Source organism: Diuraphis noxia, unplaced genomic scaffold (genome assembly GCF_037042655.1).
Source record: "Diuraphis noxia isolate RWA-SAM2 unplaced genomic scaffold, SU_Dnox_SAM2 contig0002, whole genome shotgun sequence".
Classification (NCBI taxonomy): Eukaryota; Metazoa; Arthropoda; class Insecta; order Hemiptera; family Aphididae; genus Diuraphis; species Diuraphis noxia.
Window position 1 is genome coordinate 47257117 of NW_028301712.1, and position 121865 is coordinate 47378981.

At 29.4% G+C, this 121865-nt stretch overlaps 3 protein-coding genes across 3 annotated transcripts in view; 2 read left to right on the forward strand and 1 right to left on the reverse strand.

Moving 5' to 3' along the window:
* The window catches only part of LOC107164456 (uncharacterized), a 6083-nt gene extending 4716 nt beyond the window's left edge, over nt 1-1367 (reverse strand). Inside the window, exons 1-2 of the mRNA XM_015512292.2 lie at nt 1144-1367; nt 949-1001 (exon numbers count right to left, since the gene is read on the reverse strand). Coding sequence (XP_015367778.1) covers nt 949-1001; nt 1144-1182 — 92 coding nt within the window. The 5' untranslated portion in view covers nt 1183-1367. The remainder of the gene's footprint in view (nt 1-948; nt 1002-1143) is intronic.
* A 23828-nt stretch (nt 1368-25195) lies between these two features.
* LOC107164454 (uncharacterized) lies at nt 25196-66353 on the forward strand. Its single transcript, XM_015512289.2, has 2 exons — nt 25196-25565; nt 65006-66353. Exon 2 carries the CDS (start codon nt 65021-65023, stop codon nt 65915-65917), a length of 897 nt encoding a protein of 298 aa, XP_015367775.2. The 5' UTR covers nt 25196-25565; nt 65006-65020; the 3' UTR covers nt 65918-66353.
* A 4982-nt stretch (nt 66354-71335) lies between these two features.
* Nucleotides 71336-96141, forward strand: LOC107164455 (uncharacterized). The gene is made up of 3 exons (XM_089220496.1): nt 71336-71516; nt 90939-91972; nt 95619-96141. The coding sequence occupies exon 2, from the start codon at nt 90961-90963 to the stop codon at nt 91894-91896; it is 936 nt and encodes a 311-aa protein (XP_089076622.1). The 5' UTR covers nt 71336-71516; nt 90939-90960; the 3' UTR covers nt 91897-91972; nt 95619-96141.
* Nucleotides 96142-121865: the final 25724 nt, after the last annotated feature.

Below are 121865 nucleotides of genomic sequence, written 5' to 3' on the forward strand. Positions count from 1 at the left end.
TTAAATCAATAGATTTATTTCATTGAAAGCATCATTGATCATTAATGCACGTCAATATCTATAATAAATTAACATTGAAATAGTGAAGTCCTAAAGTTTTAACGAATTTATGATAAACGATATTATAATTTATTTTATTCATTTTTTCATTACTCATCAATATAACTATAATGAAAAATGTTTGAATTTTGTATAATAATATAAGAATAAAATTAAAAATCAGAAATAAGTATGTTATTTTAAGCATTAGTGTTCACATTTTTAATTTAGTTAAATTCAAAAAAATCCTAAGTTACCTATGTATAACTATAAAAATTGCATACCGTAAAACAGAATCCATCTCTCAACTGGGTCATAAGTAGTTGAGAATTTTAGTATATTATTATAAATTATTTTTAATACACTGTTATTAAAGTTTCGTTTATTCCGTATGATTATATAGATGATTTCCAATTAAAAGACACAATAATTATGTGTAGTTTACAGGTTTATATGAACACTTTTAAAATAAACCTATGTTATTAGTATTTGTTATAATTTAAAAATAATGATATAACAACAATATTGTGTGCAAAAATGTATTGAAATAATCATTGACACATTAATTTTTAAGTTAGACTTATGTTCAATATACCTACATTTATGTATAACAATCTAGAAGTGTATTATATTGAATATCTCATTATATTGTAATTATTAACTAATGTGAACTGTTTCAACTATGATATCTATGTGTTTTCTAAATAAATAAAGAATATAAAATAGGTACGTATCGAGTAGGCATTTACTTTATATAGGTGAATAACAGTCGAACACCAAAGATCACAGTCATAAATTTAATAATATCTTTAAATGTTTAATAATTAGTATTAAACTATTTAATATTATACAGACAACGGAAGAATTCTATTGTTAAACTTGGAGCTGTTAGTTTTTGTAACACCTTACCTTTTGTTTTCGCATTCGACCAAATGAATCAAATGTTGAACAACAATCACGATCTGCCAACATAAAAAAAAACACAGTCATAATAACACGCTGCAGTTGTACACTCTTGTGATGGAAATCACGTAAATCCAGATCCAGAAAAAATTAAAACTGTTTGTAAAATGAAAAGTAAATAAATCCCATTCGTAAACTTACGACAGCCAAAAACTGCACGGTGTCTAGACGGCGCGCCATGTTGACGTGACGACTGTTGGAGATCTATACGACTGGCCACAACACGCATTTGCCGGACTTCAAACTGTTATTTTTTAGGTAACTTATTAAAAACCACTTTGATTTGCGTTTAACCATCGCTCCCTCACCGGAGGATGTCACGGACCACTAACCGTAGAAATTTATCACCACCACCTTTTTGACTGCGATTGCTGTAGCGTACTGTCGTCGGATTTTTTTTTTAATTCATTCTTGCTCATTTCACTAGTCACACTTTATTAAATACAGTATATATGCAACGATATTTCTTTGTGTCACGTACTGCTGCAGCAGTGGCCGAATACTGGACCTGTTACGTACATGGACTTTTCAATGTAGGTACTTATATACATATAATAACATATAATTATATAGTTTCGTCACAAGTACCTATGTATTATATTTCCAAAAAAAAAAATTAAACTCAAAACTTTCTTTTCGTATGCGCATAATTGTTATTGTATTGTTAATTTTAATTGAAGATCGTAATGAATGATTTTCGAGTTTATAATTGCTATTATATTTTAATAAATATTTATTGGATTTGGCAAATTGCGCTCATACGTACATGTATTTATGTGATTTTGCGGTCATAAGGTATCATATTTTAGTTTGGAGGTCATGATGCAGATAGAACAGTGTAATATTATAATAACATCATATTGTCAAAAGTGTAAGTACGATATAGAATACACATAAATGCATGTAGTGTTGCATACAACATATCCCGTCCCCCGGTATATCCCTGCCACAAAATAAAGTATATTCGTGTATTTCTGTATAATATTGTCACAGTGTATATTCTACACATTTTCTCTGGATACGATAGTGCGATAGTGTATTAATAATGAGAAAATTGAAAACAAATACGTCTCGAATTCTCGATTGCATATTTATGCTCAATTTACAATATATTTCTATTATCATACCGGTACGATTTTGTAATTATAAAATGGATGTCTCATACGATTTTCAAGTTTTTAATCATAATTCGTGACCTACAAAATGTTTGAAACTTTTCAAAACTCTTTGTTGAGTATAATATTAATCCAATAGTTATTACTTTGTATGAATATTTAATGCATTTATGATATGCTAAAAATACAGATATAAAAAATACTTACAAGATATTTAAAATGCAATTACTTTAAATCAATAACTCAGGTTTGTCATTGCTGCATGAATACTCATCTGGTTACTATATATTTTATGTTCCACTATTTATCCTACTAAGTATTAATACTTAAACTGTATTAAAATAATATAGATATATGAATATCTGCTTAAAAAAGTTAATAATTTAATAATTTAAATATTTACGTTAAAAAATTAACCCCGGTAAATTGGAAACCTCAGATATTTTTAACTTTTAACTGTGATTTAGTAGAAGATACTTTTATTATATCGTATCAATTAGGTAATAGTAAAATAGTTTAACACATTGCTTTATATATTATAATATTATATACATATATATTTAAATATTTGTCAAAATATTTTTTTTCATTCTACCTGTCATTATAGTGTTCTTGGACAGGCTAGTTGCGGGTCCCTAACATCCGAATATAATATAAATGGGAGAGACCACTAACCATGATTAGTAAATCCCCCAGTTCATTTCCGTATATGATTATTTGACACAGTTTAATTTACTCGTAAAATTAAAATTAAAATACGTATATAAGATATATTATTGGCTATAGTAATTACATCAGAATGTAGTTTCCGTTGAAATGATCAGCTATCTGTTAAAACAACGTTCGTATTTATTTTATTTTCATTTTACAATGCTATTTAAATAACGTTACAACAAAACAATTGCTGTTTAATGTTATATAACACTGTGTATTACTATGTCTTTTGTTACATTTAACGGCATAATAGTCAGAACAGTATCGATAACAATGACCAAACCACTATGGCGATCGTTTTAGCGACATTGAAAGAAACGGGGTTGTATAATACGGACCTAGAGGATTTGATGATGACTAATACAGATCTGGAAGATACGAAGCTAAAGAATTCGGAACTGTGTATATTATATATATATATATAATAATATAATATCTAATAGGAAAAAATGTTGGCTCATATAGAAATAATAATAATAAAAAATATGACAGAATAAATTAATTGAATTTTAAAATGTAAGCAATTTAATAAATCTCAACACTCTCAGTGAAAAACTGTGTTTTTTTTTCTATATTGATATTTTTATGACGCCGTAAAAATTAAATTAAAACGGCGCAATGAGTAGGCAATTTAGAGTCATATATTGAAACGTATCTATCATTGTAAACCCAAAATAAATGAATAATGGTATTTAATATAATAATTTATTTACTTCTCATTAACAAATAATTTATAAAAATAACTTAAACCTATTTTCTATGTAAAATATAAAAACTATAATAAAAACTTAAAGCTTTATAAGTCTTATGATATGATCTAATTATTATATACAATTAGCAAATTAAACGTGGTACAAATATATAGTAAAAATCTACATTTAATAACCTTTTATATAGATTATACTAAATGAAAGTAATTTAACTACAGGGATATTTATGATACATTTGACGTAAATACACTTGATATTTAATTAAAACTGCTTCAACACAGCTTCTTAAAAGTGGTTTAATCGAAAACAATTTAAATTTAAAAAAATTTTTTCCTGCTTCTGGCCAATTTTTTTTCAAAAGAAAACCACATTTTTTGTTTTGTCGATTGATAAGCATGCGTTTTTTTTTAAGATGGCTTTATATCTAAAATAATTGAACAAATACATTTTAGGCATTTGCCTTTATTTACTAAAAATAATAGTTTATGATAGTAGGTTTAGAAGATATGGATTTTATACTGAGGTGAAAATGATATTAATACATTTTTATAAATTGTAAAATTGTAAATTTATAAAATCTCTCAAGTAATAAAACGTGCTAACAATGTTTAAATATTATCGAGTTTTATTATACTTATATAGGACAGTCATAAATATTAATAATTTAGAAGCGGCTCGTTCCAATTTCCATCAAAATTTAAAAAAAAGTCATAACAATTTATAATAGAAAAAAGGTTCTCAATATTTAAAAATAAGTTTGTTACACCCAAGAACACAAATTGCTAAAAATATATATATATATTTGAAGATATATATATAGCATTTCAAAGTTTTGTAAAATTTAAAAAACCAAAGTTAAAAAATGCATTACTAAAGGTTAATAGGAGGTATGAATCACTCGGCATATAATATTACTTTAGCAAAATAGTTAATACTTTGTGAAACAGCACAATACCCACAGATACATTGAACATTAAGTGTGACACGCCTATGAAATTGGTTGTAAATTGAAAATTATGAGGCTTTAGTAAACAAACATTTTTTAACATCAAATAAGCATGATATGTTTTACAAATAAACATAGTCAATACCTAAATTTCTAAAATTACCAACAATAGTATTTGATTAATAAAATATGCAAGTATACTATGTAGTTTATATTAAATACACACACGAGATCCGTTATCAGCGACATTCGACAAATCACATTACAAATAAACAAATAGTTTTAAAATAAATTTAAAAAAAGTCACTCCCTCAATATCTGATTGTATTCAAACTTCAAAAACAGAAATTGCTTGATAAATAAATATGAGATTGTATAGGTATGAGGTAATGATTGTTGTAATTTATTTGCTTAAGTTAAAAACACGACGTAGACTTCTGCTTAGTTCAATCACTATGTATTTTGTAATTTAGTATTGACTATTTGCACGTTTAACATAAATATATTAACATAATTCTTCCGTCACTCTTACCTATATTATAATTTTCAGCTAAACATTAAAAATAAAAACAATACATGTTAAACTAATCATTAATTCTTCAGTAAACTTGCAATAATAATACTTGTTGTTAAGTTGGAATTGACTGTAAAAAAGCCATTATATTCGTGACCTTTTAATAATAAATCATAGAACCAAGGTAAAAAATAAAAACACTTTCGCTTTACAATATATTGTAGTAGCAAAAACAAATAACTTAATAGGTATACTAACTATATTATATTATTCATCTTTGCTAATTGCTAATCAATTATTATATTAAAATAATGTCTTAATTTACATATTAAGAGGACGTGATATCTGCACGGTGTTGTCTCTGCCTTACAAGTGTGTAACATAAAAATTTTTACGCTCTGTAGAACAGGTGTAAGCTCTGTCAGTTTAAAACTTAAAGTGAACATTATTATTTTATTTTTTTTTTATTGATCAAAGTACATCGACAACTAGGCTATTAGTAAAATAAATTTTTTTTTGTTACATTTTTAGTATTTTAAGTATACATTTTCAGATTTTCTAGATTAAATTAAATTGTACAATTCTGTTTTTTTTAAGAATAAATTTAAGTTTTTTACGTCCTTTGGGTTTGGTCCAAGTGCTTGACAGATTTGTTCGGATATGTGAAATTGATTTCGATACTGGTTGTATTTTTGACATTCAGTGATAATGTGGTTGACGGTTAAAAGTATGCTGCATGACTCACATAGTGGAGGATCGTCTATACTCATCAAGTAGCTGTGTGTTAAGTGTGTGTGACCAATTCGGAGTCGGTTTATTATGGTTTCATCTTTTCTATTGAGTTCAGGATTTTTCCAAGAGTTTATATTATTTTTTATTTTGTTGAGTTTTGTGTTAAGTTTACGCCAGTGAGAGAGCAATTTATTATTTGAGTATAGGTTTATTTCGTTCTTTACATCTGCGAATGTGATGGAATTTATGGTTGGAGTTGGTGTAGAGACGATTGCATTATAAGCTTCTTGGTCAGCCATTTCCGGAAATGCCTATGTGCCCCGGGATCCATACAAAAAGAATATGTTTATTTTTTTTCCTGCAAGAAAAGTTTCCTCTTGGATGAGTTTTGTGATATCACTGATATCTGGTTGGTTTCAGTGAACATTATTATTATTTAGGGCTTTACATAGGTTTTCTATTTTATTTTAATTTTAAAGCGAATTATGAGTATTTTAAGATATACAAACAATTTACAGTTTTAAAATACTCATAATTCTCATAATTTTAAAATTCAAATATAATAAAAAACCTATGAAAATTCCTTGATAATAATACCAACTTTAAATTTTATCAGAGGTCAATTCATTCTAAATTTTAAACTAACAGAGCTACACGTGTTCTGCTTAGTGCAAAATTTGCCATGTTACGCACTTGTAAGACGGAGACAACACATGTGGATATCACATACTCTTAAATATTACAAACATATAATACATTTATACATTTATTATGACATTAATTATTGCATGGTAATTATTAATCAGGTGTGTAAGTATATATTTTTAGTAGGTAATTAAGTGACTAAAAAAAAAAAATACATAACATACAAATATATATTATTTATAATTAGAAATATAACTTTTTGTACTTAATGTATCAATAACTTTTAATTTAAATCATCATGACAATATTAAAATACAATTAACTCTAGTTAAAAAGAAAAAAACAGGAATTTTAAAAATTATTTGAATAGTCAACTAATTTATATGAAAATCTTCGATAAAAAGTCTGAACTTGAAATCAGTAATTATTTAATATACAATACTCAACAACATTACATACTAAAATTTTTAAATGTACAGTTTTGGCCATGAACTATAACACATAACTTTAAATTTATAACATAAGTAATAACTTACAAAAAAATATGCAATCATCTTACCTACTCAAACCATATATATTATGCGTATATTAACCTACAAGCAAATAATGATTTAAATAGTTATACATTTATAATAACCCTCAGTTTTGCTATAGGTATTGTAGCTATAAATGTTAAATGATTAATACTTATAAATGTCAAACTCGGATGTTCAATAAATGATGTTTATAGTATTCAATGGAAAAATATTATCTAAAATATCTAAAATTAATACCTTACAATTGGGATCTATTAATGTTTCTCAAAATGAATTGAAATAAATGACCTACTTGCAGTAGATTACTTATTATTAATGAAAAACAACCGAACGAGTGATTGTCAGTAGATTGGGAATAATAAAATATAATTTTAATTTTGATACTTGGACATTTGCAGGTTATACATATCATTAAGGCTAGGATTTTGTAGCATTTGCATTTTCTTTCATAGTACTCTAAAACATTGCTAATCAAAAACAAAATTCGATTCATTCATCATAATATATAGAGTTCAAAGATGCAATTTTGTTTTTGCTTTTTCTTATAATATTCGTAAATAAATGCTTTTTTAGTACTTTTTTGTCAGTTTATTAGCTTTTTAATGAGTTTTTGTTACGTTTACGCAATTTAACATTTTTAGAACATTTACGTACATATTTGATATTTATTAATTAATTTTAATTATATTATTTATTATTTATTATTTATATTTCGTCAAAATATTACAAAACATCAAAAAAAATTAAAATATCTTATTGTCTTATTGAATATTTATAAAATAAACAGGTACTTAAAATTTAATAAAACCATTTTTAATTTATTTTTTCAATATTCATAAATTTGTGTTTTGTTGTTCTAAGAACTAATTGGTTTGAAAATATAAAAATTTGTTTAATAAATTATTTTTTAATATTAAAAATATTTTTCAGCTTAACTTAAAAAGTTTCAAGTCTTTTATAGTTGCATTTTCTTAGTTAAAATGCTTTTTTTTTATAGCATTATTGGCAATATTTTAATTCCTTTATTGTAGGTTTTTAGTGCTTCATTTTCCTAGCCCTACATATTATATTACATATATTACCGTTAATATTAGGCTCTAGAACGGAGTTTTTCAACTTTCTCTCTACGGGTGACTTGAGAGTGACCAATTAAAGAATTTCTGTCGTAATCGGAATAAAATAATACGTTTTCTCCAGGATCGTTGGAAAAGAGTTTCCAGATTCTGCCGTCTTATGTGACGCACATGCGTCTTGCACCATAGCTTGAGTACTACGAAAATTGGTCATCCAACAATGACCGTCCACAACCAGGAAAACTGCTGGTAGTGAATATGGCCCTGGTGGGATCATGGAAGAAACTGGAGCCAAGCTTACTGGTTGAGCCACACGTTCCACTTGAGCAAAGTGTGCCGGATTAAAGCACGGTGTTAAGAGGATGTCACACTTACACGCACGTTGTCTCCGCCTTACAAACGTAGAACATGACAAAAACAATCCTTGTACGGGACAACTATTCTCCTCAGTATTTAATATTTATAGTAGAATTTTCAGAATTCCACAACGCATAGGTAAGAACTTTATCTATGCCATACCGTCGTTATTTATTTTGATAGCACATACCAATGATTTTTAATAATTAAATGAAAAATACAAAATAAGTGTATTTAATTAGCTGAAAACTTTAATTATATTTATGTTACCAAAAAAATTGAAATGTAATTTATAGAAACGAAAATTCATTATAGCAGCGGTCACGAAGCTGTTATGTCACACCGCAAACCTCGACGTATCCGATTGAAATGATCCATTCCAATCATATGAGAACAATTATTATTATATTTCTTCTCCTACACACTAAAACGTGATTATCAGTAAAAATAATTAACACGAATGACATAAATAAAAAAAATTAATAAAAAATAATATCATATTATATTTGTTACCTATATAAATTACTTTCTAAGATTTCAAACAAAAAACGGGTGACGCATTTCATATTAGTTTTTGATGAAAGTTATGTATAATGACTTATTATAGATAATTTATATTACTTAATACTTTCATATACTATAATATGAATTATGAATTATTCATACATTTGACGTAATGCTCTTCAGTTCACTGCCGTTCATTTCTATAAATGACTGCTTATAGTATCAGATCAAGTGCAGGCTGACATTATAATTTTTTAATAAACATTCTCCAACTCGTGCTACTGAAACCGAATTTAAAAAATATATTTATGCATCAGACGCGAGATACTCTTCGTTCAACACTTTTAGATCCTTATGTTGTTCTCCATCACGGACATCACGTATCTTCAATTCTGTATTAAAATAAATACAAACATTTGTGTTAATTTCACTTTAATTCATTATGTATGTATATAAAAAAATTTTAGTGACAAATTATAGTATAAAGAAATTATTTTTAACTATCCTATTATTATATGTTTTTTACGCTATTTGATAATTATAAATATTACACACTAGGTAATATAGATGGCCATGAAACCACTAACTTAATTTGTTGTAAAATATAATTCTCAGTGAATTACAAATCAAAACAATGTATTAGTGGAATTTTTGTGTAGGCTTTGAGATTTAACATGGTGAAAATCTAAAGATTTTCATTTAAAATAAACCAAAATAATATTCTTATCTCTGTAATTTAACGAATAGTTTTCTTTAAAGAATATTAAAATATGACTTAAAATAATTTTCAAATATTCAAATATGTAATTGAGAAAAGGAGATCCGTCTCATATATTTTTTGGTTTATTCATAAGAATTAAATTTATTTATTTAAATATAAAATAATTTATCATAATCACATTGTAATACAATTGTATGATAAAATAAATCGGTGTAGTATAGTTCGTAAAAATAATCCTCATATAGTTTAATAATATAGCGTATAATAAGATATAAGAACATATTTCCACATTAAATGCATATTATATGTTTTGAGTTTGACTATAATATGATATTATATTATATGCTCTTCACATATTCAAGTAATAAGTAGGCTTATATTTAACAGTTACGTATAATAAAGATGAAAAGTTATTTAAATTTATGTTGTCTTATAATAATATGCTTATGTATTCTTATTTTTGGATATTTTATATTTATTGTTTATATATTATACGCTTAGGTTAGAAAACCAAAAATGAGAAGAAAATGTATAGTTTCATACGAAATAACATAAACCATCAAAAAACTAAATCCTTACAAATTGAATATATTAACAGTGATAATGGTTAATTTTTTTTTTTTTTTAATATCTGCTACTAAAATAAATTTATGAATTGAGAAAATGATGTTAAAATGTTATTTAAAAACAAAATGTACGCAATGTGTAGGAATGTGAGACCTACATTAAATACACGTATTTATGATGTTTTCAGGAATTAGTCACACAATTCAAAAAATTAAAAAAGTAAAAATAAAAAAAGTCTAGAAGGAAGCGTAAAAACCAGTTAGGTTTTATCGGAAAAAAATGTGAGTAAAAGATGTAGATCGATATATAATAATAAAATATAGTAAGTTTACATATTTATTGCAAGACGAAGAAACGTATGGAAAAAACAGTAAAAAATAATAATAAATATTGCGTACATAGGATTATATGATAGAAATCCGAGAAAAAAATTCGTAATTATAACATAATACCATCATAAACATGTATATAATGTATAAATATGTGAGTGTGTGTGTGTAACCAAGTACAATTTATAAGTGTGAAGAGCGCAAATATAGATCGGCTGGAAAGTTTTCAATGAATTCCAGTGATTGACAGTATGGTCGACTGTTAATTTCTCACTTTCTTTTCTCAATAATAATTAAAACTATTATAGTATTATATATTGCAGATATATATAGGTACCATAAAATATATTATATTTCGTTCGACGTATGTACAATGATCGTCCATAGGCTGTACATATATGAATTATACATAATATTATAATATAGTAATAACAAGACATATATAATATAATGATCACAACACCATAGGCACTAACAGTATAATATAACATAATTTTACCGCGGTGTATCGTAGTTAGATATAATAGTTAACTCGAATACCGTATCATATAATTATTTGATTAGAAAATAATAAATATTAATCATTCCCTATACTATGTACAGAACGACGACGTTATATAGAAGAAACAATATTATTATTGTTATACATGCATCGCTAAAAAATAGATATTATTGTTGATCGCGAAATAGACATTGATTCGGTTTGACCTGTCGCGTAGGTAAGTCATATCACTCATATCAATATATTAGGCAACCTGTAGAATTTGTCGACTGAAAAAAATAGGTAAATAATAATATACACGTACATTAATCATTTGAATTTAAATCCGCTCACTGCAGGCCGTAGAAAATGATATCGAGTACGTACACCTGGAACCGCCGTCGCACGCAACACTGACGCCGATCCTAGTGTGTGAATCGCATATTCATTATACGAGGTAATCCATTTGACGCGAGACACTCGTTATTTCAGAAAGCACAGACATCTTAGAAAATATTTCTTGTACATCATTTTTTAATATTTTTAAAAGTATTTTACTCTTTTAAATAATAACATAGGCACCTACGTTTTTCGTTTAATTTTCCAAAGCAGAATATTCTCAGAGTATTTCAATCTATATGAATCGATTTTTTAACAATTAAGCTAGTAGTTTATATTATAAATATTATGTAGTTGTATACCTACAAGTCCCTATTTAAAGTCTAAGACCAGCGGAGTCTTCCGATATTTTCGGGGTTACTCCTCTACTTCACCTCACTCATCAAAACGTTAAATGCTAATTACCTAGTTTAACTTCTAAACTATATTGGTCCACAATACGATTTTTATTGATCGATGTAATTCAAAAAATATTTTTCTTTGAAATAAAGAATATACATGTATTGTCATGAAAAAAAAAATTACAATACAAAATTGTAAAAATATATTTTCTTTTTAGAAAAATGTTGTTTATAACGATTTAAAATAATATAATTTTTTCAAAAATGTTCAGTTTTTGAAATAATGAGTGCGTCTCACGTTAAATGGATCATCCGGTATATTGTTGCTTTGTATAGTGGGCATATTCGCGCGTAGGTATACACTGAAAGTATAAATACATATATACCTATTTATAGCTATATTTTATTCATTGTAATATCACAGTGACTTTAAGTAAACCGAGACGACGCCGTACCATATATATACAATATACATATTATACACCTATGGAGGTATATAACAATACGAGTATATACTCACGGTGTAATAATATTATACACGAGCCGCAGTGAATGGCAAACAGCGAAAAAATACGCACATCTACTGTAAACTTTTTAAACACGAATACTTGTTAATGCGTTATTATTATTATTGATGTCGATGTATTGTGTTTTAGAAAATAATGTAGTCGTTATTGAATAATGTCTCTCCCAACCCCGCGTGATTGCTGTATTATTATAATGGTTTAGTATTTAATAGGTATTAGGTATTATACTGCATATGGTCGCGGGTCTAAAGATAATGATATATTATTATTATTATTATTATTATGTAAAATACATAAACTTCTCATGCAGTGGCGTGGACACGATTTTTGAAAGATTGGGAGGGAAAGCCGATTATGGTGGAAAAATATTGCTTGACAAAATAGCTATTATTTCTTCGAGGTAGGTACCTATACTGGCTGCTAGGAACTAGAAAACTTTAACATTTATCTATCCAGATGAGTATTAACGTATATATTGTGATTTTTTTTAACAAGCAATGAATAAATTATTAAATTAATTAAGTAGGTACTAATTACCTTGGTATATTTTAATTGCCGTTTTGTCTTTTTTTATAAAAATTGGGGAAATGGATAAATCCTAACAAGTAAAGAAATCGACTACACTTGTATCCATACTTATTACATAATATACCTAATATTATACTGTTGAACATAAATTAAAATTCAAGTTTTTGTTTTTGTTTTCGATTTCAATCATAATTACGACACTAATTTATTATCCACGGCGTTTTATTTGGGAGCATTACGGGTTTATAAACGGTGTAAAAATAAAGAACCATGAACTGCAACAGCATCACACATAATTATTGTTTCTTATTAGATCAAGTAGGGTAAATATTTTTCAGTACATAAATTTTCTTTAAAATAATCTTCTAATAACTATTTATCAATCAAATTTATAACATACATGATTTATATGATATTATAATAATATGTACCTATATACATACATGTTAAAATAAAGGTAGTAATAGAAATAGCAAAATAAATTATGATTCATCATTCAATTTTACTATTTTTTTGTATGTAAGTACAATGTATCAATAATGTTAATTAATTAATTCTGCTCTTACAAATTATTAATATTATAAAAGTAAAATTACCTACTTATAAATATCAGAAATAAAGTAGTTTCGTGGGATAAATATTTCCTTTATACTTAAAAAATTTATTTTTCTTTCACGTTTAAACATAAATCAAAATATTTTTAAAATAGTGATGATAACAATATTTTGATTAGCTACATTAACAAAGAAGAACCTGTTGTACCAATCACCATGTAAAATCATCGTACTTCTATAACCATTATACACGCTCAGAAATTATATTAACCCTGCGCAACTGTTGACGGATTAAGGTTAAGTAACGTTTTAAATGTTTCCTAACCACATATATTTTTCTATTAAATCGTGTTATTTATTGGACATACTGGCCTTATCTAATCTGTCTACAACCGTAATAGTAACGCAGTCATACAGGCGTGTTATCCATTATGATACTCATCATACATATCTCATTTGAGATTTGTAGATCGACGTAATACAACGCGTATCTGACGCGTAATACTGCAGCATGTTTGTCATAAGAGCAGGTGTTATTTGTACAGCTATCGTTCAAACAAAACGTTATTTCATTTTACTATTATTTGGAAATTATTTCAAAATAATCAATATTATATTCATTTTTCTCTATATTACGAAACTAATTTTTAAGATTTTATTTTTGACTACAACCATGAGCGAGAACTGCATTCTAGTATTCGACACGATTCAATAGTATTTAAATTAAGTAGCATTTGTTTAAATTCAAAACATGCTGTTAAATTAAAATTTAAAATATATATCTAAAATTTAAATACAATTCCTTAATAATGATTAATATCTATACTAAGATATTATAGTATCATATTTTTGGTTTTTTCTTCAGTGTGATTTAATAAAAATCATTCAAATTTATTAATCACCTCAACCAAAAAAGTAAATTTTTGTGGTTTCACACTTAAATGTATTTATATATTATATTTATATTATATATATATATATATAAATAATAAACCTATTTATGTTGTATTCGTGGTTTAAAAATTTGTGCAATTTCGATACACTTTTAAGTATTTTCAAACATAACATATTTTATGTTATCGAAACCTGTTTTCTATTCGACCATACATGCATTAGATTAAAATCCAACAAATAAAACACATTCATATTCCCTTCTCTTAACTTCGTTAAATTAAAATAATAATAATAAAAAAAATTGTACCCATAAAGAAACGCAAGTTTCCTTTCCTTTCGCTTGTCAGGTCTTCCGTATCTTTCGCACGATGTTAATTGGCAAATGGCAATGTTGTAGGATTTATTTTTCAATCGGGATCTTTCTTTTTTTTACCCTCAACTTTGGCAGTGACTTTAACGAAGCGTATGATAAAGTGATAGCTAATGTGTCATACCATTATAGAAAGAAAGTACCCTCAAAAACAAAACAAAAAAACACAATGAAAACATAAATATATTTTATCATTTGCTAGAATATTAATACATCATAATAAATGTAAACATATAAATGATTACCTATTAGATAAGGTACAATATAGAATCTATATGTGTATTGTATTAGAATTGAATTAGATTAGTCATGATCGGCCATTTATAATATATAGGTAGTATATTAACTGCGATCATCTAGGATTTTGGAAGATTGTCAATCTTGTATCTATATTATTTCTATATGGCTTGCAGTCCCCAGAGGATAATAATAGGTTTATTATTTTATGGTCATTTTCAGAAACGAATCTCATATAACAATTATAATTATTAAAAAAACATTGTTTTCCAATCGAAAAATAGCAAAATTCATTTGATTTATCAATACAAGACTTATTTTATGTTGATAACAAGACGAGGTGAAATATCTGAAAAATATGCACAATAGGTAATTGAATAAATACTAATAAAAAAAAATGTTAAACATTCTGAAAAAATATTGGACCAATCGGTCGTGTATTTAATTTTGCAGTGAACATACATATTTAATCGCAAGCCTCATATTGCTCGTATTCAATATAATAATATCGGCTTTTGAATATTTCGCTCGTATATTTTCACAGGCGATTTCGACCATTTTACGCTCTCGAAGTCTAAAAACGCGTCAGACTGAGCAGAACATAATATTAAATTATAAACATTGCACAGGATACACCGCCAAGCCATTATGGCACACTATATTACACAGCTGTGTGTATACATTATATATTTATACGTAGGCATTTCTTATTGTCTTAGTTTTGTTCAACACAATAATAATTAATATTATTCACTTCCAGATGTTTAACATGGTTGACCAATCTCATTAAATGGTTAATCTGGGGGCATTCCCCTTAAATTTTACATTGATGCAAAACAGTTCACAGTGTTAAACACGATTTTTGCAATGATTTTACGTTTTTCGAAGTCAGTTGTATCTATACGTCCTCAGGTCCTCTACACGTCATGATATAGATATCTGAAAATTCACAAACCGGTGCGCATCATTCATCCGAAATGTTCAATACACTGTAGCAGTGTCATGTTATATATTATATACAAATTAATTATTATATACATTAGACACACTATTATATATTACACAGCTGACGTTGTTGTATAAAAATATATAATTCTAAGAATAAAATAACACAATATTATTATTATTGTGCACGCAATCAAAACGGATTAGAATTTTTATTTTTGTTTAAATAATTTTCCATGAAAGCGTTACATTTTTCCATTTTAATTGCAAACTACAAAGACCCATTTACATATAGGCTAATAAATATATTATAGTTAGGGAGAGTACGTTTTATAGGTTTAGAAAATAATCCGCGCGTACGTTGAACAATAAACAATAAAAACACATAAACATTAATAATTGAAATAGGTATGCAAGTAGGCGCATACGTTTATGGTACCTAGGTCTTATTTGCAATTAGCCGTATATTTTATGTATATCAATTAATTTCTAATTAAATTAATTTAGATTTATATTACGATTTGAGATATAAACAATCGAAAAAACCACGCATGGATTTTAAATTTCACAAGCAATAATACATCATTTCACGCGATCATATGACAAGCAAATAACGTTTCGCTTTTTGAACGTTATTAGAGCGAATTGGTCTGCAGATACAACAATGATAAACACGAATATGCCATTATTCGTAACGAACGCTTCGAGCGTTTAACAGACAATAACTACACGTCTACACCTAAATGAATTCATATGAGTTTATCGCTGGAAATTACTTACTATCTACATAAGAAAATAAAAAATTAATACCAAAAAAGAATATATAACAATGCGAAAATCATACCTACCAAATTATTTTTTTTTTTTTTACATATTTAATTTACATTAATTTCTTACATACTTGCTTAATTTCTACTTATTACCTACCTATATTTACAGATTTACATTTTAATCTATGTTAGAATATTCAAATCAGTTGACGCAGTTTTGTTGAGTCAAATTATTATTATAGAATGAAATAAACATAATCACTCAATTCAAAATCTATGATATCTATCAGTTCCGATTATAGAACTCCTACGTATAGGTATTTCAACCAGTAAGTGCCTTTACTCTAATGTAAGGTGTTTCATCAAGTTTGTCCTCTTGATGCACACCCACGATCGACCATCCTACATACTGCTATAATGTTTAATTTTTAATTTACAGCCATTTATAATATGTTACAGCTTGAGCTTCAAAACATAAATAGCTGCTGTGCGAGCGCTTAATGGAAATTAATAATTAAACTTTTGAAATATTTACATAAATTAATAGTCACCTTACAATATTTTTATTTTTTATTTTTTATTTTTTTTTATTATCCCGCGGCAACTAAGGCCATTGGGAAGGGGGTAGTACTGTAGGTTCTTATGGAACTGTAGGTTGGTTTTACACGTGGGTGAGAGTTTTGGCAGAATTTCTATTGGGGCACCCGTAGGTTTCTGCCATGCCCCGGAGTGGGGGATGGCGGCACTTGTTCTCCGGACACCGTGACTTGCCCGGAGAAAAATCCCGTCCGATGGTCGAGGGTCGTACCGCGTCCGGCTGAGCCACAGCCGACGTGGTAGACCACTCGGCCACCTCGTCCCCCTCAATATTTTTTATAAGACTGTGAAACGAGAATGATCATTTTATTTTATTTGAATTTTTAGTTTAGTAACTACACATGCGAAGAATTTATTTAGAATTACTTATCGTGATAAAAATGTATCAATCAATAAAATTACGAAGATATTTACAGTGAGATGATTTTTATAAAAAAATTATAATTACTAATAACAATAAATATAATTATCATATCTATAAGTTTAAGACTTTATTGGGTCTAAAATGTATCTGTATCGTTGTGTTGTTTTTTTTTTTAAATTGTTCATCGATTATTTAAAGTATAATGTTTTTTGCTAAATCGTCATCATCATAATTCATATGCGGCTTCATAAATCATAACCTTTTAAGAGTTTTCGCTACCAATGTCAATGCTCCTTCATTTCCAAGATCTAGGACCAATTCTCTCCAGTTTTCAATTTAAATCTCTCTAGGTCTTATCGAATACCATCTATACAACTAATCTTTGGTCTTACTTTTGGTATCTTATCTTCTGATTTCTATTCCATAGTTGTTCTAACCTTGTAAATATTTTTTTGGTAAATAAAGTACCCTAAACAGGTTTGTACTTTTTGGTAGAAATTTGACGCCGATTGCATATTAAAGTTTAAAGAATAATCGATATGATATATATTTTATAATGGCTGAAATATTGAGCAATTTACGTCTATTTGATAAACATATAAAATATAGAAATTTTAGAGGTATATAATATTTTATTTTTTTTTTAAGTTTATTAAGGTTTCAACAACACAGGTTTTTTAGCCTACTTTAATCATATATAATATTATATATGCATAAATACATATTACATAGAAACTTAAAGTATAACTTATATCACAAAATAATTATTGAATATTGTTATGTATTATGCTATTCACATAAGATAAAGTTTAACTTTTTATTTTTAACTCATTTATTTGAAATTTCAATTTCAACCACCTGAAATTTTAATATAAGTGTCTTGTGTTTATTTGTTATATTATGTACCTATTTATTCAATCGAACATACATTTTGAAAAAAATTATTAAAAATTGTTAACTTATATTTAAATGTATTATATTATAAACTATCTATAAAAACTGTTATGAGTAAACTAAACTCTGCTAAAAATAATTTTTTTATCACGATATTATCATAAATTTAAAATTAATGAAGACTTACACTTGTGAGTGAATAAGTGAAACGAGTAATAGCTGAAGTACGCAATATATACAGTTCCGGTTTGAATAATTGAGTATGACTTTCCTAGAATTGTATACAGTATAAAATGTATAATATGTATTAAAATTGACATAATATTTTTTATTTAAAATAATCTGTTTTTCGAAATCGAATAATCGTCTTGATATTTATTAATATATATATATATATATATATATATTTTTTTTTAGAAACAATTACTTATAGTTAATTACAATTTACTTATTGATATTAAATGTGGGAACATAGTACATACATTTATAAAATTATTTTTTAAACATTGATTATAATAATATATGCATGTATAGTAACTACTGCTTCATGTGGCTAGTGATTTATTATAAATAATAACAACATTTTAAATTTTAATACGTATTTTAAAGATCAAAGCTTTTAGAAAAAACAATTTTTATGTGTTCGGTATTCATTTAGAAATAGAGAAATTATCATTTTGTGTGTCATATTCAATTATTTCCAGTTTTACGTAAGCAGCGTATATCATTTGTTGAAATTAAAGATTGTTAAACAAGATGTGACGCATCATCTTTTTTCTTTTAATATTAAATGTTAAATTAAACAGTAGTGGAGAGTATTTTTATATTGATTTCAGATTTGTATACATATATAGTTGAATGCCTGTACAAGTAGCTCTATACTATTAAATTATAGGCATAAATAATGTATGCTCTATTGCAATAGGGCTGGGGTTTTAATGCATTGTCATTTTGTTTTGTTTTAGTCAGTTTTAGAACGTAGCTATAGCCGCGTAAGTTAAAAATGTGTACCTATACTAAGTGTTAACACGTTTCTGATTATATAATTAATATATTTTTTTCGTTTATTGACAAACTATAGTGATTATACATTCATATTACTCACGATAAAAGTGAACGTATATAATCGTTATGCCAAACCATTTGTTGTAATTGAACCAGCATATTGGTAGATAGATTGTATAGGTAGGTACATATTGGACACGCTGATCATCGCTGTCGTATATCCCCAAATAAATAAAGAGGTGGTTAAAAATACAGATAGGTACCTACATTTTAGTGTCATTAGCATTTTAAGCTGTATTCTAAAATATAATTCATCAGTGTTTAACATCTTATCATCGTATATTCTTTTAAACAGAAGGAATACATTTTTAAACGGATTTTAAAGGAAATATTTCATTTTTATATGATTGTTTACAGCAGTCAAGCCGCAACCTTATCTACAACAATATATGGTTTATAATTATTCTATTAATTATATTTTAAATATTACATGTAATCTTTGTTTTCTCATATTTCATAAACACCAGGCTCATCAGCGACAGGAAAATCAAAATATAATATGTTTTTATAAATTAATTTAATATTCAACATTATTCGTTTATAAGCTCCAGTTTCATACCAGCTGATGATACGATATTCATATTTTGCGTTTAATTATTATTATTTAATGTATTATTAGTACCTACTAAAGTATCTATGTATGCATTTTATTTAGAACAGTATAATAGAATATTTTTAGGCAGAATCATATGTATGTGATATATAAATTTTTTTAAATATAAACTAGTATTTATAATTATCCTCAGTAGTCCTCATGAAGTTATAAGCCTTTTGACAGATTTATCAGCCATTTTAAGTTGATTTATTAATACGTTTAAGTTTAACTACACATGTCAAACACGTATATTGTATAATCCGTAACGGTGTGAATCCAAAAATCATTTGTGTTGAAGGATATTTTTTTTCAACTTTCCATTGATATAGGAATAAAAAGCGAGTGTTTTTTGAAGATTTATATTTTAACTTTGATTGACTTTGCGTTCTAAAAATAATGACTGTCAATTATTATAATAATAAGCACAATTTAAAATGATAGGGTTACAAAAATATTACAACAAAAACTGTCATTGAATACGTATATCATAACATAATAATTATTTCAGTAAGTGAAAAAAATTATTATATATAAACTTAATTTTTTGTTTCAAATCCATAATACTTTTTTTGTAAATAACAACGTCTCCTAAAGTCATTAAGGACGTCTCACGGTTACGTTTTATTCACTCTACATTCAAGCTAGCACAATGCCACTTTATTCTTGCCTAATTGTTTCCTCTTAATGAGAAGAATATCTGGGTTAACTAACAAATCACTTTATACGCAGACATTTTTGTCTTTGACGTTCTCAGATGTCGAACCAGATTATAATAATTGTGTCATAACCAAAACTCAAAAGAATTATTCACATTATTAGTATTATGGTTTTGATCTATATAACAATATATCAATGATACAGTTAGTAACATAAAATATCTTAAAATTGAAATGAAATTTTCAATTATAAATTAATAAATAATTACAGTGGACATTAGTAGGTACACAGTTAATTTCTCAAAATAAAAATTGTGCTAAAAATGCACAACTTAAACTACATAAATAAAAAACTTAATATTATAATTTTTTATGACTTATTAATTTTGTATACATTTCAAATGTTGTTGATCTGTCTAAGTCTAAAGTGAAATTGGTAAACTATAAAAAAAATGTACAGCTTAGCATTTTAATTTTAAAAATTAAGAATTTAAAAGAATAAAATTGTGAGAATTTCATTAAAAATAAATATTTAAGATGTACAACAGAACAATTTCATTTTTTAAATAATTTAAATCAAGTAGGTAAACTGTAGTTATACGACAGCAAATTAGTTTTCTCTTTTCTAAATTAATTTACACCATAAAAATAACATGCGTAGTTACAAAAATACCAGTTTTATGTAAACATAGTTGTAAACTATAAAACTCATTAAGACTTGTCGAATTTTAATGACCCGTGCTGAGAGTCAAAGTTGTTTAATACAGTGTAGAAAATCATACTCCAGTAATTATCTTAGTATTTACCTATTATATGATGAGGTACTTAATTGATAATAATAAATCATAAAAACAAATATTTTACAACACTGAATCAAATGAAAATGAATACATTTTAAGTAAAAGTAATCAATAATTTAGAAGATACTATTTTTTTTTCAGAATAATCTTCATTTGTTATAACATTATTTTTTTTTAATGTAAAATTAAATTATAAGATAAAAGTTGCTATAGCTTAAAATTTTTAATTCATCTATAAAATTCCGATTTCCGGAGAAATTGACTATCTTGACTTATAATTGTATTTGAAGTTTCGGGCTAAGCATTTCAAATATTTGTGGAATAATTATATATTTGTTATTAAGTATATTATCTATATTGATGTTTTAATTATTAAATTCTTTGTCATTAAAAATAAATGTATCTATGTCGTAGTAAAATTAATTATTGATCGACAATTATTAAAAAATCTCGTTCATTTTGGATTAATAACTTTCTACGCTTAGTTTTTACACTGATATATTTTTATATAACTGAGTGCACTACAGAAATATTATAATTATAATAGTCTCAAAATTAGGTATAATTCATATGAATACATTATTTTTATTTTATTCAAATTATCCTGAAGTTGCCCATGTGTGATCAATAGGGCTCGGATTTATATGTAAATACATTTTTTTACTGTGACTTGATAAATTAATTTAGGCAAGTGATAAATTCGTTTCAAGCAATTTCCAATGTAATGAACTATATTTTATTTTACATATTTTTCAATAATTCCATTTTTTCCTACGTATTCTGACAATTGGTTCATTTGCGATTTATTAATAATTATATACGATTGTAATTTTCAATACAAACAATTTCCCATGTTTCCAAAAATACGTAAACAAAATAATACCAATTATTGAACTAATCATCCGTAATCTACGGTCGATATAATATTATATTCGACATTTGTGATCTCGATAAATAATAGTTAATGATTTATTAATACGTGTTTGCTTTTGAAGTAAGTACTGACAGCGAGTCAGTATACCCACATCGTCGAACAGGACGTGTGTTTATTTAGACGTGTAATTTTGAGTTGGCCGCGTTAGTGTTAAATTATGCCGAAAGTCCGAGTGTCCAAAGTTGAAAAAGCTAAAAACTATGTACTAGAATTTCCAAACGAACATTTTCATAGTGATGGTGAGATTTTGTATTGTTCTGTGTGTGAAAAATCTGTGTCCATTGAACAACGTTTTTTGGTAGTACAACATATAGGGACCGCCAAACACATAGAGAGTAAAATAAGACGACAAAAATACAAACATCAGTTTTTTGCTTCCCCAACTTCTTCAGGTAATAAAAACTCGTTTAATTCCGAACTTTGTCGTGTTTTTATACATACGAATATTCCAATCTCCAAGTTGGAAAATAAATCATTGAATGCATTTTTAACAAAGTATACGGGTCAAATATTTCCTGAGCAGAGTACTCTTAGGAAAAATAACATGACAGAAATTTACCAGGAAACACCTAATTCGCTATTAGAAACATCATTCAAGATGGCCCTATATGGGTTTCGATCGACGAAACAGTAAACGGTGAAGGTAGACATGTTGGAAATGTTATTGTTGGAAATTAAGTGAAACCTTTTTTAAACCATTTTTATTAAATTGTGCACAGTTTGAAAAATGTAACCACAAAACCATAGCCAAACTATTAAACGATTCGATAAGTTTATTATGGCTAAAAGGTGTGAAACACGAAAATGTATTATTGTTTTTAACTGATGCAGTGCCATATATGGTGAAATTGTCCGCAGTTGCAATTAATGTATTTTACCCAAAGATGATTCACTTGACATGCTTAGCCCATGAACTTAATAAAAACTTAATAGAATTTGAGAAACCATTAGAGCTACATTTTGTAAAGTAGACAAGTTAATTGCTGAGGTAAAAAAAAATATTTTTAAAAGCTCCAAGTAGTGTAGAAAAGCTGAAAGAAATGTATCGAAATTTGAGTCTTCCACCAGAACCAATAATTACTAGATGAGGGACATGGCTTATCACTGATAAATGATAATAATTAAGAAAGTTAAAACTATGAACAAGACGTAAATACCTACAGTTGAATGCAGATGCATCGTTAATGCATTAATGTTGAAAATGAAAATGTTTTGATAGGATTTACACACAATAAGATATACTTTTAGTCGTGAAAGACATATTTTTAAGCACTCACGGATGTGAAAATATTAATGTTTTTTAAAACGGCGTGTAATTTAGGTATTTTAGTAATACAAATAATATTCTAGACCATGTTTAAGCATATAAGACATAACAACGTTCAAATATCTCAAACAAATTATAATTTCGCTTCCTTTTTTACATAAAACTTTTCTCAATTAAAAATAGTTTGTATTTTGTATTTAACTGCAACAGTTTTTTTTAATGTACAACAGTAATAAGTATAGCAAAACAATTTTTTATGGAATGGAAATTCTATTTAGAATCAATAATCAAACACAATATAAACCCAAACCTATATGAATCGATTCGACCAGAGAGCATATCTCAATATCGACATATTCGAGCAAGTTCATCTCCTTCTTTTCAAAGAGCTCAGGCTGGATAATCAAATTTAAAAATCAGTATTTTTTAAATATACATATTTATTGAAAATTATAAATGTTATGAAAAAAAAATGCATAATGTTATGTTTAAAGTTTAAGCGTTATACAAAACGTAGAAAAACTTATAGCCTTTGCTGCTGAAACTTAATTATAGATCAATAACAACTAACAAATAATTATGTGATATATAAAATACGAACAACGCTTACACACTCGCGAAAGTACCGTAAAATGATAGAAAAAACCTATAATCAAAAACAAGTGGTCTACGTGCAGTGTACAGATTTAGAAGTCATATAATATGGCGAAGAAGATTTTACACATATCCCGTCAAAACACCTTCCTATACGGAATACGAGTATAATACTCGTATAATATTATTATAATTTTACTTATAATAACATATTATAACTATATTACGTTAAATTAAATTATCTGATGATTAAAAGTCGGACGACGACTTTCGCGATTCATATAATATAGGTACTAAGTATGTAGGTATATTTACCTAAACGATATGGTATGTGCACGGTACAGAAATAGCGTGAACGAATCGCTCAAGGTCGAAACGGATTTCTCGAAGGGATTCGACGCCTCGACGTCCGGCTCCGTCACGCCCACTAGTCACGACGGCGGTCGGTGGCGGCGCCAAACTCTCGGCATCAGTGGAAAAAATATTACATGAAAAATGTCGAGTCTCCGAAATCGAAACGATGATAAGATATTATGTTATATTATACCTACCTACATAGGTTTAGACGCGCGGCACGCGTGCCGTCCACGAAGGGGAAAGTGTCGGGGAAATGGAGATAATGTAGGTAGTAGGTATCGTGATGATAATATAATATATTTTCTCAACGCGCGACTCGTATGGGAAGAATTGGCCGGAAGGAAGGGAAAATCGGTGGTACCTATTATATGGCTGTAAGTGATATGCGTATATGGTTGTAGGAGAAGAGAAAAAAGCGCGTTCGCGTGTAGTCTGACAAAATGGATGGTAATATTGCAATATTATAATATTATACGCGCGCGTCCTGCCGCCGCCGTTTACCTGTCGCCGTCGGGGTGGGAGGCGCGGCCGTCTCGCGGAGACGGGTAAAAACCAGGATGGCTTGCCCGGCCGGGTATCACTCGTCCGCGAACGACCGACGGTCGTCGAATACGCCGAATAATATCCGCGTCGCTTCGATAACTTCATAATAATATATTATTTACGATATTATATTAATTATTATACATATACCTAAGTTATTTCCGTTATCGAGCACATAATAATATAATATTATCATACCTGCGACTTATCGTAGTCGTTTGTTGAACGATATTAAATTATTATAAAAAAAAAAAAAAAACTGTAGGTCCGAATGATATCGTGCGCGACCCGCGACCAAACACAGACCGCCGACGACTGACATCGCTCCCTGTGTTGTAGCAGTGATACGATCCCGGAATTCTACACACGACATCCACATCAGCAACAGGTGAGTACAGCTGCTGAGCTGCAAGCGTTCAGCCAAACTAAATAAAAGATATATTGTTACATTATTATGTGATCTTTGTAATTAATATGAAAATGTAGATAGGTACCAATATTATGTTATGAAGGCATAGATTAGATTACGTATGAGTTTGTCTGTACCTAGTAAATATTTTGAATTCGGAATGATACTAGGCTGGCGTCAGCCCAGCACCCGAAAAAATAAGACATCGATTTAGGAAGGTTAAGATTTAGATTAAAAATCATTACAACTTGTTTACTAAATTTTTAGTAGAATTGGTTTCATTTCGGGGTAGGTACCCGGCTGGCGATTGATGGGCCCTACATTGGAACTCGTGTACGGTTTTCGTCTACGACCACCAAATCCTTTATAGGCGCATTTTCGTTTTTAAAATCCGTTTTTGTTTACAATTAACGTGATTAAATTTTATATGGCTATAAGCACTTCAATGTATTTCGATCCGAATCCACCAATGTACCTTAGTGTATGCATTATGCAGGTAATCAAATTAACATGATCCATATAAACCCGTGTACGGCGATCTCCCACGACTCGCTTACATATTATTATTATTAATGTACCTATACGCGTGTTACGTCGACGCAGATAAACGTGAGCAATCAATCCATTGCGATGATATAGTGATAGGTACACAACACTTATATACATGTAGGTACTATCGAAACCGACGCGCAGTCAAATTCCTTACGTATATGATGGTAAGTAAAATCAAAATAATATTTCGGTCAGGGCTAAAATAGTAAAATATATATAAATACGTTATGTGTGTTTGTATACTTAACGCGCGCGAATATTACAATATTATTATTAAGAGGCTTACTATGTAATAAATCGAGGGCCGCGTGACGAAAACCGACTGCGCAGGTTAAACAGAAAATTTACTGAATTATACATAAAACTACCTATTATACGCGGATATTATTATGGCACACATTGGTAACCGTGTATTTAATTTTGCAGACATTTTAACAATTACAGAATTCAAAAGTATAATCGTGAGCATTAAATAAAATCCCGCGCAGATAATAAATATGTGTGCGTTTAATAGTTCATTGTTTTAAAAAGTTATTTACTCTTGGTGACTTCGACCAATATGGGTATAGTACCTAGTATATAGTGTTTGTTTTCGACGAATGGAAAAGCCATGTAGGCACAAACGTATTATGCGCGTTTTATCCACTGCCGTCGATGTCTATTATATAGAAAAAACATACAATATCTATGTTATTTTATGACTACAACTAGATATATGAAATCGTTGAAATCTTAACAGTCATTAGTATCCTTCGATCGTCCTTCTTTTTATTTTATCTTGTAAATAATAATGTAATATTATGCGTGTATGACATAATATAATAGGTACATATTTTAATGAGCTTATTGAGTATACAACTATTTTTGTGCTTTACTAAATACTTTTCTCAAACGATCTATTGTTTTTAAATCATATTACGTAATTTCATAATTTTTGTTATTTTGCATTATTGAGTATAATAGAACATTATGGTGTGGCCCGATGAAACGCGCGCAACTGAGTGTACGCACCACCGGTGAATTATGTAAAGTAAATAATTGTGTACAACTCTATGGTTTATAAATATTAAAAACAATATTATTAAATATACTTTTAAACGTCTAAAAGTAAATTTCAAAAAAAATAAATTAATTTGCTATATTGTTCAAGTTTGATAATAATATTGTAACTAATTATATTATAGTATAAATATTAATTTAAAACAATCGATTTTTTAGATAAAAAATTATAATGTTATTCCGAAATAAACATAAAAATTACAAACTTTTACTTTAAAATAAAATTATCTTAGAAAAAAAACACATCACCTATTTTTGATTGTTTATTGCAAACTCGCAACGGGAAAGATTTTAATTCTATATTCTGTTTTTTGTGTGTCTGTCTGTCAATTTTGATATGAATCGTACCAATAGTTTTTTCCACTTCTACATGATATGTAATACATGCATACTGCATATTATTATATATACGTGATTATAAATTTGTTATGACGATGAATATTTTTTCTTTTTATTATAATATACATTTTACAGCGTGTCCAAACGTCTATTCATATTGATTCAATATATGTTTAATAGTCCAGTGTGTCATTCCACTCGGATAAATTGCATTAAGGTGTCTTCTGTTTTAGTGATATTCGTGATCTTGTATTGATCTAAATGTAAGCTGTATTCGTCTGATTCGAGTATTGAAGACGCGTGAGCGTTTTCGCCTACATATTATCATATTCTTTCTAGCGTACCTACTCTCGTAACAGTATAATATAGAGTAGGTATATTGTCGAAAATGATAATTCGCTCTGATCAAATTTCATGTTATGTTAATATAATATATCATATAATTTAACCAAAGTATTCTAAATTAAAAGTATTTGATTTGGCTTAATTTTAAAAAGTTCTTTGTGTACCTATGATATTATGAATATGCCTACCATGATACTCGCAAGTGTAAAAATAAAAGTGAACCGTAAAACGACACCCAGATGTCACATGCAAAAATGAAATTATATTTGTAACTGCACAGAGAAGCACTTAGGTATAACAATATTATAATAATTTGACTTTTCGCATCAGTTACCCAAATGTGAAAGTATAACGCTAATTTTCGCTTTGAAACCCTATACTCACATCACCGTTTAAACGCCATTAAAATTTTCTTTTTTTCCAATGTATAACTGAACACTGGTGTAGCAAAAATTTAATTAATATCGAACAATGCAGGCTATAATAATGATAATATTAATATTATTATATGGTAGTGAATTAATTCGACTAGCTAATAGCAGTATAATAAGTTTAAAATTAGAATAGTCTTCGACGCTTTGACACGGTACTGTGGTCGTCGTAATTAGATAATCTTAATCGTCAACGACATGGATTTACCACCACTATACCATTTGTATATACGACCAGTAAAGTTTATTGTTACTCGACGAATTTTTTAGTCAACTATACAGTTACAACGTCTAATACAAATCGATTATCGGTAAAGTCTTTATAGACACCACTCACACCCCTCACACCAATCACGCAGCGTGGCGCCGCGGATAACAGCTACTCGTACATGGGAGATTTATAGGTGGTGCCTCATATATACACACAATTATATACCTATAATATAATATAGTAACCTTGTTCTTCACTCGTTCCACTGTCCAAACACGGTGGACAGGTTAGGTTTCGACTTAACAATAATAATCTATAACTGAAATCTAACTCGATTTATTTATAATAATAATTAAGGTTTAGCGTTCACTGGCGTTTTACATAGTATACTATCCCCGAGATTTCAATCGTTTTCAGCTATTCGATGAGTTGTAGCCTACAACTTGTAGGCATATTATATTATTATTATTATTATTATGAGTAGGTACCTAATGAAATAAAAGTATAAAATTACATTTGTACAAACGGACACAACAAAATATAATAATGTATAACAATAATGCGGTCAGATCTAGTTTTTATTTATTTTTTTTTTTAAATCACTCGATTTTCGAGTGAAAGTATAATAGTGCATTCTGCGCTGCTTATCCCGTGCACGCATATTGTCATTATTATATTAACCGTATGTGTATACAACAATTGTGTATCATGTATCCGAACACCCATGAATATATCCATTTACACTCTCTAATTGCATTATAACTCGGACGAATTTTCCATACGCATGTTTTCGTATACATATCATATACATATGGCCGACTGGTACGTATGATGTGTATACGCTACCTGTATAGATTTAAGATTATTATTGTTTCCCTCGTAATAATTTCACTTTTCACTACGCCTGCATGTAGTTGCCTGCCCTTAACCGTCGGACGCGATCGCTTTCTACGTATATATGCGCTCGCCATATAAGTGCATAGCATGTATATATTATGTATTTAAGTGTATAATGTACAATACTATATGTACCTATATCTAATATGGTACGCGCGTGCATTTGGAGTAAATTGTTTTTCGGCTGGTATGATGGGCGATGACGGCATATTAGACGTCCGCCTGAAAGTATTTTTCGGAGTTCCCCGCGCATCGTCTCTGGGTATGTATAGATTATAACTTAGGCACTTACCTCAAATATAATACCTATGTGCGGACTGCATAGCCACCCAGCGTGCATACCTGCACACACGTACATTTCAGTATAATATAATATATATATATATATATGCGAAACAATATCGTCGTATTCGTATTCAACCGTACACAAACTTTTTCGGCGGTTTCACATTTATATAAGTATTTTTTCGTTTCTTACGTTATGCCGCTGTGGTTAAAAACCCGAAGAATAGCATCTGACCCAAATCGTGGGCAACCAGACGCCACGCACAAAAGGGAGATGCATGCGAGAAATGTACTTGTCACACGCGATCTCGCGTCGATTACGATCTACCATGATATCTATAGTTAGTATATATGTGTACGTATAATATATGAGGTAGGTACCTACACGTCGATCGTTTAAAATAATTATAATTGTGCGTTTCATAAAGTCCATACAACGGTATACGTGGATGAAAGAGTCGAACGATTTTTGCGTAAGGCCGTATAACACGGCTCGTTAGTAGTTATATGCTTATATTATATAACTACATATAACTAACATATATAACCTATTATATGTATACATGGTCATTGGTCATGAAAGTTTAAAGGGTAGTGCCAATATGCGAATGGGCACACACTAGTTGCCTCCCGATGTCAAAAAGACCCATAATTTTTATACGAATTGCCTCCCGACTATATATACGAGTTGCCTCCTAAATCGTATCCTAACTCGTAGGTAACTCGTTAGGTAACTCGTACTCTAAATGTTATCATAAATGAGAAGAATCTAGTACTAGTTGCCTCCCATTAGTTATATTAAAATAATTTTCATTGATACCCAAATAAAAAAGCTGAGTGGAAAAAAATATCAAATTTTGAGTACCTACAAATATTGGCTAAAAAAATACAAGCCTAAGCAATGTTATAAATAATGAATGATAAATAATTTTTTTTAAATGTATCCCAGACAGCAAATGTTTGTCTAAAATTACTATTATAACATTATTCTATATATTATACCTAAGACAGATGTTTTTTAACTGCACTATTTTAATTAGTAGTAAAATATGTTTTATTTGTATTGATTATTTTTATATTATTATTGTTTTTACCAAGTCTGATATTTTTAATAATGAATAAACATTACCTATTAATGTGGAACTGTTTAGTGAAGTTTATGAACCACTACTTAATTCTATATGGGAGGCAACTCGTATATAATTATGAACTACCTGGTCATCGGAGGCAACTAGTGTAAATTAACCTTTTTATTTACGATAAGGACGGGAGGCAATTCGTATATTTTGGGAGGCAACTAGTATGCGCCGATGCGAATATACATCCGACAACAATAACGATTTATCGCGGACGACGCGTATCAAAATCACATATTACCTATATACCTAAACCTATATACACGCAAACGCAGGTTCAGATAAACCGTACGTAACCAATGTGGTCTCCCATTTTTCCGGATAATGAATAAATGGAACTTAATACTGTTAGACAAATATTGCTTTAAAAATTATCGGTTTGAGTACCGTATTACAATGCGGTCGCCTACGTTATTCGGTCACGATATAAATATATACGCAGAATTTACTCAACCAATATATTTTAATGTTTGAATTCTGTAGATGATATATATTTACAGGCAATATACGTGTTTTCCTCGAAAAATATTTAAATTATTTTCGACGTCATTTCACACCGTCGACTGTATTATTATAATAGTCGACGAAAGCGATGATTCGAAACAGTCACATAATCAATTAGGTAGTATATAATATATTGAAAATGGTGTCGCGGCGAGACACATAATTACATTCGAATTAAATCACTTTAAAACAAATTATAACAATAAGAGAATAAAATATCATTTTTGAATATATTCCCTATACGCTCATTCATCTGGTCCAATAAATATATTGATTAAAACCGTATTTTTCCCTGCATTTATAAAAACAAATCATAATTTTAGAACGTTCAAATTCAGTAATCTCATCGACTATATCTCAGATGTTGGACTTTGGATAGTTTGAACCAAACCATTCTTAACTTTCCGCAAACACACGGGTTGCGTTTTGATAAACGTTGTAGACCTTCATTAACGTCACCGACCGGTGACTGCCGCAGCAATACCGCAGACTATATGAAAATGTTCATATTATAGTCTGTGGCAGTGCCGACTGCACATTATAAATTGTACTCAGTATACGTAGTAGGTATAGTTAGGTATAATATATGTACACCATGCTATAATAATACACGTGCGTGTATTATAATTTAGAAGTACAACGCGCATAAAACGATAGCGATGATGATAATAATAATAATAATAATAGTAGTAGTAGTAGTAATAACGAGACGATAATTTATGCGTATCATATCGGCGTGCGTGTGTGCGAAATCCGCCGCAGGAATCCTTAATACACACATACTTTATGTAATATATTTTATGTATAAAATACAATATGATTTCCACGTTACGTTGCGTATTGTACTTATATATCGTCGTACACACGTATATATTTTTTATTATATATATCGAACGGGCGGCGGCGGCGACATTGGGTGACACTCCGTTCTTCTGCTCGGGGTTGTTGACCATCAACGAGGAGTCGTGCAGATACGTCCGAATATATAACATTATATATATATTATATTATTATATTGATATGAAAAGGCCGTGGGTGAGGATATACGGGGTGATCCATTTGACATAAGACACTCGTTATTTCTGCAGATAAACCATAACGCTTTTAAAAATACTTCTTGTACATAATCTTAAGTAGTTGCAATTCAACGTTTATATAAACGTATAAACGTAAATATATATTTTTTTATAATTTTTAAAGTTTTTACTCTTTCCCAATTACAATAATATACATTTTTCGAATCAGAATATTATAAAGAGTATTCGATCTATCAAAATCAGATTTCGGACAAGTAATTCATTTAAGTCATAATGTCATATTATAAGTGTATTTAGAGTTTAGACGAACGGAGTAGTGCGGGTTAACTCTGATTTAAAAAACGTTTAGAGTTTTCTGAAATAACGTGTGTCTCACGTTAAATGGATCACCCGGTGTATAATAATAATAATAATAATAACAATAATACAAATTGAATAATATGACGCGGGTACATATATTATATACATGTGTGTGTTAAGTATTTACACCACGCCCTCTTCGCGCGTACACACGGAACATATGATGTATTTATACATACCTACATATGTATATTTAATATACATATACATACCCATGCTAGTATATACCTGTATAGGTACGCGTGTGACAACCCGACGTGTCGGCAGCGTAAACGATTTGACTGATGTGTGGTTAGGTCGCCCTTGACGCGCGGCCCGATCGAGTGGAAGGCGCGATATATTTGTCAACGTATATAACGATTTTACATAATATAACCACGTTTTTATCTCCGTTGGATGCGAGTACACGCGCCCTAACGCAATGGTACCCACAGGCAATATAATATTTAGTTATTTGTACAGAACGTGTAAGATAAACAGTAAACATTGTGCAGTATTATTATTATTGTCATATTATTGTATACGATCGACCGACTCATCCCCCCCCCCCCCAGTCTTTCCAGAAATATTTCCCTCGTGCGATCCATGATACATCCAACACTCGCGGTAGTCAGTCACTATAATATGTTCAACCCGAAACGATCTGTGACGGATCATCTACGTACAGATCAAAGGCGACGAGTGCATATAAGAGTTATATTGATTATTGATACGTATAATATGTATATGATACGTGTAAGTATGAATAAAATAATGTTCAAATGCGAACGCTCGATTTCGAAAAAATAAATATTACTAGATTCCCGTTAAAATGTTATATATTTTTCTTATAATTTCTTTAACCTCGGAATCTCCGCGTGTATAACGGTGCTAACAATATAGGTAAGGCATAGAAAAAACTTTCCACATTTTTTTTTCACAAAAGTTGGATTACGATGATATTATAATGCTCCTCGGATGAGGTATATAATTTGTCAGATTTTCGTCTTGGATAATCACTAATCAGCTGTGATTGTAGCCGTCGTTGGCGCATCCAATTAACCGTTATTGTCGCATTATAGAGGTATACATTGCAAACAACAAAAACTCAAATTATATTATTAATAAATGTTCTTTCTTATAACAATATGGTACATACAAAAAATCCATAATATTTTCCTAGAAATTACGATTGTAGAAAATATTTTTGTTTACTTGCATATCATTATATATATATATATTATATATGCATATAATTAAATAAATCTGTCGTATAAATACTCTGCATTGAATTTACCTAGGTAAATACAATTCGAATTTCGAATAATTTTTTTATTCATCAGTCATCTCATCAATAAAACATTAACATATATATTATATTATTATATAGTTAAACGTATGACAGTTTACACACACCGCGACCATACATGAGGATAACGCGCTTGTCGCTGTGTTATAAGATGCGCGTCGAGAACCATTGTACAAGAAACATAAATAAAACGTGACAGATGAGACATCGTTGACAGTATAATGTAATGAAGTGTTAAAAATGTTAAATGAATAACTGATTCTATTTGAACGCGAAATTTCAGACATAATTGACACTTCAGACTGTAGATTTTCTAAAATATTTTTTTTTCTTCCTTATGAGTAGGAGGTTAAAGTTGTTATACGATTTAAACGTGTGTGTAACCAATTCTGGTAATACTACGGCCTGCGAGAGTAGACGCCAACAATTTTTTTCGAAACTTTCAAAATTATATGATAGGTACAATGATAATACATAAAATATTATTATATATAAAAAAAAAACAATTCGTTCGATTTCACAAATTAATGTCACGTAGATATGTTACACGTTTGTTCGAGTTATCCGAAGAAATATTTTATCCGTATCGAATAGAAAAAATATTAATACCTATACCTACTTATTTCAATTTAAAATATATTTTGAAAGGTTCACGCTTATCCTAATAATGTATAAAAGTGAAATGAACTATCTATCTACGTTTGATCCTTGTGAGTCTTCTATAATATGTAGAACGTTTATAGTTAAACCGTTACAAACTTAGCGCATGCCCCATCAAGTAGGAAATTCTGGGGCTACATTTGAACCTTGAGAAATATATTATGTATACTATAACTTTTGGTGAAACGATAGTGCAGAAAATATGAATTAAAAATTATGTTTTTTTAATTTTTAATATCTATAATTTAATTGATTTATATAATATATAATAATTATAGGTAGTTATTTAAAACATAATTGATTAATAATTTTATCAACAATGTATCTACTTATATGGCTACATATAAACAAAAACACTACATTTTACCTATAACATACAATTTATATATAAACTGTTTAATTACTGTAGATTAAAAGATTTTAAGATCAATTTATTGTATTGTGATTTATAAACTGTAATACTGTATAGTCAGTTGTAGGTGATTTTGAGCTACTTTTTGAGGAACTTTAAGTAGGTACCGGTATATAATGTATACATGAATCATGTTTAACCTGTGATCAAGATGATCACGTGATATATTATTTTATTAATAGATTATAATTCAAAGCACAGTTAATTTTTAAATGCTTGTCAATGAATAATTTTTATGATCAGAGTTAAAAACGAGTACATTACACATAATAACTGTATACGCCCATAAAACGAAACATCATCCCTCATCGATATCCCTTAAACGGTACGCTTGCAAAATAAAATATTCTCAATTTTTCTCACACTGTTAAGATTATTACTGTAATGTAATGTTTCGCCTAGGTACTTGAATGTTATAGCTTTGTTTTTAAACTCGAATAGGTTTTTATATAAAGTGACATAGGAATTTTGACTTACAAAATTCGAATACTCATTTGTATGTTTAATGTTTTATACAGGATAACCATTGGTTTCAAAAACCAAAAAGACTGTTGTATTATAAAAATCTATGTAATATATAAAAACGAATATACTTATATGCTCGAAGCTTAAACGCTCAAAAACTACTCAACCGATTGTTTTTAGAGATACCGGGACATTTTAGAGAGTACCTAGTTTGAATTACGTTTGAAAATAATATACCATTTGGTTATAATTTCTACGGTGAAGCAGAAATATAAAGATAGTTGTTATACGAATATATTAATACAACACTAAATTTGATATGCGAGTACGATTAATCGCGTCGCGTCGCGTTTCGTCGCTTTGAAACAATCGGCCACGGCCGACCTCCCACGCACATGCAGTCCACTGAGCTGCAACACGCGTTATTGCACGGATGTTGCTTACATTCGGTCTTAATTGGTGGCCTCTGCGATGATATTATATTGTGCATTAAAAACAGTGATATATTGGAATTGGTAGAATAATAAACGTTAGTAATTGCATGCACGCGTGTATTGTTGTTAATAATTTTACGATCAAACACGCACAAATTACGACGAAGACATTCATGTGTGTGTGTGTGTGTGTTACCTCATATTTACATGAATATCGGATATGCACCGTTCCGACCGACGTCGATTCAAGTGCATTTTTGTCGGTTTATATCTAATACGAGATCGATAACAATTAAACAAACAATATTCGACTGTGTTCGACTGTGTTCGACACAAGAAGCAGAGAAATCTGCGAAACATCCTTTTCATAATATTGTCATATTATATACCCCTTTGAACGATTTCAAAAACGGCTGTCCGTTGTCGTATGTTTATTACATGCAACTACTGCTTAGGTACATATCGCTTTCTATTGTCTGGCTAAATAAATTATGTTCCTCATCCTATTCCGCATGATATAGTGGCGGCGATGCAGCAAAGACACACAATAAAATATATATAACGTTTAATTATAAAGGTTAAGGTTGTATGTAGATATATATGTATGTATGTATATAATATAAGCACATAAAATAAAATTATGAGATTTCACGGCAAACCAGTATCCGGCAGAGCTTTTCAGTCAATTAAACACAATTAAACGATTATCTATTTTTTATATTTATTTATTACTATCTTCAGATCGCACCGCTCTGCCGCTCATGTCCGTCTTACACACGCAACACCATACGACCGCTATGACCTAGTAAAGATGGAACAAAACAAAATGGAAAAAAAAATCCGCGTAAATAACGGCTACGACGCGGCGATGGCGGCGCTCCGAGAGATGTTTATCGCTCTTCGGCCTGCTGAACCCATAGCTCATAACAACGCGGATAGGCAGTAGATACGCAAGGGTGTAGGTATTATATTATTATTATAACGATGCCGCCGCCGCTGCCGATCGCATTCCGAACAGGATCTTGCGATTATTTTAATAATAATTTAATAACAATAACAAGGATATTATTATAATAATTTATTTCGTATTTTATCTTTTTCCCCTAGTCGTATGTGTACAGCATGCGCGTTACGGTTTACATTTTTTCCCCATAAAATATTCACTCCACTCGGACGCCATAGCTTCGTCGTCGATGTCGACGTCGTCGGCACCGTCCGATTGGTATATTATTAGGTACTTTATTTTAAATACACTTTCAAAAACATTACGCAAACCCGATAATACACATATAAATAGGAGATATTATAAACCTGATGGTCGGTCAACCGATACGAAACACTCCCAGTCACGTTTCCAGAGTCACCACGGGGTTTTTTAATAAACCCATTCAGCTGTTCATACAGATAATATAATAATATGTATATATAATATGCTCGCAATATATACGCTATATATAGTCGTTGTCGGTTCGATTTTTCTTCTCCTTTACACCCATTCCCGCCGTGCTACGTGTAAAATATATATTATAATGGTGTACATAATTTTTGTCAATGAAAGTGCACACATATTACCCATATAAAATAGCAGGTGCATAAAATGTGATGTCAAAGTAATGTTATAGGTACATGTGACGCACACGCGTTTTTCCAACCCGTTAGATTTCGCCGCTTTCTAGAAAGCGAAGAGATCATTGCACGCGTTTAACAACAATCGCGTCGCTCCGATACATATTGTTATTATTATTATATTTTTGACTTGTTCGAACTCGATAATATTTTAATGATAACTCAGATGGTAGACCTATACTTACCTATGATATAATTATCGTGCAGGTATTGCACCCTCGCGCCCCATTGTAGACATGTAATTTCGTGTCTTACGTGAGTTTTTTTCCCGTTCTAAATGCAGTGAAGTGCGTACTATAATATAACATAATGTGTAATAATAACTATTATGTTATTTTGATTTAGTTGCAATGTGATAGGGTATTTCATGAGGGTATTCAGCCATTGCCTCACGACCAACTGAGCAGTAGGTAAACGCCTGAAGCATTTACATTGTCATATTGGCCTATAACGAAATAAAAAAGTTCACACCGCCACCATACGACTGTTGTGGTTTTTTCAACTTCTTAAACGTTCAATATTCGTATTTTATATTGCCTCCCGCGCTTCCGACAAAAACAGAAATACTCCGAGAGTGAGTGTCTGAATATTAAACGTCTTGGCATAAGTACTATTTAGATGCATATAATATATTATATATTCGGAGACTACAACGGTAGCGTTTCCCACAAGTACGGACGTGTCTTAATTGAACAGTGCAGCGTAAGACTGTAGCAGCAGTGAAAGCACACGCATTATTTTTGTTATTATTATTATTATTATTACTATTATTGTAATGTAGTTAGATATATGCGTATACATATTATACACTATAAACCGCGAGCTGAAACGGAGGGAAAAAATTGTAATAAACAAAGGATTATACGTTTTCAGGTCCGGCACCAAGTCTATGCAGTAGAACATTTTTCCACGTGATAATAATAATTAGAAACGCGCGCACTTTCTGTTCGACTGCGCAGCGGACTGTTTCACAAGCGCGACAGGGACAGTTAGCTTTTTGTACAAGCGATAATCAGCCATCATCTAGACTTTAACGATATATATATATATATTAAACTATATAATATAATACAATAATAGATGTGTATAAATGTACGCGTATTATTATTTTTACATACACGACAAGCAATAAGAATTCATGTCGTAAAATCCTTCCACATCGAAAACAAGGTTACTTGTGTTTGTAATACGATTATTTCCAGAACCAGAACCGAGATACTCTATAATATGCGTATATATAATATTATTTACGTGTAGAAGAACTTATCTGTAGCATCCGGGAAGATGGTTTTTTTTCTCCTTCGCCGGCAACTTCGATATTTTCATAAATGTTAATGATCATTTTCGCTCGACAGTCGTATCGTTTAATCCTCGAACTCTCACGTGTCTATTTAATAATATTAATAATAATATGGAATTTTGTAAGTCGGCATAATAATATGATTCACCGCATTACGGCTTTAATGAAATTCTCAATAGGTTCGCTAATAGGTACCGTCTTGATTTTATTTATAGTTTATGATTCATTATATTGTTACTCACTGGTGGTCCACCGCTCATTTGCTCAATTAATACGTTGTTGATTCGGATTCTGTCGAGAAAGTGAAATCATCTGTGTGATCATCATCTACCGTCGCTGCTGTAGTTGTCCATGCTGCAAAAATTAATTAATATGCTGTATAAAGTAAACACTCTGAAATAGTAGTATAACATTGTAATAACTAATAAATGTGCAAAATAAGTATATTAAACATTTTCCAATGTAAATTGTGTTTAGAAAACGTATATTCTTGATATTAACAATTTATTGTTCGATTCATTTATACGAGTATATAAAAGTGCGATGCACATAATATATTAAGTTTAGACTATAACAGTTTTCATTTAATATGGAAAATATAAACAATTGTCCCACATATCATAAATCAAATTGTGACGATTGATATTTATAAAAAAAAAATGTATAGGTAGATAAAAATGATATATTTTTTAAAAATTAAATTGTTAGAGAAAACAATGGTTACGGTGAAAATGTCATAAAAACAGATCCAGTTACTTTTAAATATTCATAAACATATTGTATAACCACCCAATCTAAAAAAAAACCAATTTAAAATGAGAAACAATAAGAAAAAAGTTTTTATTCCAATAGTTACCTATTATTGAGAGACTAAAAAAATCTCTAATATGATTTATTTATATGTTCACAATAATTGAAATGTTTTGAACCATAATGAAATAAATTGTTAACATTTGAAAATAAAATATAATAATTCGTTCAGCTGCTAAAACAAAATGTTAAATTTAACCCAATGAGGTAAGCTGAAAACATAAAATATTAATTTACAGAGAATTGATAGTATTTACTGCAATTTCTGGGACAATACATAAAGAATGAATCAACGAAAAAATATATATAAAAAAAATATATCCAAATGGAAAATAACCAGAATTTAATTGAAAAAAATGTATTTTTTACACAATTATACTAATCAAATATTATTTTTTGATTTGATTTGTCCTTAGTATTTTTTTCCCAACACCCTCGAGAATTTCCACGATGACGTAATTTTAAATGTACTTGATCTCAACAAATATATACAATTTGTTTATCTTTTTGTTTAGCTATTATTATACTTAAACATAGATAGGTATACTAATAATTTATTATAATAACTAAGTGATGATGTAATATTTACTAATAAGTAATATCTTAATTAGTCAAACAGTAATCAATATTATGTCTAAAAAAATAAATATTATATTTTTTAACCGCTGATATAATATAGTGAATTTTCTATTAATTACATAAATTATTTTTTTTTACAACTATTACCAAAATATGTCAAATATTAACGATTTATCTACATTTATAATGTTATAATACAATTAGGAATTTTTGTTTTTATTCGAATACTTCATATTAAATCTTCCGTTTTGGAAAAATTGGATAAATAACTTAATTGATCTTTATCTATACATAATTGGATTCTATAAATAACATTAACATTGAAGCGATATTTCTTGCCAGTAGAAAAAAAAACTCAAAGTCATTTATTTATCTTTGGTAAGTTTATCATATTCGACGGTATTCATCGTCTTGGTCGCCGGTTAAGGGCGACTAGTGATACGTACCAACAATTTATTATCGGAATGGTGAATGATGTATATAAGTCATCATTAAACATAGTTAATTATAATAATATATATATATATATATGTATATATATTGGCAATTGAGAAATATTTATTCAAATAATATTGTAAACGTTCACAGTTATACCCTTGGGGTAACCATTAGTAATATTTTATTGACTGTAAAAATAAATAAAGATTTTATTTTTTTTATTATTACAATATATTATATATAGGTACTTATACATTTGTATCAAAAATAAAAACAAGACTCCTAATAAAATTGTTGGTACAAACATATAGGAGATTGTTATTCTATACGCCCAATATGATTTGTAGACCGTTTTATATAATGATGTAGTGATACTGTGTATAAATCGTACATACACATGCACATGCGTAATTTAAAGTCGTCCAAACAGCTTGTTTTTTGGTTGACCATCATAGAAGAATTATTTTTTCAAAACGCGTATCCAATTAAAATTATAAACGGTTAAAATTATATCGCATAATATTATACTCTTAGTATTATAGGTATTAGGTACGCGTAACGATCATTGTGCGCGCAAAACCGAAAGTGTAATACGCCGCTGTAATGCACTTTTCGCGTATTCATTCCGGTGGCGCTTCTTTTTTTTCGTCGAACGCATTCACATAGACACGACATTGTTATTATCATCATACTCTCATTATAATAATAATAAGTAGTTTGCGCTTTAATAATAATATAGATGTACCTACCTGCTGTGTCGTCGTACATTTTACTTTCGTTGTCGGATGTGCCGAACTGCAGTGTGGTATAAGCCTATATAAACGCCTCGATCTAATATTGATACCAGTTCAATAAACCATCGTGTACCAAGCAGTAATAAATAATATATATATATATATATATATATAACATATAAAACGCACCTGAGTACCGAACGCGTTTTCGAGTGTGGAGATGGTTTTTTTTTTCACTTTTAGTTTGTATTCAATTAAACTACAGCACACATATAATTCACGAAACTGCATAGGTACATATATTATTATCGTTTGTGTTCGGATCCCACTTTACTGGTGTACTTATTCTATGCGTATATTCACCGCAAAACGTTATACCTATAGTTGCACCGGTGCACACAACCTTTTAACGGCAATTCTTATTCTATCTCTGACATACATTACGAAATCGAATTTACACCTGTAACATGAATATGATTTTTGGTGTATAATATTATAATAATATATGCATACGCGTATGGAAATCGAACGCGCCACCATCATCTGACCACGAATAATAACTTATTATTGATAAAAGTGCACAATTTCTATATTATTTGTCATTAGCTGATACTTATATTATGTTGTGTTATGAGTTATGACTTATGAATGCTATGATTTACGAGCATGCGTGAGTACGCACCGTGAGTATTTTTCCGTAAGAAAGTAGACGGACAATCGAGTGCATGTTCGAAAACCCCATGTAATTACATTTTATTCTCGGCATTATTATTACACCATTAATAAAAGTGAGAAAATTATACACAGTGAGTGACTTGAAATATATATTTATATTAACATTGATGCACCTCATTCCATAAGTTACGCTAAATCGTATGAGTACATACGTATAATTATAATATTATATATGATAAGAGTGAACTCTCACGAATAATGTATAGCTATGTAACTAAATTATTGTTAATGTTGAAAATAACCGAATTTTTCTCGCATTGAATTTGTTAATTTATTAATTTTCATAAAGATAATATTATGACTGTTTGAAAAAAGAAAAATTGATTGCACTTTATAGTTTATATACTTAATGGTCTTAATGTATATAAGCACACACCAATTATATTATAATCTACCTATACCAAATTATACTAAATTATATTCTAAATACATTACGTTAAAATATGGAAATAATACTAGGTATGTTCAAACATTTATAGTATTATTATTTTTTTCATATTTGTGTCATTATATTGCATAATACAAACAAGAAAATCTTCATGCAATGAAGATTTCAAATGTAATATGTTTAAAGTCATATCGAAAAAATGCTTTTAAATTGATTTTTATGATATCGTCTTTTTTAAATGTAGATAAATTACAAAAGCTTGGAAACGTCGAATATTAAAAGTTTAAAAGAATAAAACGTAACATTTTTGTTACCATAAATTCCATCTTTTAACTTTTTTTACGTAATTCCCCTTAATTCATTACTTCAAAACAATAAACGAATTCAGTGTACCACTTCAAACAAATCCGCTGGTTGCCACGCCTCTTTAATTCTACTTCATAATCTCGTAATGACTCTATTATTAAATCATGTATATATATACATGATTTAATAATATACAGATATATAATTAAATAAGTTTTCTCATCAATTTTCAACTCTTCAGGTGCACACCAATCGTCTAATTTAATTGTGTATAATTTATGGTGTTCGATGTAGTTGTGTTGTTTGTAAGCATTTGAAGACTGAAATAGATAAAAAAAATAATAATACATAGATAATAAATTATCTGGATATGTTGACAAAAATCATTCACATTAATCGTCCTTAAGGCAATACAACTATTATACATATTCTAATAAAATCACATTCGAACGCTTATAGAAACCCGTCTATATATTATTATGCATAATTAAACCTTTCGACGGGTACTATATATACATTATACTATTACACCTGTAAATTGTAATATTATTTTAGACAGCAAAAAAAGATGATTTGTCATTCCTATATATGTATATATTCTTTTACAAAAATACCCACAATATTAATACCAGCTGCAATGGTTGCGGTTAGCGGTATATAGAGGTAGGTTCTTACGCGATATTATTTCCGATTGAATATCACTCTACTCACCTGCCACCGGTGGCGGCGCCTGTGGGTTTGATATACATATCATTACATACCTTTATAATAATATATACCTAGATTCAATGGAACGTATATAATAATAATAATAATGAAAATAATAATATATATTACCTATATACATTGCACGGTATTTTTTTTCTCGCATATTATTATTAAATGCCGAAACAAAATGTTCATGTACATGGAACTCCGTGAGCGCGCGTGTGTGTGTCACGGATCATTGTTATTGTGCGACGAATATTATAAGAAATGATTTTCCGTTCGTCGTCGTAGTCGTACGTGTGTGCTCCATATAATATTATTATTAAACCTACGGTGAACGCGCAATATCGGTTAACCGTATACCAATATAATATAATGATTATCATTTAATCACTGCAGTCCGAACATGCACATGTGAATCCCGTGATGTATACCAAGTACCAACTACAAACCTAATCAGAATTTCTGAAAGAAGGGACAAATAAAAAGTTGAAACTATTATTTAAAAATCAGTTAAAAATTAATTTTTTTACTGTTACCTATACAGGTATATATATTTTTTATGAAATTTCTAAAAATAAGTGTACCAACATGAACAAATCTATTGTTATAAAATGTAATTAGATACATCGCTTTTTTTGGTTTTAAACTAATAACCATATACTCTCTTTTACAGCCACACGCCCACACATCAACTGGTATGCCCTATAGGCTATAATATATTTAATGATGTTCTGTCTACTGTTCCTGTGGTTTTCAAGACAAAAAACATTTTTGAATAGATTATATTTTTACAATTTATTAAGCTTTTGCGGAATAATTTTCTGAGAATTTCAACTTCAAGCAAATAGTTAATTTATTAATGATTGGTAATAAACTAATAAATAATAACTAATAAATGTTTAAAAATAAAATAAGCAGACTAGTTAACCAACTAATATTTTGCTTATATTGTATCAGTGGCGGTTATAACTGACTTTTAAGGGGGGGGGGGCGTAAATTATAAAAATCATAGGACAATAATGAGTCGTTGGAATTTTCCCCCAATATTTTGAAATAATCCAAAATAGGTTCACCTTGTACTTACAATTAAATAAAAAAAAGTATAGTCACAGATGCACGGTTAATCAACCATTTTAATAATAAAAATCTACAATACAAGCATATTATGTCTTTTTTTTTTTGTTTAGCAAAACGTGTAATAATATATGTGAGTTTATGAGTATAATATAGCGTTTATTATATTTTTAGATTTATATTAAGAGGACGCTACACCCGCATGTGTTGTCTCCGTCTTACAAGTGCGTAACATTGCAAAAACTGTTTCGCGCGAGAAAGAACCGAGAAAGATATAGTTATAACTTATAACTAAGAAACGAAATTTTCACCACATTAAAAGGAGGATTGTGTCTGTGCAATATCGTTTTTATTTTTTCGATATCCGAACTACAAAAAAGTTATTCATGCTTAAAAAACACAAAATTAATATATTATAAAACAATAAGAATTTTTTTTTGTATAAATGATATCGAAAAAATAAAAACGATATTGCACAGTCAAAATTCTCCTTTTTATGTGGTGAACATATCGTTTCTTAGTTATAACTGTATCTTTCTCGGTTCTCTAACGCACTAAACAGTCTTTGCAATGTTACGCACTTGTAAGACGGAGACAACAGTAGCGTCGTCTTAAAATTATCGTAATATCAGAATGGGAAATCTATTACATTATTGAGATTATTCCAGCAGCCATATATATTTATATAAACAATATGACACGCAACTTTCCGAATAACATATTACGTAGGTAGTACGTACATATACTATAATAACAAAAATTAATAAAATGTACTACAATTATTTAAAAATATACCGTATTATATTGCGCAAGACAACTTTACAAATTGCTGATACTATTTCTATAAATTAGAAACACAAAAAAATAGTACCATGATTAATACTTCTTTCAATAATTTCTTATAAAATTTCAATAATAATTTATTATAAAAAAACACGGACCAGGGGGGGGGGCATCCACCTATTGCCCCCCCCCCCTTATAACCACTACTGTATTGTAAATACACCACAAAAATGTTAAAAATACTTGTTGATATGATGAGTTTAGGCTGTGTTCAAATAATCACAATCACCTGTAGTACCTTGTACCTATATTATGTTACATATAAGTGTGCATGCGAAATAAACGAATCGGAAGTAACCGTCAATTTGTGTAGTGTAGGAGGCGTCCTTTACCTACTAACTCTCCTCCGGTCCACGAACAATCGCTTTTACGCTTAACGGTACATAATGTCTTCATCGAAAACTCTATATATAATATACGCCGATACCTATTATAATACGTGTTTAAATGAGTGTGTGTGTGTGTATTATATTATATCGCGTACTTGTATATACGGCGACGACAATGCGATCGCGTAAAAAGGCAATATTTACCGGTGAAAACAACGTGTAGCCACTAGCCGACCGTTTAAGGACATGTAGGCGGCGACGGCGACTTGGACACAACTCAATGGTATATAATAATACTATAATATTATGCACCTATTATCCGCGTACGCATAGGTAAATATTGTCATTATATTGTCCGTTTCAATATACACGTTACGTCACGCCGGGCAGATTATTAATGCGTCCCATTAGGTAGATCATATTATTATCATTATTAGTGTAGAAACTGGTCTGAGAAACCGAATGAAAACAGTAAATAAATAAAACAGACAAATGCTCGCTGCCACCGCGTCGGTAGCACTGCGTGCAGCGTAATAAACGAAACGTCGTTGGACGGCAGCTACAACGTTGTAATATAGCTATATATAGAGTTTAAAAGAAAGACCTGACCAAAAATATAGGTATATGGACACTATAATATACTATAGTTAAGTGCAGAAATATATTTAGCGTGTATAAAATGCTATATAATATGTAACATAATATATTTATGATACCCATGTAATTTGGAGCGAATGTGCACAAACGTCACAAACCCAACTTCAAAAGCATTGCAAATATTTCAAAATAAAACCTTAAGAACAATAGAAAATACTTAATTGTAGAAAAAACCGTAACATACCTACATCGAAACTCTTCCAAAACTTCCGACACTTTAAAGATTAAGCGAAAGTTTCTTCAAATCAATATGTCCAATTCATATAACATAGGTTCTAAAATAATATACAGCTAGGGGCACCACTTCAACGCCGCCTAAAACGAAGACACATCCTCATTACCCATGATTTAATTATTTAAGCTCTATGTTTTTGTTTTAACGTATAACCCACTATAATCACGCTTAGTCGCACGGCTCAATTACAATCAATTAATTTTATTTATCGCAGTTACAGCAGTAAGGTGAAACATGTACACATAATATTTATCATCCCTAGGTATATACATAAATAAAAAGCGTCAGCCAGGAATGTGTCTTATATTGTATATTATATAAAAAATAAAAATGTAACATCGCTGTACGATTAGGTCAGTTGTACATATTATTATAGGTACACATGCTCTAAGCTCTTGTCCTACGAGGGGAAACCAGTCGTATACGATAATATTATTATAATATACCATGGTAGGTAGTGGCGGCGTCGGAGATACGTAACAGAGATACGCGCGCGCGCTTTTAATTCGACTGTTATAAACCGTTTGATTTTATTTATAAGTCTTATTCGTAAGTCGTGTTTAAGAGTACCAGCTACTACATACTTGCCTACCCATACCTACGAAGCGTCGTTCGATGACACGCTCGAAACACATAATAATATTATACGTCGCCGCCGCCGCCACCGCGATATACACAATAATAATAGTAATAATAAATATCGGATGTATGCAGGTACCGTGCACAGTACGGATGGCATTCAATTAAAAATAACAGTCTCACGTTAAAGATTCAAACGGAGATAATACGTCGTATAGATTTAAGTATAAGTATTATACATGCGTATCGTTTTAGATAGTAACACTGTCTGTGTAGAGTTAATGAAACGTTATAAACACGACCTATTTTCGCGACAGTCGTCATAAATTACCGCGGCGATCAATAAAAACACACTCACACTCATTATTACTAGGTGCGTATCGAAAAAAAGAACAAATTTTTTTTTCTCTCCACTAGTTCGGAACGGTATTTAGTCAACGGAATATAAGAAGGTATCCAAGTATATGCTCGCACGGGATTCGCGTCACCTCTTAGACCCGTCACGGTGTGTGTGTGTCACGAGACTTTGGTCGTCGCTACGCATACCACACACGGTGCCGTTCACTTACTATGTTACAAGTAGTGTTACAACTATCGACGATGTATTGTGAGTGTGACTTTGGATAGTATAAAGTTCGAATGGTCTCGCACCGGAACTTTGAAAACCCACAAATCGAGCAGAAGGTACTAGGTAGTTAGTAAGATGTGCCCATGGTACAAGCAGGGTCGAAATTATAAAGTCAACAACTTTATAAACTTAGCTACCTAGTTAAGGTTTTGAGTTTCGTTAATCTATGACTACTAACTTGACTTAATTTTTTTTTATATATATTAAAACACGTACATTCAACAATTTCAATAGATTTTGTTTTCACGTCACAAATATTTCGGATAAGCTTTAGAGTGAATTGATTTCTTTTTTTGACAGAAAACTTAAACGCAGTAATAAAGTACTATTTTGGGTTTACATAGTATTATTATGTAAACACGAAATAGTATTTAATTGTTAAAAAGTAAGCTAATATTATATACAAAAAAATAAAGTTTTAAAAGTTTACTAACTTTAAAAGAATGGGTATTTACTTTAAGCTTAATACTAAGCTAACCAAATATTAAATAAAATTTCAAATTTTTTTCATAAATGCATATTATAGGTACATCTATTGCCAAGCTAAAAAGAATATCATTAACTTACCCAGCTTTGCTGCGTGTTGTATTTGTGTATGAGTTGAAATTTTTAGTAGGTAGGTAGTTATGAATAATATTGGTCCGAACTTCCGCAGTAAATCTGATGAATGCTAAATCATTATTTTTTAATATCATGATAAAATCGTAAAATAATATAATCATTTTGGTTTGTGCCCGTAGTAAAAAATATCACTCGTCACCGATAACCATTCATAGCTGATATTACAAAGACATTGTAATAGATGATACATATTATTATTGATGGTTTTTTAAAATCCATGCAAGTTAAATCAGTTACTATATCCATTATCCCAATACATATGTATTATAATAATATTATATTGTTTCGCCAATTCAATCTTCTATAACATTTATTATTTATTATTTCGTAGTTCAACATTTATTCTATAATTTCGTGATATACGTTGGTACTTGCCGATATTATGTAGTAACCGGTATTTAGCAAGTGTCGTTCGGATGCGTATGTTTGCCGTTCTCGTAGTATTCCTATAGTCATAAATATACATTAAGATATTAAACATATTGATTATGCAACATAAAACATAAAATACAAATTAATGATCATATTTAATTTTAGATTTTTGAATAAATTACGCATAGAAACCAGGAAGTTTCAGTATATATTTTTACTCACCAAGTGTGTATATGCCTAATATATACCTAATCGTGTTGTATATACACCTAAATAGGAATGTTTTTGCACGATTATAATATGATATTTATTTTATTTTTGTTGAATTATTTTCTACATTGGGACTTAATATTTTCTTTTGAATTTCGTTCTTCCAATCTTCAATATATACATGAAATTTACATAAATATTACTTTTATAATATATTATATACATTCAGTATATATAAGCATTAACTCGCATATTTAATCTAATAAACATATTATCGTCTGAACTGTTATAAAATGTTCAATAATTTACAAATAAGTATGTGTGATACAATCCATGAGAGAAAGCGGTAGTACGTTTAAAATTATATGTTTGATATTATGTTAAATGTAAAATATATAAATGTAAAAAAACAATTTTAACCGTAGAGTGTTAGTGGAAAAAATAATATAACGGTAGTAAAAAATTATTTCATCCCCCTTTTAGTATATTTTTTATGGTCGTTTTAAACGATATATTTCCCATATCACATGTATGAATGTTGTACCATTGCATTTCAAATTAATATACCTACCATTAATATGCAGCATCTACTTAACACTGAAATAGCCGAACGCAAATAAATCATTGACGATTTGGATCGCATCGCGTGCGTTGCCACCGATGATAGCAAACGGTATACAAAGAATTTTGATTCATTATCGAACACATCGTTTCATACGGTATATAATAATAGATATTTTTAAATAAATGTTTGTACTTGTACCAACTATACAGGGTCATTAAAACGAGCTGGTTTAAAGAACTTTTAATCGTACACACTTACCATAGCTATTTTAAAATGTTAACGACAACAGTACCACACCATGTTGGTACCTTATATGGAAAACTATAACGATACGGATGGCAAACTAAAGTGCTTTAAAAAAATCGTAATTGTATGTAAAATGTAATTAATATTAAATGCATGCATATTTCATTATAATGCGTTGAATAATATGTAGTTAAATCATATTAATTACGGCCTTGCACATGAGGCACGGACAAGATTAATATTAATCGTCAATATAATAATATTGTATTATGATAAACATTAAACATCCAAGTTAATCATAATATTTTGTATAACAATAGAATTGACATTCAAAGAAGAAGAAGAAAGAATTAATAACATATTAAAAGTATGTAAATTAAAGTAATTTCGCTAAGCAAATTCATATAAGTTAGATATGAAAGAATAGACTGTTTTGAATCTTGTCGTTAAAGTATTATTAGGTGAGAAAACACGTGTCAATAAATATTAACGAATTATAGATGCAATAAATACTAAATCTATACTGAAAATGGTTTATTTATAATAATTCTACACAGATCTTATTGAGTGTGATTTTAAAGTAAAAATAGTAATTCAGCAATAGTTTTTCAATATGACGTGACATGCATAACTATCGACATTATTATCGACGTTAAAATACTCCTTTTACGTTATATAATCGAGTCCCAAAATTATATTATAACCCGAGGAGATTTCATTAAATATGATTTTAATACTTCTTGTACGTACGGTCACTTCTTAAGGTCGTTTCAAGTGATTGTTTTTGTAGGTAGTTACTAAACACTATTATGATATTCATTGTGACTAGCTAATCCTATATAATTTATAATTTTCACATAGTTTGTTAGTGAAAAAAATAATCTAGAAATTAATCTCTAAATAAGTAATACCACAGTCGCCTAATATTTTTTTTCAAACTGCAATAATACAGACAATGTCCAAGAGATATATGATAGCATTTATCCAGCCTTAGTGTCTAAGCTGTACTTGGCATGTTTTTATTACAGATGCGATAATATTAAAAATAATTATTAATCAATAACATGACGTTCATAAAATTAAGAAGAGGACAAGAAGGGTCAGTTGTCCAACTCGGGCTTTTTCGAAACATCATTCAAACTGAATAAATAAATATTCCTTTCACAAGTTTTATAAATGAAACTAATTTACTGTATACAGCAGTTCACAAGGCTTTAACTATTGACTTTTTCTATAGAAAGAACTTTTGTAATTACTCTAAATAAAGCATAAACTTGGACGAAAAATATTATTGGAAGAGTTACCTAAATGGTTTATATATATTATTCGACTGCTCATAAACAGTACATTAAATGTCATAAGTTCTGAGCTGATTGAATAAACTATAATCGAGTTTGAACTGCTACTTCGTAAAATAGAACTATTAATTAGCCATTAAAAAATTGTTTTTTTTTTATTTTTATATCTATTTATGGAAAATTAGAAAATATTTTTCTTAAATGTATAGGTATTAGATACTAATTATCATAAAACTCATAAATAATAATACGTCTTAAAGTTCTAATTTGTTAACTATTCAAATTTTTTACAAATTTGTTAGTTAGTATTACAATTTAATACAATATAAAAACAAAAGTTTAATTGAGTAATAAACGAGCCAAGTGAATCTAAAATTAATTTAGTTTATTAATATGAAAATACATTAGTCTAAAAATTATATTATATTTTATTAAAAAAATGTATATTTAGGTAAATATGAATAGGTAATCAAAAATTGATCACCCCTGTAAAAACCTTTTGACATAATTATAATCGATATATCGTTATCAATATTCCAACCAAATTAAAGCATTATTATGCTACAGATTAAAATGTATTGATTAAAGTCGTGTTATTATTGTTTTTTAAAAAGAGTAGTCTGCGCCTTAAAATTTTAGTAACGCAACTTTATTTACATTTTTGTATATGCTATAAAAAAGTAAGAATAAGGCGCATAGGCGCATGTCTAACTGATATTCGATAAATGTGCACTGTGCAGTACGCCAATACCTAAGCATAATTTTCATCAGTGCATCATGTCCTTAACATACCAGTGTTTATGCAGTGTTATAAATTATTGATGAAATCATCTGATGAATATGACGGTATTTGGTAAGTGGAAGAAAAGATTTATGAAGAGGGAAAAAAACTAACTTTGTACTCGAGGATAACTCATATTTTTGCTATCAAATAAAATGATAACCGATAAATAAAAAAATAAAAAAATGCGTTTAAAAACCATAAAGTAAAAGTATAATAAATACAATAATAATAATTAGACTCTAGTAAATGTCCAATTTATTAGCACCCCTCAAAAAAAAAAAAAATAATAATAATAATAATATGTTTCCATTGAAAAGAAAACACAAATTTCATTTCCAAACAAAAATGTTATCGTAACATTACTATCCACTATCAATTATTATTAAATGTACTTTTCGATCAAGACCAACCTTATTAATAGCTTATAATCTATTATGTTGTAATATATGTAATATGTGTATGTAAATAATGTATATAATAATTCTTCCTAAACAATGTAAACTATGTCAGCCAATGACCTCCGCTGTCTCTGCTTATTTCTAATAATAATAAAAAAAAAATGATTATTAATTTAAGAAAGTAATATTTAGTTGCTGATACATTTAGTGATATAGTTAATTTAAAATTGTATTTTCTGAACTATGAATTATAATATTTGTTATCATTAAATTGATTACTGCCACAATACTAAGACAGAAATCTATGGAATATACCTATTTTATGACACTTGATATTTTTTTTATACTTGACACTTAAGTCAGGCTAGTTTTAAATATAAACAACTATATTATTATGTCTATTTGAATATTTTTGATATTCGTTCGAAAGTCCAAACTACTTTTATAAATCTACAATTTGTGTGCCTAAAATGTTTTAAATAATATTTATACGTTTAAGTAGGTACTTAACCATTAACAATATTGACGAACCATAATGACTTACAATAATAATTAATATGACTAAAAAAATATAAGGCGATGATCATTCTGTTTATTCATGACAAGATAATTTAAAAAAATCAACAAACAGTTGTATAATGTTTAAACTGTTTTAATATATTTATATAAGTATTATAATATATAATAACATAATGTATATACAAATAATAAATGTAAGTGTACAAAAATAAAATAATTCTATTTGTGGCAAATATTTTATTTATTTATTCAAAATTCAAAATTCATATTATGTTTCTTATAAGCATATAATATCTTACTCGCATCTTAAGTTATATGTTTACATATTACCAAAGATTTTCTTAAGCATTCTAAAATCACGTTTTGTGTTTATTTTTCCAAAATGACAACGAAATTTAATTTTGTTGATTTCTCTCTCCCATCACAATGAGTTCATAATAAATATATATATCCACACTTTTTAGCACATATACCTATTTCATTTCACATTAAGGTCACTGGAAAGTGATATTAAACAAGGAGTTAAGTGTAGGCAATCAAAGTGTTTTCACTGTAATGATAATGTGTCTTATAGACCTAGTCATATACAACGAAAACTAATATGAAAACAAGTTTAAATTAATAACAGTCTTAAGCCAAGTTTTGAATTAGTTATTTTTTCATTTTTAAAAGATCTGTAAGTTACAGGAGTATGTTATTAATTTTATATTAAATTGATTCTCGAGAGAAATTCAAAATATTTAATATTATAAAAACGTAAATAGTAATAGGTACAACCGGCTTGCCAAAAATTGGAAATATTTAAAAAATATATTTCAGGCTAATGTTTTAAGTTTTAAACTTATATATATCATAAAAATATAAAAATAATAACTTCAATGATCGATCGTAAAAAAATAACATTACGATTTTTATTCAACAATGAATTTATATATTTTGTTTCCACGTCATTGCCCATGTGGCCATGCTCATTGTCAGTTTCATGATAGGTGATAAAAAAATTACTTCGCTAAATTACAATTATAAAATATCATCAGGTCTTAAGAAGTTAGGAAAGATATAGCAAATAGTAACCACTTAGTTCTTTGAGCACGTTTTGTGTACAATTTCTCTAATAATTAATTTAACATTTAAAATGTTTTTAAACTAACTTTATAATGTACGTTATGTCATACTAATTATTGTTTATATTAATTATCAGTTTTTATTTTTTTTTAACGTTTCACAAGTGTTTGGGATTTAGAATTACTAGTAGAATTTTTAGTGTACATTAAGCATTCTTGAATTATTTAATTTAAATTACTTATGCTAAATTTTCAATATGCTTTCTTTTTAATATAGTAATGGAAACTTTACGTTAATACTGCGTAGTGTGCAGTCAAAATATGATTAATTGATAGTTTTAAGTATAAATCTTAAATTATTACCATTCAATTTTAGTTTATACAACGGAACGCCTGTGTCCAATAATAACTTAATAAAGCTATTGGATAGTCCCTAGGCTTATTGGTTAGACTACCTAATACTTGTTAAAATTTGATCACAGATATTTTAAAATATAAAACATAGGTAGTAATAATAATACGTTACACTTTTTTCTTTTTTTTTAACTTTACATAGTTTTATGGAAATGTTTTTGTGCGAAACTACATACATTTTATGATATTGCTAATCCCATACACTATATCAGTATGTCGCAGAACAATGTTAGAATAGCATTCATATAATTTTTTATACACATTTCATGAGTGTGATATATAATAATATACATAATATTATATAATTTTACGTCAGTTTATTATTTTATTATGGAACGGCAAAGCAAATTTAATAAAATATTTATTATATAATGCAAAATGTAGTGGACGAGCACTATTTACCGTTTTCGTTGTTCACGTGGTACTTCATACGAGCCTGAAGTGCATAATATTATAATATTGAATGCGAGCGGCTTCAGCAAAATGGACATATTTAGTAGGACAACAACCGTTGGATAATAATTCGATATATTTTTGACGTTAAAACGATATAACGTCGCAATCCCTCCAAGTGACAGTGTTCGTCAACAAGGAAAGAGCTTTAGGTTGTATTCCATTCGAAAAACTCAAAACGGAAAAACTATCTATGACCAACGGGCATAACTAAATGCGCGTGAAGAATTTTTTTTGTTCGAATATTTTCTGTATAAGTCAGAGGTATTCAAACTGTGCGTCGCGGCTCCCATGGGCGTCGCGAGAGTTTGCCAAGCGAGCCACGTGTCAAAGCACCAAAAACCAATATCATACCTAGGTCTTGTATAATTATTATAAATATTATTTGCATCATTATGGAAATTAAAACTACACACCTTACGATTCGACCATTTGAAGTCTTATTTCTAGTCACTGTATGTTATTATCACCCATATAGCATATTTCCCATATTGTATCCGTGTTTTGTTTTATTTTTTTCATAATAATTTGGGAGCCGTAAAAATATTGTGAACACCCAAAGGAGCCGCGTGCTGAAAAAGTTTGAATACCTCTGGTATAAGTGACAAATGGGTGTGAAAATATGAATAATAGAATTGCGAGCATAGTAGTTAACTCATTCATTAAGAGTATCCAATAATTTAATGAAATATTCAACTAACATCTTAATTATTCAAACTTAATTCAATAAAAATGAACGCATTTTATAAATATCGCCGTGTCATTCTTACATCCATCCTTGGATCAAAATATACATTATAATATAAAATGATGTTATACCTAGAGAGAAAAACAAAATCTGAATGTTCTCACCTACGTAGATATAGTATATACTATTCTCGAGAATATTGTACACAGAAAATAATATTGGCGAGCGCATTATATTGTTATTTTACCTGTTGCCGTTTGCGGTGCAACGTGCAACCTTAAACGTATTTTGTGCACATTATCGTACACGGGCCATATCATGATTTTCCATAAGCCTTACAAGTGAACAATTACTGCTGTAACATGCATGTATATATATATATATATATATATATATATATCGTAATTCTTATATATGATAATATGTAATATATTTTAATATACAGACACGTGATCACGTGGAGAAAACTACTCTCATATCAATATATCATACACTCTGAAAAATGTCCGAAATCGTAATATTGAGTTCAGACGAAATTACGGGTTTGCCAGCATCACGTATCCCATTTTGCCGGAAACCCGTCCACGTGCACCTATACCTACGTGTTATGGCATAACATACCTGTAACATACACAGCACAGAACTAATTTTTGCCCACTTTGATTGCCGGGATTGCGCTCTCTGTGATCTCGATTAAACGTCGTCTTCACTGCCGCCGCGCCGTCTCAGAATCTCAGTATTACGACGCCTATAGATGAATGTATACAGAGTGATTCCTCACCATACTTTATTCCTAATATGATTTATAGCACATTTATCCAAAATCTGAATTTTAGAATTTTGGAATTTTTAAATATTAAATATGCCTATAAACTTAAAGACTTAAATATTCTTAAATTTTTTTCATGCTATACTTGAGGAATGTCCTGTGACGTAATAATTACTCTCTAAATAATTTACTGCAGAAAACAGGAAATCCTCATCACAGAATAGGTAGTTTTATCATTTGAAAAACATACATTTAGGTACATTCACTGAACACTTGATAAAAAGTGCGTACAAAAAATCTCTAGAATTTGAAAATATCTTAAACATTTAAAAATCAAATTTCAAATAAACACATTATCGAAAAAAAGATACGAGTAGGAATACTTTATGAATCACACTGTATATATCCAATTTTATATAACTTGGTGTACAACAGTCGTCGTGACCGCGTGTAAACCGAATCTAATAATTGTGTATATTATAAAAATATGTATTCCATACGTTTATCCATGTTATTGCATATACCGCGTGTACAACTCGCCATCATTACGACATTATCCGTTTTTACGGTGTACTAGTGGAAAAACGGCAGAGAACCCTAAACAAAAACAAAAAAAATAGAATTATTCTTATGGCAAAATTACATTATTACACGAACAATGGCAACGTATATAATTATTACCGACAGATAGCAATAATATCGTTGGTCGAAACAAAAATATGTATATTTTTTTACTACCTATTATTTTGACTATTAGTGTTCACGGACAGACGAAAATTATACGAATAATAAAAGAAACAATATTCAAACGGCTCATTCGATGGAACACACTAATATAATTTTTTTTTTTTAAATAGAATAAAAATAAAAAATATGGCGGGCATCATACCTAAAAATACCTATAAATATCTAATATGATTGTAGCTATAATACTATACATATAATACCTATACAATATAATATCATCGTATTCCTACCTAAAATGTATAATAGCAATCGTATTTTATTATTAAAAGTCAAAACACGTTTAATATTAAAACTTATTAAACAATCTTTTACCGTCTTTATTCAGCTGCTTTGTATTACACCGGCAATAGTTTTCTAAACCATTAACACGCGTAGATACGAACGTACTAGTCGTACTGAAAATAATAAAATTAAAATTTTGACCGAGCGTCATGCTATATGTATGGTTGGGAAAATAAGAGAAAACGAGTGTCTACGTATATGTGTGCAACAATATTATATTATATTTTTCACGTTCTAAAAAAAAAAATATATTAAGAACTTAATGACTTTATTTATTTCATTTTATCAACATTTTGACGTTTCATCTGAAATAAAACAAAATAATTTAAAATAATAGCATAATACAATAATTACGTTTGGTCTAATTTTTACCTACGGCCTTTTAATAAATTTTTTCCGTCATCAATTCAAAATAAATAGAGTATATGTTTGAAATTTGTTATGAGGACTGATTGAAATTGGAGAAATAAATAATTTATATAAGAAAAATCACAACAAATATATAACAAATAACTTTTTTATCGTCTGTATAACAATAAGTATCTATGTGTGCGGTGTATACAATAAGCATTCATATATATATATATATATACTCACTACTCAGTCACCATAATACGTATTCATGACACGTAGGTATACAATATTATATATTTATACCTATATATATACCTACTAAACGCGTATATTATATGATAATATGTTTATTTTTTTTTTTTTGAATTGTCTTATTAACGGCGCATTGTCAAGCGTTCCGCGGATGTTTATCATAATAAGAGGCATATTTAAATGTTAAATTAGATTTATTTATTTATTGCCAACTACCCCATACCGCCATCCACGTAATATAACAATCCACTTTTAGATTCAATAACCTGCACTGGCTAAACTAATAGGTATAAAAAAATAAATAAAGTTTTGGAAAAATGTTTGTGTTTTAGTTTTTTTCCTAAATGGATTAAATATTTCTAGAGTAAACATATAATATACATATCACTGAAAAATAGGAAATTATGTCAGAAATTCAAAGAAGCAATTTATTTTTTCGATTAAACAAATTATTTTTGATGTTTTCTCATAATTAAGAAGTCGCTGCTTTTCACTCTGTGCCATTACCCACATAATAAAATACTAGTGTACCTACATTTATGAAATGAAATGAAATATCATTAATATCACTAGCATTCCTAGTAGAAAGTGGAATAGATATAACTACATAGTAACAGTTATAAATAGAAATATATTCTTATGAATCATTATAATAATAATTATTGTTCTATAAGATGTTGTTTTTTAAATCGCTTCATGACAACGTAGCAAAACAAAATACATCAACTGTTATGTGGACTGCGATACTATAACTATAGTAAAAATTGCACAGTGAAAAAAGCGAACGTTTGAAAACTTAGCCGCGTACAAATAGTGACTGGTGTGCACATTGCTTTTAACTGTTGGAATAATATTGTCGTTAACTGTGTTTTCTTCTAGGAAATGTACGATTTTCGGAAATTTTACGATATTTTATAATTTAATTTTTAGGTACCTACTAGATGTCGTTTTCCCTCTATTCTATCATATGGGTACAGATAAATAATTATAATATTCAGAATGATATAATTTATAATATTTCATCATAATCTAATATTTGATATTTTTTTAATTATTGCCTTTAGGTCCAACCGTTTGAAAATATCAAATTGTTTTGGGCGCGACCATATAAAACCGAGTACAAAATTCTAAAAAACACCAAACGCCGTATCAGTTACATCCGTATCGTTTTTCGTTTCTATACAGCTAGGTCGTAGACGTAAAACGAACTGCAGAAGTTCTAGTCATAACGTTCCAATCGGAGTATAATATGTAGTTCCGGTTTGGCGGTTTCTATAACTCGACCAAATTGAAATCTGATAAAAAATGTACCTATATAATTACCATAATTTATAATATAACATATTAAGTTTTATGTGACGTATTTTACCGACGAAAAACGGTGACATCATCATTTTTCGCGTGCTTATTGTTGCGAGTGGCGACAATTTCCTCGGAAAGAGGAAAAAATAAAAATAAATAATAATTCGACCTTGCAAGGCCGCCGCCGGGCCAGTGCACTCGTTTGACCCGGCCTACCTACCGTATATACACAGGTACAGGTATATACCTGACTACACTGATACCTACGTACAGACAACACGCACGCCGTCTGAACGCGATGGGCACACGGCGGATCCACCTCCACCACGGCATAAGCCGACCGCGTGCGCACGACCGTTAATATTGGCAATTGCACAGCCGCCGCCCAACGAATTAACGGCCCGAGAGCGACTACCGCGGTGCATACACGACGACGTTGCACCGACCGCAGTCTCGCCGGCGACGATGCAACTGTTAAACTGTTGAATAATATATAAAAAAAATTATGCGAGTTTCGAAAAATGAAAAAAAAAAATGCACGAACTCGGCCGACGGCGACGCAAATCGTGTAAATATTGGACACCGCGTAGTCCGTCTGTCCGCAATAAAGTACATATTTTATTGTATTATAACAATTATTCTCTGAAGTTTACGGTATAATAATCGTCCGGTATACTGTAATAATATACTAAAGAGGTGCTGTTATGAATATTTTAGCGTGGTGTGCGGTATGTAGGTAATATAAGTATAACTACACCTTAAGTAATTAAAGCAGCAGCACACGCGCGCTGGATCGCCGTAAATTGCATCCAATTTTTAATTTTCTTTTTATGTAAATTGCGTCCTGGGCATATTCTATTCATCATTCGTAAATATTACTCCAAGGGAAATTTTTGAAAAATCAATACTTCCCTTCTGTTTTTCAATAGCTTTGGCTTATGGCATTATAATAATTGTATTATTTTTCAGTTTAAAATTAATGTTTATGTTTATTTTAGCTCATGATTACGTGTATCATCAAAAATTAGGAATTAAAATATTGTTAAAAATGTTCGATAATTCCCAAACAACGTAGCAATTCTTTCATTTTTTTCTGGAATAATACAATTATTATGTATCTCATTTCGTCACTTTTCTTCTCTTTGTTTTCCGACTTTTCAAACTAAAATATAATCTTATGTAAATCACTCTGCATGTTTTTTTTTTTTTGTCCCGTGGCGCATTTTACGTACGTTTCAAAAAACACTGCGGTCGCAATTTACGCAGAACATGATACATGACTGCACGCGGAAGTTGTTCAGTTGTTCTCCTTTCTATTCAACAGTTCCTATATAGGCTATAATAGATGCTACACCTGATCAGGAGAAATATAACATAATATAATATTATTATTAAATGCGTTATGCGTAGGAACGGGGAAATTCGGACGCGAATTTGTTCGTCTACACAGCGACCGGTTAGGCAAAAAATTAAAAGTGACACGCCCACGACATCCGCGCGGGTGACGAAAGATCCGAAATACCGGCCACATAAATTATTATAATATTATTTTAATAACATCCGCGACCGCTTATTTCATATACCGACGACGGTTTATATATATTGTAGATATATGAGCACATTTAATCCCGGCAAACGGATTCTTTCTATACATAAACGTCTGAAGGCGATGACGAGGAGAGATGACCCATTTGGCGGACCCGACCTCCCTCAGACCGAGTCCACCGAGTCTGCCGAGTATAGTGTCTCTGTGTCTCGACTAAAAAAATAAATAAATAAATAAATTTGACTAGTGTATTCTTAACCCCAAACAAAACTTGAAAACACTTCAAGTGACAACAGAAAAGTTCGAGTAATCGCGAGGTTCAACTGCAATATCTTATTATTATTAGCAACCAATTTTGTTTATACTATTTCGTCGCATAGTCTCAACTCTTTTCCTATCGTAATTTTTCTCGCACTTTCGACACTCTCATCTTCGCGGTGGTCACGTGATGGACCGTCACCGCGTGCTGCAGAGAAAATTTCGTACGATATCCAATATAATATATACCTACATATATAATACAAGACTAAAATCTATGCTGCAATTATTATGTACCTGCTGTACCACTTAAAAACGTATACGTTTATATGTATATATAAATATATATACGTTCGGTAACATTATATCGCTCGTAATAGGACGCTTATATTGCGTGCCCCAGAAATACAGACCATCACTCGGTAGTCGTCATCGAAGTCGTGACTATTGTGTGCGGATATATAGGTAGTGACATTCGTCAAAAAAACACGAAGATATTCCCACATTATGCGCGGCGTGCAACACTAAAACAGTTTTACGGACGTTGAAATGGGTATTATACTTATACCTGGTATTCGAGTACGTGTTTTTCAGTTATCTAAAACCACACGACGTAGCTGCTGCACACGATGTTTATCCAATAGATAACTAATGTTTCTATTTACGTTTGTTATTGCCAATATACAAACGGTCTCTATATACCTACATTAACTATCCGCAGTGTTTCACGCGGAAAAATGTATAAGTAGATCACCTAATCTACCTAATAACATAATATACCTACGCAGCATTAACCATCTCAGCAACGGTATCATACTTAAAAATATTATTTTTGTGAACCAAATAGATTTACATATTTTGTTTGAATACAAAAACACTTTTTATTATTGTTGTACGCGTAATATAAGACCTGTTGTAAGATTTTTTCAAGCTTTTTTTTTTTAATAAAACTTGTCTGTAATAAATCAGAAAGATCTATAAAGTAGTGTAAAGACTAAGTAAAAAAAAAAACAAGATTGAGAGTATATATTTTTATCGCAATATGACATAAAAAATACCATAATATATCTGTACGTTTATCTCTGTACAATTACATTTAACAATAATCACTACTCACAAGTAATATATTGTCCAGCAATACTTTATACATATACGATATACATTTTATCTAATTCCTAATGACAAGCAGCGAGTAGAAAAAAATAAACTGAATTATAATTTATGAATGCAAAATGCTACAATATTGTAATTAGATAATTTCGATATAGGCACAACGCAAAATATGTTCTAATGTGCAGTGACTATAGTAATTATTCCATGCATGGTACAATTTTTAAATGTTATAAATTAATCAATTTCCGATTTATCATATTATTGTGAGTACATTAAGTAGAGTGTGATGATTTCTTGCATGTTTAAAAATTATCAGTAAAGTTTCAAGTAAATAAAGTAATTAAAAATGTCTGGTTTGTGTATATATGTATATACCTACATATATAATTATATATATTATATAATATAATGTACTAAAACGGAAATAATATGAAACTGACCTACTACAAAAACATTTTTTTTAATCAGATTTCAGGAAATAATTGTTGTTAAAAACATTTATAACGAGTACATTGTGTATTATGAGATTGTTGTACAAACTTTCATGAATTCGCGCATACTAGTTTTCTCTATCGTTATGTATTAAAAAATTATTTACCGTGAAGTACATTTTTATTCAACTAGGTACCATTAACACCGCGGTCGTGAGTTGTCGTGTAAAGTTGTATACCGATGACTAAAAAAAGAGATACAAGTGGTTATTGCTACACCTTATATGCGATTATACAATTTTAATATCTATAATGTTATTATTGAGTTCGTTACATACGTGCAATAATAGGTAATAAGACGAGCAAGATTTATTGTTTAATTAAATCCCGTTGATAGTTTTACGTGCCATACCTACAGAGTTATGTTATACGACAACGAGGGATAGTTTATACATTGATACCTTTTTATAGTGTATAAATAGTATGTATACACATTTAGGGCACTCATTGTTGGATCATAATGTCAATACGCATCATGTATAACGTAAAGACACCTGACATTATATTTTTCTTAACACTCGTAAGTTACAAATAATAATATGTACCTAAAAAATTATGATACCTAAAAAAACTTGTGAGAAAACTTTAATATACAGAAGAAAAATACGTCAGAAGAATTAATTTTGAATATTTTATATGAATTTTCATAGAAGCATTAATGCATTCACCGAAATTGTCTTAAGCACTAAAACACACAATATTATGACTATTATGAGCCTATGACAAAGTAGTAACTAGTAAGTATTACATAGGTACATCATTATTTTAACTGTCTTAGTTATATATATATATATATATATAATCTATATAGTTGCAAATGATCCATTAAACTATAACTTTTCGAAAATTGCCAAAAGGAAAAACCTACGTATGACACATTCAGTATTAAAAACCTATATGTACTAAACAATATAGGTACATACTCGTATATCAAAGGTCAACATTTAGACTCAACCTGCGGCGCGCGTCATATTTAATAATAATAATATCTATTCTAGCAATAAGAAATAATATATAATATAACAAAGACATAATAAGAATATTATGTGCAATGTGCTACAATAAAATTTAGAAAAATATGAATAGGGTGAGGGGAGAAACCATCCAGTGATCGCATTTCCTTTTGCTTAAACATAATTTGATATTAGCCAGATATTAGTGAGTTAGGGTGAGAATGCAGTTCAAAAAACGTTTATAATATACTTTATAGTACGTTTTAGCTTCTTCGTGAACGGTTTTTATTTTTAAGTCAGAATGAAGGGTACAATTATAAATATAAAATGGGACATTGGTAATGGAGCGCAGTATTTTGTTTAGAACGGATTGTATTTTGTTAAGATTAGATTTTTTGACATTGGCTTAAAGTTGTAAACCATATTATTATGTACACATAGGCTTAGTTAAGGATTTTTAAATGAGCAGTTTTATATATAATTTAGTATGTTTTATTGATAATAATATTTTTAGCAACCGGACACGCGTATTTAAAGTAAATGTTTTTCCCTGATTATTTGTTAAATACTAACATAATATAGAATAGTATATAGAGTAGTATAGACTATAGAGTAGTATAATATAGAGTACAGTATAATAAGATATTTAGCCACTTTGGCAGCTGCATATGACCCCCTGCGTGTATTCTTTATTATGATCATTATTCATTAAAGTATCATTCGAAAACCCTATATTCATAAAACTATAATAAATTTGAATTCTTGAGATTTAAAAACTCTGAAAAGTATATGCTTGTCCGGAATATGACATTAAAAATGTTTGATATATATTGTCGTTCAAATAGTAAAAGCTTTAAAAAAAGTATATCTGGTTAATAAAGCAATCAAATAATAAACAAATTTAATGTTTTTTCTTTTAAAACGTATTGTCATTTACACTATCTATCGACTTTCTTTAAAAAAAAAAAATACCTAATATATAAAAGAAATGTTTTCAAAAACGTTAATGTTTTCTTAAAACATATAAGACGAGAGACTTTTTTTCGTGTTATCGATAACATGGAGGGGACTGCTGTTAGCATTGCTTCCCCCAAATAATACGAGAGACTGACGACGACGTTAAATATGGATCATTCCGTACATAACATATTTTATATATACGACTATACATATATATGCGGGACAATGTATTTAATATTATACGATCTTTTCATATGCCTAATACATATTATATTATTATATAGAGGTATCTATCTACCTCCACATACATACATACATATATATAATGTGTGATTTTTAACAGAGTGTATATTTATATTTTGTGCACTTGCAGGTCGTGGCGGTTATTATGGATCTCACATACTTGGTCGTTGCCGTATTCGGAATGTGCGTCTTGCGGCCGTGCAGTTCGCTGCCTGCAGTCGCCACCGCCGCCACTGCCGCCACTGCTCCTACGCCTACCCCGTCATCGCCGCCATCGCTGCAGGTCGCCGCCGCTATACCGGCAAACCGCAATGACAAAAGGTCCAGGTCGCTGTTCCAGTCACCGCCGCCGGCTCCGCATCAGTACCATCTCCACGGCGGCGGCGCGGTCGATCTGTACGACGAAGTGATGGACGACTTGCCGTATTACTTGCAACACCAACAGCAGCACCAGCAACAGTTGTCGCTGCAGGATGCGACCGACGAGGACGAGCTGAGGACCGCCGACGACAACAACGCCGTCGATCACGATATGCGGCTGTCGAGCCGGGCGCGACCGGCCAAGCCCGACTCGCCCGTGTACTTTATCCGCTTACCGCCGCAACCGTACATGTACGTGCCCGGTTACGGTTACGTCAGCCAACCGACCCGGTTGGAACCGCCGCCGTTCACGCAGCGGCCACACTCGCCGTTCTTGAATCTACCACTGAGCTACGTTTCCAACGCTAAGCCCGTGGGCGTCTATACGCTGCCGCAACAGCACCACAACCAGCAGCACAATCAGTACCAGCACCACCAACAGCAGGCCCAGCAGCATTTGCCGGGCAGGCCGCAGAAACCGAACAGACGTCCGCAACCGACGTCCACGCCACCTCCGCCACCGCCACCGCCACCGCCACCACAGCAACAGCAACCGGATTCGCCGATCTACCATTTGGACAAAGGCCCGTACGTGTTTAACGGCCGTCCGTCAGACGTGTTCCTGTTGCAGAGCGCGTACGACAATTTGTACTCGGAAGTGCTACAAAACATTTACCCGTAAACGACCGTCGCACAATTTATTATAGACGATAAACACAATATTATTATTATATAATATTCTGTAATTTATTATAATTATAATTATTATTATTATTATTATTAGTTATCGATCACGACACCGACCGTCGTCGTGATCGCCAAAAAAGACTATCCATTCGCGTGATCTTACGAATCAAAAACATAAAATAAAATAATATATTTATTTATCTTATAAGAGATGCGAACGCGGCCGCTGATGTAAATATACTTAATCGAATGACAACGCGTATTTTATGTTTATTATTATTTTCTTATATATTATGTATTGTTATTATATATTTATTCGAATATTTGTTTTATAATTTATTTTTTTGTCTAATATGAGAGTTATTTAAAATAATTGTTAAACGTTTTAAAATATTGTAAATAATATTATAATATATTATAATAGTTGATAATGTCGTCTATTTTTCTTGTGTTCACCTTCAAAGCACGTACTTCGTAGTTGTAATTATTGTCATTTTTCAAATGCAATAAATTCAAAAAAAATAATAATAATAATCCGTATTAACACACCACATAAATTTTTTTTTGTGGTTTAAACTTTTAATACATCAATTATGATTAATATAATGATATACGATGCAATAAAACCGATATTTATTACCTATCACAATGTTTGGAAAACATTTTGTATCGGAAGTGTCAAAACTGATATAATAATATCAAGGGCTGTCGTAATTGGAAAGTACAACTTTACATACAAAATTACCTGATAATTATTTTTAAATTTATGGATGTTATAAATTATAACTCATCATAATTATTGTTACAAACAGAGCAAAACTAAAAATAAAATATAATTAGCATAAGATACCTACATTAAACGGATCACCACTTTACCGCTAGCTGTTACCCGATAATTAATATTTATTTTATATGCATAATATTATGTATTATAAATATTATAAAATATTATTTAGTGTGCAGCATTAAATCTGCATAAGCACTTTCCATGCGATGCATCAAATGCAAACACAATAATAAGTGCAGAATATAATAATATATTATTATTGTCATAACTTTTCATTCGATTATCGTTAAACCCTTTGGGTAGGTAGATGCTTACTTTTTATTTTATACATTTTCAGTTCACACACACACACGATTACGTGCTTTGGGCTCACATATTATTATTATTATTATATTGTTTCCACCGTACCTGCTTTCCTATTTATTTGCCGTCTGCAATATAGTATAGAAAATAATAAAAATTTGTGTAATTAATTAGAGATCCTTATAAACGTAACAGGATTTAATTTATATACCCGACGACGAAACGACACACAATAATCCTTATATTCTCTACGCGCCGCCGCGTCGGTTTGGTTAAAAAATATATAATATTTTGTATATTTTATTCAATCGATACTCCCCCCCCCCCCCACCGAGTTTATAACGATCACAATACAAATTCTACATAATATGTATATTATTGTAAGCCACTCTCAGTGATTTGCCCGCATTCGTGGTACATTCCTCTAAATACCCGTGAACAATGTACGTTTTCTTTTGTTGTTTTTTTCTTTCATAAATAACATAAATATATCACTTCAAATGCGCATATAGTTTTTACAAAGACTAATTATGTTTCAATTGTTTAATTTATGGCTGATTAGAGAAGTGACATAAAACCATTAATCCTAATTATATACACAAACATTATTATATGCAAGGGGTTAACTATTTACACATTACCTGTTATGCCCAAACTATACCATATAATATACTATCACTAATATCAGCATACATCTACATCGCTCATACTCATTATATTATGTAAATATAATATTATTATGTATTCGTTAGTGTTTAAAATTCACCTATGTCCAAGATATACCCATTCACAGCTTCACACGTTTTACGTACTATATGTACATACATATTATATTATCTATGCCTCATAATTTATCTTTTATATCAAACCTCCATTTTGTACACACAAACCTGATAAAGTTAAATGATTAAAATATGTTGTCGAATATACATCATATTATAATATAGATTAACTATAAAAAAATGTCTCGATTTTTACTTATTACGCAGTCAAACCGTCTAAATATACAATAATGTAAATTATTGTTATTTTCTGCCTTATGGATAATCTATGTGGCTATGCATGTACGTATATAATTATCCGAGAACTGACTACCTGAATAAAATGTATACCTACATAAGCTAAACGATAGGTTAAGGTTATGTCCTTGAGGACAAATATTATAATAATAATATTTCTCATTTTACGACTTATCATAGTTCATATAGTGTATAATATAAATTGTATATTTTATGACAGATATCCTTTTAAGTTCTTATTCAGTTATATTTCATAATATCTGGCGAAAGGTTTTGCTAATCTCAGGACACACTCATTTTAACCCAAAAGTGAACTTGTTTTGTTTCAGGTGTGATTCACATGGTACATTTTTAAATAAATAATTAATAATACCAGTTAATAAGATATTAAATATGGACAAAATTTAAATGATGAAAATTAGAGTTAAAAACCCAAATTTAATATAAGTACAATTCCGTTAAGGATAGATATAATTTACATAATAGAATGATGTAAGTTGATTTCTACTTGGACCAATTCTTTTGATAATAAATAATTAGTGGACATTATTTTACACTATATTATGATCCGTACATAATCCATACAGATATGCTTGTTATATTTAGCTTGATGATTGTAAGGGGTATCGAATGCATCCGAAAAACAGGTTTTTTATATTTTGAAATTTATGAAGCCGTTTATTAGTATTGGTCGGAACCGTTAGAAACCAGTTACCTATAAAGGCACATGTGAATTCTTTATACTTTTATACTAAAAAAAACACACACACACACAACAACAACAAAAACAACAATAACAAGTATAACAAAGCTAATATTATTTATTCAACGACACATGACCCACTCAAACAATAATAATATTATTTTCATTTTTCAATTATTGTTATCCATAATATTTTATTATTTTGTAAATTAAATCAAATCTACATTATTAGTTAATAATCTATATAATATTGGATGGGTATAAATGTATACACTATATTCATAACCCATTACAAAATATTAGCTTGTGTAGACTAGCTGATGTAGACGTTGTAGAATTTATTAGTATAAATTATGCATTACATGATTATGATTAATGTCGTATACACTATATAATACGAGTGAAGATTAATTTGTTCATCGAATTAATTTCATACGCTTTTTACACACTTTTTAATCTTCAAACCCAAGATTTATAATAGATCATTCAGGATTATTTTTTTAAGTGTGTTAAAAAGAAAAAACATAACTAAATTAAAGGTTTTTATTTAAACTTTGATTCACAATATAATATATCGTCTCAAATATCGGACTGCGGATAATTTTTAACGATTTTCTTTTAAATGAATGTATTTTTTCAATGTAATCTAGTGTATCTCTGCTACAGTATCGAAATTTATTTCCATATCAGTTAGGTATAGTAATTTGAATGCTAAGAGTGTGTTTGCCTGTTTAAAGATATAAAGAAATTATTTTTAGCTCTAATGTTCTAAAAAAATCTGATGTTAAATCATTGGGCACATTGAAAATAGGTAATAAAATCAACGTGTTTATGTAGTAGGTATATAAGGATATTGGTCAGTTAAAGAATATGACGTTCTAAGGAAATACCAACTATTAAAAAATTGTTTTGAAAATATGATTAGATTAATAGAAAACTATATAGTGCTGTGTAGAAAATTGGATCAATTGGATGGATTTATAATTTGATGTTAACATTACGCCATAACGGGCATAACGTCTTATATGTCTCGCGTCTAAAAAAATATGTGCGTGTTTTCCACACATTAATAAAGTGTATGACTCAAATTAGTGTCATTGTACTAGTTGATTAAAATATTGGATCCACCAGTCTATTGTTCTAGAAAATATAATGACACGATAAACTGTATATATCAATAAATTTTAAAGTTCGTGAAAATGTCTAATCACTAAACAACACAAATCATGTAAAATATAACGATTTAACCGTAAATGAAAAAAATGTAATTTATCAAATTATATTTTAACTGTGTATAATTGTATGAATTTATTATATTTAGAATTACTAATTGAATCTATACGTATAGCATTTTTACCTGTCATAACAACTATATCAATAATAATATTTTGAATTCGACTCCGTTTTGTGATTCGGTCACACTGTGGCAAATCTTTTATTGTGAAATTATTTTTGACCGACGAGGGCAAATCCTTCTTGTCATAAAATATGTCGTACGCGTGTCTGTGCGATATAATATAGGATATACGGCTCGCACAGTCGAGCGACCTTTAACGATCGGAAGAGTGCATTCTTGTTCATTTATTATAGAGCGCTACGACGAAAAGTGTAGCTACCCTTCGCAATTGGGGTGGCTATAATGCATTTCTGCCGCGCCCCAAAACACGCAAACAACAATAACAAGTATCATAACTGCGCGGTCGAAAGAAAAATCATACACTTGATTGCATTTTCGTGCGACACTCGTTTGTCAGATTATCGATTCGTGGGAAGAACACATTATTTATATAACCTTTGTACAAAAACTCGGACATTCGCGGCTCTTCCTTTCTATATACTCTAATCGTTGACGTTTTCATATTTTATTCGTTTCAGTAATATATCAATTAGGTACTATTTAAGGCCGTCGTAATTATAACGGCAAAAATGTATAACTTTATTGTATATCGACTGTGCAAAACCGACCGGTTCAAAGGTTATAGAGAAACGCATCAAACGACGTATATTACACGCATTCGAAGGTGTATATTATATTCAGGCATACACAGTACCTTTTTTTTTTAAATCGATTTGCTTTCAATATTTTGTACATTTATACTTCCTCATTCTAATAAAATATAAACGAGGTTTTTATGTTTGCGAATACGTATTTAATAAGCGGTGTCGTTGCCAAATAGTCTAACACTGCACTACGCGCTCTATAGTGCTGTGGAAAGTTAGAAAAAAATGTCCCTGTTATAATTGAGTTTGATCATCGTTTATTTTCGGTCTACTAACGCCATTAATGTACGTTTAATTAGTTTTAAGACAACATATCATTAAATACTATTCAAAGACATGGAAAAAAATTGAGTGGCAATAATGAAAAAATGCTTTCACATTTTTTTTCTGAAATAGATTTTTAATAGCAATATACGTATACGATATTTGTGTTCGAGCGAGAGTATGGGTGCGTGTGCGCATGTGTGTGTTTGTATATGTGTGTTTTTATACGAGTAATAGTGCGTTTAACAATATTGCCCGCCCTCTTTATTTCCTACTCAAACGAAGATGTACCTACCGGCGTGCAGAGATGAGTGCCTCGCTTGCCGCGTTTCCTAACCTCAGTCGAGTCGTCAGTTGATCTTCGGCTTCCACTTTGAAGAGTTTGGCATGGTGAAGTCTCAGTAGATTTCGTCACACGAATTGTCGTCGAACATACGTAAACACCGAAGCGATCTCTCTGAAATACAATTGAACTTTACCACTTCGTATAAAGCTTATTTATACAAGTAATAATAAGGTTAGTATTTTTACTCATTTTATTTTAATACATAGTTAAAAATATTCATATGTTCCAAAATTATTACCAGCTAGTACATACAATATTTAAAACAACAGAATATATTTAAGTAATTATTTTAATTCAAAACCTGCACATTGTTTAATGTGTAGACCATTGCCTTCGTATAATACATAATATGCAATTAATAACCCCGAATGTGTTGTGTTAAGTACTGTGAATTAATTAATTATTGATTATTTGTTAAATAATTATTTAGTTAAGTATTGACCTATTAAATATTTAAATTAAAGTAATAAAACTTTTATTTTGATATTAAAATTTGAAATTATAGTTTTATTTTTGGATCTACCTCTACGGCGGGAAATAGGATTTAGTCATTTCATTAGTTTCTTATATGTACCTACGGATTATGAATATAGTTTAAATACAATCAAAATAAAAAAAAAAGAGAATTTTTAGAATAATGAAATAGTTTCAAATGTTAAAATTAGAATCATAAAAATGATTAAATTTAGTATGCATGTATTTTCTTATAATATATAGTAATTTTATGATCATAATTATTATAGAAATCACATTACCTTATATTTAAAACATTAAAACCAGCTATAATTAGTGTATGAAATTGTTAAAAAATGTGTAGTTTTTTAATTCAATATTGATACTAACTTAAATTCAAAAAAAAATATTTATATAAATTCTATTGATTGATAAAATATATGTACTTTTCAATAGCAGTTACAATACAGTTACTAATACATACATTACGTATAACAAAAAAGAACTGTGTACGTTTTCCAAAATTAATATTTTTATACACCCTCTTAATATTCATCATAATATAGCTTTTTAATTTTAGATATAAAAATTGTATCATCTGTTAAGATACATTTTTTCTTAACTGTCACTTAATTGCAACAAAATTATATTACACTGCAATATTATATTTTACATACATATAAACTATAGCTAGACTTTTACTACAAATTATGACATTAGATTCGGAATATTTTTTTTCATATAAATACCCACAATCGAATTTTATAATATTTTATTTTTATTTTAAAATCTCAGGTTAACGTATTCTACTGCAGTTGTAGTAGGTACGGTAGGTACTCTATTATACGGTACACTCGATGGTGTAATAAATATATATATATATTAATATTATCATAAAATTTATTATTTATTAATTATTATAGACATATTATATTCGTAAACTCGGGTGCATTTACATTTACATACGTACATTTATCCTACATGGCTGTACTTAAAACTGTCAGTGCAGTTACATAAGCTTCTTCGGAGGTATATTTAAACTGAATTGTAAGAAAAAAATTCCTTTTTAGTGTAATCACGTGCGACTATTACAATCCACTTATTTTTTTTTTTTTAACCATAAATATAACAATAAACCACAACGTTCACATCGCAAGATTTTAAACGAATCGGAACTAAACGTTTTGGTATTCCAGGAAGTAATTTACATTAAAATTATATTTTTAAAGTAATAATATTATCATCCTAAATTTTGTCAGAGTAGTGATACATTTTGAGTGTATGTATTTTTGATCGTATGTAATACATAATTAGTTAGGTGTGCATAGGATATACGAGTAGTGGTTTCTTGAACATATAAAAAAAACTCAAGACTCCTTAGGAAAAAAAATCGGTGACAAAACATTAAATATGGCACGGGGAGACCTCAACGTATGGCGTATGCTTGGAATGCGGGCTTTGCACTTGCAATGTTGTGTCCGAAGAAATGTATAGATATAAAATTCTAATATTATTTGTTATATATTTGAGATCAGATCGAGCGTATTATAAGGACTTACTTCGGGCACAATTTATACGCACAGTACGTCCGTTTTACTGTCCGCATATAATATAATAATATACACTCGTCGACTATATATATATATATGCGTGCATACGTCGTATTACAAATAAATGAATATATATATTTATAGTTTATACACACAGCACACAAGTACAAAACGCGCGTATACGTGTTTTTGAGAGAAGAAAATAAACGTGATTTATTTTCCATTGTTCGACAACAAAATGAATTAATATTGAAAGTATATTTAGATATCAATATATCATAAATTCATAACTATATCATCGTGGTACTTGTGAGTAGTTGTAGGCCAACGTGATTACGAGGTGTGTACCTATACCTAGTTGCTGTTGAGAACGATAACAGCTACAACGTTTGCGTATAAAGAAACCGAAAGTATTTCCGTAATTAAAAACATGAAACAATGTATATACATAGGTATCTTCGTTCGATTGTTCGCTAAGCGGCATGGCAATAAATAAGATGCGTAAAAAAATCGTAAAAAAATTATCATGAGAAAAGTATTGGTCTTGTGCAAAAAAATAAAATAATTTCAATAAAATTCTGACCCGAGGTTATTTTGTTCGGGTTAAACGTACGTTTTTCTTCACGACCTCTGCAAATAATACGTTCACCGCCGTCGTCGTGGCTGAAGTTTATATGTGTTTCAGTGTATCGGAAGTAGATGCGCTATGGGCATTACATCATCATTATTATTAAATTTTTATACTTGTTTTTTTAGTCATGAATAAATAATGTTTCCTTTTTTGTCCTTTCTTGTTTATATGCCGTGACCATGTTAAACCTTTTTTCTCGTGCTTTTTGTAGTCTAGCATAATTTTTATGGCACAAACATATTATACGTGATACAGGAAAAAGAGAATTATTCTTTATTTGAATATTTATATTCCATTATTATTGAATACTGCAGGGACGGACATACAATGATGAATTCCAATACATGACGCATTTTTTTTGGGCGTCATTCATTTGGGCGAATAACCCAAAATTTACCTGAGTAGAGCTGTATCATTTGGGCGAGAAATTAACCGATCGTTTAGATGAATTTATAAATTATTGAATAATAATAGGGAAGTAACATGTTATATTTAACATATAATAAATACGATCATATTAAATATGAGTTAAAATTAAAAAAACTAGTTAGGTACTATTTTTAATAAAATATTATGACAATATGACAATTTATATGAGAATATATAATGGATATGAGGTACCATACTAATAACAAATTATAAGATAATAAATTATATATGACAATTACAACATAACACATTTTTAACCATATACCAATTAGAATTAACTGAGAGTCCTAAGTCTCTAAAAATGGGAAGGAAAACGTATATTATATAGTCTATAAATTATAATCAATATGATGACTAAATATAATATTGTGATAATTAGTCATAATTTTATAAATTATTTTTTAGGAATAATATTATATAACAATTTTTTTTTTTTAATAACTCGGCTCGCCCAAACGATGTATTAGATAAATTAGGGGTGTGTGTACATTTCGCCCAAATGATGTATATAAATTCGCCCAAACGATATGTTATTTTGGGTTATTCGCCCAAATGAAAGCCGCCCTTTTTTTTTTTTGTGAAAAACCTATGGTATACCTATGGTTAGTCTTATTAGGTCAACGGGTGACTAGTAACAACGTTTAAGTTTACCAGTTGTAAACAAGTCTGAGAATTTAAAATACTCGACACTTGCTCGATTAAAAAATACTTTGCAAGTTCATCATTCTAAATGTTATTACAAAATGTATCGCTAAAAATGTATACTATTCACCACATGCTATATTAAATGTATACGTCCAGATTCATATCAATTTCATACTTGTTACATAAATTTAATATTTTTATATGATAATGATAATAATAAGCAATGACGTATGAATAGCGTATACATTTTACTCAGAACAGTCAGAACTTATTAACTCTAAAATGTCCAAGATTCTACATATAATTTCTGATATACAAATATATTATTACATATTTTACGAATGAAAATAATATAAATTATTGTTTTTGTATTATCTTGATTGTATTGCTCATATATTATTTTGTATTTAAATTTTAAACAATGTTCAATACAAATATTATTATGCGTATTAATGGATTTTTAACTAATCTTTTCCCGTGTTCTTAGTTAAACCCATTAATTTTATTTTTTACTACATATTATAGTTATTTAGTGAGCTAATGAATCATTTAAATTGTAAATTACACTTGAGGTTTACTCGTGAATAATAATTAACTAATACTGTATTATAGAATAAAACTAACTTATAATTATTAGAAATTAATCTACCAATATCTGATTACAAAAAATAACAATAATAATATCCTAAAATTGCTTATATACACATCAAAAAAATATTTCTATGACGTCATGCATGTTCTAAGATCATGGTCAAATACCATAAGGTGAAACACTATACATTATAATATGTTTAAAAAAGTATTTATTGGTACTATTTTCTATAACTGCAGATCATTAAGATATGTACATTAATTTGATACTTATGTATATACTCGATGTACATTGTCTTGAACATATCACATTTTATCTCAAGTGACGAATGTCACTTCAAATAGGGGTTAAATTATAAAAGTCAAATCAATATTAGAAATGAATATGTTATAATATGCAGTTCCTATGTTGTGTGTTAAGTATGTTTATAAATTTTAATTTATTTATGTAACCAGTACGGCAGTACCTAGCACGAAATACTAGTTGAAATAAAATATTAATATTATTGGTAGGTACTGTTCGGTGATATATACCACCCAGTTATTGAACCGGGAATTTTGGAGAAAACATCCTTACCTTAAGTACCATTATTCTATCGTTTATTCCCTTTTTAGACGCTTTCCCAATTTATACTTTGACCCATATCATTGTGGTTGATGAAACCAATGGGGTGATTGACAGAATAGGTACGTGACAAAATCATATCACTCAAATGACAATAAATTGTATAGACAACCTGCAGATAAATTTAGATACACTAATAGTAGGTATATAATTTATATATAATACACAAAAATTCAATAGTTTTAACTGGGTGATACATAATATATACTATACCTACAGTTCCATATTATTTTACTTAAGTAATTTGGAAAAAAATTCCAGTTTTTAAAATAACTCTATAACGACTCACATTCAAAAAAAAATTTTTTTTATTATTTATTAAAAATTTAAATGTATCAACATATTATTTGTTACAACAAGTTAGTTATAAATAATTAACATTCAAAGAAATAAAATATATAATATTATGAACAGTAATAATTAATTATTATCAATATACCTATATTGAGTAATAGTAAGCAATAGTTTACAACTAATGACCTAGATTCAAAGCATATCTCAATAAAAAAAAAAATAAAAAAAATATTCGATGTTAGTAAAGATTTAAAATAAAATACAGGAATTTAATAGCGCTTAAAGCATGGTAAAAAGTTAATTTGGAATGACATGAAATGAAGAAATATTTCTCTGCTAGGAATAACGTCAAGAACTCAGTAGTTAATTTTATTATTATTATTATTATTATTACTTTAATCCGTAATACTTTACAAAAATAAAGCAATTTAACATCTATACTTCTAATAGCTAACAATTAATACGAATTATCCTACTTCAAAAAATATTGTTTTATGTTTAAAAAAACTATAGGTAACCCACCTTTTTATTTGTACCTATTGTACTAAATATTCAAATTACCCACAGGTCACATACATCATATTTTCGTACCTAATTAATTTAATTATTTTTTATTACTTTATACAAATAATACCTATATTTTTACATTGTGGTATAATAATAAAAAATAAGTTTAAATAGAAGAACCTGACTCATAAAAAATACTCAATCATATTCATTACATTATTGATATTAATACATCATTACTAGTCGAGCCTCTTCTTAGAAATTTCCTGTTACTATATGTTCCTATTATTTCTAGTACAAACATTGATTACTTATTGTATTATAATAACTGATCAGACAACTCTTTTTCTAATATCAGCACACATATTACAAAAAATAAATAGTATAATAACATAATACTGATAACATCACCTATTTAAAATTTTAACAGACTTTTCATTTTTCCAAAATGTAAATTATGTTTAAGTAAAACATTACATTTAAAATTTTTACTGTTCATAAAAATAATTCTTATTAGAAGTTTATTTTTTAAACTGGGTTATTTTATACTTCAGAATATTTTGAGTAAACTTGGTGATTGTGTTACTAAAAATACCAAACGCATATTACTGTATTATTTAATAGGTAAAACGTTAATTTTTATAGTGACAATAAATATAAATAATAATAACATGTTTCCATACATTATTTATCCAGATACAATATAAAATGTGTGAATTTGGATTTCTTATGAAAAAAATCATACAAAACTGGTTTATAAACACCTCTTCCAGGTCGATTGTCCTATAATGGAAATCCTGGTGACGAATACACTATATATGCAATTATTATTTAATATTATAGCCTGGGGAGACAAATACGTTTTTTTTGAAATTACTAGCTCCTGTACCATGTCCCAGATAAATTATAAGTATATCTTTCTACGCATGTTTGACATGCAAGGCGCAATCTTATAATATCCGTTCCACTTAGAATATTTTACGAGCCAATTTATGCATGTCGTCAATAATACAATAATAATAATAATAATAATAATAATAATACGAATACCTATAATATACTATTTGTGTGAAATTCATTTGAAATTTTTCTAATAATAATTTATGGACCAACTACCGCAAATATACAAAAAAATAGCATAATTTAATATACAATATATTCGATGTATTAATAATTAGTTCTGTAATCAATTTTGCACTGATATAAGTACACTAATGTAATAATGACAAATATGTAATATTATTACATATCCAGAAGTTGCATCTTTACTGTTGCTATGAATATATTATACGTCCATAATTTATTATTAATTATTAATCAACAATAATGAAATTATTTGATTGCTATGTAGCATGGTAAAATGATTGAAATATTAAACTGTTATTAGATTTAAATATATACAACTAACTTAAAGTAGTATTTTTGTATCAGGTTGCTTAGATTAATCATAAATTCTTAGATTGTAAGATACAATTTCTATAGAAATATTAGTAAAAATAATTAAATAATTTCGATGATATGAGTACCTACCTAATTTATTGATCATTTTGAATTGATAATATAATTTATAAACAGGTAATAAATATCATGTGTTCAATCTTATAGTTGATATTAAGTATTAGTCATTTATATAAATATTATTTAGGTCAATTTTAGAAAGATTACATTTTTTTAAATGAAAAAGATTTTCAAATTATAACATATGCATAGTTTTAAAAAATATGAACTACGTTTTTAATAATTTCCATAATATAATTAAATATTTGCATCAACAATTTAATATAAAAATTGTAAATATTTGTTTATAAAATATATATTTTAAATTATATTAGTTTTTATTCTACAAATATCTATATAGATATATATAATTATTTATGCATATTTTTTTAACTAGTTTTTTTCCAATTATAAAATATATAAATGTCATATGCGAATATTATGATAAATGTATCAGGTATGCATCATATATTATTTGACACAGTAAGTGGCTACAAAAACAATTTAAATAAAACGTCAAAGTTTCACCTCTACCTCATTATAACGTCGAGGAATGTATCTATTATTTGTTTCACACAAACGGTGTACATAGTTAAATGGTAATAATTTAATAATAAATAAGATAATTATAAGAATATTAAATTGTTTTATGTATATCTCAAAAAAGTTGATACATAAATAATCATTAATATTTCTATTTTCTGAAACATGCTAAATATCGGGTATTATGAGTGAATGACATATCAACAATAACAACGACACACGACACACGACAAAATAGGCCGGTAGCGAATTTTATCATTTATGTTAGCTGATCGTTCAGAGCCACAGGGGTTTAATTTCAGGAAATGTAAAATAATTAACCAATAGCCAACCATAAAGGCGAATACCCACAAATATTTTTAGCAATATGTTACTACTGTTCTATATTATATCACTGATTAATTGCGATCGGAAAAATAACCCATCACCAGCATTCCCAAATCCATCCATCCATCACTATACACTACGTCGTGGTAATTTCTACGAACCAATTGACATTTTCTATAGATTCTTCTAAGTCGGAAAAAGAATGATACAAAAAGCTATAAAAGAAAAACGTAAACTATGAAATCACACAAAGTATATTATATTATACCATATTTACGAGCTGCGTACGTAGATGATTTTTATCCATCATTAAACCATTGATGAGTGTATTGTGTATTACTAGGTACTTTGCATTATGGGTAGGACGTGTAGGTGCTTACAAACAATTTTGTGTCATTTTTCGAACTTGAGATCACATAAAAAGAAAGTATCATCAATGTGTATTGTGTAGCCTCTTTCTTTTCTCATGTTTTTCGTTAGAGTTTGATGATTTTATTTGGATAACTACTGAGTACGATAAATATCCGCAAAAGACTATATTTTCCAAAGTAATACCTAAATATTATTGTATATCTGATAGTTTAATAAATAATAAGGGTACAAAAAAATTATAATTTCTATGGTAGCTAGAAATATTATTTTTAACTTCATGATAAGGTTTTTACCGTTGTAGTTTTTTGGTAATACATCACTGAAGTGATCTAGATTACCTATATTGCTGATTATAGTTGTGGTCTGAAAAAAAAACCATTAATTTTATCCATCCATCACTATACAGGCTATATAATAGGCCATGATAAACTCCGTTGACCCAATCGACATTTCCTGTAGACTTATCGAATTCGGAGAGAGAACGAAAAATGAAAAGTTCAAAGAACAACGTGCGACGGGTCAAGCGCTTAGATGTTTGTTTTTTTTTACAATAGTACTTGTATTGCGAGAGACCGAATCTCCCGACTTATAATTCTTCTGCTTTTTCCTGTTCATGTATAGTATATAATATTATTGTCGCGTTTACATAACAATATTATAATGTCTGATGCAGAGACGCGGCGACGTTTTTATGTACGTTTCCGGCGGCCGGCGCAGGACGTGATGCGCGTTTATACAATTCGGTCTTCGGGTCTTCTTCCTCGTCGGTCACATAATAATATGTAAATAATGTAATACATAAATGTCCGCTGCGGCGACCGACGGACAGCGTGTGTGACTTGCAGTCGCTTCGAAGTCGTCGTCGTCGCGCGGATGACAATGATATGTCGGTCGGCCGGTCGGGGAAATAACAATCGATTCGGCGACGAGCGTTGTTCATATTATACGATTCAACAATATGTATTATACGTGAACGTGCGCGCGCGTATATATGCTGCGTGTGCTCCTACATTTTAGAATTTCCATAGCGGTTTTTGTACAAATGCGGCAAACGACGATGATGGCCGGCGGAGACGTGGCGCGAACGACGACGATGCTGCAGCTCTGCCGCGGCCCGCAATAATCGGCCGCGTCCGTTTTTCTTTTTTTTTGCCCATACCATGCGACGTACAATATAATAATAATAATAATCCAATACGATGTAACGACGACGACTGCAGCTAAGTTATTTCACGCGTTTTTATTACCTATACTATATATTATTATTATTATTATTATTATTACTGCTCTCGTATTGTATTAATATTATGTAGGTATTTTGCGTATCGCGACCGACGACCGTTTGACGACTACTATTACTGTTGCGCTGTATAGTTGCGGTGCGTGCGTGCCGTAACACATTATTATTATTTATTTATCGCCAATATTATACTATATAAGCATAGTGCAGCACGCTGCATGCTACACGCATTAGACACATACCTATAGGCATACTCTGTTACACGAGCTTTATATATACAATAATATATGATATACTATATCCACAGCGTATACGACGACGCGTACGTCGCATACATTATTGCGTGACCACTGACCGCGTATACCGTTCCAACCGACGACCGCGGATACCCGGTATCTGTACGCAAACGCAGTACCCTGGTCAGGAGGAGCGCGTGACGATCGACCGCGCGCCGTTTTGGAATTCTCGAGACGCGACGACGACGTTGACGTATTGCGCGCGAGTCGTAGTCGTATCTGCGAAGACGCGGTCTAACGGGGGTCGTACCTGCCGCCGTCGCAACGTCTACGCCGTGTGCTCCTATTATTGTTATTATTATTATTATTATTATTATTATTATTATTATTTTATTATTACTATTAATGTTGTATAGGTACGTCTAGTTTTTGTAAAGCAGACGCACCAAACACCTGGTTTCCCCTTACAAGGTCAACGTAGAAGAATCCGTTTTCGTACTCGGCGGCGGCCGGTAACGGTAACACGCGCGCGCGACCGTATATACCGCTGCGGTATACATTATTATATAATATAATGCGTATAGTTTGCGCGTAATAATGTTTTTGCATTGTCGCGTTTAAAGCGGAATCGTCACGCACGTAGCAGGTACGTTGCTCAATATAGATATATGATGCGTTGGATTTACGACAAATCGGGCAGCGTCAACAGTGGTAGGCCGACTGGGAATCATGTGCGGTATATAAGGGAACGTCGGCAGTGGCGCCCTTTACCGTTTGCCCACACCACCAAAATTATTAAACACGACACTTTTTGATTTAGGTTGCGTTTTTCGTCATAACTACCTATACATCACACCACTACCATATTACATTTAACTGTTATATGCGCACTCGTCATTTGACATTTTCTTGCCGTTCATATCGGTGACTAAATCTAAATATGACATTAAGGTACGATGAGTAGTAAACCTCACGAATAAGCAACACGAAATCCCCATTTGGAAGTTTTTATCATTGCCTCGAAGTTGACTGGCTTATAACCTTGCGAAATAATTTTCATCATTATTATATTATGTACTTCATCACGTATCGTGATACATCAATTTAATGATTAAATATTGGTTATAATATTATAATATAATATTGTGTATACAATATACATAATATATTATCGACAACCGGCAACGTTTATTATGATAATCAGCAATAAGTCGTGTGTGTGAGAAAGAGTCATTACGTTTAAAATATTACATCTACCGTATAATTATCATTTATCATTCGACGTTCAGTATATTTTTGATGGAAATAATAATTTTGAATTTTCCTAATCTGATTTAAATTCTTTCTATTATTAACCTTAATAATAATTCAACTCTATACCACGTTTGGATACCAATTCCATCTAATATACTGCATTCGACAATCCATGCATCTCAAAACGCATATCATTATAAACTTAAGGACGCGTACATGATAATATAATATTTTTCCTACTGTACAATTATTTTAATAATAGTTTTGAAAAAAGTATAATATTGTATTATTCACAATTGGATAAAACGCGGCGGCGTCAATGGTGACAAGGATTGCATCAAATTTTTAAATTAAATAATTATTGGGTATATTGTAACATACTGAATTATTTCACGTCATATTATATGAACAGTCCGCGTGGTACAGCGGTTATGGATATTAAAGCCTTGCAGATAGGTAACGACTCAAAAATAATAATCACGACGGCTGTCTTATACGATATTACAATATGGATTCTACATGGAGTCCCCGAAGAAACTTCGCAGAACCTTTTTTATCGTCATCATAATATTATATTACGTATATGCGTCGTATACAATGACTGAGTGGCAGCATTTTGCATTCCAACGGTTTTATTATCACGTATCTGCTTATATATATATGACAATATTATTATGTAGACACGCGAACACAAGCATCATGAGATGTAAACATGTGTAGCAGTGATGCATACTAAAAACCCACTCATCTCGATCAAAATACATAAAAATATTAATACATAAACGTCTGCGGATAATAACAGGTAGTATAATATATAAATGTGCAGCGTACTTAACGCGTCTGCATAATGCAGCTGGAGACGTGCGATCTAAGCGTGTCTGTACTGTACATCTTATATTCTCATATTATATATATATGATAATGTTCTATAGTAAAACGCACACAATTTTTTTATTAATTCGAGTAGTACACATCGGACGTATTGGGCGTTAAAAAATCGTTAACGTAAAAATAAAAATTACACACGTCGATTATAAGGGCGAGAAACAAATTATTTTTAAAACGGCGACAACTAATTAGAATCATCGACATGTAGTTCCAAATTTAAAAACGCACTTTCGGCAAAGGATGAGCGTATTATAATCTGTAGTGAATGCATAATAATACAATAATGTACATACTTTAATAATGTTGTATATACATCTCACTGGTTACTCGTTAAGACTTTTGGCCGCGTGTATATAGAAAGTATAACACATTAAAGCAACCTTTTTCTATAACAATTTACATCAACACATATACCTATATATCATGCGTCATTAAAAAGTATTTTTTCGGCAATTTTGTGTAACTGCGACAAATGATGACTATACCGAAGCGTGTTGTGCGCATTTCTTCGGTAGCACCTGAATCACGCGGAAGCTATATAATGTGACCGTGACTTTCATTCTCCTCGTTAAAAGTGAAACACGCGCCACGTCGTCGCCCTTCCTGCAGCTCACGTACAGCTGCAGTTTTTCACCGATGTCATGATTACAGTCGGCAATCGACACACGTCTTCCAGGTGATATTGAAGTGATAATGACACAAATATAATTATTATTATATTATATTCATGTACAGTTGTTTGTGTGTGTGTGTTGTATAATAATAATTTTCTTTTCGCGCGCTTATTATCTGGTACACACACACACACACACACACACACACACACACACACACACACACACACACACACACACACACACACACACACACACACACACACACACACACACACACACACACACACACACACACACACACACACATATAATATATATATGTATATTTAGGTTGGTTTGTAACATAATATTATGCTCGTACCATATACACATGTACTGAAATCGATATCTCTTTGGTATTATTTTCTTTTTTCTCTCCGCTTGTCATTTTCACTCTTCAAATAATAATAATCGTATTATAAGACATGCGTGTACATAATATGTATACGCTTTCCATCGTGTGAATGAGACGCGAGACAGTTTTATTACCACTCTGCGGGCTCGCGGTGTGTTGTGCAGTATAATAATATAAAACACATTTAAACATTTTTCAATTTTAGTTTTTTCACTCAGGCCATCGATACCTCAACTCATACGCGTATAATATAATTGCTCTACGATAGCTTATAATCATTAATATAATAATATTATTATACCCACACGGTGTCTGGCGTCTGCATAATATATGCATGCGATAATATGTAGTATAAAACATAATATAGGAAATAATGCGTAAAAATATTTATTTTAATACTCCAACTTTCTAACGTGAGCGATAAGAGAATATCCTCAGTGTGAGTTGAGCCATGAAATTGTATATTTAATTGATGTGACTATCTAAAATCTAGATTCTATATTATGGCCAATAAATTATTATTATTATTATTATTATTTATCATCAAGGAAGATCAACATTAATGCCCAAACTAAAACCACACGTTCTTTGTTTTACAACACGCTATGTGATTGAAAATTCAACACACTCTGATAACATGGTATTACACATTTAATACATAAAATAATATATTAGGTATACGCACAACGCAACTAGTATTTAAAAATTAAAAGCTCATTACAGTAACCTCCGAGGGAGCATTCATTATCTTACTAAGTACCAGTTTTGTTAATTGAGACGATTACTCGTTTCGTTGGCATGTTGTTGCACTGAAATTTTCTATAAAACATACACTTGCTGACCTCCAACATTGCCAACTTGTTCAAAAAGTTACCACCAATCACCATAAAATGGTATTAAATTCCACACTAGGATTCGTGGCTGAATTTGAGGACACTAATTTTTGGTAGGTATTGCAAAGTACCTATAAATTAGCAGCCTTATTTATCCCAACCTAATCGATCTTCCTTGATTATATACTGATGACAATACAAGTAATAATACAACTAAAATTAAAGTAATATTATCATATAATAAGATATATAGAAAACATGTTATTAAGAGTTGGGTATTGGGGGAAGATAATTTCAAAATTTCATTTTTCTTTATTAGCACAATCACTGTATTGTAATTGGTCATTGGAAGAAGTTCACAAACAAAAAAAGGGCTCTAATAAGTTCAATATAGAATATTTATTTTTTATTTCGCATAAAAATAAACTAAAACCTCTGTCACTTCATGATAAGTGTATAGTGGTCGGAAAGTTTGACCCGTCTAAACATTTGGCCACTATTTTAAAATTGAAATGACCTCCTTAGTTAGACATAATATGTTTTTTAGTCGAAAGTATATTCGCTCTTGTGCGATAAATCTATCTGGTCTAAGGCTATAGTCCAAAATCGAGTGTTTGAGCGACCAACGAGGTGAATCGTATTATAGACGTTATGCAACATTATTATAACATTTATAACCATGTGTAAAGCGTTAGGTTAGGTTAAGATAAATTGCATTATATCAACCACAATATTTGAATGTATATTTATATAATAATATAGTTATTTCAATGAGTGTGTGTGTGCGAAATAATTCAAATATTTATTATAGGTATACGTAGACGATCGCTGTATATATGTATTCTGCAAATACCAATAACGAAGAGCAATAACCAATACTTACGGCGTTTAACGTTTCATCTTGATTGGCGGTTTTGTTTGCTAATTTATGTGCAACTGCACGTACGCGCACGTTTCTGCGGCGACGAAGAGTAATTTAATGATAATAAGTAATAACATATTATCATTCAATCGTTTTCAAAAAATCAATAGTATTTTTTCCACCATTCAAAATAGATTTTTTCTGTTCAACTTCGAGTATATATATAGTATAATACTATACATATTATATGTAGGTATAGGGACTAAGAAAGAATGGAAGATTCACGACCAAATAATAGCAATAATGCACTAAGTACACCATTAAATAGTTAGCGTTTTGAACCATCCACCCTACGGATGTTGTACGACTACGGACAGAGGTTTAAGCAGATGGATACTAGCAGGGGACTCTGTCGTCTCCCTTAAATATAGACCTTGCTTAAAAAAGGGTCTGCTTTAACATTTTCTTAAAAAAGTAAAGTGGTAAGCTTAAGTCTTTAAGCGGAAACAAAACAATTTCTGCTGTTAAAAACAATTACCTATATTTATTTATATCACCGGTCTTCGTTACTTCCGCGTGACAAACATCATATTATTATAGTAAATTTGATAGCGACTTAATAATTTATCCTATATAGTTTATAATATTCTAGAGATTCTTCAGGTTTTAAATCTTGACCGAGTTCTAGTTCGACCGGTGTTACCGGCTACCAGGTATAGGTACCTACGCTTTACACTACAATTCTCCGTATGCTATATGGTCGTTGTTGTTGTTATTATTACGTGTACCTACCTGTACTTTTTTTATATCATGCATTCTTCACCGTGTTAAAACACAAGTGTAATAATGTTGTTATGATGGTTTTTTTTTTTTACTGAATGACGTTGCACATTTACACTTTGTGTAAAAATAATAATTCTTAAATATCGTATTATTCTTCTTACCTCATTAAAATAATATGTTCTGCGACCATAACCACGTAGGATGGTTGGCGTGACTGTGTTTTAAATCAAATAATAATAATAAGGATGATAAATACCGAATTACTGTTGGTAGGAGTTGGGTGGTCGACCGATTCACTCGAGACCGGTTTTTTCTTCTATACCATAAAACATCAACCTTTCATTATAATTATATGTGTATTGATAAATAATATAAAAGCACACTAAATATACCAAATAAATCCATAATACCGATCCTAATTGCACTTAATAGTTAAGGCTAAGCTTATAGAACACCCGAGGGATATCTGGAGACTGTTGCGGAACCGTATATTTTTCCTGTCAAGACACTAGACAGTAGTCTGGCACAACGACGAGCATGTTATTATTATTGTTATAAAATGTTTATATAATAACTCTGATAATGTACAATATTAGTGGACTGAAAAATACATGATCTAAATGATTTTACATATTTAACGATATCATCACTCATCATCGTAATGTTCACCATCGAAACATCCAACGGTTAAAATTATGTACTGATACGTAATCTGACATACAGTACCTTAAGTACCTATAATATGTAAAATATTATGTGAAGCATACATAATCTATATGTATATAGTGTTATGTTATGAGTTGAAAATTACATGAAGATCGACGGTTATTACTTATTACGGTTATCACAGTTAAGTCATCCTTTTAGCTTTTATGACATGGAAATATTTTTCTATTAGTCGTATATGATGATTAACATTAACGATAAAATGTAGGTAAGTACCTACCTTAACTAACAACTATATAAAAAAAGTATAAAATTAATATGAATAGATCGTACTGTCGTATGAATAATATAATTATGAACACAATACTGAACACATTGTGACGCTCATTATAACGGTAAATTAATTAAAAATGTTCTTAATTTATTGCCGGAAACCTTCCGGAAACTAATTGAATTGTGTATAAAATAAATGAGCGGAACGCAGAACATTAAATCGTTCTCCACTATTGCAATTGTATGTATAAGAAGAATATGTAAAATTGATATCATTAATAAAATTAATAAAATATACTATAGAAGTATAGAATAATAAAGAAATACTTTTATTTATCTATATATCAGTAATTAATAATTGGTAAATTTATAACCACCTATATCTACCTTAAATTTAAGTATCAACTAAATAAAATTACTTATATAAATGAAACAATATGTTTTTTCTGGTATTTCTACAAATGATTTTCATCATGCATATTTTATTTTTATGTAACAAATATTTATGTAGGTATATTATTATGTTTTTTTCTTATATTTTTAAATATTATTATTAAAATAGTTAGGCACTACTGCAGTTTACTATTTAAATCTAAGTGCAACATATTGTAAGATTCACTTTTTTCCTAACATAAATTCATACAATTCTTTTAGAGTAAAAATTGTTTAAGTGATCATATAATTGAAATAGTTGTGCATATATCGATTGGTCTATTAATTTTTTTTTCATATTGTTTTGGACGTTAAATTACGACCATACAAAGATCCACAAGACAGAGCATGTTTATTTCATTATGGCTTAGGCGAGAGACAATACGTATAATGTATGTGTTCGCGTATAGTAGGTAAATACATCTATAAATAAATTAGGAAGTGAGCCGGACAGCCATTACAAAAACATTTATTCAGTTTTTCTGAACGTGACACCAGACACCATGCATAGTAAATACTATACACATACATTATATAGGCATGATGTGTTTTGTGTGTTCAAGTTCAATGAGATTCGAAAGCAGTATTCGAACAAAAAGTGGAAACGCGTATTGCAATATTGCGTGTTCGAGAGTCCCTCAGTCTTCGTTGCTCACGTTCAAAATTGGATTCTTATCGCGTGCAAGTGCGGCGAGATGATCACGAGCACCTACAACAAATATCGCAAACTGTATATTATAATTTTAAATATAGTTACCTGCATGGGTGTATATGAGTGATCAGTGCCGAATTTATTTGGAGTGCGAGGGGTGAAATATACTTACCTTAAAGTTGAGTTTATCTTAGGAGCATTATATTAGATGATTTTTTTGTAACTTTGTAAAGTGATTAATTTATTATTTATAATATTGAATACCTAATGATAAAACAAAAAGTATTTTAAGGAATTATCCGCATCCATTTATTTCAACTAACTGTTATAATATGGACTCAGTTTTATCTCTACAATTGTGACTGAATTTCAAGGAAAACATGAACCATGATTAGAATAAGATATCTAGTTGAAAAGTTTTCTTTTAACTATCTTAGCTTCTATAAAATACCAAAAAATAAAAATGCTACAAATTAATTATTTAGTAATTTTTTTTTTAAGGGGCCTTAAATATTATTAGTTTGCACACCCCTCCGAGACTTAGATCCGGCATTGTGCGTGTAATATAGCCCGCACTACGTGTGGCATGATAATAATATGACGTTATAAAAAGAATAATATAATCGAGATAATTTGTCGTGACATGTATATAACGGCTATAATTTAATAATTAAACTGTTGCAAACAGCAAGACGTAAACCACACAGACCCACACATACTACATATTATATTATGTATGCATATGACGTGGGTAGTTATCTGTAGTAAACTAGTAAAACAGACTTTTATACGCCCTTCTCCAAACTCGCTACATAATCTACACGAATAGTCGGCGGGATTGTAAACGGCCATCTTGTGTCCCGTTCGGAACGAATGCAGATCTATATATTATTATTGTTGTTGTTGTTGTTGTTGTTATTATTATAAGCAGTTGACCGACACCACTCACGCGAATTCTATTATAATAATTTAAAACACAAGAATTATACGACTACAATACGTACGACGAACAAAAAAAAAAAATGTAAAATAAAAAACGTGTGTAAATTATTATAATTAGTTTGTTGGCCCTGTGGCCGAGTCATCTGCAGCACAATCGAAGCGTCATCATCGACCATGATATTAACGCGGACACATTACATTATACTTATGTGTACCTTGTACCTATACGACATAGGTCTTATGTTTTTCTCCACAAATATAGCTACTAATATTTATACTATGTATGTAACATAATAAGACTAAATTGGGTTTAACGATGAACTTTCCATAAGAGGAGCGTTTAGTTTCTGCTTCGACATGTACGATACCCAAAAATCTTGAAATGTAACAAAAACATTTTTTTGAACTTGATCTTGAAAAAATTTGTATGTATATATGAATACAGGTTTATACGGTTTATTTTGTATTCTATATAATTGAAATATAATTTAATGATATTTGGTATAGACTCACATTCATTTCGCCCCTTTCATCGCTGACTGAGTTACTGTGATGTGAATAAAAATTAAATAAAAAAAACTTCTTACAATATACATACTTATCATCCAAGTTTTCCTGTCACCATCGTATTTCTCGCGATATACACGGCTTCCTGTGTCCTGGCTCACTCCTTTAACCTTTTCAAAGATTCATCCTAACATCTGCATCTTGCGGCATTCGTACGACAACGAAGCTGACTGTTCTTAATTGAAATCAAAATCATATACATGTTATAGTATGATAGTATCAATAACATATAATTATGAACAGAAAATCATATATGTATTGCCGATTTTATCAATGCGACTGTAAATAATATAATAATTATTACTGACCATATTATATTGAATAAAAAATGAATGCAATGTATTGTGTACTAGTAGTAAAAATGCATAAAATAATTTTAGTTCGTGAATTGAATTTTGAAAAATTAATAAAACGTATCTATTACGTATATGACACTCGTATATATAAGTACTTTGACTAACGTTGTGTGCGTGCGATTTTATTTTTTCAGAAGTGCTTAGTGAAGCAGCAAGATGCGTAAAATAGCCTTGTTATTTGCGGTAGCCGTAGCGATGGTGGCTGCATTCGGCGTCGTGCCGACAGCTGCGAAGAAACAAAAAGAGAACCGCGGTGAGGGCTTGACGGCCACCGGCGATAACGGCAACGACGTCGGTGATACCAGAGTAGAGGTGGCCAACGAACACGACAACCAACGGTTTTCGCCGGTGCGCGCGGTGGACGAGTCGTCCGCAGCGGCCACGCCTGAACCGGTGGCGACGGCCAAGACGCCGACCAAACAGTCTTCGAGCAAGCAGCACAACGCTAAGCTGTTGAACAAGTTGGGCATGAAGAGAGTGCGGACAACCAGTGGCAGCGGCAATGACAACGGAATTGCAAATCATCACCGGAAACGCTTGGCCAGCCAGTCGAGGAGCAAGTACGCTGCGGACGGCAAAGGCAATTCGGACTCGCAAATGTTCATTGTCAAGTTGCCACCGCATTCGCACTTTTACGACGACGGGTCGGCCGCCCACCAGAGGCACCAGCAAGCGCCCTACAAGAACCTGAACACGGTGCCCGTGGGATTCGTGTCCAACGGGAAACCGGCCAAGGTTTATCACTGGAACCTGCCGATCATCAAGCACGCGCTCAGCGGCGGCCGTTACAAGGGCGTCAACGACTTGGCCACGATGCAGCAACAGCAACAGATGATGCATCAACAGATGCACCACGTGCAGCAGTACGCTCAGGCCGGTGACTTTGAACTTCCGTCGGCGTCCAGTTCCAAAATCTTGCCACGCCGCACGCTCTACTACAAGCCCCGGGCAGCCGGAAAACCGGTGAAAAAGTCGTTCGTCAACAACGGCAAGCCAAATGGATTCTACGTGGTCAGCAGCAAGAACTCGGCCGCGGTCGTACCGCAGTACCACAAGATCATCAAGGCGTACTACGGTAGCGGCGACGATTAATAAGCATGTAATAATTAATACGCGCCAGCTGCAGCAACTATCCCACCCGTCGCCCGAGTCATCGATCGCTATACGCGTAAGTCGTGCAAACCGTTTTCGTGTAATAATAATATTAATCTTTATAAGCGTGTATATTGTGTATGACTTTGAGGGACAATCAAAAGTCGCAAAAAAATTCGTATGGTCCGCCCGAAAGCGTGGTTTTTCAATTTATTATTATTTTATTTTATTTTTTTTTTTTTAACGGCACGTCGAGTTCAGTTTCTTCTTCGCCGAGAGCGTGATCCATGTTGGTAGGTATATACAGATATTTTGTTTCCATCAGAAAAACATTTTCACCTTCGCCGTTAAAAATAAATCCATAAATCGTCACGCGTGGGTGATTATGTGCAGCTCCGTGTTTCAGGCGCAGTTAAGACGCGCTGAGCTCACTCGTCGCATTATTATTATATGTACCGCCCACGGTCCACACGTTTAGTATATGATTTAATATTATGACATTAAATATACAGAGTGACCCGTCGACGTTGCAGTGACGAATCGTTATTCGTACAACGTTTAACACGTCTTGACGTCGTCGTCGTGTGCGATATATAATATATGCGACGACAGTACATCGCGTTAAAAATATATAATATATATATATATATATATATATAGGTAATAGTTATCTGGTATATAGGCACGCATAGAAGTATATATATACTAGCGAGTTTAGTATTCTGCCGCAGTCCATCATACCGTCCGTATATGAAGAGGCGACACGTCGGTAAACGTCGGTATTTAGGTATGCCTCGATTTCTTCTCCATGTATACGCCCGTCTTTAGCCAGTTATATTATTTCGATGTGATGACACTGTATGGCATTTATAAAGAAAACCGCTCAACCTCGTCGAATGGTTATGCTAATAGTAATAATAATAATCTATTACGCCAACGATTTTATCGTTTGCTGAACGCTCGGAAAAATATCAGACGCCATTATTACGTATAGGTACTTAGAGTACTATACATTCATTATTATTCTCATCGTTATTATTCTGCTATAACTTATAAGTACGCATTGACTATTATTATTTAAACATCGATTTTTCGTCCGAAAATCTAACTTGAGGTTACGTTAATCGGGAGCCGTCTATAAAATATTAAGAGTCAATTACTCAATTATATTTGATTCAATAATAATATAATATGATATTAATCGTCTGCCATATTTCGAGAATCACGGGTGGCAATTACGGTCCATAGTGAGGGCCAACTCAACCAGTTTCGTTTTGCACCATTTAGGTGCACGTTTAATCGTATTCATAATTTTTTTTCATCCAATGCCATTTATGATGTTCTATTATAAATACATGGTACTTAAACTTAACTATATATACGTCAAATATCACATTATCACTGATTTAATATAAAGGTTTTTTTCGTGTCCATTGAAATCGGTTAACGATATTTGTGCTAACGCAATAATAATAATACAATATACACTCACCAGTTTAGACGGGACCGTTTTTAAAGGAGTTCAATATAGGCAATTTTCTAAATTTTTTTCGTGTAAATTTATCTGCGCAGTCAATGATCATTAGTATGTATGAATGTAGAAGTTTAAAAGAAATAGCGGAATGCTCCCGCACGTGCACGCTTGCATGATATAATAAATAATAATACACGATATGTAAACAAAATGTATTAATTTTTTTTTTACTGGTGTCTTAGATTATCAATCGTTTGACAATAAAATTGTATTATCTATTAACCTATAATTAACTATTAACCTATTGATCCGGTAAAATTTCTGAAAACGTATTTGAATCATGTTATTTCTCTCTTGAACGCCAACATATACATTTTAAATTTCATACTCCGAAGAAAATATTATTCGGAGTATTTCGATCTATAAAATCCAAATTTCGGATAAGTAAACATCATGAGTTATAAATTTTTATACAATTTAGACGAACGCAGTAGGTAGTGGACAATCCTGTGGCGTAACAGGAACGATACTTATTCATACAAATAGTAAAAAATAATAAAAAATATAATATATTTATAAATGTTGTTTTTTAACGGCTAAAAACTATGCAAAAAAATATTGTCTAGAAAAATAATAAGTTTAAAAAAATTTTACGATTACGTTAAGTGCGTACTTCAGTATTGCCGATCGACAGATACTCATATATTATTATATCCGTATATATTTATTTATACATACACGTGTGTGATTGTAACGAACAAGTTCCAACGTATTATGTGCTTAGCCCAGATAGTATCGGACGCGATGTAATTACTCATTATGTGTATATAATATACACATAATCGTAAACCCTTTAAAAATAAAAATAAAATAATGATATTCATATCGTTACTGATCTTGAGTGCGTGTAGTTTTCTCTTAGGCGGTAAAAGCAGGCCCCGAAAGAAAAATATTTATTTTTTTTATGTTTTGTTTTGTATTATTTTTATTTTTTAGAACACGCGAGCACTAAGATTATATTATTAAGGATAATGGTATTGTCCTGATGCCGCCGCTGGCCTGGTGTTCAATTATTGTTTCTCGTCTACTAAAATTTCTATACACACACGCTCACGCAGATGTATACATATGCATACTTATATGTTTACGTATATTACACGCTTAACCGTGGCCACGGCGAGAGGGTCACTATTCCGTGAACTTTATAATATGTTGTATACTGATATTTCACGCCTAGTGCGCTAACGGTACATCAGTGCATATTTACCGGTTTGAAAAATTGAGAATTAAGGAAAAAACATCGTGTTCTACGTACAATTATGTCAATAAGGTTGTATTATGTGTGTATGTAAGAGTCTGTGATATTACAAAAATACATATTACAATCATTCAAATTCCGCATTTGAGTATACCACGTACCTATAAGATACTATATTTGCACGTTGACCATTTTCGACGTGTTTTTATGCAAATATTTTATAAAAAACGATCGAAATTAAAATATTTTTTCCATCGGTAAGAAAAACGTACCAAGAGAGTGGACAAAAAAATCAATAACAAATATCTTATCTGCTATACCTCGCAGGCTGCAATACCAATAACCAAAAAAAAATTAAAAATTAAAAAAATTACTTTGTCTAACGCTCGACGGTTTGTTTGCGCACGTCATCGTTAATCAATATACGATTTTTACACGTTAATAATAATACTTATGTACACATTAGACAGGCGCACCCATATTAAGTTGTCTCTGTGCAACGCAGTTCATCGCATGTTTCGCGAGGTTGCTCTCGTGGTGCTGACAGGTTACAAATTATATATACTTCAATAATATTTGTAGGTACCTTTTTTTTAATTATTATATTAGCAGCTCGCAGAAACAGCACCGAGAGAATTTAGTGCGTTTATGCGGTTCATCAAAATGAAAACACTAAGAAAAATTATCGGTTTACAATATTCATTAAATCTTAATACCACGCGTCAAGTGTTTCAGTATTGTGTCCTATATATAGACACTAATAATAAATATAATACTCGTATTAGTACGGCATACACAATATACATGATATATGAAAATGGTATAATTTAATTTTATGTTCGGACGTTTATTCACTGCTGTTTCAGTAAGAATCAATTTAATGTGTTTATATAGCATTATATATTGCCTTTTTTTTGAGTCATTGACCGCAAAATGTAATTAAATATATTTTTCCACTAACCCTCTCATGTGTGTGTTTTTTAAATACAGGAGTTGGAGTGCGCACGCGGCCGTAACAAGTGTTCATCAAGTTAAGCACACTGGACCGTCTCAAAAAAAAAAAATGTACTTGTATTCTTTTTTTTATGTTACGTACTTATGTAATTTTGCCAGAATGTTGTATTTTGTAAATATCGCGATTCATGACATAGTTTAGTATATAATATATAATATTATATTATAATAATTAATTATTTATTTTATATCCAATCAAACATCACTATTTATTATACATTTTGTACATATATAGCGTATATTAACAATATTTTATAACTCTTTTAATTAAACATATAGATATAATGTAATTGTAATACATATATAATATAATATATGTTGCGCTCAAATTATTATGTATCAGACTGAACTAACATAATACGTATTACGCCTTTTTTATTTTGCATTGTGAATGCGTCAATTTAGTATAATAATATGTAAAATATAATATGCATCATGTATAATATTATATAATTAGATAATATAATACATAATAAATAAATATTTTTTTTAAATTTTAGTGCTATTTAATTATTTTATTGCAACTACAACACTGTTACATGTTTTACCATTATATTATACTGTTTTGTAAAATATCGATTTTAGGCAGCATTTTCTAGTCTAGGCTCCACAGCAGAGCGTTTTACATCAACCATTCAACCATATACCTATGTATTTTTTTTTTTTTTTTTAATTAAATATTGACTAAAGCATTAAACCCTTTTATCTAATATCGAACTGCAGTCTTTTAATGCACAATTTGGATATCAAGGTATGATGCCCACATAATCGCGTACTATTGTTGTGTTGCTCAAAATTCCTGTCTTATCGCTCTGCACCGTCTACATAATTTATTTGCAAACAGTTTGCTGTATTTCGTCGAAAATTCCTCGATGCTATTCTGTCACCCCGTCGTGGTTGGCGGAAAAATTAAAAAAAACCCGTTGATATGGGAATAAAAAAAAATGAAGGTACGCACGCAATCTTTTAAATTGTATTCGCATAACCAATTTTGTATTCGAAAAGATGATCGGCGTGCAGTATAAACCGCTGACCGCTGGTATATCCTTTTCATCAGACGTGAACCTCCGACCTATACCTGCTAAATAACCTACACAGTATACTATTTAGGTATAACCTGAGTCTTATGTATTTTATATAATCAAGTATAAATTTGTAATGTATATTCTTGCTTCGGCTGTGCATTATACTAAAACCGGAACTATATTGATTCACATATGAACGGCTGCTATAGATATCCTAGTACTTCTCAAAACAATCGAAAGTCCTTGTAAAATACAAATATGAAATATATTATAGAGTATAAGAAACGTATAACCAAAGCGCCCATAAATATAATTTCGTGCTTTCGTCCAGTGTTAAAAAACAAGGTTTTTGTTTTTGGTAATATATAATTTATATTATGCATAGGTATGTAGGTACTCAGCATAGACCATACTACACACCTCTATCGTCTCAATTAATATATTTATCATTATTTATCTGTAAATTCGTTATAAAATAAATTTTGTAAGATGTGTTTCGGGATGCTAGTATTTTAATAGCCGTTGAAAAAATAAAAATAATTTTCATATTTTTTCTTATCAATGAAATGTGTTTTATAAGATGGGGTGAACAAACATAATATTATTGGAATATTGGAATAATAATAATGATAGTTACACCCACACTTCCAGAAAGTAAAATTATTATCGTTATTGAATATCTCGAACGACCTTGTTTACGTAAAAAAAAATTATAAAATTCAAACGTTCTATGTCCATTCGCACTATTCAATACTTACTACAACATTACTGCATTAATGCAATATATTATAATATATCTATATCTATATTTTACATAAATATATATATTATATTATATTTCTATATATACATAACCAAACATGTTGTGATTGACTGTCCGACGTATCAACATGTGAGAAATGATTTTCTAAAATTCACATTTTAAAGAGATGCTCACACAAATATTTCGAGATTCGGGATAGAAATCTAAAATGTATTTTTATTGATTTTAATTACAACTCGTCAGCAGGGGCCATCAGAATGACTTAATAACTTTTTACTCTTTTTTGTTTATAAATGAAATCCAATGGGTAGATCGGGTAGATCAGGTAAAACCATGCATCAAATCGTTAAGTTTTTGACCTCGGATGATAATGTTATATATTAAGACAAATATTATGGCATTTATTTATAAAATGGTTCTTCTAAATTTTGTTTATCTTCACTGATTTTTACGAACATTTCAGAGATCGTTCTTAGAGATGGCAGAAAAGTTTAGGGAGGTTGAACCACATTTGGAACTATACCGAGAGCTATCTTATCTTATCTATGGTACACTAGATGCAATCATATAATGCTATGTATTATAAATGTATTCAATTTTCCCGGGAAAAGTTGGATTATATACAGCTAGTATTATATTATGTACCATATAGTTTACTATTTCTGTTTAGTATATAAGTCCAAATTACATAATAGCTAAGTCCCGAATTACAGAAACGTGCAATCAGTTTGATCCCAAATGTCTATGTTAATTACATTATATGTCTCTATAACAGTTTATTACAGTATATTGAACCAAATAAATGAAAACATTTTCCTTCTAATAAACTTTAAATACACATATATTATACCAGTGATTTGCTGTTTAAATTAACAGTCCTTAAAAATTATTACGGTCCACTGCATACAATAAATATTACTAAATCTAAAATAAAACGATGAAAATACGTTTAAAAAATTAAACGAAACGTATGTTTTAGCACATAAAATAGGTAGACAATAGTATACGCATTTAAAAAACATTTTAATAGCGTGAAGGACAAATAAAATCTAGTCTGAAAACATAACCGATGCAGTGGGTGTATTGGGCCATTGGAGACGATTCCCACGCGGGCCTGTTTGACCCAAAAAATAATATTCCCCACTTAAAAAAAAAAAAATTATAATAATAAGTCTTTACAGTTGCACGTATATCGATACGCTTGCAGCTAAATATGGGATATATAACGTGGGGACCGCGAGTTGCAACTGTATATTTCACGATCATTTTTATTCTTTCAATTATTTATCATTTTTTTATTTTCCATAACAATCGACAAATCTTGTCAGACAACAAAATGATATGTCGTGCCCGTGACGCTTGTATATCATATCATTACCTATATTACACCGACATATAAAGTATATCTACAGTTAAATAATGAAAAACAAAAAGTAGCAAAATGTTTGACCCCCACAAAAGTATTATTCATTATTATAATATATATTTGTTAAATAATAAATAACTAATTATTTAACTAACCAATTGATCATCTCCGGTCTATTTATTTATGATATTAAATTTTCGTACTTGGTTATCAGTAAACCTGCAATAGTATATTAATATCATTATGTTATTGTCCTGCTGAAAGTAAAATATAATATAGGTTAGGTACATTATAATATATTGCATTATTCAGAAAAATGGGTGATTCTCGGTCAAAATGTTATATTTTTACATAATTATAAGTACTTTTTAGTAACATATTATGTATTAATTCAATACATGCCAAAATAAACAGTGTTAAATATAAAGTATTTTAAATAAAAAATAAAAAAACTATGTATGTCAAATATTTTACAAAATTACAACCGAAATACACGATATATAAAATATGAAATAATATTATTATCCTAGGGCGCATTACGTGGCTATTTACCAAGGTTTACTTGGATTCAGCATTTAAACTTATACGTCATAGACAGCTACAATAAGCTATAAATAACGGTCATTATATATAGTTGTATGGATATATCCATCTATTTTCACGCAAGGACCCAGTGAATAATATTTCTAATACTAATTGGTGACTGATGTGTCTTTTACCTTCACATGCCAACTGGCGCGTAATCCTCAATGATGATGAAGCTCTCGAATGCACTCATACATTATAATCGTTCAGTCATAATTACTTGTTACACTGGACATCCAGGTTATGGGCACTTGCGGAGGCGGTGGCAACACGAATACAAAGTTATCGATAACTTAAGACCTGACGCGGACGGTGAGACGGACATGGAAAAATATCTCGATTACCTGTTTCGTGGTTAGTTACACACTTGCCCCGAGTACACCGCACGTAGTTCAATGGTTGAATGGCAGTTCACTGCAGTGGTTGTACCTTTATAACCTTTACTTCAGTCACGTTACTTCGACAGATGTTGTATCTAATATAGGTCATCATCCGCAAAAGCGTAGGTACATAAACGAAATCCAGAGATGAAGTATGTACGGCGTACCCAGTGCCTATGCGACAAATGACAATATCATGATGGAGTTGACCATCACATATTATAACATCGTTCATATTATATGCGGTGATGACTCCGTAATCGTGATATTTTCGGTTAGTTTGGCAATTTGCATGGTATTCGGACTTTTAACACCAGGCACGGATCCGGAGCAAGATCTCTTCTAGGGGTAGAGTGACCGGCCTAAGAATTTCGTAACAATACAAATACAATATATTATATCATTGATCTTAAAGTATACTGCAGTACTTATGTCATAGGAATTATTAAAAAAATATGGAGAAATTGAGAAATAGTATGTATTGGAGGGAACATCTGGACTGAACACGGATGATGATTGACACCTAGCTATTAATAAACACTTGCGTATCTTGTTATATGAAAGGGCATAATAATTATGATTTATATCTTATATTATTATGTTATAAAATGTTGATTTTTAAATAACATATTCAATATTGCTGGTAAATTAAAATCATTTGTACAGATATTTATCTAAATTATTGCATACGTATTAGTTGAAAGTAAGAAAGAGACAGGTAGACAGAGAGAAAGACAAAAAGATAATCAAAATAAAAGGGAATGGTAAATTGTTTATGACAGGTTACATTAATGGGTTGCAGGTGACTGTAATGATCCTTGCGATAGTTACATTTAAATTTGTACTTTAGCGCCACACTGTACGTCTGTACTTATGTTTCATAGTATATTATGTTTATGAATAATGAGGTATATTTTATTATATTTATATTATATTATATTATATTTTTACAATTTGCACATCTATCGCCAAGGAGATGGTTTAGATACCTACTCCGCTGCCTCATTACATTCCAATGAAATTTACATGCACAATGCACCTACTTAGTCATTATTAGTACATACAAATATTTAATTAATACACTTATACACTCCTACAATAACCCGTTTTGCACTGATGATTTTACGTATAAGAGTAAATTAAAATTGCTGTATTGATAATTAAAGTAAATTATCACACCTTGCGTTTTATGTAAAAAAAAAAAAAAAATAGAGAGGTATTTAAATAACTTCATATTTAGGAATACATAGATGTTTAATTTTTTTTTTCATTTACATTTTCGTATTAATAGCTTTAAAAGTTTTAATTTGGTATGTTTTTCCTGATTACCGACAAACATATATTACATTTATTTACAATATGAACATTTAAGATACTCTTATATGTTGTTGACACAAACATTTTAAATTAAGAGCATTCATGTACAAAGATTATTTTAAATTTAATTCATATAATGCACGGATAGGAAAAATAATAATAGATTGCAATGTAATCATATCCGTATACAATTAAGAAGTGAGTTATGATACACGGAAATATTTCAGCAGTAATTAATAATTTATTTTCTACCTACAAATTCGTGGAAGGAAAATGAATAAAATACAAGCTATATTGCTGTAATAAAATCCAACTTCGTCTTAAAAAATGAACCGAATTACAGGGGTATGTTGATTGTATCTCGGTTCTATTGTGGGTGCCTCAGTTGATGGTAAAATCTTCATCAGAAATCTCACTTTGTAAACCAATTCGACCAAAATGTGTAATCTACCTATAGTGGATTAGCTATAGCACTTGGTATATTTTTGAACTACTCTATACTATTTTTTAATAACCCTTAGAACAATCTCTGAAGGGGTCAAAGTGAGTAGTTATTGTGTCTATAAGAGTGTAAGCCATATTATAAACATCAGAACAGAACATTACATTATTGTGTAGTATATTTAATTAACGATTAACAATAAATTTAATATTATTTGCGTGTGGTGGGTATGGTGAGTTTATATATATATATATATTTTTTTGTATAATTTCATTCCAGTAATCAATGGGAACCCTGTACCTATATAAATTAAAAAAATATTCAATTTCCGGCTAGTCAAAAGTCAAAACGAAATTCATGTGTGAGCCACCCTATATCAACCAACTATAGTGGTTTAAAAAGATAAGATTAAAACACCCTCCGAGTTTCAAGAAATCTATTGAAATAACTTTTATTGAAATCGGTCAAGTAGTTTCTGAAAATAGTTGTTTTTAAAAAACTCATTTGACATTTTTGTATATAAGCATGGCTTTTTACTATCACTGTTTATTTTTAATATCTATAGGTAGGTACGCATTTAAAACACTTGAAGCTGGCTTAACTAAATTAAAAGTGCATTTCATAGTTTAACGGAAAAATAACGTTTTTCCATACATGGTCACAAGCTGAATTTAAATTCACGTATGTGTATGATATTATTTATTACATATTAATTCATATATTTTGATTTTTGACCGTTACACAAATGATATAGACAGCTCTTATATATACACATAATATTATATACCACCATCGATTAGATGAGTTTACTACAGCATGTCTCGTAAATGGAAGTTTTCTAAAAATTTAAAATCGTTGAATTATTATGATTTATGATTTGTCGCCGTGACACAATGTCGTTATACAAGAACATAAATTATAATCGTGTCTGCAAAGCGTTGCATGTTAGTATGTTACCATTGCAGGAGCAGCGGACGAGCGAGCGCGGGAAAAGCGCATAGTAATATTATTAGTATAATATTATAATAAAGTAGTAATAGTATTATTATTATTATTATTACTATCGTTATTATTATCATTATCATTGTACATAAATGAACATGGTTTACAAGAAAACCACTAAAAATGATTGATCGCCCGGAGTGCCTTCAGAGTTCAGATTGCAGGCATTATTGGATATTGTATTATATTATAATAGCTGTGCCCGCGTGTGAAATATCGTAAAACGAAATATACGCCTATATAGATACAATTAAATAGCTAGTTTTCTCAGTTTTCTGTGAGTTATTTATTATTGTACGTCATAGAGGTCCCGCCGCCATCCAGAATTATAGTGGAATCTTCGTACAGACTTCAAGTCTACGTGGAGACTTCAGAATTTATTTTCCATACAAAAGTATGAAAACTATGGAATATAATTGTTATCATATAGATATACGTTTAGATGTGTGACATGTCACGTGTGTACGGTGCATATGTATATCGTCGTGCTGGTGCGGGTGCGGAATTGTGCGACGCTTCGATTAAATCTCTCAATCGGTGTACAAGGTACAACACATCTGTTTTCACTTGAAACTTGAAAGTCCACCGCATTTTTTTTTTTGTCGTATGTGTACAACACGCACACGCGAACGTTTATTGAATTAATAAATCCATATTCTGTACAACCGTGCGTATTATAGGTATATTATGGTATAGTAATTTATTATTTATATTGGTCATATCGTACGCGTACCCATTGTTTGATAGGGAAGAAGTAGAAAAAGAAGAAGAAGAAAAAGAAGACAACGAAGAAGAAGAGTTCCCTCGTTCACACCCATTGTGTGAAACCGGGTGCCCCCGATATCAGTATCCGATTGTTTTTCATCAACCGATAACAATATATGCACATAATATTATTATATATTTATACAAGCATACGCTACATTGACGTTTTAAATTCACCGCATATGATGGGAAAACAAACATTGAATTCTATTTTACACATACACAATTTTTTGTAGTTAATTATTTTATTGATTGTGCCAGCTGCAAGTCAATACAAAACATAAAAATGTATTTACTTATAGAAAATAACTCTTCGATTGTTTTATTGTGATAATTAAAAACAAAAAAAAACACAATTGAACCATAAAAACAAATAACAAATAATGCCGATTTAACGCTGGCTGCTATCTGTATCTACATTATATTTTTTATAACAAAATGTAGATGTATACAATAACTATTATTTTACACATTTTTTTATTATTATTGTTATTACAATAGTGTCTAACAAAATCCGCGTTCTGATGTATTTTAATTTTGATTTTGTTTTTCACCATCCTTAAATACACACTCGTTTGATTGAAAGATAGCCTAAAACCATAAACCAGAAAATTAATATTTATTTTTGTTCTCTTAATTATTTAGTATGTGTATACAACTGTATATTCTATAACAAAATAAAACGCTCATCAATACTAAGGGTCTCCAAACTACGGCACGCGAAGAACTTTTAACTAGTCCCTCACAGAATGGTAAATAATATCATAACAAATGTATAATACCCAAAGTCTTTATCAAATTGACACAATCATCTGTATCGGTTTTATCATAATTTACGAAGTAGAGATGTTTTCATTTGTGATATTTACACTTTTGTGTAAAATTCAATTTCCAGATGACTTTGCTCAAAAAATAATTTCTAAAGTTAAAAATAATTTGAAGTTAATTTTGAAAATTAGAACCAGTAACATAGTTGAACAAAAAGTAATGTAAAATCAGCAATGAAAAAAAAGGCTATTTTACGTCAATATTATACATAAATTTATCATACAATTTATAATATAAGCCTTATGGGTATGACTGGTATGAGATATAGCTAATAAAAAATGTAGTTGATCACATTGCTTATCTCTATACTCATCGCATAACTTTTTTAAATTAAATTACATTTTTTAAAACTTTTCAAGTTTATTTTTTGGTTGGACAGTGCCTATAATAACCGTTGTTGGAGTTTCGTTCCATCACCTGCATCTTCCAGTGTCATTTTTTTGATGTTGATAAAATTATAAAACAGTCGAGAACACAGCATAACATGGTACTTAAATTTCATAGCAAAAATACCAAGTACCTAAATATTATATATTTTGTCAATAATCGAAAATCTGAAAACCCTAAATCATCTTTATTTATCTCATTATATCTGTCATTGTCACCTTGATATTTTTATTATTATAGCCCCAAATGACTCACATTTGTCAATTTTTGTTACTTACAACTTTACGAGTCATATTAAAAGTACCTATTTAATTGCAAATAATAACTTGCTAGTGTCTCAAGAATTCCAATCGGTTATCGGTAAGAGCGGCACGAATTTCAACGAACGTCCACGGACCGCGGTACATATCTATAAGTCTATAGTGGGCCGGATTTAGTACAATAATAATAAATTACAATTACACAGTCAAGATTTTAATTAAACTGTATGTAAGTAGGTAACTACCTATACCCAAAGGAGTAACTATAGACAAAAACATTTGTTGTTTCTATCGCTTAAATAATTTGATATTATATTACTTATACTGCAGCATACTAAGTAGGTATTAGTTTTAAAAAAAATCACAAACTTAATGGTAGAGGATAGGGGAAAGGGGGAAAGGGTTACAAAAGCTACAAAATAATCACACATATTTTACGTATTTCTGTGATAAAGAAAAATATTGTTGGTATGGTATTTCATTTAATATCGAGTTATTAAAAGTATTTGAAAAAACAAAAAATGTGTCGATAGCTATTTTTTATTTAATATTTTTCTATTACCAAAGGTAGACCTTTATGTATTTTGTGAATTAATGTAAATTGTATAATATGACTATAAAAATGTACAATACATTGTATATACTATGTCTCTGATGTATTCGTATAAGTTAATAATACAAATTGTCAGTATAAAAACGCACAAATTTTAAGTGAACAAACTACACAGATTTTCTGTATAATAATAATATAATGCATACTGCTCATACAGGTATTTTAATGTATACTTTACAGAATTATATCGTTTATATTGTTTGCAAAAATATCAGAAGAAACATTGTTATGCATCAATTACACATCAGTTTGCGTTTTGCCAAGTGAAATGGCACACAAGAGATCCAAGACACATATATACAGTATACACAGGCTGCAAAGAAGTTTTACAATGAATAACTGAATACAATACCTGTCTAGTTGTCGGCATTTTATTTGTTTCCTTATAACGACATGATGTAACATTGTATCTCCAAAGATTAGTAATTCTAAAATAACGAATGCAAACCCCATGATTTATTTGATGCGAAAAAACCCGTATAATTGTTGTAACTGGTAGACTTCACTCAACATTAGGTATATGTATAATTTGTATAAATTTATACATTTAATACTATAGTGAATTGAGAATAGTAATAGTAATCTTTAAAACCAATAGGTAGGCAATAGCTTATGTTTTAATCAAAATATTAATATTATAAAATTATATTGATATGGCCCTCGTTTTTTTAATCGTATCGATATTCATATATCTTTTCTCGCCATTTTAAATTTGTATGGCTTAAAATTACAAGTAGGAGATAATAGATATTATTCATATTATAAATTATAATTTTTTAGGAGATTCTTTTATCATTATAAGATCTTTGTATAACAATACGTTCCTTACTTTAGATAAATTAACAAATATACTTAGCATCCACATCAAAATGCTATACTCGTAATCTGACGTCATCGTTGAAATTCTTGTAAATCTGTGAGTCTTTGACGAAGAACTGACATTCTTAAACCTAATTGCTGTATGTAACTTACTATATATTGTCGTACCTATATTATTCATCACGATTTTATCAAAAATAGTTTATTGCAAACTAAATAATATAAAATAAATATGTGTACCTAATATCTTTGGTACCATCCTTACTCTAAAAAGGTTATTTCGACATTATACAACGTCATATTTTTACTTTATTTTCAATGTTCATAATAAATATTATATAATTAAAATGTATAAATAATAAATATATACCTACTGGTTAATTTACCGCTCATCCTTCTTTATCCATAACAATGAATTTATTCAAATTTTTATTTTGTAATTTGTATCATACTTAAGTAGTAAGCACCATATTTTAAATACATACTTAGACTTCTTATAAAATTTTAAACTATTTATACCATTTCCTATAGCGATACAAATATTTTTTTAATGTTTATTTTTAAATAGAACATTTTTCAGAATATTATTATATTGATTATCACGGATAATAAATTAGAAAATTTAAACAAGTTTAACTTCGGCGTTATTAAAATATATGCACTACAAAATAAAATAAATTATAATGATTTTACACAACAAATAAATGTATAAAACAGATGTAATGATAATTGTGATAATTGCACTTATTATGTATTTTATATTTTTTACAAATTATAAAATGTAAATAGATTAATACAGTTTTTTTATTTTATTTTTTTTAAATGTATGCTATTATGTTATTATCTAAAATGGTAACAAATAACAATTAATTTAACAACTTTGAATTTTGAAACAGTTATAAAATCAAAAGTAGTCATACTATAGGTATATTGTAATAACATTTATTATAAAGGTAAAAAGTGATTGGAAAAGTATAAAAACTGTTACCATTTTTAAATGTATTTTTTAATCAGGTCTATACTAGTCCATCAGAACAACTAAACAGATGCACCTTGAAAATGACGTCTTTATTAAGTTTTTGAGAAATATTGACATCCTACCAATATAAAGTTCCATTTAAAACCCAATGACCTTCTGTAGTACAAACTACAAATATATTAATTTAAAAATTTGTATTGTTTTGTAAAAAAAGAAGATTTACATCAAGAAAAAAAACCAATCGTATAATTTTAGTATAATATAATTGTTTTTATTTGAAATATAATATAATGCAGGTCATTTGCAAATTGGTAGATTGTTCAAAGCTAAATCAAATTAATTCAATAACTTTTAGATACGAAATTATTAATAATAGGTGGCAAAAGCATATTTGACTTGTAAACTTGTATAGTGAAATCTTAAAATATAATACAGTAAGAAATATGACATGATTATCAGTGTCACCATTATAAGAGATTGAACAAAAAATCTTAAGTACTTTTCAAACAAAAATTTTAATTACGTTGATGTAAGTAATTAGTAGAGAGGTCTAATTGAAAAGTGGCCTGAAAATATCGATTTACCCAGTAAGAATTTTCAAACTACTCTGCCCCTGAACATATAACATATACCTAATATAATTTTTAAATTAATTAACATAGATATTCAATATAAATTCAATTGTAAATTTAATCACTGTAATTACCTATGTGTTTTATGTACAATTTGTTTACATTTGATCGCGATTCTTAGGAAATGTCAATATGATGGTTACGTTTAATAATTTATGATTTATAATAGACAACAATTCGTCATTAATACTGACCTAAATTATATTTAATTTTAACCTTTATATCATTAATACCAATTAGTGAAAAATTAATATCTAACCCAATGTAGTATAGTTTTTTCAAACGATGACACAGAAATATGTTGGTCAGGTGATTAATGTGTATTTGAGACACGTTAGGTACCTAATAAAAAATCATAGTTTTGACGTATTGACTTTACTACAACCATATCCGGAATGTAATTTGTGTTCGTCTTAGCGACAGCTAACTGCAACTGCACAGTATATCAATAAGAAGTTTATCAACATCAATATTATTGTAATATTTCACAAGTGAATTAATTTTTAACGACAAATAACCTGTATTGTAATTTTTGTATAAACTGAAAATTTAGATACCCATCTATTATTTGTGTATAGCACTATATATATATATATATATATTATATATGTTACGTAAATATAAATATCTATATTATATCATAAGAATATCCAATATTATAATAGTTTCTTCTTAAAATGAGAAGAAAAAAGTAATTGTAATATAAGAAAAGCAAAATATTTATTTATTTTTATTCTGTGCTCAGAACCGGAATGTCAGACAAATTATATGAACTGCCACATTATACTGATGTACTGTCATAAACACGAATAAAACATGTTATTTTAGGAACAGTAGTAATTATCAATTATTTTTAATAACATGAGAAAAGCATTAGTATTTAGTTTAAATAGTATACGAGGTCCTCACAACTGGTTATTTTAAAATATAAATTCAATTTGAAATCAAGCGTGTAATTTTCTCTAATATAAGGATTATTAGTGTCAAATATAAAGATTATTATATAGTATCAAATATAATATAATATGTTGCTATGATGTTAAGATGAATCAAACAGTAAACAGATGAATACTGTACCATAGATAACATGAGTTTAAGTTACATAAATAATGACTAAATTTCTATTTTTTAAGCATATTATGGATTGTTTATTAATTATTATCAGTCTAATTGTAAATATTGAATTAATATAAAATATAAATATATAATATAATACAACATCTCATTAAGTTAATACTTAAGTTACCTAATTTCAATAAATCAAGAGATATGCATCCATTTAACTTAGAACACATTACACATATAACAGCTCAAGTATTTACATCAGTAATACCCATAATTTTTATTTATTTTGTTTTTGGATAACGCACTTACAGATTTACACCTATTTAGACATTATAACCGTATCATTTTGAATAATGTTAAACCAATTTAAACTAGATAAATATATAGCGTATATTATAACAAATTGAAAAATCACAATTTCTTTATGATTTCTTTCAAATTTTACAATTTATATAAACTTAAATCTTAATAATTAAATACAAATTAATAACTATTCATATGAAAAAATATTTGTATTTTTAAACATATTACATTTAATATTTAGTATGACAAACTTATTATAGACATTTTTAAAATTTTTAATTTTTTTGAAGTCATTATCAATTATTTTTAAGTAATCAAGTTACTATTATAAGTAAATATAAGGCAATACTAACTCGCCATAGAATAGTATGCATAGGTTCGTGGTTAAAATAACTTAAAACTATAGCATAATATTTACAAAAATAGAAAATTACATGTATAAAAAATAATAACACACAGTACATATGGACGAAGTTTCAAGTCTACGATTGATATTTATTTTAATATTTTTAAATAAATTGCTTTAATAATAACTTAAGAGAAACCACGCTGTAAGTTTTAAAGTTTTTAGTCCGGAAAACCAAAAATAAAATGAAAAGTAAAATATTTCACATGTACTTACGTAAACAGCTCAAAAAGACGCAAACTATAGTTTTTATAAAACAACTCAAAAAATGATAATTCATCATTTATACATGTATACTAATATATTTAGCTATAGGTACTATAAAAAAAATTACAAACTACCTACGCCTACGATATTCAACCAATATTATCTATTACAAATAATTACCTAATTTATTTGTAACAATATCAATATATCATAATATGTAGATGGTTTGTAATTCTTGTTATTATTGTATAAACTTTAAAATCTCAGGTAAATAACTTAGATAATATATTAATATGTATATTTTATTTAAGATTTAAATAAATTGTTACCGGTGTATGTTGATATGTTGCACAATATAAATATATAAAATAGTCATCAAACATTTTTTGAAAGGAAAGTACAATACTAGATAATATCATACCTGGCAGTGATAATAAGGATGATAAATGATAAATTTACGGAAGGTTGCCAAATTAGATTAATGGTTATACTGCATAATCAATATAGTATATAGTAGCCAATCGTTTAAGCTGTTATGTACCTATTGTAATTTAAGTAGTTTAATAGTTAGGTTTAGGTATGCCTACTATTCATCAGGTAATACCTATCTAATAAGTATAGGCTGTGAGTTATAATGGCATGTTCTTGTTATGGCTACAACGGCGTGTTTATTATGTTGGTTCGATGCGGCACCTTACATGAAAAAGGCATCAGGTGACATTATAAAAGTTCTGCATCCTAAAATAATACACATAACGTGTTTAGAGTATGGATTACACAGAATTGTAGAACTAGTTCGTGTGAATTATCCTAGAGTGGATAAACTAGTGTCAAGTGTATAAATCGAGTTTTTTAACAGTCCCTTCAGATACTGCATGTATTATTTAAAACAGTAAATCCTGGAAATCTATCTTCCTCCCGAGCCGATTGTATCTCGTTAGGGAACTTGGATTGTAGCCACGTCATAATATAACCAATTCTTAAGTCTAATTCGTGGCGCATTAGAACAGGTCGATCCATCGATCCTAATGATGCTTTTCGCGTCATAACAATTTATTATTAAATCATTGTCGGTCATTTGAAATTTGAAATTTGAAAAAAGTAATGGTGATTTGATGTAATGACTAATCAAAAAAAAAATTATTTAGTTTATAATAACTTCACAAATGTGAAAAATTATATTTTATTGAAACTATTTACCGATAATATTTTTTCAGCTTAATATTTAACTTCGCCAACATGCCATCCAGTTTTCCACGCATCAAATCTTTCTTTTTAATTTTTAATTTATTCAATTAAAATATAAAACAATTTTCAATATTATAGTATACGCGTATACCTAAAGACAACACCACAAACATTTTAATAAATAATAGTAAACACATTGATGATATATATTTTTGGGAATTAAACAATTTTTTAAAGATTTTTCGTGTATGCATTTTCTTTATGTTAGCTCTAATAATTTCTGAGCCACAGAAATAATAATAATATTAATTGTTACGAAAACATAGGTACTTCAAATTATAGTACTATAGATTGTGTTAATAGAGAAACGGTACTAAAGAAAACAGTGGTTTCTATACTTGCTTATTAAACAATTAAAATTGATTAGGTCGTGAGTCGAAGAATTATTATATGCGGTGGTACTGTGGTTAATCGCCAAAAATAATACATCAAAACATTTGATTTTAATCAAAAAATGTAATCCTTTAGATGGGCAAAAACTGATAAGTTGAACAGTTAAAAAAACATTTTATCATTAAATTAAAATATTATGACGTAAACAACAATATAGTTAAAAAATAAAAAAATAAAGTAACAATATATTATATATATATATATATATATATATATATAGATATATTTAAAATTCCAGACACAACAATTTAATACACTTGCGTCTTGCCTTCACCAACATCACAGTCCACGGACCTATCAAAACCTATCAAACATTACACTTTAAAATAAATATAGTCTTAAATAATTACGTAACTTTAAAAAATATAGTCCCAATATAAAATTATATTTGTATTGTTTTCAAGTATTCATAATATTTTAGTCCAATAAACTGGTTTCACCGGACTTTAAGGGTAGAATTTACTATACCATAATTTTCAATGGTCTGAAATATTATACTTAAGTTATAGGAAGAATAATGACGACGTACTATTTACATTTGTTGCAGATTTGCAAGTTTTTGGCGGGTTTCTTAAATCTACGAATTTTCTGTTAACGGCTAATAATAAACTATAAACTATAAAGTACACATTGTGTAAAAAATAATAATATCCAGTAGGAAGTGTGTTTCAATAACATACATTAGGAAAACTTACCATCAACTAAATTGTGTTGTATGTATATTAGGTTGCGTTTCAATATTTAGAAGAAGAAAAACGGCGTATTTATTATAATTGATTTTATATAATATTGTTATCATCCATCAGTTGCAAAATGTTTGTTAAAAATACATATTTGGTTTGAAAAGTTTTGTACTTTAATGATCTTAATATCAAATTATTCACATAAAATAAAATAAATTAAGCTATAAATTATTTATAAATATAAATATAATTAATATAAAAATATAATAAATATAATTAATACTATAATCTGATAGCTCAATCAATCAGGGCGATTCACTAAACATGCCCATTGCCCACTCCCAATTTTTTCCATACTAATGAATTTATTCAAATTATGATGTTTTTATTTTTGATTGTTTACCTAACCTATTTTTGAGAAAAACTTTCAAATGCTTAAATTATTTGTACCGTTTGATGAGTGTTCTGTGGAGCTATACAAACGTGTTTTTTTCAAATGAGAACCAACCAATATTCATGTAAATTGCAAATTTCTTTATTTGAAAATTTTATCCATCTAAAACTCAAAAACTAGGTACTCCTTTAAAAATGAATTTAGATACATAACAGTTTTTAAAAAGCATAATATGCTTAACAGTTCTCAAAGAAAATGGGTGATTCCTATTTTTGAAAAAAGAAGTTGAAATAAATATATAACACTTCGTAAATTGTATAAAATATAATAAAAGTATTTAAAAATGTGATCCTAAAGTGGGTGTACTTAAAAATTTCCGAATCCAGAAGTTGAAAAATGTGTTATTAAACCGTAGGATTAAGCATAAAGGTGTTATGTGAAATGTGATAATGATAAATACTAAATAGAATAAAAGTATGTTTTACTGTGTCTTCGTTTGATTTTTTCATAATATTATAAACAATTGCAAATAATTGTTTTAATAATAAAATGAATTAAATATCGTTCATTATACATTTACGCTTAAATGCAAGCGATGTAACAATTATCAGTTTAATTTAATTTTACTGAATGTAAATATTGATTATTGAAATATACAATAATATTTGTGTATACTAGTATATACTCTACTGTAACAAGTTATTATTTATTTCATTAAGTTTTTCAATTAATTGTAATACTTAAAATAAATTATAAGTAATTCATAAATAATCGCTCAGTTAATAAGATATAACATGAATTATTTGATTTATTTATTAATTATTACCATACCAAAATCCGACGTGATATAAAAATGTAAAATAGCCAATATGTATTTATATTTACTAATAAGTAATAACTATTATTATTTATCAATAACCTAACCTAATTAGTAATTTGTCTTACTCTTATCTTTCCAAATAAAACTTATTATAATTTGGTTTACGTCATGGTACGTACTTATATAGATATAAAGACACACAGTTATAATATGCACATAAAATAATCAATTTCTATGATTATTATCAGTAAAAATAATTTTAGCTAATAATTTTTTATTGTTAGTAAGGTTGTTGTTTGTTCTGTTATTTTTATATGCTATTTTATTCCTGAAAAAATACTGAAAAGTATCCAAAATCTAATATTATCATACCTTAAAAAAATTAAACCTACCTTATGAATATCCTGACAAATATCTGAACTTATATAGTTGTGTACTTGTGTTGTTTAATATATTATTAAAAATTGTATTTAGTGAAATTATTTTTAAATAATTAAAATGAAACATATTAGGTACAGCACATAATCATGCAATATTGGATATAAGTATAATAATTTATGTTGATATTTAGTATTTAATTAATTACATTTCACGTAATTTATAATTAATCGTATTTATCCAACAATATCAATGCAAAAATATATACTGAACTAAAGAAATAGTTCAAAAATGTCATTTCACATTTCTAATGTTTATAATTCTGTAAAGTATTTAATTTTAATATTAATCTATAGTTACAATATTATAATTTAAAGTGAGTAATTTACTTACAGGAGGTATTTTCAAATTTGTTATGGGGGAGGCTAAAAAATAATAAGTTTAAAATAAACTTAACATTAACGTAAGTTATATAATAATAGACGGCATACTAATATATATTATGAAATATTCCAAAAACACATTTCTTCGTAATTACTACTTTTAATGACGAAACATTGTTTGTAAATAATAAATATAATTATTTCAAAACTTCTAATTTATAATATTGTATGACAAACTAAAAGTCTATAATAAGTAGGTAGTAGATGCATTAATAACTCAAATAATATAGTAGATTGATGCTATTAATCTTTAGATATTTCTAATTTGACATTTGTACCTATTACCATTGATTTTATAATATTAAAATTTAAAAGTAATAAAGTATATTATAAAATCAACGCCATTATATACCAATTCAATATATTAGTTTATCTATCCCTTATCTCACTATGCATATAACTATTTGATAAAATTCTACAAAATAAAATTAATAATTGGTTTAATCGACTATTACTACATTTATAATATGATGGCGTTAAAACGGTTTAAAAAAATGTAAACCGTTTTAAAAATTAAATGCACTATGTAGTTTAAGAATTTAAAACCTATTTAATTTCAAATCGTTTTAACATCACCATATAAATGTAGTATATAATAGGTAGATACACAAATTCTTATAAAACTAATTAATAGTTGCTGACTTGCAATTACTCGATCTTTCAACACACAGATGTAGGTATGAATATTTTATATGAAGTCAAGAAGATATGTATTGAACAATATTAATTGACACCGGAAAGTCTTACAAAGTAGGTAGTTATCTACTTCTTTAATAACAATAGTTTAAATGCATATTAATTATTAACATAATAATGTTATTTATTTTTTCTATAGACTATAATATAGTAGTTTTAACTTTAAAGTGTTAGAAAATTTAATACAGATGCATGAATACAAACGTAAGAAGGACGCTGATGTTGACTTAATAGTTCTAAAAGTATAAACCTTATGGTTGTAACTTTTGAATGTATCATAATATACTGGAAATCAGAGTACCTAGTCATAATAGCCTAGGAGCATGCTCAATGTCTGATGCAATAGGTGCATTGTATTTCATCTCACGAGTAGCATATTATTATAATTAGCCATTGGTTCTATAGTAGACAGTAAAAGTTGTTCGACAACCGTGAACCGGTAGGATACGGCGAGTTACAGTAAATAAAAAAAAACATATAAAATTTGATTTTTAATGTTTACATTTTCTATCCCGATTTATAAATGTATTTTATATATTACTATTTATTGATTAATATACTAAATTTTTTTAGTAAATAATAGGAATAAAACATTATGCTTCTATAGTATATATGTATTTTATGGCCCACACGTATACGTAATATTATTGTGTACCGTTTATTTAAATTTGTGCACAAATGTTAATGGAGCATGATAATCAACATCTTTTTATTTTATTATTCATAAAATTCTAAAAAAAAGTATACAACAAATATAAATGATTATAAATAATTCGACTCAAATTCTGGCGGAGTAATGAATGCATTGATTTTATAAAGATGTGTTTTTTTACATAGTAGAAAATAAATGCTTCAAACGTTCGAACTTCATCTTTGAAGGTGTTATTTGATAGCAAATTCTATCCAGTTGGTATTTTTAGGAGGTCATATTAATCTACCACAAACTGTTAAAGTCATGATTCTGGTCACATTCTGTTTTAACAATTCTTCTAATCCTTTTATCTCATATTCGATGCAATCCATTATTGCTATCTCCTTCAAAACTACTAAACTAATCCTCATGAAATTTAAAATTGAAATTTTTCTAAATGGTGCGAAGATTAAGTTTAGCATTTCTAAGTAATATCATTAATTAATTATGATTTATAATTGAGAAGTTTAAGTTGATGTACTGCAACGCTTGTGGAAATGGAATTGAGAAAATTGATTTAGCAATAAACATAAAATATTTTTTTGTTAACAATTTTATTCGAATCCAAAATATATTTTTCACTTTATTATTCCACCTTATTTTTATAGTACCCCTAGTATAATTAGTACGATTACCTATCATTAATAATTCTGCCATAATTATATTAATATATGGTCAATTGGTCAGAAATGAAAATAATTTTCATAATGTTAATAATAATTTTCAAGCAAATTCATCCATTAATTATTATTATAAAATAAAATACTTACTTACTTATTAGATCAAAACAATTATGTTAGTAAGTATCATGTTTTAAGTGTCTTCTGTAAAATTATGGTTTTGTGGGTCTACAACCAAGGAGTGTCAACCATTGATTTATATAAGCAATTAAATCCTCATAGTCATGTGACAGTGTTGACCCCGATAATTACTATTGATTAATATATCTTTAACTCGGATTATATTTGCGATATACTCTGTGTCTCGGTACCATTCTGTAGTAGATTTAGTCACTTAGAAAATACTATCAAATGCATTATACTAAAAAGAGAACATTTTCAAATCTAGTAAAAATATGAATAAAGTAAAGAAAAATGAACCTAACAGAACTAACAAAAAATAAAATAAATATCGAAGTATGGTTAATTTGTAAACCAAAATCACAATAATATATTATTGATGCATCTCACTCAATTTATGGATCAGATTTATGTTAGCGGGAGGGGGGATAAAGAAGTTTTACCTCTTAACTCTAAGGCTATAAATAAATAGGCGGTATGTGTTAAAAAAAAATTATTTGTTTGCCCCATCCTTACTTTTCCACTTATAGACCAGCCGCTGAATAACAATATAGCTATGTAAACATGATAAAAATCACACTGAACAACAAAATGAAGTCATACCATTATTCTATTGTAGTTATTGCAGGGTACCTCTACTATACTCAACTCTTTAATAATATGAAATCCTGTTATGTTTTAACTTATTGCTGCATACAAGTAGGTAATTAAATTACCATCAAGTGTTTACTCAAATGTTCTAGGCTATTATAATAGTTGTTTATACGTAATATACTAATAAATACTATTGGTATAGTTTTCTTTTTCGATCAATAACACCTCGGTTGAAAACTAGGTATTAAAGTACTACTAGAAAAAACATCCTACTGGCTACTCCAGTTGTAGTCCTATCACTCCTATCTACTTATTTATTTAAAAACATTTTTTTAACTATACATATTGTAATCCTACCAATTAGGTAACAATTATGACAATTTTACAATACAATAAAATAATTAAATAAACCACTATTTATGTCAATTAATTTTTTTATTAGTATTTTATACTTTTAAATCATGCACTTTCGTTTAATAAACCAAATTTAAATTCAAAGTGCAAATCGTCTAAATGATGGCTTCCATGATTTCATATCGCAAAAATTTCAGTGAATATACTTGCATATCACTCCGTGTTTTCTTAATCGATTTAAAATGACAAAATGCATTTTCTGCATGAAATTAACGTACAAATACACACGTCATAGTATTGTGTTGACAAAACAAAATCCAACGATGACATTTTGTTTTAAGATTTCTCTTACTATTCTATTTTTTTTTTTTTTTTTGTACTTACTTTTAAATGGAATAGAGTTATAGAGAATGCATTACAGTCAGACGTATAGTTTTGAACAGAGTAAATAACCAGTTTACTGAACAACCAGAAAAATGTTTATTTTTATTTACTCCATCAAAATCCTACGTCTGGTTTTATTGATTTCGTTCTTTTGCGTCTAAGATACCTATACCCAATGGCGTAATTAGGTCATGTTAATGGTGGATGAGGAGATGAAATTTTTAAATTTTTTTCTTATAAGCCTCCCCCCTCCAAAAAAAAATAAAAATATTTTATATATTATGAACATTCGGCACGTCCTTTTAATGCAATCATTAACTGTGAATTGTGATTTGTATAAGTGCACGCACAGGCATAAAAGCAAATAATTATATAATTTTTAAATATTCACATATAGATATAATCGATGTAGAGAACATACTACATACATCATCTATTATATGATTATACTGATTTACGTTTGTCCCCTCGATAAAACAACACTCGACAGCTTAGGGTTTTATTTCTGTACTACAACACAAATACTGAAATACACAATATAAATTTATGTATAAAAATATATTTTGTACAACAGTGTTGATTACAAAGTAATTAAATCTTAGTTATGTACCCCTCACGTAGGGGATCTTTTTTTTATAATAATTCTATAAAATATACCAAAGCAGTCTTAAGCAAGTGCATAAATGTGGTGTGTTATTCTTAAAAAGAAAAGTCATGGGAAGAAATTAGGATACGACACTCAAATCCTCTCCCCCCAGGGATGTTTTGTATTTATTGTAATTTGCAGACTTAAAACTGAACCACTAGAGGGTTCGATTGGCAAATACAAATAATGTATATTGCATATACTATACAGTAAAAATTTAAAATTTCTGTCACAGTGGACCCACGACTAAATACATTTTTTAAATTTATTTAGTCATGATTGGACCCATGTACAGCCTAACTATAATAGCTCTCTACCGCACGGTACTGCCCAATGGTAGTCAGAAAAAAAGCCACGGAAAAAAGCCAAGAAAAAAAATCCACGGAAAAAAAAGTCAAATTACAATACCTAATTAAATATTTAACAATTAAAATTAAAGTATTAAATTAGGTATTATTTAAAAATTGTTTACACATTATTGGTTGAATATATAAAAAATAATTATAATTAAATATACAAAAAAAAAGTATAATTCAACATTTTTAAAAATTTTTCATATATATATATATAATTATTTATACACAGGTTATACGTATGTTAATCAATTCAAAATTTTTAACACAGTTGATCATACAGTAATTGTCCGTATTCATATATAAAAATAAAATTGTTAATATTATAATATACATTGAATAAAAAAAACATAATATTTTGTGGATATTGTATTGTATAAGTATAATGTATATACTTTGTACAGGATGATTCTTGTAGATGTTAATTTTGCAGTATGAACTACATGCACTATCTTGAAATAAATAAATTTATGTATATTTTTAATTTATATTTTCTGTTTAATAAAATCAATACATTCATTGCTGTTTAAAATCTGAAATATATTTATTACTATGAAAATAAATAATAACATATAACCTGTGTATTAATAATTATATATTTATGTATACAATATGATCAATAATGTGTAAAAATTTTTTAAATAATACCTAATTTAATACTTTAATTTTAATTGTTATATATTTAATTATTGTAAAATGACTTTTTTTCCATCGCTTAAATTTCCGATGATTTTTTTTTTCTGTGGCTTCTTTTCCCTACAGTCACTGCCAATAGTTTAAAATGTTGAATATTACACAACCTAATTTTAAAAACATTTAAAATCTGCAGTTATCTATTATTATGGGTCAATTTTATTTTCATAAACTATATTTTAACTGTATAGTACTTTTACTGTGTTAAAAAATTGTATTTAAATAAGTAATTTAGGTACATAAATTGGGCATTGGTGATTTCGGATATACAGGTAATTCAAAACCATGGCAGTGTTTGAGATAGGGTCCAACTACGGTGTCCACACACACATAGAGTTTGATTTGGTGACCTTATTTAGTTTGCTGTCTGTAATACGCGCAATTCTACCTAAAAATCCGATGAAAACTTTTTTTCGATCATTCACAATACACGACACGCGTTCGTCCGCTGCCAATACATATTTAAATGTCCGTATTGGGTTTACAGATTTCCTATTTCCGAAACACTGCCGACGACGAGACATGACGTGTCACGTGTATAAAAATAAACGCATGTCACCATTGTAACCTCGTCGGTCGGATGATATTTTTTTCCGGTCGAATTTCGCTTCGCCCGATGGTGTGAAAATAAAAAAAAAATCTGCGCCCGATCGCGATGATACTCAGAGGACGTGTGATGATTATCGTCAATTTATTATTGTCATGACGTGTGCACGAGCAAGCAACGCGGTAGGTGAGTCGCCCAAGTGCCGACAGTGGATATTGTAATAATAATGGAACAGTATAAATAATAATAATAATAATAATAATATGATGTATCGTATTATTCGTGCATGATATTGAATTACGCGATTCCGTGGCTTTTTACGATTAATAATATTGTAATATTGTACCGTACTCTATACAGTTTATCGATGGATTTAATTACGCAGTCGTCTCGACAGGGACGGCCAATGATTTTTTTTATTAATTTTCGTTATCTGTAAATTCGATTTTTCTCGGTGGGCAATATAAAATGTCTACCATAATAATTATGAATTATCTTTCTAAGAGCGATGAGCACATAATAATAATTATTATCGGAGACCCGAAACCATAATTACAATACACAATAACGCAGATAAGTGGATGCGTGAGTGTGCGCGTGTTTTGTGTTTGTACTGTGAACCTATTCAAGTATTCAACAGAGCACAAACGGCGCAATAACAATAACAATAATAATAATAATAATAATAATAATAACAACAACAACAGATGAGCGTTTTGTATGGATAGGTACGATCCGGACCGGGTGATCAGGTAAGTGAGAAGTGAGAACGCGTCGTGTGCATGGTGGGAGCGACGGTGGGTGGAGGGAAACACCGAACAACAATAATAATAGTCACAAATAATAATTCGTTCGAAGACGAATGGAAGATGGAACACAAACAACAAAGCTGTGGTGGCGTTGACCGAGTGTCGTCCGACGTCACTGTCGTCGAACGCGGTGGCCGTACAAAAATTAACAGTAGTTGTTACCACCTCTACCACAAGTACTACCATACGGTGGACCAATTTTTAACCTCTTTGGTCTCGCACGTTTATAACCTATTTGGCGTGTTTACACGGCGCTGATAAAAACCTTGATGTCCGCCGGGCGACGGCGATCTCAGCTGTTTTTTGTTTTGTGTCGAAACCAGCACATGCGCGCATGCGTCAACATACACACACAGCACCGCGGCGTATTTTACAGCCAACGCGTGTGTGCGCATGAGCCGGGTTCGGCCGGTTCGGGGGCTTACACAATAGTACAATACACAGGCACAGTGGTCAAATGCGCAGCGCATGCGCGTTGCCGTCATTATAGTCAACATGGAATATTGTCAATATAGATAATCATTACTCACGACTGTTATTATTATTATTATTATCAGAGCTATGTATACAAATCTAAAATCTATTGTTAGTTGTATGGCCCATGATATATACATTATATTAAATTTAGCGTACTCATAGCATAGAATAGTATTCTATGCTCATAGTAGTCGTCACGCCTTGTTATAGATTGATACTTGATAGAGCCAACAATCAAAGCTCCCCGAAATTCAATAAATTCATTCGATTCCAACGACAGTAACATTGGTAAAATAGTAACGCGCACGCCCACAATCGACGTTTAATTTGAATTAATAATATTTATTATTTATTACTATTGTTATTATAACATGAACTTTTATTTTTGATTTTTCTAAACCCGCATCAACATATCATCACCTTAGAGGAACTGAAATAAATACACGTCCGACTGTACCAATCTCCATCAGACTCGTCGCACACGCGTTTAATCTTTAATTTAAATATGTAACATTATCATTTATCAGTATTCCTACTCACACGTCACACAATACCAATAACTTAATAGAACAGTAATTGTAATTTATTTTCAAAAACGCGATTGGCCGGCTCGACGTCGACGACAGTGTACCGCCCGCGTAGAGTATACCGTCATAACCCCCAAAAACGGTTTAGT

Coding starts and splice junctions, on each gene's coding strand:
- LOC107164455 (XM_089220496.1), top strand. CDS start 90,961: ATGCGTAAAATAGCCTTGTTATTTGCGGTAGCCGTAGCGATGGTGGCT.
- LOC107164454 (XM_015512289.2), top strand. CDS start 65,021: ATGGATCTCACATACTTGGTCGTTGCCGTATTCGGAATGTGCGTCTTG.